The sequence below is a fragment of the Trematomus bernacchii genome, unplaced genomic scaffold (assembly GCF_902827165.1).
Source record: "Trematomus bernacchii unplaced genomic scaffold, fTreBer1.1, whole genome shotgun sequence".
NCBI classification, from domain to species: Eukaryota; Metazoa; Chordata; class Actinopteri; order Perciformes; family Nototheniidae; genus Trematomus; species Trematomus bernacchii.
Window position 1 is genome coordinate 1,051,790 of NW_022987575.1, and position 127,556 is coordinate 1,179,345.

The 127,556-nt window shown below is 39.9% G+C and overlaps 5 protein-coding genes and 14 non-coding genes across 21 annotated transcripts in view; 18 read left to right on the forward strand and 1 right to left on the reverse strand.

Annotated features, from left to right (window-relative positions):
* Nucleotides 1-2,700, forward strand: part of LOC117479720 (bromodomain-containing protein 1-like) — a 17,812-nt gene extending 15,112 nt beyond the window's left edge. The window contains 2 exon segments of the mRNA XM_034126809.1: nucleotides 434-594; nucleotides 1,086-2,700. Coding sequence (XP_033982700.1) covers nucleotides 434-594; nucleotides 1,086-1,100 — 176 coding nt within the window. The 3' untranslated portion in view covers nucleotides 1,101-2,700.
* Nucleotides 2,701-13,886: 11,186 nt separating this feature from the next.
* LOC117479711 (E3 ubiquitin-protein ligase TRIM21-like) lies at nucleotides 13,887-18,060 on the forward strand. The gene is made up of 2 exons (XM_034126799.1): nucleotides 13,887-13,903; nucleotides 16,353-18,060. The coding sequence occupies exon 2, from the start codon at nucleotides 16,362-16,364 to the stop codon at nucleotides 18,003-18,005; it is 1,644 nt and encodes a 547-aa protein (XP_033982690.1). The 5' UTR covers nucleotides 13,887-13,903; nucleotides 16,353-16,361; the 3' UTR covers nucleotides 18,006-18,060.
* Nucleotides 18,061-22,855: 4,795 nt separating this feature from the next.
* trnag-ccc lies at nucleotides 22,856-22,926 on the forward strand. The gene has a single exon. It is a non-coding gene; the product is annotated as a tRNA-Gly (tRNA).
* A 525-nt stretch (nucleotides 22,927-23,451) lies between these two features.
* trnag-ccc lies at nucleotides 23,452-23,522 on the forward strand. The gene has a single exon. It is a non-coding gene; the product is annotated as a tRNA-Gly (tRNA).
* Nucleotides 23,523-23,701: 179 nt separating this feature from the next.
* trnag-ccc lies at nucleotides 23,702-23,772 on the forward strand. The gene has a single exon. It is a non-coding gene; the product is annotated as a tRNA-Gly (tRNA).
* A 1,080-nt stretch (nucleotides 23,773-24,852) lies between these two features.
* trnar-ccu lies at nucleotides 24,853-24,923 on the forward strand. The gene has a single exon. It is a non-coding gene; the product is annotated as a tRNA-Arg (tRNA).
* Nucleotides 24,924-25,425: 502 nt separating this feature from the next.
* Nucleotides 25,426-25,496, forward strand: trnag-ccc. Its single transcript has one exon. It is a non-coding gene; the product is annotated as a tRNA-Gly (tRNA).
* Nucleotides 25,497-27,438: 1,942 nt separating this feature from the next.
* Nucleotides 27,439-27,509, forward strand: trnag-ccc. The gene has a single exon. It is a non-coding gene; the product is annotated as a tRNA-Gly (tRNA).
* Nucleotides 27,510-28,018: 509 nt separating this feature from the next.
* Nucleotides 28,019-28,089, forward strand: trnag-gcc. Its single transcript has one exon. It is a non-coding gene; the product is annotated as a tRNA-Gly (tRNA).
* Nucleotides 28,090-28,609: 520 nt separating this feature from the next.
* On the forward strand, nucleotides 28,610-28,680 carry trnag-ccc. Its single transcript has one exon. It is a non-coding gene; the product is annotated as a tRNA-Gly (tRNA).
* A 525-nt stretch (nucleotides 28,681-29,205) lies between these two features.
* Nucleotides 29,206-29,276, forward strand: trnag-ccc. Its single transcript has one exon. It is a non-coding gene; the product is annotated as a tRNA-Gly (tRNA).
* A 185-nt stretch (nucleotides 29,277-29,461) lies between these two features.
* Nucleotides 29,462-29,532, forward strand: trnag-ccc. Its single transcript has one exon. It is a non-coding gene; the product is annotated as a tRNA-Gly (tRNA).
* Nucleotides 29,533-30,057: 525 nt separating this feature from the next.
* On the forward strand, nucleotides 30,058-30,128 carry trnag-ccc. Its single transcript has one exon. It is a non-coding gene; the product is annotated as a tRNA-Gly (tRNA).
* A 13,874-nt stretch (nucleotides 30,129-44,002) lies between these two features.
* Nucleotides 44,003-44,073, forward strand: trnag-ccc. The gene has a single exon. It is a non-coding gene; the product is annotated as a tRNA-Gly (tRNA).
* Nucleotides 44,074-44,598: 525 nt separating this feature from the next.
* trnag-ccc lies at nucleotides 44,599-44,669 on the forward strand. Its single transcript has one exon. It is a non-coding gene; the product is annotated as a tRNA-Gly (tRNA).
* A 4,631-nt stretch (nucleotides 44,670-49,300) lies between these two features.
* On the forward strand, nucleotides 49,301-49,371 carry trnag-ccc. The gene has a single exon. It is a non-coding gene; the product is annotated as a tRNA-Gly (tRNA).
* Nucleotides 49,372-50,937: 1,566 nt separating this feature from the next.
* LOC117479705 (E3 ubiquitin-protein ligase TRIM39-like) lies at nucleotides 50,938-72,868 on the forward strand. 3 transcript variants are annotated; one of them, XM_034126791.1, is made up of 3 exons: nucleotides 50,938-51,040; nucleotides 70,655-71,756; nucleotides 71,793-72,868. In XM_034126791.1, the coding sequence occupies exons 2-3, from the start codon at nucleotides 70,662-70,664 to the stop codon at nucleotides 72,339-72,341; spliced, it is 1,644 nt and encodes a 547-aa protein (XP_033982682.1). In that variant the 5' UTR covers nucleotides 50,938-51,040; nucleotides 70,655-70,661; the 3' UTR covers nucleotides 72,342-72,868. The 3 variants fall into 3 exon arrangements, with proteins under 3 accessions (XP_033982682.1, XP_033982683.1, XP_033982681.1); XM_034126792.1 differs by having other exon boundaries at nucleotides 70,655-71,726; nucleotides 71,763-72,868; XM_034126790.1 differs by having other exon boundaries at nucleotides 70,653-72,868.
* Nucleotides 62,136-65,602, forward strand: LOC117479717. Its single transcript, XM_034126807.1, has 8 exons — nucleotides 62,136-62,359; nucleotides 62,573-62,707; nucleotides 63,084-63,152; nucleotides 63,266-63,360; nucleotides 63,637-63,763; nucleotides 64,279-64,396; nucleotides 64,634-64,710; nucleotides 65,152-65,602. Exons 1-8 carry the CDS (start codon nucleotides 62,192-62,194, stop codon nucleotides 65,260-65,262), a joined length of 900 nt encoding a protein of 299 aa, XP_033982698.1. The 5' UTR covers nucleotides 62,136-62,191; the 3' UTR covers nucleotides 65,263-65,602.
* Nucleotides 72,869-123,857: 50,989 nt separating the features above from the next.
* Nucleotides 123,858-125,533, reverse strand: LOC117479710 (probable E3 ubiquitin-protein ligase TRIML1). The gene has a single exon (XM_034126798.1). It carries the CDS (start codon nucleotides 125,529-125,531, stop codon nucleotides 123,885-123,887), a length of 1,647 nt encoding a protein of 548 aa, XP_033982689.1. The 5' UTR covers nucleotides 125,532-125,533; the 3' UTR covers nucleotides 123,858-123,884.
* Nucleotides 125,534-127,556: the final 2,023 nt, after the last annotated feature.

The following is a 127,556-nucleotide window of genomic DNA, read 5'->3' on the forward strand; positions in this document are numbered from 1 at the left end:
ACACACGGCAAGTTTATTTATATAGCACATTTCAACACAAGGCAATTCAAAGTGCTTTACAAAAATGAAAGACATTAAGAAACATATTATGAAATGATATTTAAAATCACTCATTTAAAAGCAAAGATACATGAATAAAAGTTACAGTGCAGTGTCACACACACACACACACACACACACGCTGTCAGAGGATATCCCTTTGCCTCAGCATGGTTAGCACTAATTGATAAACAGCCCATCTGGTTTTTCCCTAGCTCGAGTCGACGTGTTATTACTTCAGCGTCGTTAACGGTCGTTCTCTTCACACGTCGCCCATCAGAGATGCGTTGATGTGGAAGTGGTTACATCTCACCTGGGTTGGAAAAACGACAGACTGTAACCTCGCTCTTACTCCAATCCTTCTCTCTCTCTTCTTCTTTTTTGGCCGTCACAGATCACGGCCCCCAGAGTGCGGCGGACGGGGGGGCAGCGGGGCGCGGCGGAGCTTCCCCCGCCGCCCCCCCCCCAGGACGTTCTCAGAGCCGGAGAGCAGATGCAGTTCAGGTCCGCAGAGAAACTCTTCCTCGTCCACTTCTTCGACAGCAAGCGCAGCTGGTGAGGAACACACATTTACTACTTTCTACTTTCACTCCAGTCATATTTGGAACGCAGGACTTTTACTGTAACAGAGTATTCCTACATCATGGTACTTTTACTCAAGTACAAGATCTGAGTACTTCTACTTTTACTCAAGTACAAGATCTGAGTACTTCTCCTTTTACTCAAGTACAAGATCTGAGTACTTCTACCTTTACTCAAGTACAACATCTGAGTACTTCTACTTTTACTCAAGTACAAGATCTGAATACTTCTACTTTTACTCAAGTACAAGATCTGAGTACTTCTACTTTTACTCAAGTACAAGATCTGAGTACTTCTACTTTTACTCAAGTACAAGATCTGAGTACTTCTACTTTTACTCAAGTACAAGATCTGAGTGCTTCTCCCACCTCTTCATCACACTGACCTCTCCTCTCCTCTCCTCTCCTCTCCTCTCCTCTCCTCTCCTCTCCTCTCCTCTCCTCTCCTCTCTCCTCTCTCCTCAGGCAATGGCTTCCTAGATCCAAGATGGCTCCCTTTGGGGTCGACCGGACCCTCGACAGAGCCAAGCTGACCGAGGCTCGCTGCTCCAGAGGCCGGAAAGCTGTGCGCCTCGCCTTCGATCGAGCTGTGACCCACCTGAACCGTGTCAGCGGACTGAACCCCCCCCCAAAACAAACCCCTTAAAACCTCCCATCAGCCATCTCTCCTCTCTCAGCTTTTATTCTGAACACATTCACAGCGGACACTCAAGTTTCCGCCTCATACGCACAAACACATGTTTACCATTTCCTGCAAAACTGGATCATTTTCATGTCGTTCATGTAACCCCCCCTCCCCTCCCCTCCCCTCCCCTCCCCCTGAAAAACTGTAGCTTGTGACGTCCATGTTGTTTTGTCAAAGAGCTATGCAAGGACTCGGTTAGCTGGTGCAAATAAAAAGAGTCAAACCTGGGCTGTGAGGACCGAAGAATCACAGGACGTAACCTGTTGAATGTGTCAGATTTGACCTCTGACCTCCTTAAAATGTGCTGCAAGACTGCTGCAACAATCTCACTGCCATGACATCAGTGTGTGTGTGTGTGTGTGTGTGAGTGTGTGTGTGTGTGTGTGTGTGTGTGTGTGTGTGTGTGTGAGTGTGTGTGTGTGTGTGTGTGAGTGCAGCAGCTCCTGTAAATATCCTGTACAAGGCCTGACACTAATTTATTCACTCCCTCAGTTTTGGTACATGAGTCGTTCAGATATTTATACGGTCGGAGGAGACGACCCTCTGACGGTGTTTCTGCTGGTGCTATCTCTAACGCAGAGAGAAAAAACAAACATGCATACTGTACGGAACATTTTTATTTCACCTCCTTTTTTACGGTTTTTGTAACTTATTGAGTTCTCAAGCTTCTTTGGCATTAACTGTTTTCGTGTGTTTGCATCTTTTTACATGAATGTTTTTACTGGACTACTTTTTTTTCCCTCGTTTGTACATATTTATATAAAATCTATATAGATGCTCTCAAAGTCTAAAATGCCTAAAGTGCATCATTCACACCGAAACCAAAAAAAGATCATCTGCTGCCCACTAAGTTTCCCACTAATGTGTTTTCATTTTTTTTTTTTACAGCTGATTATTTCTTGTTTGTGTGCCGTGATGATTTAAAGTTCACAGAATCATTTTGCCACCCGGACTGAGCTACAGGCGGCTGTAGGAGAGAAGAGAATGTGCCTGTACTAATTTATTGTAAAGCAGAAAATGTATATGCATTACTTTATAGAGAGAGTATTGTAAGAGAATACTACGGGCACACGAGGAGCCACACGTCGAGGCCCCTCGTCTTCTTCTGTTGTTTATTTTTGGGGATTAATAGCATTAAATCTGAATGGTGAGGTGATAGTGTTTGATGTTTTATTTTGGCAGGTTAGCAATGGGTAGACTTCCTGTTTTTTTGTTTTTTGTTGCCCTCTGGATGTGGATGTTGTGTGTGTGTAAATAGATTTGGTACTTTAGCTGATTCTCTGGGAAAAACCACAGTTATTATAGCCAACGGGAGCGGAGACCAGCCGACAGCAGGCCGGTGGGATTTTTATACTAAAACACTGAAAAATTAAAATATGTTATTGAATCACTGATTGCATGTGTCCTGGTTTTATTACATTGAATTTCACTTCCGTTTAATTTTTATTAAAGGTCACCTATCATGCTATTTTTAGGCAATAGCATAGGTCTCAGATATATACAAATATATAAAAACATGTCTATGAGGTGTTTTGCTCAAAATACAAACAGATCATGCATTTTAGACATCCCTCACAACCCTCTATTCCAGCCCTGTTACAGAAACGTGGATTTTGGGTCCTTAGCTTAAAAAAAAAGGAGGCGGAGCTAATGCCTGATCAGAATTCTACAGGAGATAAAGTTAAATTCTGCTGTGATAAAAAAAAAACGCCATCCTGTTCTAAACCACATCAGGGGGTGTTTCTCAATGTCGAGGAAGGCTGCTCCAGAGCCACTATTTCAAACATTCTACGTCATCGAGTGCCGCCGAAAGACTGTTCCAATGTCCAGCATACTTGGAATTCTACCGAGGCCGGCGTACTTCGTAGCGAAAAATTGTAGACTCCGCGGTCTTAAAATCCCCACAATGCTTTGCGCACAGAACCAATTTCCCAAAATCGGTGGCGGAAAATGTAAGGCGGGGCCTATCATATGACGCACACCTGCACACTTGCTTGCATGTTCCACTCTTCGTTTTCCGAATGCCAGGAAGGATTCTTGCCTCGCTTCTGAAGGAAGTGACTCGGAAGACATGTGCTACCAAGCAAGCGTCCTCGACATTGAGAAACACCCATGGATTATTTCTGAAACAGTATGGAGCTCAAATGCTTTTTCTCTTGCGGGTTTACCACAAGGTGAGTTCCTTTTTTTATTTCCTGCTTTTTAAACACATGTGCTCTCCAGTACAGGTTAGCTCTGAGTGTTAGCGAGGCTTGCTAATGTAAACAAAGACGAGATTACGTCCAAAACACGTCAGGCATTGTTTCTGATAGCAAATCTCTGTGGGTCCGCTGCCGATTTGACGTCAGATCGGCAGCAAATCTGTATCCGCTCGTTGTACCCCCGTTTTTAGAGATTTGGGTACGGAGGAAAAGAGAGAGGGTTTTATTTTCTGAAGCTGCGTGAGTTCCCCGACACACCGGGGACACATATTTATGTATAAAAGACATCTAAAAGTGCATTTTGCATGATAGGTCCCCTTTAAGTGGTTAACTAAATCTTTTTCTTTTACAACATGCTTGATTTTTGTTAAAATTATTGAAAAAAGTTCTGACATTAACTTAGATTTTTTTTTTAACCTTTTTATCTGTTTTCATTCATTATTATACATTTTTAAGGTGAATTTTCCTTAATATATTTTTTCAATGGATTTTTTAAAATTTGTATTCTGGATTTATTTGAATTAATTTGCACTATTTAAATGTTTCAGTAATTTGAATATAATTTCTTTTTCAGATTTGCCCATTTTAACCTGCTTTAAGACATTAAATTAAATGCACAGGTATACTTATAACATGCTTTGTGGCACATTTTGTAAGAAAATAATTGAAAAGGTGCTAGAAAAAAAATAAATAAACCCTCTAATAAATAATTAAAAATATCCAAAATAAACAGTAAAAAAAAAGCTTTCACAAAGTTGCATTAAAATCACTGATTCAATTTGTACTAGTTTTATTACTAGTCATTATAACTAAAGATTTTAGGTGAATTGTCTTAAATAATCTTTTTAATTATCAATAATAATGTGATTTAATTGTAATTATTGAAACACGTTGGCAATTTGAATCTGGTTAAAATATATGAAAATAGTTAGATTTTAACTTTATAACACACTTTGTGACACAATAAATTAATCAATTGTTTAAAAAGTACTGGTAAAAATCCTGTCCTGCAAAAACAATTAAAAAAAACTCTAAAATAAAATAATAAAAAGACATCTGGAGAATTTAGGGAGGTCTGGGCTCCAAATTAGGATAAATAATGAAACCAAAAAATAAATTACAGTGACAAGTACCCACGCTGACCACCAGGTGGCGCTGCTGTTCTGTCTGTGAAACAGCTGATGATGCAGAAATGAAGAGAAAACACTGCAGTTACAAAATAAAACTGAGAAGAGACGTGTTCGTTGTGATTTGAAGATGAAAAACAAAACAACATGATCCAAATCAGGTATCAACATCTGACATTGCACGATATTAGCATGTGTCTTATTTGCATATTAATACTTTTTTTAAATAGCACTATTGTCGTCCTATACGAGACTAAAACGTCCACCGAAGAGACTAAATTATGTATTTTTCTCTGGAGCAAGACTTTAACAGAAATGAATGGCACATATTATCAAATGCAATATACTTGTATTTAACTTGGTTTAACTTTTTATCATCAAATTCCTCCTGTGAACATTGTACCTTTGGAGATTATGTTTTCCACCACTGGAGGTTTGACTTGAGTTCTTTAAGAATAACACTAATCCTCAAGATGAACTTCTTATACTCACATAAGTATAGTATAGTATTGTGGATGGAAGTGCACATTTTATTTGCTGATCTTCTGCTGCAAAACTGGATAAGTAGGAGAAATTATGTAAGATTATTGTTTGATGCATTCACAGTATTGTTACACACAAGCTATTCCATGATTTCTGCTACAAAAGAACGTTTAAAGGGGCCCCATCATGCTCATTTTCAGGTTCATATGTGTATTTAGTGTCTCTACTGTGACATGTCTCCATGCTTTAATGTTCAAAAAGGTCAGTCTGCTCTGATTGGTTATCTGCCCAGCTCTGTTGTGATTGGCTTAGAGATGTCCTGCCTCTTGACCTATCACGTACAATGTGTTGGAGCGCTAGCCAATAGAAGCGCGAGTGTTACTTAGTGATGTGTTCAAGGAGTCCAATGGAAGCATTTAAACCACATAAGAAATTAATCTTGGTTATTACGTATTAAAACGGTTTTAGAGGTGTTAATTATGTAACATTTGGAGGCCATGTTTAGTTTCATAGCTGAATGTATTGCTTTATACCAGGGGTGTCAAAATAAAAAAATCGGTACTAGTCGAGGGCCGGACTGGTTCAATGTTTATCGCAAAACTTATTGAAATGAACTCATTGCACATATTAAACCTGGAACTAACAAAGCTTAAATGATTGCCTATAAAAACAACATTAAACATTAAATAATCAGCTGCATTCATTTCTTATGGCTCTATCTGCAGCTTTTCCAGAGTCATTTCTTATGATTACATTTTTCAAAACAGCTTCAAAAAAACTATTCCCCTCAAAGAAAAAACCAAACCTGCCCTGTTGTCTCAAGAAAGAAAGTGCAGAAGGAAACATCCATGTAAACTCAGTGTGCTGCTCTGTGATGCTAGCTCAAGCCAGATACTTGGCATCTCATCTTGGGTGCAAGGTCATCAATGTTTGGGGTCAGGCTCTGAGCTGAGGAGACCCTCAGGATGGAGTGAAGGTGTGCGTGCAATATACCGGCGGGCCAGACCTAATAGTAATTAGAAATTATCCTGCGGGCCGAAATGAAATCCACCAAGGGCCTGATTTGGCCCCCAGGCCTTGAGTTTGACACATGTGCTTTAAACAGAGAGGAATTTCTGTTATCTGGAAAGAATATGGTGCACAAATGAATTGAAACACCTTTATTCCAAAAAATGTTTAAACAGAGTTATCACAATCTGACTGCTGACTTCTCAAGTGTTTTAAAAATGTTTCAAGAGGACAGACTGTTCCGGTGGTATTTGCTGCATTTATGGTGTGTGCATAGAAAAAGTGTTTATTTATGAGCTGGACACTGTTAATTACCCCTGCTTGCTCAGCTAATTATCTCCAACTTCAAAGACATGATAACCCCCAGAGAGCCAGAGAGCCCGTATGAGACGACGAGCTCAGGACGCCCTGAAATATCTGCTAATTGGAAGAAAATGTTGAGTCATTAGCAAATTATTCACAAGATGCATGACTGAGAAAAAACTGGACCCAACGCAGCTTTAAAGAGGCCCTATTATGCTTTTTGGGTGTTCCCCTTCCTTTATGGGGTTATATCGGTTTTTCTGCATGTAAATGGTCTGCAAAGGCAACAATTCTTTATTTATGAAAATGTAATAATTCTGACTTTTTCCAGAATTTCTAAAATGTTTGACTTTTTTCTGAAATTCTCAAAATTCTGAATTTATCTGAAAATCTACAAAATGTTGACTTTTTCAGAAAGACTATTTTTGTATTAACATTTTTCAGAAAATCTCAACATTCTGACTTATTTCTCAAAATTCTGACTTATTTCTCAAAATTCTGACTTTTTTCTCAAAATTCTGACTTTTTTCTCAAAATTCTGACTTTTTTTTCTGAAGATTGTAAAATATCTGCAAGGTCTGGTTTCAGACAGAGGGTGAAAAGAGGTGCTGCAGCACAGGCAGTATGAAAAAAGCTTTTGGAACATTAAAGCATGGAGACATGTCACAGTAGGAGCAAAGAATATAAATATGAACCTGAAATTGAGCTTAATACATTGGAAACAAATACTGCTCTAAAAACAAGTTAAACAATAATCAAAACAAGGTGTTTTCACTTGAAATAAGTACAACAATCTGCCAATAGAACAAGTGAAAATGTGCTCAGTAAGATTTCTTGAAATAAGAAGTGATGTTTAGATAAATCAGATCTTGTAATTATCTGGAGAACTCATTTTGAACTATATTTGACCAGAATCAGGAAATGTTGTGTTACAATATAAGCAGCAAATGCTCCAAAGTTTTCTGTGTTCTGATGTTAGTTGTTGATTTTCTAATAAATATGTAAAAGAATATGTGTTTCATCTGAGATACAACTCAAAGGAGGCCGAGGTGAGGCCCCACGCAGTCTGCATGATCGGCCTGTAGGGAGGGACAGCCCTGTGTCCCTCCTCTCATCCGTCAAGAGCTGAAAAAGAAGAAGTTTCTCGCTTCATTAGGAACTCTCACCGCTCACCTTTTAACTGGTGAGAGCGAGCTGCTGATTGACAACACGCTAATTAACCAATCAAGGCACCTGTGTGGTCACTCCGAGTGCAATTACCTTCTGCCCGCTCCCCTGCTTCCTGTTCAGCCAATCTGTCGGCCTGCGAGAGCCTAATGACCCGCTAATAAGACGAGCGCTCCAGAGTCCATCTTAATGAAAATCAGCCCCCCCCCCCCCCCTTCCTCTCGACGCCGCCGTGGATCCTGAAGTGGCTCCTTGACCTTTCGTCACCTCAGCGTGCCGAGAAAGCCACATGGCATTAGAGATTATTAAAAAGCAGAGATGATTTCCTGAAGAAGCCTACGAATTAAATCTCTGCTCTGAAAGAGAAATGAATCAACGGCCTCTCAGCACGAAATGAAAAACGTGCTCTTTGGTTTTTGTCCACTATACTCTCACCTCTCGATCCCCAGGTCATTATCGGACGTGATTGGATGAAGCTGCCTGGACACGGCTTCACTCCAGGGGGAAGACCCTCGCTCCAAAACATCCACATCTCGAGCGTTTTGTTGGAGAAAAAAGCAAATGAGTTAGTGACGATCTGGACTGTTTCCACTTTCCATGAAACATCAGCTGTGAATTCTGAATGTGCAGAGTAAACATGATGAATGTGTTTGCACTAGTGCTGCCAAACGCTTGAATCACAACTATAACCTGTGATTAAATATACTAGTGTTGACTTACTTTGGGGGGGATACAACTAAATATACGTGTAGTGTTTTTATAAAGAAATGCATGACAAACTGGTTAGAGATATTAGAGGGTTATTTACTTTATCATAACATGATTTCTGAATTATTGAATTGAAGTCCATCCATTTCTCTGACGCTTCACTTTCCGAGCCCAGAAAATAAAGATTTCAGCGACTTACTGAAACAATTTAAGCAATCAATCAAAGTTTAAAAGTGTATTTATATAGCTCAATATCATAACTTTGACATTTTGTCTCAGGGGGTTTTACAGTTCTTCCAGGATACGACCCCCTCTGTCCTTAGACCCTCACATCGGACAAGGAAACACTCCCAAAGAAACCCGGAAACAAATGTTAGAAACCTTGGGGACAGAGAGACGTGCAATAGATGTTGTGTGTAAATTAAAAAGAGAATACATGTGTTAAGGAAGAAGATGAAGATGGATCAAGGAGGATGTCAACTGTCCAAAACAACAACTCCGGGGAAGCTGAGTTAGTAACATTTTAACTTTTTGGGACATGTGAGAATACAGGTACAGTGAAAGAGAAGCGTAAAGTGAAAGGTGAAAGTCCTCCGACAGTTTAAGCGTATAGCAGCATAACTATGGGCTCCCATTGTACTTTGAACACAATAAAATAAGACCTAACCACAATAACAACAAGAGCATCATCTGTGACTATTCCCATTAATGCAGAAAGTCACACAACGAGAGACAGTGTTTTTGGATGTCAATGATCAACAGGCAGTCACAGTCCTACAAGATGCTATTACATGTAATTGGATGTTGTGTAGCTTGAGCGTGTTGCAGGGGGAATGACAGAATATTTTGCAAAGGTATGAATATTTTATGGGGTGAACTCATTAGACGCTCGGCCTCTTGGGAGCTCAGAGGAGAGTTTGTTTTGTTCCAGATTATTTGCGTGATGAATTATACATATCTGGGATTCAACAATATGAAAACAACACAGCTACAATTAGGTGGAGGGTGGAGGGCTATATTTACACTCCACATATCAAAAAGATGCCTGGCCCACTTTACGGTCCACCATCTCACTTCCTGTCTGTGAAGTACAGTTTACTACGCTTTTAAATGATAATGGTCTTTAGCATATTCAATTATATTTGGAGCGAAACTCGTTTAGGAACATATTTTACAAAGTGCTTCATATTTGGTTAAGTGTTAGATAAATGTTTTTATTGGTTATTCGCATCTGTTCAATCCACATCAACTTCTACCTCTTTTAAATAATTCAACATTCTGGTTTTACTCGTCTTTCTGAGAGTGAGATAAAATAGGGATCATTTTCACGTCTGATATTTAAAAACAGTTTTTCTGCTACTGCATACATATCTGAGCAGTAAATCACATATGATTTAAACAATAGTGCCCCGGTTTTTACAACAGGTCAGATTGCTGTTGACTCTCCACCTACTTTGTTTTTCCATACAGTCAATCAAATAATGTAACACCATGAATGAAGCTACTCAAGTTGAACACACACCTTGTTCTGCACCGTAGCTTGTTGAACGAGCCACCAAACAGAAATTAAGCGGGAAAAGTGCACTGCTAACAACGTCCGTTAGCTAGTTAGCTTCTCAGCTGCAGCATATTTAACAGTTTGTGACCGTAGCTGCACGTCTCCTCAGTCTATTCAGATGCTGCTGGGGTCCTTACTCTTTAATACCACCAACAAACAGACGTCTGTCCATAGCTTGTTGAAAGAGCCACCAAGCAAACATTCAGCGGGTAAAGCACTGCTAACATCGTCTGTTAGCTAACAACCCAGTCTCACGGCATTTCGTGTTATAGTCACGAAATTAATTTAATCTATTGAACACGATTTTCACATTTTTTTCGTGTCACACAGAACGATTTTAAATGCAATGTATTTCTATTGGTAGTATGTTTCGTGCCTGCAACACGTCTTTTTGTCCGATCGGGTTTTGGAAGACCAGAAGCTGTGTGGTTCATAAAAACATGTTCTTACTCAATATCTTACCCTAAGCCTAACCCTATCCTAAATTGTATAATGTCTGAGTTTTTTTGCCGTCAGTGAGGAAAAGAAATGGCTCAGAGCCTCAGAATACTGACATCTGTATTTTATGTCATCTTTTTTTCCTTCTAATTTGTTATTATTTGGTGCAGGCACGAAACATACTACCAATATAAATACATTGCTTCTAAAATCGTTCTGTGTCAGAATACTTAAATCTGTATTTTTTTAAATGTCTTTTTCCTTCTAATTTGTTATTATTTACATTGCTTTTAAAATCGTTCTGTGTGACACGAAAAAAATGGCGAAATCGTGTTGGTGAACACGAATCAATAGATTAATTTCGTGACTATAACACGAAATGCCGTGAGACTGTGTTGTAGCTAATGCATATCTAACATCACATGCCTTTTCAGTCAGTTCAGATGCTGCTAAAACACGTATAGATACTCCAACGCAGCAGCTGGGAAAGCAAAGTTATATTTCTCATAATTAACAATAAATCCAAACTTGAATTGGAAAAAAATACTGAGTCTGTTTCTGATTGTTCCTTAAAGGAGAACACAGGAAGTGATTGACGAATCAGGCGTTTATGCTGTCGCAGACTAAAGTGTAGCCCTTTAACACTGTATGCAACACACTGAAGAAACTTAGTGTTCACTTTCCACCCGTTTTCTGTCTCTATGGTTGACTGTACCTTTAACAGTGTGATGGGGGTTCGTCTCCAATCTCCGCGGCTCCATTAGAGAGCTGACAGGGCTGCGAATGGGCTGGAGGCCTCGTGGCCTCGGAGCAATCACTACGGCTATTTCACACCCTGCTGATCCCCTCATCTCCTGCAGAGAGAGAGGGGCTCCGAGGGCCCCCGAGGCCCCTGATGAAGTCCTGACCTCGCTCTCCAGAACCCAGAGGATTAAAAAAATACTCAAAAGTGAAGACGCTTGCTCAAGTTAGTTGACGGACAAATTGGAAAGTTTTATTGCTAGATGAGAAAAGTGACCAAAGTCACTAGAGCCGACTAGAAACCTATAATATTTACATACTACCTGTTTTATGTCATAGCAATACTTAAAGAAAAGAAAAGGTATTGACCAGAAACCTGGCTAGTTTACAGATGAAGTTCCTAAATTCCATTTCTCAAGTTTAGCAACAAACTGAACGCTTTATGTGAAGAGACTCCGGCTTTAAATGTCCTCTGGAAAGGTTTGAGAAGCGGGCCGTCTATTCTTCTGCAGCCACATTTAAGATATAGTTTAGAGTTGTTTTTGACATTTCTTTGCCCTTAAATAGAGACTGCAAAAAGTAAATTAATGAATTCTCTGGACTTCAACTTATATTCTCTGTTGTCGGATCAGTGCTTAGCCTCTTTGCTTATCTTGATTAAGTCACCTTTATATTTGCCTGAAAAAGAAAAACTGACTGGAAATAAATAAATATAAACTTTTTTTAGAAAGTGACGAGTTTTCACGATCATTCAACCTTTAAAAATTCATGTTTTTCTTAAATAACGTTAGGAGTGTGAGTCAAGGTTTCTTTATGTTGTGCAGGTTCAGGTGATGACCAGCGGAAACAGATGCCTTTATTCGTGGACGCAGACTGAACAAATCTCCATCTGTGATGTGGGACCGTGATAACTATCAGGCCTCTTCGCTGTGAGCAGGGAATCAGCGGTGGAAAACACACAATCAGAGGAGTAAATGACAATCTGCTGCACGACGAAACCAGAAATGAGCTGGCTGAAGAAAGAGAGAAAATGCCACCACATTCAGGGGCGACGCAGTCCCTCTCATGTAATGATCTCCAGTCAGAGACCACTAAGAGGACCATTTTCCTCCCTGGGCTTTAATGTGTGATACTCATCAGCCTCTCTGCCTCAAATAGAAACTGATGTGCCGGGTCTCTGCCTGTTTCTGGGGAAAGTGAGATTTTCAATTACCTCGCCTCAGCGGCGGCCAATCTTAATAACTTCTTTCTTAATTCGTGTTCACGTCGGCACCGAGGCGTTGCATCCAGGCGTTTCCCCCTCACCACGGGCTGCCGAATACAAGACTGGCACCACTTAGCTCCATCAGGACCCCCCTCCCATCCCTGCTAACCGCCCAGCTCCTGTGGAATAAAGGTCAAGTAATCAGGCATCTGGAAGGACAGCTCATTTGTCATCCCTTGATAAATGCATCAGCGGCTAATCCGAAGAGCAGGACCCCGCCGCGACGCCCCCGAACAGAAAGGTTAACCGATTGAAAACAGGAAGCGATGGAGGACGATGGCAGCCGCGTAGGGAAGAATAAAACTTCATTTTGATTCAATTGTTTGGTGGCTATTTCTGGACGGGTGGATTGTGGGAGGGCTCCGACAATAACCTCCACCCCCGCCGCTAAATGACAGCAGACTGCAGCGAACATTAACTGTGACAAGACATTACCAGCGATGAGGCGTTAGTTTCACTGCGGGAAGGAAAGGCTGCTGCTGCCTCCATCTTCCCCCCCACTTCACTTCTTCTCCTGCCTCCCAACTGTTTTTCCCCCCAATCTGCTGAAAGTCAACTTGACAACACAGAAAAAAAAGTTTTTTCCCTGACAAGGAATCAAGCATGGATTTAATTGAAAAACAAATAAATACATAATTATAGTAGCAACATGGAAAGAACATCATTCCAAAGACTCACAAGGTTCCTTAAAGTTCAGATTCAGATTAATTGCATATGGCTGATCGTGAAAACATGTCCACTTATATAGCTTGGAGGTTGTTGAAACTTTTGATGAAGGACACAGTCTTGAGAGCACTTTCAGATGCAACATCGGCAATGGTGGAATGTAACAAAGTACCTTTACTCAAGGACAAAATGAAGGAAGGCTTACTTATACGCGTTATTCTCATTATATGCTACTTTATACTTTTACTATACTACATCTCAGAGGTACATATTAACTTTTTAACTTGAAGTACTTTCCAGGATACAGTTTTTCTATCCCCGTCCCCTCCATGCGTCTCCAAATGTGTTGATCCTGAATGTTTGTGATAAACTGAACTGTAATATGATCATTTAGTCTATTTGTTGAGAGAATTGTTTAATTTTTAAGCTATATAAACTATCAAAACACTTCTCGGATCAGCTTGAAAATGCATCGTCACAAAGATGAGAAACCTCTGTGAAAAGTTGACTAAGGACAGACCGTCAAACATATGATTATCTTATAGAATAGGATGCATTACTAGATTAAACTACTAGTGTCTGAAGAAGTGAAAAAACATCTACTGCAGTTAACACACTAATGCAGCAGTAAGCTAAAACAAACTAGGATCATCTAATGGCACGATTTTTGCTTCTTGGGTGTTTTCAATGTGGTTTAATTATTATTCTTTCAGTAAATGATCTGAATGCCCCTCAGTCCACTCCTTCTTGGCGACGGGTCACTGAGAAGTGGAGCAACACTGAAATAAGAGAGCATCAACTTCCCAGAATTAAAAGTGAAAGTTTGTCTGAGCGACAGAACAGCTGCACATCTCCCTGCTTCTCTCTGAAGAAACACTCGACTGAATCCAGCAGCTTTTCTCAACAACGCAGCAGAATCTCTGCCAAAACACTGGTGAGTACATTAACTGTAGCCTACAAGTTAATGAGGAGTTTTTTTTACGTTTATTTAAAGGGGACCTATCATGCAAAATGCACTTTTGTACGTCTTTTATACATGAATATGTGTCCCCGGTGTTCCAGGGAACTCACCAAGTGTCAGAAAACACAACCCTCTCTATTTTCCTCCATACCCAAATCTCTAAAAAAGGGGCTGCAACGGATCTGATAAAAACTGATCCAGATTTGAACACTGTCCTGACGTCAGGACAGTGTTCAAATCTGGGCCAACTCCACCAATCAGGAGGAGACAGCCACCCATTGCCGTTCGAAAGCGCTGGAGACGCTGTAGTACATATGCCAGGCCTGTAGATGGTGCTGTTCTCACAGAATCAACCCTTGCAAAAACAGAGCTAACATTTTTCAAATTGAGCAAAATGAGGCATGGCTAAAATGTATGATCTGTTTGGTATTTTGAAAAAAAAAAAGTATAAATATGCCTTATATAGGTATGGTCCTACACTATATTATTCAAATATAGCATGATAGGTCCACTTTAACTTAACCATCAATTAATATAACTAAAGTGTGAGTTAAGCTGCATTTATTTCAATATTAACCAGCAGTGGAACAAGTATTCATGTTGTGACTGCACCAATCTCAGCATGTTCAAATCACAAATCTATACTCACCTTTTCAGAACTGCTTTAATCTGTAATTAATGTTGTGTTTTATATATGTTTCTGTGTGTTGTTTTAAATGTTGTTTTTACAAATTTTAACATGTAAAGTGTCTTTGAGCACCATGAAAAGCACTCTATAAATAACATTTATTATTATTATTACTATTATTGAAAAAAAACCCGGCAGGAGCAGGCAAAGAGGAAGAAAAGGAAAAGTAACAAATAAACCGGGAGCAGACAGGAGGGCAGACGAGGGAAATCTAGACAGGACATCAGGACAAAACCTCAAGAAAAACGACGACGACCGAACATGGAGCAAAAGGGAAGACAAGATTAAATACACAGAAGGGTAATCACAGGACAAGACACAGCTGGGGAGTGGAGGCAGAAACACAAGGGCAACAGGTGAACACAATTAGACAATCAGACACAGGAGGGCAAACACAGGAAGTAAGACCAGACAAGACACAAGGAGGAAAACATTTCAAAATAAAACTGAAAAATAGGCGGAGGGGAGACCAGGTGCATGTTGCGAAAAATGATTGTTACAGTGGATGAAGGGGGTGGGGGTGTCTAAAGTCAAAGTTGAATCTTGATTGGGCCAAATTTGACCCAGAGTGACCCACAACAATTCTGCTGGGTCTTCCCAGACCCCAACACCTTCAGACTTGGCTAAAATGGTCAAAATCTGTTTTGTAGTGTTTATATAGCTGTTGTGGAAGATATCATGAAGCCTTGTTCCGATAAAAAAAACTAGAGCGTAGTTATTATATAATTTGAACTTGAAACGGGTCACGGGAGACCCGAACACAACATAAGGGTTAAGTTGACGAAACACTCGAGTCAAATTCATGTCAGATCCACTCATGTCTTAGACGGGGCAGTGATATCATAAACCTGTTAATGTACGCATTCAAACACTATGTTGCTTTTATCCTGGATAAAGTGTTTAAGTCATGGATGTTTAACGTTTAACTTCTTCATATTTGTCTAATAGGCTATTATAGTTTTCTTTTCATTCAGGAAGTATGACGCTGCGCTGTCAGTACGCTCGTCCATGTTTGTGATTGGTCAAATGTTGCTAACCCCGCCCCTTTCATGTGAACGCGCACATAACTAGATAGGGCACACCTGGCTTGAGTTAACGAGTTGATAACCAGCGTCTTAGGACCGCTTAGCGAGAGCGCGTTTGTTTTGGATTAGGTAAGCCGGGTAACTCAAACATATCCAGGGTCTGTTGAACTGGATTCGTAGTACAGGCCTCTGGGAAATCTAGACAGGACATCAGGACAAAACCTCAAGAAAAATGACGAGGACCGAACATGGAGCAAAAGGGAGGGCAAGACTAAATACAAAGAAGGGTAATCACAGGACAAGACACAGCTGGGGAGGGGAGGCAGAAACACAACAGGTGAACACAATGAGACAATCAGACACAGGAGGGCAAACACAGGAAGTAAGACCAGACAAGACACAAGGAGGAAAACATTTCAAAATAAAACTGAAAAATAGCCAGGCTGTGACAAAACGTAACTAGAAGTACACAATAATTAACATCCAACTTACAGTGCCAACAGTAAAGTCATTTTTAAAAGTATGCCGTATATCAGACTTATATGTACTAATAATAAGAATTATGCTCAATAATATAATAGCTATTTTTTTCTCTTAAAAGTATTCCAAAGAAGATTTCCTGTTATCACTTGTTTTCTTGGCCTGGACATCTCATAGAAATACCTACGCTGAACTGCCCATCTGAGCTTTTTCCATATTTTTTCCTCAGAGTGTAGATATGTCTACTGCCAGCTGTCTGCTGACTGAAGATCAATTTCTGTGCTCCATCTGTCTGGATGTGTTCACTGATCCAGTCACCATACCATGTGGACACAACTTCTGTAAAGCCTGCATCACTCAACACTGGGATGTTGATGTCCAGTGTCAGTGTCCCAACTGTAAAGAAGTTTTCAACATAAAGCCTGAGCTGCGGGTCAACACTTTCATCTCTGAGATGGCTGCTCAGTTCAGACAGTCAGCTCAACAGAAAGCCAGCAGCAGCAGCTCAGAGCAACAAGTTGTCAAACCAGGAGAAGTTCCCTGTGACGTCTGCACTGGAACCAGACTGAAGGCCCTGAAGTCCTGCCTGGTGTGTCTGGCCTCCTACTGTGAGACTCACCTGGAGCCTCACCTGACAATGTCAGGTCTGAAAAGACATCAGCTGATCGACCCTGTGGAGAACCTGGAAAGCAGGATGTGTGTGAAGCACGATAAACTGCTGGAGCTGTTCTGTAAGACCGACCAGGTGTGTGTCTGCATGCTCTGCTCTGTTTTAGACCACAAGACACATGATGTTGTTCCTCTGAAAGAAGGATATGAAGGAAAGAAGGCAGAGCTGGGGAAGACAGAGGCTGCAATTCAGCAGATGATCCAGAAGAGACGACTGAAGATTCAGGAGATGAATCGCTCAGTGCAGCTCAGTAAGGAAGGAGCAGACAGAGAGATAGCAGATGGTGTTCAGGTCTTCACCGCTCTGAAGGAGTCTGTTGAGAGAAGCCAGGCCGAGCTCATCGACACGATCAAAGAGAAGCAGAGAGAGACAGAGGAACAGGCTGAAGGCTTCATCAAAGAGCTGGAACAGGAGATCTCTGAGCTGAAGAAGAGAAGCTCTGAGGTGGAGCAGCTCTCACGCTCTGAAGACCAGCTCCACCTCCTCCAAAGCTTCACGTCCCTGAACGCTGCTCCACCCACCAAGAACTGGACAGAAGTCAGGGTCCGTCCACCTTCATATGAGGGGACTGTGAGGAGAGCTGTGACTCAGCTGGAGGAGACGCTCAGTAAACAGATGAAGAAGCTGCTTGAGGTGGAGCTGAAGAGGGTCCAGCAGTATGAGGTGGAGGTGACTCTCGATCCTGATACAGCACAACCATCGCTCATCCTGTCTGATGATGGAAAACAAGTTAAAAATGGTGATGTGATGAAGAATCTTCCAGACAATCCAGAGAGATTTGATTCTTGTGCTAGTGTTTTAGCAAAGCAGAGTTTCTCTTCAGGAAGATTTTATTACGAGGTTCAGGTTAAAGGGAAGACTGAGTGGGATTTAGGAGTGGCCAGAGAGTCGATCAACAGGAAGGGACTCATCACACTGTCTCCTGAGGATGGTTACTGGGTGATAGTGTTGAGGAATGAAAACGAGTACAAAGCTTTTGCTAGTCCTTCTGTCCGTCTCTCTCTGAAGTCTCAGCCTGAGAAGGTGGGGGTGTTTGTGGATTATGAGGAGGGTCTGGTCTCCTTTTATGATGTTGATGCTGCAGCTCTGATCTACTCCTTCACTGGCTGCTGCTTCAAAGATAAACTATACCCATACTTTGGTCCCTGTCTTAATGATGGTGGTAAAAACTCTGCCCCTCTGATCATCTCTCCTGTCAATCACACCGAGTAGAACAACCATTTGATTTTCTACAGAAAGATTCACTATCACTAAATGTAATATACTGCATATGATTGGGTGGGTGCAGTGTCCACATAGTTGATGTTTCTAAACAAAGCAAGTTTGTTTTCTGCTTTTTCTATCAAAGATAATGTACTTATGATTAAGAAATATTTGCACGGCCCCTACATTTCTGGGTGTTAAATTACCGTAATCAAATTGTATTTCCTTATCATTGTACATAAACAAAGTCCTTCATACAGGCAAAGATTACTGTGAGAAGAAATGCACCACTTATATTATTTTTTAAATAATTAAAGTACAGGTTTCTTTTAGGGTATAGTTTTAAATATTGGTATTAAAGGGATATGTATCTGCTGAATTGTCGTTTGTACATTAAGGATTAATTTTTAATTTAACCTTTATTTAACCAGATATAAAAGCATTGAGATAAAATCTCATTTTCAATGCTGACCTGGCCAAGAAGGCAGCAACGTTACACATAACACATAACACAAACATATAAAATACAGAGAACATAACTAAGAAAACAAAAGACGAAAAAGCAGTCACTACATTGTGCACATTAGGACAGTAAGAAAGGTACACTACTTGTTACTGCAAGAGCAGCTGGTGGTAAGGACTTCAGACAACTTCAATTTAAAGCATGCTATAGAGACAAATGCCCTCAGTTTTAGGCGTGATTGAAGGTCATTCCAAGACCAAAGACCATAATAAAAAAGACTGCTTTTTCCAGCCTCAGTCCGCACAGCAGGAACCTGGAACCGTATCCAGGCACTGGATCTGAGGTTGTAAGAGTCGCAAATCTGGCACATATGTAGAGTGGAAGCTTACCTAAAATGGCTTTATACATTAATAAAAACCATAATGCTTTATTCATATTAGAAGAAGAAATTGTGTCTCAATCTTTTGAGTTATTTTGATTTGATTTTTGTCCAACTCTGGAGAATGTTTGTATAGCTTAAACAAGTCTTCAACAAAATTAAAAAAACAAGTTTCAACTGTTTTTCTCTATATTTTTTTCAACATTTACTTTAAGGGGACCTATCATGTCTTTTATACATAAATGTGTCCCCGGTGTGTCAGGGAACTCACAAAGTGTCAGAAAATAAAACCCTCTCTCTTTTCCTCCGTACCCAAATCTTTTAAGAACAGGGGTACAACGAGCTGATCCAGATTTGTCGCCGATATGACGTAATTTCGGATGGTGGACCCACAGAAGGTTGCTATTAGAAACAATACTTTACGTGTTTTGGACGTAATATGGTATTTGTTTACATTAGCAAGCATCGCTAACACTCAGAGCTAACGCAGTACTGGAGACAGCGGCGCCGGATTCATTTCAGAAGTGGGGGGGCCAAAAAGTGCATGTGTATGTGACATACTTGCCAACCCTCCCGATTTTCGCGGGAGGGATTTTCTGACTCAATCTGATTTGTGAGTCACGACCTGTTTCATTCTAACATAACGCTCCAAATGTTACTGTTTCTACTCGGACTTCAATACAGCTACACCATTGTTTGGTTTCCATGGTAACGCGTCTCTTTAGTAGCGCACGCAACTGAAAGTCTGAGAGGGTGTTCAGCATGGGGAGGAAGATAGTCACAGAAAACAGAACAAGAATGGACAACTCTACCCTCTGCTCACTCCTTTCCTGTAAATTAAACTATACAGGTCCAGCCCACACATATGACAGCGCAGTTGCTCCATCATTCCATCTCTTCTTTGTTCCTGCTCAATACGCTCTTGTTTGACAAGCTGAATGTTGACTGGTGTTTGACTGAAGTAAGCGCACTTTTTTTGAACACACTCTCTGTGAAAAGTTCCAGTTATTAACTCCGGTATTTACAAAGCATCTCCACATTTGGAGAAAGTTACAAGCCGTTTGACAGCAGCAAATCTGCATATTTCACAGAAGGCTCGGTTAGTGGTTTTGCAAATAATTAACCACTCTCTGTTTTTGTACCATTCTGCATTGAAGTACCTTTCTCTTTGCCCAAATAAGCTTTTATTTGCACGTCTCAATGTCCCGACAACAAACCTCCATGCAGTCGGAACCAGCCTGTTTCATATGCGAGGACATACTAGGATCATACCATTATGTGAAAGAAGGGTGGGGGGCAGACGCTCCAAAGACAGCAGGTGTAGTGGTACAGGCCAGCTCAGGCATGGGCAAACTAAGGCCCGCGGGCCATATACGGCCCGTTGGGCTTTTAATCCGGCCCGCCGAATATTGGTACAAATTCTCCAAATTATAGTAAAGACCGCATTCATTTAGCCTTTTTCCTGCAATACCCGGCATTTCAGTTGATCCCACTAGATGGCGCACTCTAGACAGAAATTACCTTAGCTGGAGTCGGCAACCCACCCAAGAAGTAGTTCTTTAATTTAATCTGGCTTCGTATGATTAAAAACGACCCAACGCAGTCCTCTATTGATGTTGTTGTGAGCGGTGTTGCGGGGGGAAATCAGCGACGTAAAACTCTGTGTGGGTCATAAGAAGGCACGTAAACGGTTACATCATGACGCAAACGATGACGCAATGACACAATAACTCACCTTTGAACCTAATTCACCTTTGAACCTGCATCTGTAACAATGAGTGGACCAAAGAAAAGAAAAGCCGACAATGAGTGCCAAGTGTTTAATGAGGAATGGACAGCTAAATATTTTTTTCACCGATCTGCTACTGGCCCGGCCCGTCTGTTAAATTTTAAAACTCATAGTGGCCCCCGAGCCAAAAAGTTTGCCCACCCCTGGGCCAGCTACACAGAGCGACGGGGAGACGGGGAGCCGGATTTAAATGCAAGCGCGTCGGAAAAAGTCAAGAAATTAGCGAAAACCAAAAAAAGAAGCAGCATCTGGCTGCATTTCAATGATATTGGCGAAAGCAAAGCTCAGTGCAGGATTTGTAAAATGAAAATAACCTTCAGAGCAGGGTTTTTTTTTGGTAACCACTCAGGATTTATTGTCAGAGGTGGGAGAAGTTCAGATCTTGTACTTGAGTAAAAGTACCAGAGTGTAGGAATACTCGGTTACAATAAAAAGTCCTGCATTCAAAATGTTACAAGTAAAAGTACAAAAGTATTATCATCAAAATATAGTTAACCTGTTAAACCCTGAGCCTGTTTTTCAGGTCTCAGGCTCGAAAATGACATTCCCAGAACAAATGACCATATCTTCCCTTCTAAAAGGGTTAAATTAATAATCTTTTTTCTCAAAGTAATGATAAACCTGTGAGTTGGATGTAGAAAAGTCAGAATCAATATAGATGTTTTTTATTTTAAAGAAAATTCAGATTTTACATAGTAAAAAACTGTAAATTATAGTGTCCGTCCAAAAATTCTTTTTTACTTATAATGAAAACTACCCTTGGATGATGGGTTAGTAGACTAAAAGCTTTAGGAATCCAAAGTACAACATATAATAAGTACCCTGTATCAATTTACAAGACATATCTTAACTGCTACTCAGGGCTCTGTTCTTGGTCCCCTCCTCTTCTCCTTGTACACAAACTCGCTCGGATCTGTCATTAGCCCGCATGGTTTTTCATACCACTGCTACGCTGACGACACCCAATTAATTCTGTCCTTTCCCCGCTCAGAGACCCAGGTCGTTGCACGCATCTCTGCTTGTCTAGCTGACATCTCTCAGTGGATGTCTGCTCACCACCTCAAGCTCAACCTTGACAAGACTGAACTGCTTTTCCTTCCGGGAAAAGATTGTCCCACTCTTGACCTAACAATCAACATCGGCACCTCTATTGTTTCCCCGACTCAGACTGCAAGGAATCTGGGTGTGACCCTAGATAACAAACTGTCCTTCACTGCAAACATCGCTGCTACAACCCGCTGCTGCAGATACACGCTTTACAACATCAGGAGGATACGTCCCCTCCTGACCCAGAAAGCGAAGCAACTTCTGGCCCAGGCTCTCGTCATCTCACGCCTAGACTACTGCAACTCCCTCCTGGCTGGTCTACCTGCATGTGCCATCCGACCTCTGCAGCTCATCCAGAATGCAGCGGCTCGCCTGGTCTTCAACCTTCCAAAAATGTTCCCACACCACGCCGGTCCTCCGCTCCCTTCACTGGCTTCCAGTTATTGCTAGAATCCACTTCAAGACAATGGTACTTGCGTACCATGCTGTGAATGGATCTGGCCCTTCCTACATCCAGGACATGGTTAAACCATACACCCCAGCACGTGCACTCTGCTCTGCATCGGCCAAACGGCTCGCTGCACCCTCACTGCGAGGGGGACCCAAGTTCCCATCAGCAAAAACACGTGGGTTTGCTATCCTGGCTCCAAAATGGTGGAATGAGCTCCCCATTGAAATCAGGACAGCAGATAGCGTGCACATCTTCCGGCGCAGACTGAAAACTCCTCTCTTTCGACTCCGCTTCGAGCGAGAGAAGCACTAACAAAGAATTGCTAACACGGCATTTATATACTAATAAAGGACTGGCTTATCTAAAGCCAGTTGAGTAGCACTTTAAATGTTTTAGCTCTATGAAACCTGATGTACTTATATGATTCTGTTTTCTTCAAGTTTGTATCTTGTTGGTCGAATGCACTTATTGTAAGTCGATTTGGATAAAAGCGTCAGCTAAATGCAATGTAATGTAATGTAATGTACTGTGTAAAGGGAATACATCTATTAAAAATCAACCTATTTGTTTATGCAATTTTGTTCATATAGCAGTATTTTTAAAATAAAAGTGCGCAATACACTTTTGAATTCATTATTGAATGTTGCGCATAACAATTGCGTTAATCGCAGAAAATTTAAAATGTTAATCGTTTCCCAGCAGTAATAATCTATAAGCAAACAGAGTACAAGGGCCGCTAGTGTAGTGGCATCATACAAGATTCCCATTCTTGTGACCCGGGTTTGATTCCCGGGCGGTGCATGTGTTAATCCAATTTCAAACAAATAAGTATTTATTTGGTGTAGGTTTATGATTCTCACTTAGGTTGCGAGAGGTCCAGGGTTCAAATCCTGGACGAGCCCAATTTGATCTGGATGGAAGATATTAGTGATTGGAAAACCATTTGACCAATGCTATGCCTTGCCAGGTACAATGTGTTCAGTTCTGGAAAAAAAAGATCAATGGGCAAGTTCTTAGCAGAAAAACCCTGCATTTCTATCCAAGCAGTTCCAACATGCCAAATAATAAAAAGTGTATTGCTTTCCACATCAGTGCCATGGTTCTCGAAGCATATGCTGGGCAACTTGCACTACTGTTCTAGCACCTATTCAATCTTACCAATGGAAGACATTTTCGACATTGTTCCAATTTTGAAGACGATGACTACAGCTTTGTGATGCCACAATATTAAGGATACACAGGGCACTCCAACATCGAGGAAAACCAAAAACACTGTAATAGTCAATATATTGATAGTTATATTATATATAAACAAGCACAATACAAGCACCGCTAGTGTAGTGGTATCATACAAGATTCCCATTCTTGTGACCCGGGTTCGATTCCCGGGCGGTGCATGCAAGACGGTCTGAATATTGTTTGAGAAGTGGAGAGAAGAATAGAGAAAGGTACCAAATTCTGAAATGGACATTTGAAATCCTTTCCAGACGGCGGAGTTGAGAGAGTTATTTGTAACCTCTGCAACATTGAATTTTCTTATCACTGGACTCTAAGTATATAATCAAAAACAATACAAGTGCCGCTAGTGTAGTGGTATCATACAAGATTCCCATTCTTGTGACCCGGGTTCGATTCCCGGGCGGTGCATGTGTTAATCCAATTTCAAACAAATAAGTATTTATTTGGTGTAGGTTTAGGATTCTCACTTATGGCGCAGTTCCACTGCAGCGCGGAGCTCGCTTTAAGCGTGCCGTGTCGTGCCGTCCCCTTTTTTGGTTGTGCTTCCACTAGGCCTAGGTCCGGCGCGGCACGGCGCGGGGCCACTTTTTCACCTCTTTTCTGGCCCTAGAAAATTGTGGTTCTATCGGGGCCAACAAACAGGGCTGAGTCGGGCTGAGTATGCTAAACTAGAGAGAGGAGCGCTGGCAAGAGGGCTAGAACTACAACAAGATGGACATATTTGACCGTGATTTAATTGTAATACACGTTTCAAAATGATGCCGAAGTAACAACATACTGATACCGGTTAGTAAAAACCATGAATTAATGCTTTGTCAAGTCTGCAGACAGACGGCAGGCGAAAAACCTTTTAAAATTCGTGTTTTTCTAGATGGAGATTGGCTAAGCTAACGCAGTATATGCCCCGACCGTCCACACTCACAACAACGGCCTATACAGACATAAATAAAGCAGCGACTGTATTCACCATGACACAGGCAGTCTGTGGTGTGTACTTGTTTAACTTTTGTCGAGTTTCTGAACATATATAAGGAGCTGTGAGCTCTGAGTGCTAACAGCTAACGGCTGTGTTGTGTTTCTGGATTTCTCATTGAAGATGACGTCACGGCTCCGCCTACACTGCGTTACTATAGTAACTACCCCAGTTCCTAAACTGTAATGGAAGCGCAGCATGAAGTGAGTCGGCCCTGTTAAGGCCCAACGCGGCCAAGCCGTACCGAGCCGTACCGAGTGTGGCCGAGGCCGACCGTGTAGTGGAAATGCGCCATTAGGTTGCGAGAGGTCCAGGGTTCAAATCCTGGACGAGCCCAATTTGATCTGGATGGAAGATATTAGTGATTGGAAAACAATTTGACCAATGCTATGCCTTGCCAGGTACAATGTGATCAGTTCTGGAAAAAAAAGATCAATGGGCAAGTTCTTAGCAGAAAAACCCTGTAATAGTCAATATATTGATAGTTATATTATATATAAACAAGCACAATAAAAGCGCTGCTAGTGTAGTGGTATCATACAAGATTCCTATTCTTGTGACCCGGGTTCGATTCCCGGGTGGTGCATGCAAGACGGTTTAAATATTGTTTGAGTAGTGGACAGAAGAATAGAGAAAGGTACAGAACTCTGAAATGGACATTTGCGAGAGGTCGGCGGAGTTGAGAGAGCCAGAGTTATTTGTAACCACTGCAACATTGAATTTTCTTATCACTGGACTCTAAGGGCAACTTGTTCTTCTATAACTAACTAGATGAACAAAATCTAATGCCCTAGCAGTGGCAAATAGCTTTGGTTTTATGTTTGATTTAATTACATTAATTAATGGCTCAGTTGAAATTTACAAGAAATATCTTAACTGCTACTGTGTAAAGGGAATACTTCTGTTAAAAATCACCCTATTTGTTTATGCAATTTTGTTCATATAGCAGTACTTTTAAAATAAAAGAACGCAATACACTACTTTTGAATTACTTATTGGATGTTGCGCATAACAATGCGGTTAACCCAGAACATTTAAAATGTTAATGGTTGCCCAGCAGTAATAATCTATAAGCAAACAGAGTACAAGCGCCGCTAGTGTAGTGGTATCATACAAGATTCCCATTCTTGTGACCTGGGTTCAATTCCCAGGCGGTGCATGTGATAACCTGTTAAGCCCTGAGCCTGTTTTTCAGGTCTCAGGCTCGAAAATGACATACCCAGAACAAATGACCATATCTTCCCTTCTAAAAGGGTTAAATTAATAATCTTTTTTCTCAAAGTAATGATAAACGTGTGAGTTGGATGTAGAAAAGTCAGAATCAATATAGATGTTTTTTTAATTTAAAGAAAATTCAGCTTTTACATAGTAAAAAACTGTAAATTATAGTGTCCGTCCAAAAATTCTTTTTTACTTATAGTGAAAACCACCCTTGGATGATGGGTTAGTAGACTAAAAGCTTTAGGAATCCAAAGTACAACATATAATAAGTACCCTGTATCAAGATTGATGCAAAACAAGTGACATTTGACCTTTTTAGAGAGATTTAGCAAAAATAAACCACTTCTGGGGTCATTTGGGTGGATTTTCCATATCTCTGGCCCCTCTTGCTCGATTTTGATGGTTGACACCTCTTTCTGACCGTTAGAGCCAATAGAATCGAAGGGGGAGTCCCCCACACACACGTTGTGAAGAGAAATTGTGGGGGCTTCGCGCATGTAACTTAGCATCAGAGTGAACCTATCTCTAGCTTTGACATCTGGAAACGGAAAAGCAGTTTTAATGCTTATGGTGTAGTGATCACTAATTAACTGGGTTACATAATTCACTCATGGAACTACAGGTTGGGGGTATTGTTCCGCACGGACACAAATGTTGACTGTACCTCCTGTGTACTTACTGCTCGTCCTCCCTTTCGCTTTCTCTTCTCTTCCCGGGCTGCGACCCGACAGCATGTCCATTTCTGTCGCTCATTAAAGTACAGATTTGCACCTTCGATGCACCGCCTCCGACTCCCTTCTCTCGGCACTACAATGGATTATCAGAAATCATTTCAAAGGGACACAGACACATTGGATTAGCCTATGGATTAACTTCAGCAGCGTTTTTATCGTTTTAATGCCATTGAAGACCACTTTGGAGAGACTACAGAGCCAAGGTAAAAATGTTAGCATTTTTAGCTACCTAGCGTCACCTGTTTTGATGTCCGTTTTTGCCTATAACGTCGCAAATACGTATAATTCAGTGGTAATGTCGGTGTCAATCCATTCTGTGTCACCTCACGATGTGGAATGATGTGTTGGATGTGGTGAAAAGATAAATAATAAGGTTTTGTGTGTGATTTTCGGTGCAATAAGGTGTTAGCATTTTTCGCTCGTTGCTAATTCAGAGGCTCAGTGTTAGCATTGTGGGTTTTCTTTTGAAAAAAAAAAAAATTATCAGTTAGATAAGTTTCTTCCCGTTACATGGATATAGAACATTCATGGTTTTATTAAATGAACATGCCCTCAGACACTGTTTCCTGCAAGATGTTGCGGCAGTACCCCGGAAGACCTACCGGGGTCTCTCGGGCTTAACAGGTTAATCCAATTTCAAACAAAAAAGTATTTATTTGGTGTAGGTTTATGATTCTCACTTAGGTTGCGAGAGGTCCAGGGTTCAAATCCTGGACGAGCCCAATTTGATCTGGATGGAAGATATTAGTGATTGGAAAACAATTTGACCAATGCTATGCCTTGCCAGGTACAATGTGTTCAGTTCTGGAAAAAAAAGATCAATGGGCAAGTTCTTAGCAGAAAAACCCTGCATTTCTATCCAAGCAGTTCCAACATGCCAAATAATAAAAAGTGTATGGCTTTCCACATCAGTGCCATGATTCTCGAAGCATATGCTGGGCAACTTGCACTACTGTTCTAGCACCTATTCAATCTTACCAATGGAAGACATTTTCGACATTGTTCCAATTTTGAAGACGATGATTACAGCTTTGTGATGCCACAATATTAAGGATACACAGGGCACTCCAACATCGAGGAAAACCAAAAACACTGTAATAGTTAATATATTGATAGTTATATTATATATAAACAAGCACAATACAAGCACCGCTAGTGTGGTGGTATCATACAAGATTCCCATTCTTGTGACCCGGGTTCGATTCCCGGGCGGTGCATGCAAAATGGTCTGAATATGGTTTGAGTAATGAACAGAAGAATAGAGAAATGTACTGAACTCTGAAATGGACTTCTGAAATCTCTTCCAGGCAGCAGAGTTGAGAGAGCCAGAGTTATTTGTAACCTCTGCCACATAGAACTTTCTTATCACTGGACTCCAAGGGTAACTTGTTCTTCTATAACTAACTAGATGAAAAAAAGCTAATGCCCTAGCAGTGGCAAATAGCTTTGGTTTTATGTTTGATTTAATTACATTAATTAATGTCTAAGTTGAAATTTACAAGACATATCTTAACTGCTACTGTGTAAAGGGAATACTTCTGTTAAAAATCACCCTATTTGTTTATGCATTTTTGTTCATATAGCAATACTTTTAAAATAAAAGTGCGCAATACACTACTTTTGAATTCATTATTGAATGTTGCGCATAACAATGCGGTTAATCCCAGAACATTTAAAATGTTAATCGTTACCCAGCAGTAATAATCTATAAGCAAACAGAGTTAAAGCGCGGCTAGTGTAGTGGTATCATACAAGATTGCCATTGTTGTGACCCGGGTTTGATTCCCGGGCGGTGCATGTGTTAATCCAATTTCAAATAAGTATTTATTTGGTGTAGGTTTATGATTCTCACTTAGGTTGCGAGAGGTCCAGGGTTCAAATTCTGGACGAGCCCAATTTGATCTGGATGGAAGATATTAGTGATTGGAAAACCATTTGACCAATGCTATGCCTTGCCAGGTACAATGTGTTCAGTTCTGGAAAAAAAAGATCAATGGGCAAGTTCTTAGCAGAAAAACCCTGCATTTCTATCCAAGCAGTTCCAACATGCCAAATAATAAAAAGTGTATTGCTTTCCACATCAGTGCCATGGTTCTCGAAGCATATGCTGGGCAACTTGCACTACTGTTCTAGCACCTATTCAATCTTACCAATGGAAAACATTTTCGACATTGTTCCAATTTTGAAGACGATGACTACAGCTTTGTGATGCCACAATATTAAGGATACACAGGGCACTCAAACATCTAGAAAACCAAAAACACTGTAATAGTAAATATATTGATAGTTATATTATATATAAACAAGCACAATACAAGCGCCGCTAGTGTAGTGGTATCATACAAGATTCCCATTCTTGTGACCCGGGTTCGATTCCCGGGCGGTGCATGTGTTAATCCAATTTCAAACAAATAAGTATTTATTTGGTGTAGGTTTATGATTCTCACTTAGGTTGCGAGAGGTCCAGGGTTCAAATCCTGGACGAGCCCAATTTGATCTGGATGGAAGATATTAGTGATTGGAAAACAATTTGACCAATGCTATGCCTTGCCAGGTACAATGTGTTCAGTTCTGGAAAAAAAATATCAATGGGCAAGTTCTTATCAGAAAAACTCTGCATTTCTATCCAAGCAGTTCCAACATGCCAAATATTAAAAAGTGTATGGCTTTCCACATCAGTGCCATGGTTCTCGAAGCATATGCTGGGCAACTTGCACTACTGTTCTAGCACCTATTCAATCTTACCAATGGAAGACATTTTCGACATTGTTCCAATTTTGAAGACGATGACTACAGCTTTGTGATGCCACACTATTAAGGATACACAGGGCACTCCAACATCTAGGAAAACCAAAAACACTGTAATAGTCAATATATTGATAGTTATATTATATATAAACAAGCACAATACAAGCGCTGCTAGTGTAGTGGTATCATACAAGATTCCCATTCTTGTGACCTCGGTTCGATTCCCGGGCGGTGCATGCAAGATGGTCAGAATATGGTTTGAGAAGTGGAAAGAAGAATAGAGAAAGGTACCGAATTCTGAAATGGACATTTGAAATCCTTTCCAGGCGGCGGAGTTGAGAGAGCTAGAGTTATTTGTAACCTCTGCAACATTGAATTTTCTTATCACTGGACTCTAAGTATATAATCAAAAACAATACAAGCGCCGCTAGTGTAGTGGTATCATACAAGATTCCCATTCTTGTGACCTGGGTTCGATTCCCGGGCGGTTCATGTGTTAATCCAATTTCAAACAAATAAGTATTTATTTGGTGTAGGTTTATGATTCTCACTTAGGTTGCGAGAGGTCCAGGGTTCAAATCCTGGACGAGCCCAATTTGATCTGGATGGAAGATATTAGTGATTGGAAAACAATTTGACCAATGCTATGCCTTGCCAGGTACAATGTGTTCAGTTCTGGAAAAAAAAGATCAATGGGCAAGTTCTTAGCAGAAAAACCCTGCATTTCTATCCAAGCAGTTCCAACATGCCAAATATTAAAAAGTGTATGGCTTTCCACATCAGTGCCATGGTTCTCGAAGCATATGCTGGGCAACTTGCACTACTGTTCTAGCACCTATTCAATCTTACCAATGGAAGACATTTTCGACATTGTTCCAATTTTGAAGACGATGACTACAGCTTTGTGATGCCACACTATTAAGGATACACAGGGCACTCCAACATCTAGGAAAACCAAAAACACTGTAATAGTCAATATATTGATAGTTATATTATATATAAACAAGCACAATACAAGCGCTGCTAGTGTAGTGGTATCATACAAGATTCCCATTCTTGTGACCTCGGTTCGATTCCCGGGCGGTGCATGCAAGATGGTCAGAATATGGTTTGAGAAGTGGAAAGAAGAATAGAGAAAGGTACCGAATTCTGAAATGGACATTTGAAATCCTTTCCAGGCGGCGGAGTTGAGAGAGCTAGAGTTATTTGTAACCTCTGCAACATTGAATTTTTGTGACCCGGGTTCGATTCCCGGCCGGTGCATGTAATGCATCTAAGTTTTGAGATCTGAGTAGCAGCAAAACTGAGGGCTGATTCTAGGCAGCCCTAACTTTGAGCTTTATCAAAAAGCTGAGTCTCAATCCTAGTCTTAAAAATGGATAAGGTGTCTTTAGCCCGAGCACACACTGAGAACACAGATGAGAATAAACCGGAGTCCAACATGCCTTCTCTGTATCTAAAAAACAAAGGCTCTCTTGTCCTTATAGATTTTTCTGTAGTTACATTTGTATTATTTGCCTTTGAAGATGAAAAAAAAATAATAATTATTGTTACGTTTTTTCAGTTTTCTGGGGTAAAAAAGCATGTTGTTGTTTTTATGTATGTCACTAATGTATGACCTAAACTGCATTGTCAATTACGATTTTAGGGAAACATTGTTTTGTTTTTGACATCACAAATGTTTATAATCAGTCCATGGAAACCAAAAGCTGTGTTGTCTTTTCCATACAGCCATAACTTATTATATAATGTGATTATTAAAAGCCAAACCAGATTTTTCTAAACAATTAGAAAAGATAAGATACTAGAGGTACTTTATTGATCCCAATTTGGGAAATGTTTGCATTGCAGAAGCATAAAACAAAACAAGGCATTGCACATAAGTAGAAATCAAAGAGCAGAAATAAACAATTCTAGAATTTAAACATCTAAACATTTAATTAAAACAGCATTTAGAAGTAGAAAACATACTATCTATAAACTCTGACAATAAAACACTATTGAAGGGCTTTAGACATAATATAAAGCAGGATATTATTTACTTTAAGTGTGTAGGGAATGGAATATTAAATTAAATATAAAATCAGAAAATAGTTTACCTTGACAAGGAATTGCAGTTTAGTTTAATAGGAAACATAATTGAAGTTGAATTGAAGGAAGAATAGGAAATTGTTGCCCCTAAAATATCTGAAATAAAAATCTAAATGTAGTTAATAATGTTTGCTTTTCTCTTTTTCTGTCAACTGTTTCAAAACACACAACAACTAAGTCATTTAAACTCTCTGAGATTTATGGTATTTGTAGTGTTTGCAGCAGAAAGGATTATGAGAGTTGAAGTGTTGGTGGTGTCTCAACCATTGGAGAAAGAAAGGCCTTGTTGCTCTTGTAGTTCCTCCTCCACTCCCTCTTGGTGACGGGTCACTGAGAGGTGGAGCTACACTGAAATAGGAGAGCTTCAACTTCCCAGAAATTAAAGTGAAAGTTTGTCTGAGCGACAGAACAGCGGCACGTCTCTCTGCTTCTCTCTAAAGAAACACTCGACTGAATCCAGCAGCTTTTTCTCAACAACACAGCAGAATCTCTGCCAAACGCTGGTGAGTAAACTACAGACACAATCACCAACTAAATATTTGAACACAGTTTAGTTTAATCCGAATCTGAGGCTGGTACGTCTGTTTTAAATATACCGAATATATGCCTCCCTCAGACACTTTAAAACCAAAATAAAAGTGACTGGCAGCAGGCAGTGAGAGGCAGCCTCAATAAATCATGTAAATTGAATAAAACCCTTTGCAAAAATAATCTAAAGTAAAGTATGCGTACTCCTTGACTCTCCGTATCCGCCCCAGTCTCCAGCTGAGCTAAGTGAAACGTTTTCAGACTTTAACACGCTACACTGCAGACCAGTCAGACTTGTTCCCCAACATGTTTTTATAGGGCGATGCAGTTAAATGCTGGCTACCATCGTGACAAACGGCTCGTTGGCTCCAACAAAAGAGACGCACACCAAACTGAGCAATGATAAACTACATTTGATTAAAGTTAGTTACAAATTAAAAGTACAATGATGTATGGAGGATGGAATTAGTGATAACTATGAGGATACATTTACATCAATAGACTTCAGTATTTACTAGCAGGGTAAGAAGTACTCTGATCATGTATTGAAGTAAGATACCACAATGTGGACATTTACAAGAGAAAGTAAAACAATTCAAAGAATATCCTTTTTAAAAAGTAAAATATATGATCAAATTGGATTATAATTATGCATGGATCAATGTGTAGAACATGTTATTGTACTGCTTGGTAAATTACCCTGATGTTTATTAAATCATAATTTAGTTGATTATTTTATTTTTGTAATATCTGCAAAGTAACAAACTAACTATCAACAATTAATGTATTGGATTGAAAAGTGAATTAGGTCCAGCTGTAGTTTTGGTGGAGAGCTATAAATACAAAATATAAAAGAAAACTCAAGTACAGTACCTGAATACATTCACCTTTTTCCTCTCCCTCTGTCATGGTCCTGTTTTGTGTGTTTTCTTTCAATAAATATGTTGAATTAATGTGTGTAAGTTAATCATTGTTACTTTATTAATAATCACATTTAGGCTCAACAATATAAGATCATATTGTTTTCATTTATTATTGTTGTGAAAAAGATCTCCATGTTATCACTAATTTTCTTGGCTTGGTGATTTCCAATGAATAACACTGAACTGCACATCGGGCTCTTCTTCACTCAGTTACTATTTGTATGGAATTCCAACCCAGTCTCACATCTAAACGTGTAATAACTACGTTGGTCCACAACTTGGGACGTAGTATTTCTACAAAAACGCCTCTGAAATTGTAGGATCCCTACGTTTTTTTTCACCATTCATTTCCAATGGCTGGCGTCTATGTCACGTGATCTTCAACTTTCTCTCCGCAAAAATAAAAAAACATGGCCGACCTTCGTTTTATTCTCGGTAGAAAATGCCTATTTTAAGGTTAGTTTGGCCATTAAAATGCGTTTTGATGTCATTTGCTGCGAGAAATAGGAGTTGTTATTTCAGATTATGTGTGCAGTGGATGTACATGATCTTTAGTTTGCTAGTTATTACGAAGAATACTTCAGGAAATTGTGTAAATACAACGTTTTCATTGTTACCAAGGTGGTTGCTAGGGACGCTGCTATCGATATTATGTCTGTTATGTTGTGTAAAATTGTGGCATAGATACGTTATTTTCCATTATGCTCTCTATATATTGTCTTTATTATGCTTTAAACCAGGGGTCGGCAACCTTTTTGATATGAAGTGCCATTAAAAAAAAAAATTGTTATCGGCGTGCCAACGATCGAGAATTATCAACGGGGGGGGCGTTGAGGAGCTTTACGCTGGTGAACTATCAACAGGAGGGCGGGGGGAGCCTCGCTGCGCGGAAGCAGTGTGTGTGTACCTGTCAGCACAACTTACATGATGCCATTTAAATAATTGGTTTAAACGGCATAATAATAAGGACGATCGTCCGTTCTGTGATTCTCCAGAACACACATGTTATGATATTAGGGTCATGCAGAGTGAGATGAGATCGCTGTCCCTTTAAGAGAGAGAGAGAGGGGTGTGGCGTGTGCATGTGTGTGTGTGGATGGCAGAGCGACAGTGAGGGAGCGTGTGTATGTTTCTGGAAGTGAAACGAGGCAGCAGAAAAACAGAGGTCTGTGATGTATTTTGTGAAACAGAAGAACAGCTAAATAAATGCAACGGCCTCCCAAGAAGAGCTCGCCTCTCTCCAGTCATTTAAGCTAAAGTGGGTTATTGAACCTGAAGCTTGTTGCTTCTGCCCTCCTCGACTACGGTCTGGGAGCCGACAGGAAAGTTCAACACACAGATGGCCAGTCCGGCCCTTTGTAGCATATTATTTCAATGAGAGATGAGCAGATCGCCACTGGGCTTTCAACTAAAGACACAGCCACGCAAAAACTGCGGCATTTGTACAGCTCCTTATGGGTACTGCAATTTGTGAAGTGCTTTCCTCTGCGTGCATGGCTTCCTTCTGCAGGTAACGGGGAGACGCGCTCTGGCGGCGGTCTCGTTCGGGATCCGAAAATACAATTTAAATATTTTGCACACTTACTCCACTTATTCCTAGTGTGCCACTGGTTACGGTGCCGCGTGCCAATGTTGGCACGCGTGCCAGGGGTTGCCGACCCCTGCTTTGTGTCTGTGTCTCGGGCTTTGGCTATAGGGCGGCTCAAAGTATTTTGTCCGGCCGTTGTGAAGACTGCTTTGTTTATTGTCCTTGTTTTTGTTTTAAATAAAGCATATTCAATCGAGACATGCCAAACATGTGACGTCATATGACGCGTCGCATCTGCGCGCAGGGAGAAAGGGAGACCCCGAGATCCGTAATCCCCGTATTTTTTAAATAAAGAGATTTTCAATCACGGGCGCGCATCAAACGTGTGACGTAATGTGGTATTAAAGGTATTAAAAGAGGTGAACATCACTACAAGTCTGGGCATGTTGAGAGCTGTACATACACACACATTTCATAGTCTTATATTTCAACAGTTTTACGACAAACTGTGACTTTTTTGACATGGAAATGATTATTTAAGGTTGACAAACATCATATGTGTAATTCGTGGCACAATTCAAACGGGATCGAAAGATAATCTTTCTCTCTCCATTGACTTCAATGCATACTTTTTCCGAAATAAGATCCCATGGAGGAACCCGGAAGTTTGACGGACATTACCCACAATCCTCTGTAGCAACCATAGACTGTATAAAACAATTAAATAATGCATTATTCCGAGTGTGCTTGCTTTTCTCTTTGAAAGTCATCACATAACGGCATTGTAATACACGTTTCGGCGGCATTAAATATGACATATCTGCCGTAGTTAACTCTATGTATAGAGCCCTGATGACAAGACTTCTAGACAAACAGGAAGAACTCCCACCAAAACTGATAACTTGACGTGGATCTTAAATATATCAGCAATTAAACAACATCTTACATTTCTTTTCACACAATACGTCTCCTTGCAGTATCAACACTAATTCGGCTGACTTTTATATTTGATCCAATTGGTAGATAGGCTGTATTTACGCCATAACGGTGCACAGCTGATAGAAAGGGACACCTACCTATCTTCAGATGTGAAGATTATTTCATCGGACTGTTCCGCACAGCTAGAGCACCTCATGATCTCATGTCGGGCCTTCCATCTGCCGAGGGAATTCACATCTGTTGTGATAACAGCAGTGTATATCCCGCCGCAGCCACTCGCCGACAACAACACGGCACTCGATCAGCTGTTTGGGTTTATTGATAAAACCGAGACTTCACGGCCAGATGCGGCGTTCGTTGTGGCCGGAGATTTCAACACCGCCAACATGAAGAAGGTTTTGCCAAAATATTACCAACACATCAACTTCCCGACGCGCGGGGGAAACATACTGGACCATGTTTATTCCCCTTTCCGGAATGGATATAAGGCTCTCCCTCGCCCTCCCTTCGGCAAATCAGATCATATCTCACTACTTTTGTTGCCTGCGTACAAGCAGAAACTTAAAAGGGACAGACCGATAACAAGGACAGTACAACGATGGAGCGAGGAGTCAGATGAGGCACTGCAGGATTGCTTTGCATCCACGGATTGGAGTGTGTTTGAGGACAATAACATCAACACACACACGGACACTGTCATCTGCTACATTGGGAAATGCATCGATGACGTGGTACCGAAGGTTTCTGTACAGACATTCCCAAATCAAAAGCCCTGGGTAAACGGTGAGGTGCGCGGCAAACTGAAAGCGCGCACTCTCGCGCACTCAGCGGGAGATTTGGAGGAGTACAGGAAGTCTAGGTATGATCTCCGGAGAGCAATTCAAAATGCAAAGAGACAGTACAAAGACAAGGTGGAATCTGACTTCAAAGGCTGTAACACTAGGAATATGTGGGCGGGACTAAGGACAATGACTGACTACAAAGGAGCAGCGGGGGGTGCTGCGGGAGTGTCTGCGTGCGCATCTCTCCCAGATGAGCTAAACAGTTTTTTTGCACGCTTTGAGAGCAGCCAGGCTGTGGAGGTACAGAGGGACCAGGAGCTACACTGCCCTTTTGTTTTAAATAGGGCAGATGTGTGTAAATCCTTTAAAAGGGTTAACCCACACAAGGCTCCTGGACCTGATGGCATCCCTGGCCGTGTTCTCAGGGTGTGTGCAGTTCAGCTGGCAGAGGTGTTCACAGACATCTTCAACAGGTCCCTGCTGCAGTCTGTAGTCCCCACATGTCTTAAACACTCCACCATCATTCCTGTCCCCAAAAAGACAATCATCACCTGCCCCAACGACTACCGCCCAGTAGCACTCACCTCCATCATAATGAAGTGCTTTGAGCGGTTAGTCAAATTATTCATCACCTCCTCCCTCCCTGAATCTCTGGACCCCCTGCAGTTTGCCTACAGAGCAAACAGGTCCACAGACGACGCCATAGCCCTCACCCTCCACACTGCCCTCTCACACCTGGACCCGAAGAACAGGAACACATATGTGAGAATGCTGTTCATTGACTACAGTTCAGCATTCAACACCATTGTGCCCTCCAAGCTGGCCATCAAGCTCAGAGACCTCGGGCTCAACAGCGCCCTCTGTGACTGGATCCTGAACTTCCTGACGGGCAGACCCCAGGCAGTGCGGGTGGGAAATATCACATCCTCCACCCTGATTCTCAACACCGGTGCCCCTCAAGGCTGCGTGCTCAGCCCTCTCCTCTACTCCCTGTTCACCCACGACTGCGTGGCCACACACAGCTCCAACACCATCGTGAAGTTTGCTGATGACACGACCGTCATCGGCCAGATCACAGACGATGACGAGACGGCGTACAGAGAGGAGGTCGAAAACCTGACATCTTGGTGCCAGGAGAACAACCTCCATCTCAACATCAGCAAAACAAAGGAGCTGATTGTGGACTACAAGAAGCAGCAGGGAGAGGGACACGCCCCCATCGCCATCAATGGGACTACGGTGGAGAGAGTCAAAAGCTTCAGGTTCCTTGGGGTCCACATCACTGAGGACCTGACATGGTCTCTTCACACCACCACCATCACCAAGAAAGCTCGACAGCGGCTCTTCTTCCTCCGCAGGTTGAGGAGGTTCAAAATGGATTCCAGGATACTCTGCAACTTCTACAGGTGCACGATAGAGAGTATCCTCACTGGCAGCATGACGGCCTGGTACGGCAGCTGCACCGACCTCGATCGTAAGGCTTTACAGAGGGTGGTGAAAACTGCACAGCACATCACCAGGACGGAGCTGCCATCCATGGAGGACCTTTACTCCCAGCGGCTCAGGAAGAAATCACTACGGATTATCAAAGACCCCCATCACCCCAGCCACAAACTGTTCTTTCTGTTGCCGTCTGGCAGACGTTACCGCAGCATCCTGGCAAGGACAAGAAGATTCGGAGACAGTTTCTTCCCGCGGGCAGTGAGACTGTTAAAAAATTGAACTGTTGAAACAACTTCAAACATTCAACTGCTACTCAGTAGTATGTATCTAATACCTAATATATATATATATCATTCCAATAACTTGTATATAGACTCATACTGCACTATTCCACATCATAACTTTATTTCATTTTTATAACTATTATTATTTTTGTATTGCTCATGCTCTTATTGTTATTATGTTATGTTATTATGTTGCATTGTTGGAGAAGCCTGTGACATAAGATTTTCAACTGCATAATTACTCTGTAGCTATGTCAGATTGACAATAAAGAACCTTGAACCTTGAACCTACTGGTTAAAGCACGTTATTGCATTTTATTATTTTATTATTAGATATTAATAGGATCCCTATAAAGTATATTCTTTACTCGTCGTTATTCTCTACTAATAGTTAATTAAAGACTGTATATAATGACTATTTTGCACATCCCATTCAAGATTTCAAGATTTTCTAAGGTTTATTGACATTAAAGATTGTATATAATGACTATTTTGCACATCCCATTCAAGATTTCAAGATTTTCTAAGGTTTATTGACATATCATATACACAACTACGGTGTAGTTATGCAATGAATGAAAAACTTGGGTCGCAGGTTCCTCAACAGTGCATTACAAGACATCTATCAATATGTGTGTACCTCCACCATTACATTGTCATATTCTGCACATTTCTTATACTATCTACATACATCTTATAAGAGTATAATACATATGTATAATATCAGTTAAAATAAGTGCTTAAACATAGTTAACATTGCAGGAAAGCAATATATTAGACGTTAAGTACTTTGTCAGGCTTAATATTTATCTGTAGATACAAATTTCACTGTGTGTGCTGTGTGCTCTGCATGTGTGACCATCAAAGAAGGTTTCATCCCTCCATATTCATCTTCTATACCCCCAAAGCTTTTTTCTTATTCAAAAGAAGACCTTAACCTAAAGTATTCTTTAATGTTTAAATAAAGCCTTATTAGTTTGACTGTTTTGCACATCCTCCTATTAATATCTAATAATACAATTATAAAATGCAATAACGTGCTTTAACCAGTAGGTGTCCCTTTCTATCAGCTGTGCACCGTTATGGTTTAAATACAGCCTATCTAGCAATTGGATCAAATATAAAAGTCAGCCGAATTAGTGTTGATACTGCAAGGAGACGTATTGTGTGAAAAGAAATGTAAGATGTTGTTTAATTGCTGATATATTTAAGATCCACGTCAAGTTATCAGTTTTGGTGGGAGTTCTTCCTGTTTGTCTAGAAGTCTTGTCATCAGGGCTCTATACATAGAGTTAACTACGGCAGATATGTCATATTTAATGCCGCCGAAACGTGTATTACAATGCCGTTATGTGATGACTTTCAAAGAGAAAAGCAAGCACACTCGGAATAATGCATTATTTAATTGTTTTATACAGTCTATGGTTGCTACAGAGGATTGTGGGTAATGTCCGTCAAACTTCCGGGTTCCTCCATGGGATCTTATTTCGGAAAAAGTATGCATTGAAGTGAATGGAGAGAGAAAGATTATCTTTCGATCCCGTTTGAATTGTGCCACGAATTACACATATGATGTTTGTCAATCTAAAATAATAATTTCCATGTCAAAAAAGTCACAGTTTGTCGTAAAACTGTTGAAATATAAGACTATGAAATGTGTGTGTATGTACAGCTCTCAACATGCCCAGACTTGTAGTGATTTTCACCTCTTTTAATACTTTTAATACCACATTACGTCACACGTTTGATGCGCGCCCGTGGTTGAAAATCTCTTTATTTAAAAAATACGGAGATTACGGATCTCGGGGTCTCCCTTTCTCCCTGCGCGCAGATGCGACGCGTCATATGACGTCACATGTTTGGCATGTCTCGATTGAATATGCTTTATTTAAAACAAGGCCAATAAACAAAGCAGTCTTCACAACGGCCGGACAAAATACTTTGAGCCGCCCTATAGCCAAAGCCCGAGACACTGTTTAAAGCATAATAAAGACAATATATAGAGAGCATAATGGAAAATAACGTATCTATGCCACCATTTTACACAACATAACAGACATAATATCGATAGCAGCGTCCCTAGCAACCACCTTGGTAACAATGAAAACGTTGTATTTGCACAATTTCCTGAAGTATTCTTCGTAATAACTAGCAAACTAAAGATCATGTACATCCACTGCACACATAATCTGAAACAACAACTCATATTTCTTGCATCAAATGACATCAAAACGCATTTTAATGGCCAAACTAACCTTAAAATAGGCATTTTCTACCGAGAATAAAACGAAGGTCGGCCATGTTTTTTTATTTTTGCGGAGAGAAAGTTGAAGATCACGTGACATAGACGCCAGCCATTGGAAATGAATGGTGAAAAAAAACGTAGGGATCCTACAATTTCAGAGGCGTTTTTGTAGAAATACTACGTCCCAAGTTGTGGACCAACGTAGTTATTTCACGTTTAGATGTGAGACTGGGTTGGGAATTCAGGACGATTCATAGTTAGATTACATTTAAACAAACAATTTAAACTTTATTTAATGTTTTTTCCAACACACAAGACCTGATCTGCTGGTCAACACTTTAATCTCTGAGATGGCTGCTCAGTTCAGACAGTCACCAGGAGAAGTTCCCTGTGACGTCTGCACTGGAACCAGACTGAAGGCCCTGAAGTCCTGCCTGGTGTGTCTGGCCTCCTACTGTGAGACTCACCTGGAGCCTCATCTGACAATGTCAGGTCTGAAGAAACATCAGCTGATCGACCCTGAGGAGAACCTGGAAAGCAGGATGTGTGTGAAGCACGATAAACTGCTGGAGCTGTTCTGTAAGACCGACCAGGTGTGTGTCTGCATGCTCTGCACTGTTTCAGACCACAAGACGCATGATGTTGTTGCTCTGAAAGAAGGATATGAAGGAAAGAAGGCTGAGCTGGGGAAGACAGAGGCTGAAATTCAGCAGATGATCCAGAAGAGACGACTGAAGATTCAGGAGATGAATCGCTCAGTGGAGCTCAGTAAGGAAGGAGCAGACAGAGAGATAGCAGATGGTGTTCAGGTCTTCACCGCTCTGAAGGAGTCTGTTGAGAGAAGCCAGGCCGAGCTCATCGACACGATCAAAGAGAAGCAGAGAGAGACAGAGGAACAGGCTGAAGGCTTCATCAAAGAGCTGGAACAGGAAATCTCTGAGCTGAAGAAGAGAAGCTCTGAGGTGGAGCAGCTGTCACGCTCTGAAGACCAGCTCCACCTCCTCCAAAGCTTCCCGTCCCTGAACGCTGCTCCACCCACCAAGAACTGGACAGAAGTCAGGGTCCGTCCACCTTCATATGAGGGGACTGTGAGGAGAGCTGTGGCTCAGCTGGAGGAGACGCTCAGTAAACAGATGAAGAAGCTGCTTGAGGTGGAGCTGAAGAGGGTCCAGCAGTATGAGGTGGAGGTGACTCTCGATCCTGATACAGCACAACCCTATCTCATCCTGTCTGATGATGGAAAACATGTGAAAGACAGTGATGTGATGAAAAATCTCCCAGACAATCCAGAGAGATTTGATATTTGTGTCAATGTCTTAGCAAAGCAGAGTTTCTCTTCAGGAAGATTTTATTACGAGGTTCAGGTTAAAGGGAAGACTGACTGGACTCTAGGAGTGGTCAGAGAGTCGATCAACAGGAAGGGAAAGATCATACTGTCTCCTGAGGATGGTTACTGGATGATATGGTTGAGGAATGAAAATGAGTACTCAGCATGTGCTAGTCCTCCAGTCTGTCTCTCTCTGAAGTCTCAGCCTGAGAAGGTGGGGGTGTTTGTGGATTATGAGGAGGGCGTGGTCTCCTTTTATGATGTTGATGGTGCAGTTCTGATCTACTCCTTCACTGGCTGCTGCTTCACTGAGAAACTCTACCCATACTTGTGTCCCTATCTTAATGATGGTGGTAAAAACTCTGCCCCTCTGATCATCTCTCCTGTCAATCACACTGAGTAGAACAACCATTTGATTTTCTAAAGAAAGATTCACTATCACCAAATGTAATATACTGCATGTATATGATTGGGGAAGTGCATTGTATATATTGTTGATGTTTTAGCTTCTGATAAAATTATTATTTTTAAACAATGTTCTTTTGAATAAGAAGAATTAACTTAGTCCTTGAATGTATGGGTGTTAATCTCCAAACTTTGTATTAGCACCTAATCATAAATAGGAAGTGATTCAGAATGGCACAATTTACTGGGAAAACACATGTGCCCTTTCTTCATTAAAAACGGCAAGAATAGTTTTTTTTTAAAGGATTATTAGTTTTAAATATTGTAATTTAGGGGAACCTTTAAGAGATTGTTATCTGGTCTATTTCATGGCAAATGTAAGAGTTTTTTTTCTTGATTTATATTGGTACCCTTTTTTTGGAACAATCTGATTGTATAAAATTCAGCTGCAGTGGTTATATGGTCTCAATCTGTTATGTTATTTTCATTTCATATTGTCCAACTCTCTACAGACTATTTGCATAGTTTAAACATATCCTCAATTAAATAAAAAGCTAAATAAATTCTGTCTTCCTTGTTTTGTTTCGCTCAAGTAATTTACAAATACCTCAAATGAATCAAGAAAGGTGAAAACGTGAAGAAACTTTACCAAATTTAAAATATGGGTAAAGCTAATGACATTCAAAGCTGGAAAAACTTGTAAAGACGTCTTCAGTACAGCCAGTTTAACCCTTTAATTGCTTTTTTCTAAAGTTTTTAGGTTGAAATGACAAATACATTGCCCATTTATATATTATCAAACCGATATTTAATCTATTTCACCCCCATATAACACTGTTATTACACCATTGTTTCACCCACATTACATACATATAACATCAATATTACACAGCCTGTCAAATGACTGTATCCCACACGATACAGACACCAACCAAGAGGCCTTATTATGCTTTATGAGCTTTTCCCTTTCCTGTAGTGTGCTATATCGTTGTTTGTGCATGTTAATGGTTTGCAAAGTCTTAAATCCCTGTGTTCCCTCCAGAGAGAGTTTCTCTCCCACAAACTCCCCCTCATCTGAAACACCTAATTTGGACTCCTTTGTTTACTTTCAGAACATAGTTACATCACTATGACATCAGGAATGATTCAAATAAAGGTCTTGCCATGATTTATCTCTGAACCCCAGAATTGAAACTGTTGTGCTCGGTCAAAGACCAAAAAAGAGTTGGGGTTTTCTCACCTCTGCCTCGTCCTTCTTCTAGATGAATCACTGGTCCAAACGTTTGATGTCGTATCCATCTTCCTCCGGCCAGTGGATGCTGTGGTCGATCTCTGCTGATAACGCTGAATCACAGAAGGTCTTAATAAGCGCAGGCGGTGATGGAGACAGCTGCTGAGTCTTCTATAGATGAATAAGACGGCAGAGAATGAGGGCTGGACATAGTTAGTTATCTTTAATACAGCATTAACATTCTGTCATTATTACAGATTATGAAAGTTTCTGTGACAAATGAAGGATATCCTGTAACTCCTGAACCACCTCCACAAGCAATCTGTTGTTTGCAGAGGCGGGAAGTTAGGGTTAGGGTTAGGGTTAGTACAATGTTTGAGGTTCCTGTAGTTTACTTCAGATAATACAAAATGTCCTCAACAAATAGTTTGTCATGTATTATTTTAGGTTAAGAAAATATTTTATTGATATTTTTTTGAAATTCACAAGATACATGGTGGTATATTTAACAAAAAAATCTACCATTGGGCTGCTGTTGGTAAGAGCTGCCAGGGAAGAGGGTTTGAATCCAGAGCACAATAAACATCCCCTCTTTCTCCTCTTGTCACTCTCTGGCCCAAAACATATCTTTAAAAATAAATAAATAAATCAGCACTAACTTTACCTGCTGTCATTTTTAAGTAATAACAAAAACGAATCAATAATTATAATCCAATACAATGACATTATTTTGAAATGGGCCATTGTGCAGAAAGAGTACTTTTACTTTAAATTAAAAAGTAGAAAGACATGAAATGGACATTTGAAATCTCTTCCTGGTGGTGGAGTTGAGAGAGCCAGAGTTATTTGTAACCACTGCAACATTGAATTTTCATATCACTGGACTCTAAGGGTAACTTGTTCTTCTATAACTAACTAGATGAAAAAAAGCTAATGCCCTAGCAGTGGCAAATAGCTTTGGTTTCATTTTTGATTTAATTACATTAATTAATGTCTAAGTTGAAATTTATAAGAAATATCTTAACTGCTACTGTGTAAAGGGAATACTTCTGTTAAAAATCACCCTATTTGTTTATGCAATTTTGTTCATATAGCAGTACCTTTAAAATAAAAGTGCACAATACACTACTTTTGAATTCATTTTTGAATGTTGCGCATAACAATGCAGTTAACCCAGAACATTTAAAATGTTAATCGTTGCCCAGCAGTGATAATCTATAAGCAAACAGAGTACAAGCGCCGCTAGTGTAGTGGTATCATACAAGATTCCCATTCTTGTGACCCGGGTTCGATTCCCGGGCGGTGCATGTGTTAATCCAATTTCAAACAAATAGGTATTTATTTGGTGTAGGTTTATGATTCTCACTTAGGTTGCGAGAGGTCCGGGGTTCAAATCCTGGACGAGCCCAATTTGATCTGGATGGAAGATATTAGTGATTGGAAAACAATTTGACCAATGCTATGCCTTGCCAGGTACAATGTGTTCAGTTCTGGAAAAAAAAGATCAATGGGCAAGTTCTTAGCAGAAAAACCCTGCATTTCTATCCAAGCAGTTCCAACATGCCAAATAATAAAAAGTGTATGGCTTTCCACATCAGTGCCATGGTTCTCGAAGCATATGCTGGGAAACTTGCACTACTGTTCTAGCACTTATTCAATCTTACCAATGGAAGACATTTTCGACATTGTTCCAATTTTGAAGACGATTACTTCAGCTTTGTGATGCCACAATATTAAGGATACACAGGGCACTCCAACATCTAGGAAAACCAAAAACACTGTAATAGTCAATATATTGATAGTTATATTATATATAAACAAGCACAATACAAGTGCCGCTAGTGTAGTGGTATCATACAAGATTCCCATTCTTGTGACCCGGGTTTGATTCCCGGGCGGTGCTTGCAAGACGGTTCAAATATTGTTTGAGTAGTGGACAGAAGAATAGAGAAAGGTACAGAACTCTGAAATGGACATTTGCGAGAGGTCTGCGGAGTTGAGAGAGCCAGAGTTATTTGTAACCTCTGCAACATTGAATTTCCTTATCACTGGACTCTAAGGGTAACTTGTTCTTCTTTAACTGACTAGATAAAAAAAAGCTAATGCCCTAGCAGTGGCAAATAGCTTTGGTTTTATGTTTGATTTAATTACATTAATTAATGTCTAAGTTTAAATATACAAGACATATCTTAACTGCTACTGTGTAAAGGGAATACTTCTGTTAAAAAAAACCTTATTTGTTTATGCAATTTTGTTCATATAGCAGTACCTTTAAAATAAAAGTGCACAATACACTACTTTTGAATTCATTTTTGAATGTTGCGCATAACAATGCAGTTAACCCAGAACATTTAAAATGTTAATCGTTGCCCAGCAGTGATAATCTATAAGCAAACAGAGTTCAAGCGCTGCTAGTGTAGTGGTATCATACAAGATTCCCATTCTCTTGACCTGGGTACAATTCCCGGGCGGTGCATGTGTTAATCCAATTTCAAACAAATAAGTATTTATTTGGTGTAGGTTTATGATTCTCACTTAGGTTGTGAGAGGTCCAGGGTTCAAATCCTGAACGAGCCCAATTTGATCTGGATGGAAGATATTAGTGATTGGAAAACAATTTGACCAATGCTATGCCTTGCCAGGTACAATGTGTTCAGTTCTGGAAAAAAAAGATCAATGGGCAAGTTCTTAGCAGAAAAACTCTGCATTTCTATCCAAGCAGTTCCAACATGCCAAATAATAAAAAGTGTATGGCTTTCCACATCAGTGCCATGGCTCTCGAAGCATATGCTGGGCAAGTTGCACTACTGTTCTAGCACCTATTCAATCTTACCAATGGCAGACATTTTCGACATTGTTCCAATTTTGAAGACGATGACTACAGATTTGTGATGCCACAATATTAAAGGTGGGGTAGGTAATTTTGGAGAAACCAGCTCGAGTGCGCTAGAATTTGAAAATACACAACCGGAAAAAATCTGCCACTTCCTTACAGAGCCCCTCCTCCAACACACACGAACGCACACATGACCAATGAGGGCACGAGATAAGTTTGTGCACAGATGGAAGGCTGACAGGCAGGTAGGCCATCCAGTTATTTTAGCCGGGCCGGCTAAAATGATTGGTCGTGCTTTTTACAGTACTACGGCTTCCACAGATGAAATGTTTTTATTGATTTTTTGTCAAAGCACTTAAGATATTCATTGCTATCGGGATGTTAAAGGGCCCATGTCATGGCCAGTTCCACTGATCATAATTACATTGTTGAGGTATACTAAAATAGATTTATACTGTGCAATTTTCCAAACTCACATTGGTTTCGCATACAGCATCTCTGTCAAGTATGTGTATTCAGCAGTATTCACTCTCTCCACTAAACGACTCGTTGGAGCTCTTGCCCCCCCCTCCCTGTGAGCCTAGTGTGCTCCGATTGGTCAGCTCGGCCACTCTGTTCTGATTAGTCAACCACCAGAGAGGCTCCGCCCATGTCTAACAGTGCTTTTTCCGGCTGCTCTCAGCGGAACATCAGTCTTATAATGGCGTCGGTACAGCCGTATATTTTATACGCAAACTAACCGAACTGTACCTACAACTGTTGTTATAGAAGAGTTTGACGGCCCCAGGGCCTTTGTCTTACGATGGGGTGGAGCTGAAGAGGCTAATCAGCGCGATCACGGACACCTGGCCGGAGCCGAGGTGCTAGCCAGCTGCCCGGAGTCAAACTGCAGCCCCTCTCTCTCTCCAAAGCGGCTCAGCGATCCTCTCCCCTCGACCACCTATCTCTGCATTTACCACAATAAATGTGCCGTGGTTTTGTAAACTCGTGTATGTCTCCTTGTCTTTCCGTTGTGGCCTACGAGCCGGTCATAACAAAGAGTAAGTTATTTTTACCTGTTATAAACTACTACTGTTTGATGAGAAATCAAATCATGGTTTGCTCTATATGAATGATATGTTATAGGAGCAAATCATTCAGGGAAGAAAGGATAGGCCTACTAAGTATTTCCATTAAACTTTATTTTTAGAAATGTACAAAATGAACGTAAATATACATATATACACGGTATATCGTCAATTACTCCCCGTTGTCGGCATCTTGCCTATAGCAGCCGGGGCTTTTTAGGACGATGCATCAGTGTGGTAGTCTCGTCATGTATTGTCCGGCAGGATCTGGCTGGACGAAATCAAATGCAAATCACAAAATATTAGAGAAACTTAGTTGTTTTAGATTAGTTAGTAGTAGTTGTGGTAGGAGTGTGGATCTATCTAATCAATCTAATGAACAGCTTGCCAGCTAATATGCTAACCTAGCTTTGTTTACCTTGGTAGCGAACACGATATGAACGTTAGCTCGGAGGAACGGCAACTATAATGTAGAGTAATAAAACTACTATGAACAAAAGCTAGTGGTTCATATTAGGCTAGCAATAACGTGTTTATAATTGCAATCTTATACGGATAGTCTGCTACGTTCGGTCATACATTGTAACGGTCATGAATACATTGTTTTTGCGCTAGCATGTATAGCTAGCCTCGTTAGCTATACATGCAGTATACATGTACTGTCACAATGTACGGCAAATCACCCGGAGTATACTGTATGAGCTGGGCTTGTTTAGTGTAATAAAACCACTATGAACAAAAGCTAGTGATTCATATTAGGCTAGCAAGAACGTGTTTTCCCGAGCAAACCCATGTCTAGCTCCGTTGGTTAGCTCGGTAGCATACACGCTACGCCAGCTATAATGTAATTACGTTTCGCGACTGACCGTACGGCAAATCACCCGGAGTATACTGTCTATGAGTATTTCGTGTGTGAATGCAGACATCTCCTGCTATGAGATACATGTACTGTATGCAAGGCCATCTGCTGATATTAGAGTTGATATATGGAAACGCTAGCAACTTAGTTAGCACAGTTAGCACTGTGTCAATGGCTTAGCAGTCTGACACAGTTTATACATTTAAACAGTCTTGTTTGATAAATACACAAATAACAATGCAAACTTACAGGTTGTGTACCCAAATCTTCCCCTGCTCCAAACGGTCCAAACAAACTAGGAATAGCATCGTCCTTCAGTTTCAAATGCTGTGCATATCCGGCCTCAAACTGGGCAATGTTTTGGAAGCTTTCGTCTGTGAAATGCCGGTTCTTCGAATCTCTGAAGGAACAGTGTTAAAAAGAAATTTCAACCACTGACTTCGTCGTGGTTCTTCCGTCGGTAGGACAAACAGCTCAGATTTCTCCTCACATTTCAGGAAACTGGTCCTTGGCAGTGGCATGACTGGATCGATTGTGAACTGAACCAGAGCTTCCAACAGTAAATGTTAGGCTGGCAGAGGGTGCGGCCAGCGCCGCTGGGTGTGGCCATAGCTCTTCGGGATTGGTCCATTTCGTTCCGGGTACCGCATGACATCATGCGGTACCCGGAAGAATCAAATGGGCAGTGACGTATCTCCAACGAGGCGCTTTGGGGAGGTATTTTCTGTGTTACCCCTAGATTCCACCGGGTCCGTCTGCGGCGCGTTACGGGCGCGTTACGGGCGCGTTACGGGCGCGTTACGGGCGCGTTACGGGCGCGTTACGGGCGCGTTACGGGCGCGTTACGGGCGCGTTACGGGCGCGTTACGGGCGCGTTACGGCTGCCCCGCGGTGCTCACGGCGATCGCGGCCACTCTAGTCAATGGGTGCTATTCCACCACACGCGGCGCGTTACGGCTCAGAAGCGTCCCAGAAGCGGCTCGGCGCAGGGCTCCTCTAAAATTAGGATCGAATCCTATTTTTGTGGCGGCGCAGCCATAACGTAAGGTCGGGCAAGCAGGAAGTGGAACGTTCAGAGCTATATATACACACACACAAACTAATTTTGCAGACCCTATCCCTCCGTAGTCTTTCAAGTAGGAGGAGAAATGCCAGCGTTCTCCTCCGGTTTACAGGCACTGTGTAAATTATATATATAGAATAATTATGATGATGAATGCATTTTTTTACCACTAAAATACAGCAACACATCTTTGATTCATGTCGTTTATAACTGGAATATTACAGTTATTATTAACTTTGTCTGTACAAAGTAGCCTGTCCAGGAAATATGCCCAAATCAACAAAAACTGCGAGCCGGCAGGCAAGACGCTCCGCTTCTGAAATGCTTCTGAAACGCGCCTGGTAGGGTATGACGCTGGAGGAGGCCGGACCAAAACCGCAACGCGGCGCAGACGGACCCGGTGGAATCTAGGGGTTAGAGTTTTACTCGCTACAGGGTGTACTTTGAGGGTTTTGACTCTGCACACCGTTTACATGCATAAAAACCTTCATAACACACAAGGGGACGGGTAATAACCGGAAAAGCATGACATGGGAGCTTTAAGAGCATTCCATGGAATATAACAAAAAGTGTATCTCAAGCCGGTTTCTCAAACTTACCTACCCCACCTTTAAGGATACACAGGGCACTCCAACATCTAGGAAAACCAAAAACACTGTAATAGTCAATATATTGATAGTTATATTATATATAAAAAAGCATAATGCAAGCGCTGCTAGTTTAGTGGTATCATACAAGATTCCCATTCTTGTGACCCGGGTTCGATTCCCGGGCGGTGCATGCAATGCTTCTAAATTTTGAGATCTGAGTAGCAGCAAAACTGAGGGCTGATTCTAGGCAGCCCTAACTTTGAGCTTTATCAAAAAGCTGAGTCTTAATCCTAGTCTTAAAAATGGATAAGGTGTCTTTAGCCCGAGCACACACTGAGAACACAGATGAGAATAAACCCAAGTCCAACATGCCTTCTCTGTATCTAAAAAACAATTGTTTTTTATGCAAACATCATTTACGAGAAAGAAAAGGATATCTTCCCTTTATAAAGTATGAGTCAACTGTTAAGTGCATCTGTAAATAACACTAATGTAGAAACATCAAACCTGGTGATCTGGTGATATCCTTTATGTAATATATTAATGTCGATATATAAAAACCTTGATATGTGGAAGGACGAGTAGGAGGGATTTATTGCCAAATTAGTGCAAAATTATAAAATGTTATGATTAAATGTCTGTGAACACATGAACATATGATGTAAAACAAACCCTGTAATCATTTTGAAACTGCAAGACGGTGTTGGGTGGGGGGTTTCTGGATTGGGCAAAGGCTCTTTTGTCCTTATAGATTTTTCTGTAGTTACATTTTTATTATTTGCCTTTGAAGATGAAAAAAAAAAGAATTATTATTGTTACATGTTTTCAGTTTTCTGGGGTAAAAAAGCATGTTGTTGTTTTTATGTATGTCACTAATGTATGACCTAAACTGCATTGTTAATTATGATTTGAGGGAAACATATTGTTTGTTTTTGACATCACAAATGTTTATAATCAGTCCATGGAAACCAAAAGCTGTGTTGTCTTTTCCATACAGCCATAACTTATTATATAATGTGATTATTAAAAGCCAAACCAGATTTTTCTAAACAATTAGAAAAGATAAGATACTAGAGGTACTTTATTGATCCCAATTTGGGAAATGTTTGCATTGCAGAAGCATAAAACAAAACAAGGCATTGCACATAAGTAGAAATTAAAGAGCAGAAATAAACAATTTAAACATCTAAACATTTAATTAAAACAGCATTTAGACGTAGAAAACATACTATCTATAAACTCTGACAATAAAACACTATTGAAGGGCTTTAGACATTATATAAAGCAGGATATTATTTACATTAAGTGTGTAGGGAATGGAATATTAAATTAAATATAAAATCAGAAAATAGTTTACCTTGACAAGGAATTGCAGTTTAGTTTAATAGGAAACATAATTGAAGTTGAAGTGAAGGAAGAATAGGAAATTGTTGCCCCTAAAAGATCTGAAATAAAAATCAAAATTAAGTTAATAATGTTTGCTTTTCTCTTTTTCTGTCACCTGTAGTATTTCAGCTCCAAAACACACAACAACTCATTTAAACTCTCTGAGATTGATGGTATTTGTAGTGTTTGCAGCAGAAAGGATTATGGGAGTTGAAGTGTTGGTGGTGTCTCAACCATTGGAGAAAGAAAGGCCTTGTTGCTCTTGTAGTTCCTCCTCCACTCCCTCTTGGTGACGGGCCACTGAGAGGTGGAGCTTCACTGAAATAGGAGAGCTTCAACTTCCCAGAATTGAAAGTGAAAGTTTGTCTGAGCGACAGAACAGCGGCACGTCTCTCTGCTTCTCTCTAAAGAAACACTCGACTGAATCCAGCAGCTTTTTCTCAACAACGCAGCAGAATCTCTGCCAAACACTGGTGAGTAAACTACAGACACAATCACCAACTAAATATTTGAACAAGGTTTAGTTTAATCAGAATCTGAGGCTGGTACGTCTGTTTTTAAATATACCGAATATATGCCTCCCTCAGACACTTTAAAACCAAAATAAAAGACCGCGGTGAAGTTAGTTTTAGGTTGGATATTCGACGGACATTCGCGGACCAGCCAGGAGCGTCAGTTTCCCCTGCTGCTGGCTGTATTACGACGGGGAGATCTTCTGTGCGAAACGAGGCTTTCACTTAGGGACCATCAACAAATGACTTTTCAATTACACAAGAAAAATGTTGTTTTTAATAAATCGACAGCTTCTCGATCGTGTGAATGTGAAGCAAATTCACTCTAGAGCATACATTTATTGACCACACCTCTTTTTATTGCATTTTAATACTTTAAATATTTTATATTAATATTTTGATGGAAAAATTAGCTTATTTCTTCAATACCTTCCAGGTCATGTGACCTAATCACTCAAACTCAACGCTGGCTCAAAGAACTACACTGGCTGCATAGGACACACCTCTTTTTATTCCATTTTAATACTCTAAATATTTTATATTAATATTTTGATGAAAAAATTAGCTTATTTCTTCAATACCTTCCAGGTCATGTGACCTAATCACTCAAACTCAATGCTGGCTCAAAGAACTACACTGGCTGCGTAGGACACACCTCTTTTTATTCCATTTTAATACTCTAAATATTTTATATTAATATTTTGATGGGAAAATGAGCTTATTTCTTCAATACCTTCCAGGTCATGTGACCTAATCACTCAAAATCAATGCTGGCTCAAAGAACTACACTGGCTGCATAGGACACACCTCTTTTTATTCCATTTTAATACTCTAAATATTGTATATTAATATTTTGATGGGAAAATGAGCTTATTTCTTCAATACCTTCCAGGTCATGTGACCTAATCACTCAAAATCAATGCTGGCTCAAAGAACTACACTGGCTGCGTAGGACACACCTCTTTTTATTCCATTTTAATACTTTAAATATTTTATATTAATATTTTGATGGAAAAATTAGCTTATTTCTTCAATACCTTCCAGGTCATGTGACCTAATCACTCAAACTCAATGCTGGCTCAAAGAACTACACTGGCTGCTTAGGACACACCTCTTTTTATTCCATTTTAATACTTTAAATATTTTATATTAATATTTTGATGGAAAAATTAGCTTATTTCTTCAATACCTTCCAGGTCATGTGACCTAATCACTCAAACTCAACGCTGGCTCAAAGAACTACACTGGCTGCATAGGACACACCTCTTTTTATTCCATTTTAATACTTTAAATATTTTATATTAATATTTTGATGGAAAAATGAGCTTATTTCTTCAATACCTTCCAGGTCATGTGACCTAATCACTCAAACTCAATGCTGGCTCAAAGAACTACACTGGCTGCTTAGGACACACCTCTTTTTATTCCATTTTAATACTTTAAATATTTTATATTAATATTTTGATGGAAAAATTAGCTTATTTCTTCAATACCTTCCAGGTCATGTGACCTAATCACTCAAACTCAACGCTGGCTCAAAGAACTACACTGGCTGCATAGGACACACCTCTTTTTATTCCATTTTAATACTTTAAATATTTTATATTAATATTTTGATGGAAAAATGAGCTTATTTCTTCAATACCTTCCAGGTCATGTGACCTAATCACTCAAAATCAATGCTGGCTCAAAGAACTACACTGGCTGCATAGGACACACCTCTTTTTATTCCATTTTAATACTTTAAATATTTTATATTAATATTTTGATGGAAAAATTAGCTTATTTCTTCAATACCTTCCAGGTCATGTGACCTAATCACTCAAACTCAACGCTGGCTCAAAGAACTACACTGGCTGCATAGGACACACCTCTTTTTATTCCATTTTAATACTTTAAATATTTTATATTAATATTTTGATGGAAAAATGAGCTTATTTCTTCAATACCTTCCAGGTCATGTGACCTAATCACTCAAACTCAATGCTGGCTCAAAGAACTACACTGGCTGCCAGGATAACAACCTCCATCTCAACTTCAGCAAAACCAAAGAGCTGATTGTGGACTACATGAAGCAGCAGAGAGAGGGTCACGCCCCCATCGCCATCAATGGGACTACGGTGGAGAGAGTCAGCAGCTTCAGGTTCCTTGGGGTCCACATCACTGAGGACCTGACATGGACTCTTCACACCACCACCATCACCAAAAAAGCTCGACAGCGGCTCTTCTTCCTCCGCAGGCTGAGGAGGTTCAACATGGACTCCAGGATACTCTGCAACTTCTACAGGTGCACCATAGAGAGAATCCTGACCTTCTACAGGTGCACCATAGAGAGCATCCTGACTGGCTGCTTCACGGCCTGGTACGGCAGCTGCACTGCCCTCAATCGTAAGGCCTTACAGAGGGGGGTGAAAACTGCACAGAACATCACCAGGACGGAGCTGCCATCCATGGAGGACCTTTACTCCCAGCGGCTCAGGAAGAAAGCCCTCAGGATTATCAACGACCCCCATCACCCCAGCCACAAACTGTTCTGTCTGCTGCCGTCTGGCAGGCGTGACCGCAGCATCCGGACTAAAACCACCAGACTCAGGGACAGTTTCATACCACAGGCAATAAGACTGCTAAACAACTGAACTGCTGAAACAACATCTGTTAAACACCTGAACTGTTGAAACAACATCCATAACATTCATCTGCTACTTAGTAATTATTTATCTATTTCTCTAATATATCATTCCAATAGACCGGCTGGTCCTGTGGCTCGTCTTTTTTTTGTAACTAGCTGATGCTCAATCTAATCCTGTTCTTCAAAGTCACTGTCAGACTCAGAATTCTCAGAAATGTGATCCTCACATTCTGAAACACCTTCCTCTTCCTCTACATCATCATCAAATGGTTCTCTCTCTTCCAAAATCATTTGCAAGGCCCTCTGAGCAGAGAATCATTTGGCCATCTTGATCAGTTGTGATAAGACACACACACACACACACCCACACACCCACACACACACACACACACACACACACACACACACACACACACACACACTTTCCACACTTGTGTTAGCCCCGAACATCCTGTATCTAATATAAATGTGTAGGGGGGGGTGTACAGTGGGTGGTCATTGAAAATGTGTTCTGATATATGTTCTTCACAGAAAATTAGCCAACGCCATTGAGTGTGAGTTTGAACAAATAATGTATCATATCATTTTTCTTTACATAAATAATGAAACACTATACAAGGGTTAATATTAATACATTTTTGTATGGAAAATTCTGTTTATTTTTTCAATAGCTTCTCTGTCATGTGACCGAATGTCACACTCAATATTGTAGAAAGGAAAAAATAGTGGCAAATAAATGAAGTGGGAATTAAAACAAGTATGTATCTGAACTAAAAGTACTACAATTACCTACAAATGTACACAGATGGTTCTAAGAACAAAGAAGAGTGTGTTGGAGTTGGTATATACATCCCAGACTTTAAAATATCTATCTCAAAAAGAGCGTCTGATCAATTATCAGTGTATACAGCAGAAATGCTTGCTGTAATAATAGGATTACAGTGGGTTGAAGAGGTCAGACCAGATAGGGTGGTGATATGCACAGATTCATTGTCCATATTAAAAAGCACAGATTCATTGTCCATATTAAAAAGCATGGTATAGATCTGCAGTTCTGCTGGGTGCCTGCACATGAGGGGGTGAAAGGGAACGAGTGTGCTGATAAATGAGCAAAAAGTGCACTACAAAAGGAAATAACATTACCAGTTCAACTTGGTAAAGGAGAAGGAAAAGCAGTAATTAAGAAGAAAGGGATGGAGATCTGGCAGAAAAGGTGGGAGGAAGACCAGAAAGGCAAAGAGTATCACAAAGTGCAAAAGACAATTACAATTAATGTTTATAAAGAAATAAACAGAAGGGAGGAAATCATGATAGCTAGACTCAGACTAAATCACACGGCTTTGAATGGTACGCTGTATACTGTATCATGGGGAAAAGTGACAGTGACAAGTGTGGGAGTTAAAGAAGATGTAGAACACATCTTGTTACATTGTGACATCTTTAAAGCTGAAAGAGAAAAACTAAAGGATAACGTTTTAGAGGCAGAGAATGGAGTGTGGTTGGTATTTTGGGAACAGAAGGAGAGGGAGTAAGAGCTACCAGAAAGGCATTGTTTACCTTCCTGAGTGAAACTGGGGTAGGAAAAATAATTTAACATTAGGTCAGGAAAGATCATAGGTTTTTTATTTTATGTTTTTTGTTGATTTATTTATTTATTTATATATATTTTTTGATTAGATCATAGATACGTCCATGAGTTAAGAGATGGAATGATATGATAATTCACACTCATGTACAGGTGGTGGTATGCACCTTTAAAGTTGTTTGCAATCCGCCAAAAATAGAGAGTAGAAGAAGAAGACATATATGCCATTTTAGAAACCAGATCACATTGTTTGATCTAAAAATGGTGCGCTTCAAAAAAGGCAAGAAAAAGAAAGCTTTAGACCTCTGGCAACAAGCAGGAGGTAGAGATTTCATCACCAGGTCTTTCATTTCTCATGGTTTTAGTGAAGTTAATGTTACACCTGAGCAGTGGTCCTCAGTTACACTTACAGTGTTTAAAAGTAATAAGAAAGAGCATCTTAAGTGGTTGAGGGTCATCTGGGGTGAAGACCGACGCGGAGTCCGGACTGAGGTGCTTCAAGCAGGTACTGTTAAAAAATAACTTTGATGAGCCCCAGAGCAGAGTCCTGCCTCGGATACCCGGCGGATAACCCGCAAAATAGTTGTGTAACGGGCAAAACATACATGTAGGCCTGTATCTAACCACGGGTGCGGGGACAGAAGAAAGAAAAAAATGTAATGCAGGCGAGCAGCGGGTGGGAACAAAAATATGTTGTGGTTTTTCTCTGGAGAAATCCGAAATGAAAATGAAGATTCATTCATAACCAGTGGCGGCCGGTGGTCTTTTTTTTTGGTGGGGCTCTTGACGTACCGTAAGTGACCTACCCGGGGGGTCCGGGGGGTTTCCCCCCTGAATTTTTTTTCGAGAAATGACCCCTTAAATGATGACTTCTGGTGATGTTAGAGGGGGGGGGAAAGGAGAAATCGAGGCTTAAAAATATGAGAAGACTGATCAATACCTCCATAATCTTCAGTGTGGAAAATATTATTTATCAACCTGAACATCTACTACTTTACCAGGAATTTGTGTTCTCAGAACTGGTCTGTTTTTTTCTTTCTTAAAACTGTTCATGTTTTATGAACCAACACCTTCACCAAGTAGCTTTACAGTGAACTGCATGTGAGATATAAAATTAATAGCATCTTTTCAGTAGCATTAATTATAAATATTTAAGTGGTTCAATACAAGTCACTACAGCATTTCAAACTGAACTGTGAATAAATGCAATTTAAAAAAAATAACCACAGCACAAAATGTCATAAATTGTGTTTTTTCTTTGTTTCTCTGAGGATTATTTACAAACAGGCTTATTTACATATAGCAATAACTCAGAAATGAAAAAGCTACATCGTCTAACACGAACAACCAGTTAGCATAATGATAATATATGTGTTATGTACAATGTAACTGGCAAGGCTAGAGCAAGAAAGAACATAAAGTTTGCAAAAGGTTTAAATAACTTCAAGTATCTGTCTTCAGATTACGTGGAGGTTTTAGTCCGATGGGAAGCAGATTTTAAGCGACACCGAAGATAAACCAAAAATGTGGTGGAGCTGCAAACCGTGTAGTGTTGCTGGGACAGAACAGGAGCTATAACCGTTGGAAAATACATCACAGACAATGCAACAAACGTGTAGACAGAACAATCACTTCTGTGATAAATGCCCACTTATTAATAAACTTCTAACAACCATGGGAAACCTCCTCTCTACATATAAAGTGATATCCAAGCATGGGAAACAAAAGACAGCATTTACCTGTTTGCATCCAGCTAGCCAAGCCTTTTTTGTGTACCAGCTACTTGTGAAGCCTCGTGTATAAATGTTGTCTTTTTCACGAGATTGCTGCGATATATTCAAATCGGGTTGGTCCGGTCCAAGGTCTTTAAGCAACAATTTATCTGCCAAACTTCTCCTTTCGAAAGGATTGGAGATTAGCTCTTGAACAGAATTAGGCGGGGACCGAGGTCCGGAGACTCCACCTGCACACGAAGCCATCCTCATCAACTACTGCGTCAACCGGATACGAGTCACTGTCCAAACTACTCACAGACTGCACTGGGCGCTGACATTGGCGCCCGGTGACCGTCATCTTTGACGACGCTGATTGGCTGAAATTATATTTTCGCGGCATAGTTTACACGTTACAGATAGCAACAGTCAGCTGCTAGTGGCTGCTGCTGCACTGGTTGAAGGCTCCTCTCTTAGCGCCCAGACGAGAGAAGGTGCATGGGCAAGGCCAGGCAGGAAACATGTGACTTATCAGTAACTTTAGACATCGTAACACAATTTTAAACGAGATTTTATTGTAGATTATACATTTTACTGATACCAATTATATAATATTTACCTTGTTCATTAAAAATAAAAATAAAAATATATATATTTTTTTAAACATATTTTATTTTTTTTAATTTTAATTTTTTTTTTTTTTTTTTTTTTTTTTTTTCAATATGGCAAGAGGTGGGGCGGCGCCCCTAGCGCCCCTATGGACCGGCCGCCACTGTTCATAACGTTGTGATTCAAATCATTATTATTAATAACTTACAGCAACATCGCGTGCAATAGACGACGCTGAAGTTGGCTTCCGATTCAGAGCTTCCGATTCGGCAGTTAAGGGGAAAGTTAAGGGAAATTTAATTTACAGCGCTGAGCGAACAATCCTCCGTGTTTCAACCTCTTAAATCGCTGCATAGACGATTTATTTGGACTGGATTATCCCAGAGGGTCTAAACATTTTTTATAACACAGTTTCAGATTTGTGAAACCTTAATTCTATTTGTGAAAATACAAAAAAGAGAGATTTCAGTGCTTTTTTTACATCTCGACCACATTAGACCAGGTCCTGATCTAAAAATCTAAAAATGTTTGGTTTTTGTGACCAGTTAGACTCATTAAGGCCATTGTTTCCCTTCATAAGTGCAACTACGGAAGTGGATTGAAGTCTTTCAGAGCCTGTCACAGTTCCAGATCATACCAGTGTAAAGCTATATGTACATTAGTAATCATAGTTTTTCTATGTCAAAAAAAGTATAAACAGCATGCAACAATATCAAAACTTGCTAAACATGCTCACTTTATTATATTTGTGTTGCAAAGGTCATGCCACAGTCTGATAAGCATAACTTGTTTAAGAATTCAAAATGCAGCCCCCACTTCAATCAATAAAGAATTCCAAATATATATATCATGTGCAGTGCTCATTAGTAGCCGTCATCCCATGCAGTTTAAATATACTAGGACCAGAGCAAGGCAGCGTTACACTGGTGAGTACATGTGAAAGGATTTCAGGAGCCTTTTGCTTTATTTACATTATTTGAGTGGTTTGAGTAAGACTACTTTTTAGAAATTCTAACAATGTATTTTTGAAAATGTATGAAACTAAAAAAAGTCTCCATCCCTGTTAAATAACAAACTAACTTTCTACAAATAAATTCAAGATGTTTTTTAAGATAGACTATATACATGTTCTGAAGCCACTGTGGCCTCAGGATGCTTCCGACACTTGACTTGAAGATAATTGCGTGTAACGGGTCGGTTCGCGGTACTGAGCTGCGAGGGTTCGGGTGGGTGCGGATTTGAAAACTGGACCCATGCAGGACTCTGCCCCAGAGGCTTTTAAGTTGAAGCTTAACCCTTGTGAATCCCTTTTAAAAACGTTACTCTGAAAACACTAACGACAAAAATGTCCGCATCTAAAAATACTGTAATAAAGATATTATAGGCTATGTTAATATTTTTTTTCCACTTTCAATTACTTACATCTTTTAACCCAATTCAGTGCTGATCATAATTATCAAATGTTCATTCATTTGTATTTTTGTCGCTAGGGATCTGAAAGTCACTATTTTGATTACACATACACTTATTAAGAATTGTTTTCCAAAAAACTCACATCTTTACCAAATGTCGTGACATATTCTTAACACAATCAGAATGCTCGCAAAATTAAACAGTGATATGGACAATACATTTCCTTAGGGAGGCATAAGGGTTAATGTACTTATTTAATTAAATACTACAGCCATCACAGTAGGATGTTAACATAATTGACTGTAGCCTAATTGACCCAAGGATGGCAGATTGCTTAAAGTTGCATTGTAGTCTTAAGATAAGAGATACAGTAATTAAATGAGATTTTTTACTTTTGTAATGTTTGTATTTAGGAAAATATGTCAGTGAAAGAGGGAGAGATGGACAGCACAGTATCAAGAAACAGTCTTCCAGCGCACCTACAGGTGAGGAAGACGAGGACACAAGTCAGGATGACAGGGAAATGAGTAACGCACAGCCACAGTCTGAGATAGACACAGAAGAGTCAGACCAGCAAAGTACAGAGACAGCCACCGAAATGACAACACAAATTAACAGAAAGTGCAAAGCAGGGCCAAAAAAGTTCAACATTGCCATGACAAGAAAACAATGGAACAAAATTAAACCTAAACATGGCAAACAAAAACTCCGTCCCCCCTGGACTGATACATTTTATCAGGAATTTTTGAAAAAGAATCCATGCTGCACACTTGCTTTCAAATACCAGCATGTTAAGACAAAGGATAGCCGTAAAAAGAATTCGCCATTTTTCTGTGCCTCTGCAAAATGCACATTTAATGGATGCAACGCTGTCTACAGTTTCTCAAAAAAGAACAGGCCAAAATCAACGGATACAAAAATATTTTTAAAAGTCATGCGTATTGGTGAAGTTATACACCATAAAAATCAAAGGCGATTTAGACCAGCAAAATACACAAGAAGAGGAACCATTTCCAAAGCCTTAACCAGTGGTGTCAGCAATTATTATTACAATATGTTAAGACAGACACCAGTAGAGGAAATAATGGCTGGTAACATAAGCAGAAGCCTCACCAAAGATGTGTTAAAGACAATATCCTCTGAAGTGAAGAAAAGTGCAAGGCTCCACGATGACATGATGCTTGAACTCATGTTGACTCAAAAAATAATCAAAGAGAGCAGCAGTCATGCATCATCAAAAGGCTATCTTCAGCACCTACAAATAGATCCGTTTGCTGTACATTTATACACAGATGCTGGAATAAAAATGTTGACTGAGCACTTAAAAAAGCCAACACCTACGACTCTCTACCTTGATGCCACAGGCAGCGTGATACAGAAAAGTCCTGATCAAAATAAGCGGGTCTTGTACTATGCTTTGGTTTTGCCCGGAATGGGTAAGGATAAGCCTCCCTTGCCTGTCACAGAACTGATCACCAACAGCCATTCCATTCCATCTATTTCCCATTGGCTCATGGAATTTAAAAGAAAGTTGTCTTACACAACAAAAAGAAAGATAGCACAGGTTGAGACAGATTATAGTTGGGCTCTGATAAACAGTGTGCTTCTGTCTTTTAACAGGGAAAATATGTCAGTGTACCTTGACAGAGCATTTGAGATAGTGTCTGGACAAACTGAACTGATTCCTAACTTCACTGTGCTGCATCTGTGCTCTGCTCATATCATGAAGGCTGTGTCACAAGCATTTGGAAAAAAAACTGTAGACAGAGGCACACAGGAATATGCAACATTCTGTTTTGCGTACATCCTGAACTGCACAAGTATGCAGGAAGCCATTGATGTTTTTTATCATATGTGTGTGCTTTTTGATGCAGAGGAGTACACTCATTTGGTGAAACAGAGCAAAATGTACCTTGACAAGTGCATTTTGCAAACTCGGGACGTGAAACTGGAAGAAAGTGGACATGTAATGGGAGAGGAGGAAAGCAAAATGGAAAAAAATGCTCATAGCATTATGGGAAAGTCCCCTTTTACACGAGCTTTTCAAGTCAGGCGGGACCAAGCAGAGTGTGACATTCTCTCTGACGATGCTGTTCGTGTAAAAAACCACTACCTCTGTCCTGGTGTCATTGATGCACTGTTAAAAAACTACATGGGGATCTTCCCATTGTGGAGTGGTTTGTTGCTTGGGGATCTGTCGCGACATAGAAAAGGTACCTCTAAAAAAGATGGAAGTCATAAAACCAGGGATACCAACTGCCATGTTGAGCTCTGGTTTGGGTTGGTCAAACACTCCATCCTTTTAAAAAAAAAGTACCTGAGACCAGCAGAGTTCATCTCCAAAATGTATGCCTCAATACAAGGAAGATATGTAGAGCACATTGAGCAACACAATCTGCCAATGCATATTCTGGACAAAAACTTTGGACATCCTAGCAGGCCAGATGATGACCACGAGGAACAGTGGAACAAGCGGGAAAGTTCTGCTGGTCACACCAAGTCCAAGTCCAAGTACTTCAATCCACCAAAAACACTACCCAACCCCAAGAGCCCACCTGCCACAAAGCTGAAGAAAAGAAAAGTGGACCAACAGGAAAAAGATGCACAGGGAAATGTGAGTTTCTCTAAGACTTACTATGTTCAAAGTGTGTAAATTGTTCTCCAGCATTGTAATTGTAACAATGGAATAAGTAAATATTGTCAGAAAGTAAAGCATGGACTAAATTGGTAAAGAGTGAGGTGAAGGACAAAGGACATGAAGTATTATAACCCAAGATGATTAAGTGCATGTTGTAGGGGGAGAATATGAAGATGAAAAATGTAAATGTAAATACAGCATACAAACTTATAACAGAAACTAGATTTCTAAATCAGACTTGAAACTGCAATTACAGTTTCTGTTCCTGAGCAGCCTGTTTAATGTCATTTAGTGAAAACTCTAAAAGGGAAAAAGGTTAAATGCATAAACATGGACAGTTTAATTATATTCTGTGTATGTAGCTTTGATGGTGCATATACAAAAACAAGGCCTTCACCCAAAAATTCAAGATTGTTAACCCTCTGGTATCATTCAAATGCACTACCCTAATTAGTCATTCGGGACAAAAATGTCCAGAGTGATACCGGAGGGTTAAAAGATTCCTCAAGTGTCCATATTAAACAGAATGCATTTATTTCCCCTCAATCCTGACTTGCAGTTGACCTGGCTGTGGAAAAAAAAGGACACTGAGGTGGTCGTGGCAGTGCTCCCCTCACAGATGAAAGGACGCATCTTACTTATCCGCCACTGTGAGCTATGCTCACTTCGACCCCACCAGTGGTTGACAGGGGAGGTACGTGACTACATGTTTCAAGTGTCTGAAGTTTCACTCTACACTGTGTCATTTTCTTTATCTTGCATTTAACGATTTCTGCCCAAAAAATATCTGAAAAAAATGTCTAGATACTTTTGTCAGTCACAAGATTCTCAAAGTTGCAGGAAATGAAAGTTCAGTAAAACTGGGAATATGCATTAATTGGCTAATTGTTATGATCTTTTTTGCAAGGTAATTGAAGGCGTGTTTCATGTTGCTGCCGACAAATTCGGCGTTGTGAACAAAATGTACTTGCTAAATCACTACACAGCAGGTGTCATTTTGTTCGGGGACAGAACTCAGCTAACATCTCACAGTTTACCAAAGGTAATGTGTGTGGTCTGTGTATGTCTATGTGTGTGGTGTGTTGTGTTTGTGCATGGTGATGCTGTAGGGGGAAGTAGGTGTGGATTTGATTTGTGGGCTCACACTCACACATTAGGTACATGGAGTGAAGCATTGGCTGAGAATCCACAGGTCTTAAATAGGAAATTAGCTGAGATTATTTTACTTGATCCTCTCTGAAACTATACTCATTAGTTAAATCACCTGATAAATCTACTTACTATTGAATTTCCATACCAACACTTGTTTTAAGCACAACAAATGAATGGCACAAGAACATAATTGTCAGACTAATGTTGTTGTTATTTTTACCTTAGCCTTCAAGTTTGTTTTAATCCTTTATTTGATGCCATTATAGGTAAACTTTGACAACTATGAAGCTGTCCTGTCCTTTGTACTTGTCAACAACAACCACTGGAAGTTGCTGGTTTGTAATTATTTTTGTTATTGTATTATTTCTGTTAAAGCACAAGACTTACATAGTGAAACCAAAAATCTTTTTTGATGAAAAGTGCTTTTACTTTTTTTGTTCTCTCACAGTACATTCATGCCAAAACCAGCACCGTATTCCTGGTGGATCCAGCTCAAAGCATCAAAGAGCTTGATGACTCCGAACATGCTGCCAAAAGAATACAGTAAATAAAAATTCAATAGATATTTGAAAATTCAAGTAAAAACTATATTTAAACGTAAAAAATGTGTCACATTTAGTTACATTCATACTCACAAACAGCATTGAAAGCATTTTAAACAGTCTGATACAGTCTGTGTTCAGACAGTGATATCTATAGCTGACCCTTATATAAATAAATGGTCATATGGTGAATACAAACAGTATAAATGTCTGTTACATTATCTTTAGGTGCCACATAATTAGAAATATAAAGTGTGTTAACATTATCCTTTCTCAGGGAGTACTTCAAGATGAGGAGGACACGCCACAGCATAACAGACTGGGTGGATGTTAAGTGGAAGGGAGGCGTTATGGGCCACCCACTTCAAAAGGATGGATGTAGCTGTGGTGTCGTTGTTGTGAAGGTGAGCTGAAGATATTCTGTTTTCATCCAGTTAACAAGCAGAGTTTTTAATGTGAAAGACAGTTTAATGCAAGGACGGATTAAAAAATCTGTCAAAGTAGTGGTCGACCGATAAGGGTTTTTTAAAGGCCGATGCTGATCGCCATAATATTTAGCAGGCAGGTTGGCCAATGGACAATATACAGTATAATGCCGATATCATGTTGTTGTTTATTGTATTTTTCACAACTGACAACAATTGGATTATGACACAACATTGCTGAACTTAAATTAACAGTTATTTAACACTAATGTAGTATTCACTTGAACACAGAAAGTTTCATTGACAAAACTTCGCTTCCGAATATCTCAAAATTCCAATAATAGGACCGGTCTATATCAATAATGAAAAGTTTTGGGAGGCATTCTAGTCAAGGGTGGATGTCTTCTATAATGTGTCTCATGTTTTTGTCTGTATCTGTATTACTATACAATAAAGAAGAAAAAACCTCCATAACATAAGTGTTGTTTGTTTAGATGGCAAAGGCAGTCATGGAGTCCTTCCCTCTGATCCCGAATGTGAATTTCGAGTGTTCGAAGAAATACATGAAACAGGAGAGGATAGAACTGGCTCTCGAAATCCTTGAGGCATCAGGTAAATAAATATGAATATATGTATTTCATTTCATTTCAAACCTTTATTTATTCAGGTTGTATCCCATTGAGATCATTGACCTCTTTTTCAAGGGAGACCTGCTATATGTGTATGTATGTATATGTGTGTCTGTATGTATGTATATATATATATATATATATATATATATATATATATATATGTATGTATATGTATGTATATAGAAGCTGACATACATGTATTGTTATCTTGTTTCAGTCCTTGATGAGCACACTTATTGTGCTATGTGTGCTGCCTTAAGGCCTCCAGGATCTGGATCTCCCATCACAAACTGGGTGAGCTGTTGTGAAGAAAATGTGGAATTGTGATGTCTACATTTATTTTTTAATGTATTCATTTATTTAACAGGGACAGTGCACATTAATTAACATCTCTGTAAATGTGCCAGAGTTAGCCAAGAGGCTATTTTTCATCTATAGTCCCTGGACAGATTTTAAAAGTCAACCTAAAACACATTTAATTTTAAACAAGTAAATACAATACATTTAAAACATGCAACACACATTACTGGAATACTTAAATAAAACAATTTAAAAGTCAGAACAATAAAACAAAAAAACAAAAACAAAACAAGAGCATGTTAAAACACAGGCAGTGGGTTTTAAGGACCAGATGATTGTGTCAGCTGATTCCTCACTAACACTTGAGTATTAAGACAACTGAATGGTAATCTAAGCTACAAATATATAAATACATTATTTCTTTCACTTCAACAGATTCAGTGTGATGACTGTGAGCGATGGTACCATGCCCAGTGTCTGGCAATGGACAGCAGAGACTTTAAAAAGGCAGAGACAGGATATTGGAAATGTCCTTTGTGCAAGTAATACTTGAAATGTGCTCAATGATGACGATTAGTAAAACATGTGTCCTGTGTAGCCTTGTTTGTATTACTTTCTGATAATCACTGGATCACATGACAGGGAAGCTATAGAAAAAACCCTGAATTTTCCATAGAAATATTAATATTAAATAGAGGATGTAATATTATCCGATATAAAGAGCTGTTTCTATTGTGTACAGACTAGTATTCAATTCAGAAAGTGATTTTGAGTCATTAGATATTGAAGAAATAAGCTAAGCTAAGATAATAAGCTAATTTACAATAAAAAGAGGTGTGTCCTATGCAGCCAGTGTAGTTCTTTGAGCCAGCATTGATTTTGAGTGATTAGGTCACATGACCTGGAAGGTATTGAAGAAATAAGCTAATTTTTCCATCAAAATATTAATATAAAAATATTTAAAGTATTAAAATGGAATAAAAAGAGGTGTGTCCTAAGCAGCCAGTGTAGTTCTTTGACCCAGCATTGATTTTGAGTGATTAGGTCACATGACCTGGAAGGTATTGAAGAAATAAGCTCATTTTTCCATCAAAATATTAATATAAAATATTTAGAGTATTAAAATGGAATAAAAAGAGGTGTGTCCTATGCAGCCAGTGTAGTTCTTTGAGCCAGCCTTGATTTTGAGTGATTAGGTCACATGACCTCGAAGGTATTGAGGAAATAAGCTAATTTTTCCATCAAAATATTAATATTTAGAGTATTAAAATGGAATAAAAAGAGGTGTGTCCTACGCAGCCAGTGTAGTTCTTTGAGCCAGCATTGATTTTGAGTGATTAGGTCACATGACCTCGAAGGTATTGAAGAAATAAGCTCATTTTTCCATCAAAATATTAATATAAAATATTTAGAGTATTAAAATGGAATAAAAAGAGGTGTGTCCTATGCAGCCAGTGTAGTTCTTTGACCCAGCATTGATTTTGAGTGATTAGGTCACATGACCTGGAAGGTATTGAAGAAATAAGCTCATTTTTCCATCAAAATATTAATATAAAATATTTAGAGTATTAAAATGGAATAAAAAGAGGTGTGTCCTATGCAGCCAGTGTAGTTCTTTGACCCAGCATTGATTTTGAGTGATTAGGTCACATGACCTGGAAGCTATTGAAGAAATAAGCTCATTTTTCCATCAAAATATTAATATAAAATATTTAAAGTATTAAAATGGAATAAAAAGAGGTGTGTCCTATGCAGCCAGTGTAGTTCTTTGAGCCAGCATTGATTTTGAGTGATTAGGTCACATGACCTGGAAGGTATTGAAGAAATAAGCTCATTTTTCCATCAAAATATTAATATAAAATATTTAAAGTATTAAAATGGAATAAAAAGAGGTGTGTCCTATGCAGCCAGTGTAGTTCTTTGAGCCAGCATTGATTTTGAGTGATTAGGTCACATGACCTGGAAGGTATTGAAGAAATAAGCTCATTTTTCCACAAAATATTAATATAAAATATTTAAAGTATTAAAATGGAATAAAAAGAGGTGTGTCCTATGCAGCCAGTGTAGTTCTTTGAGCCAGCATTGATTTTGAGTGATTAGGTCACATGACCTGGAAGGTATTGAAGAAATAAGCTCATTTTTCCATCAAAATATTAATATAAAATATTTAGAGTATTAAAATGGAATAAAAAGAAGTGTGTCCTATGCAGCCAGTGTAGTTCTTTGAGCCAGCATTGATTTTGAGTGATTAGGTCACATGACCTCGAAGGTATTGAAGAAATAAGCTAATTTTTCCATCAAAATATTAATATAAAATATTTAGAGTATTAAAATGGAATAAAAAGAGGTGTGTCCTATGCAGCCAGTGTAGTTCTTTGACCCAGCATTGATTTTGAGTGATTAGGTCACATGACCTGGAAGGTATTGAAGAAATAAGCTAATTTTTCCATCAAAATATTAATATAAAATATTTAAAGTATTAAAAATGGAATAAAAAGAGGTGTGTCCTACGCAGCCAGTGTAGTTCTTTGCGCCAGCATTGAGTTTGAGTGATTAGGTCACATGACCTGGAAGGTATTGAAGAAATAAGCAAATTTTTCCATCAAAATATTAATATAAAATATTTAAAGTATTAAAATGGAATAAAAAGAGGTGTGTCCTATGCAGCCAGTGTAGTTCTTTGACCCAGCATTGATTTTGAGTGATTAGGTCACATGACCTGGAAGGTATTGAAGAAATAAGCTAATTTCTCCATCAAAATATTAATATAAAATATTTAAAGTATTAAAATGCAATAAAAAGAGGTGTGTTCAATAAATGTATGCTCTAGAGTGAATTTGCTTCACATTCACACGATCGAGAAGCTGTCGATTTATTAAAAATAACATTTTTCTTGTGTAATTGTAAAAGTCATTTGTTGATGGTCCCTAAGTGAAAGCCTCGTTTCGCAGAGAAGATCTCCCCGTTAAACTGACGCTGCTGGCGGGTCCGGGAAACTGACGCTGCTGGCGGGTCCGCGAATGTCCGTCGAATATCCAACCTAAAACTAACTTCACCGCGGTAAATAAAAGTGACTGGCAGCAGGCAGTGAGAGGCAGCCTCAATAAATCATGTAAATTGAATAAAACCTGTTGCAAAAATAATCTAAAGTAAAGTTGGTGAACTCCTTGACTCTCCGTATCCGCCCCAGTCTCCAGCTGAGCTAAGTGAAACGTTTTCAGACTTTAACACGCTACACTGCAGACCAGTCGGACTTGTTCCCCAACATGTTTTTATAGGGCGATGCAGTTAAATGCTCGTTACCATCGTGACAAACGGCTCGTTGGCTCCAACAAAAGAGACGCACACCAAACTCAGCAATGATAAACTACATTTGATTAAAGGTGGGGTAGGTCAGTTTGAGAAACCAGCTCGAGATCGCTAGAATTGGAAAATACACAACTGGAGAAAATCTGCCACTTCCTTACAGAGCCCCTCCTCCAACACACACGAACGCGCACATGACCAATGAGGGCACAAGATAAGTTTGTGCACAGATGGAAGGCTGACAGGCAGGTAGGCCATCCAGTTATTTTAGCCGGGCCGGCTAAAATGATTGGTCGTACTTTTTACAGTACCACGGCTTCCACAGATGACATTTTTTAATGGATTTTTTGTCAAAGCACTTAAGATATTCATTGCTATCGGGATGTTAAGAGCATTCCATGGAATATAACAAAAAGGGTATCTCGAGCCGGTTTCTCAAACTTACCTACCCCACCTTTAAGCTCAATAATATAATATCATATTGTTTTCATCTTTTATTGTTGTGAAAAAGATCTCTATGTTATCACCAGAGATGGGGTCGTTACTAAAACAAAGTAATATATTACATATTACATATTACTTTTAAAAAAAGTAATATATTACACTACTTCGTTACTCTCTACATAAAGTAACTCGTTACTTTACTCGTTACTTTACTCGCAGGGCCGGCCCGCCCCTCCCTACAGGCAGATCACGCAGACTGCTAAAGTTTCAAATGTTCTCTTTAGTTCAGTTTCCATTGTCGCATAAGACTGATCCAGATAGCTCTGACCATGGCTGTCCTCTGTCTCCTGCTATCTGTATTTTGCACAGTATATCTCTGAACGATGCGATGGTGATTCCACTGTGCAAATGGGCAACATTACCTCTACTATGAAGGATGCTACAAGCCTGTCCATCTCTGCTTTGGTTACCGGTCCTCCAAATTCTCATTTTTGCTGCTTCGGAGTCGGCGGCGGCGCACTCACAACATCCTCACTCTGGGTTCGGGGGTCCTTAGCTATTAGCTTCACTTTAGCATGTGTTCTTTGCAGGTGTTTGTTGAGGTTTGACTTGGTGTTTACAGCAGTGGATAACAGCTTCTGGCCTGGACACAGTTTGCACCTCACCGTCACATTCCTGTCTATTCTTCGGACGAACTCAAAGTAATGGGCATGCCTCCACCCCTCGAAAGTTATCGCTGACTCAGCCATGTTTATGCAGCACTGCACATGGAGATGTGGATGCGCAAGTCGCGCAGATTACGTACATATAAACCTGCGGCGGAAACCCCTCTTGTCTGTCAGTGTGATTATGACTGATTTTATAAACGTAACAAAGTAAAGCGTGTCGGGGCAATGTTAGTAACTGTAGTGTGATTACTGAATTATAAAAGTAACGCGTTACACTACTCCGTTACCGACAAAAGTAATATTATTACAGTAACGCGTTACTTTGTAACTTGTTACTTTGTAACGCGTTACACCCAACTCTGGTTATCACTTAGTTTCTTGGCTTGGTGATTTACAATAAATAACACTGAACTGCACATCAGGCTCTTCTTCACTCAGTTACTATTTGTACGGAATTCAGGACGATTCATAGTTTGATTCTTTTTAAACAAATAATTATACTATAACTATATACAGGGGTGCACACAACTTTCTCAGTGAGGTACTCAGATGAGTACCTGGAGTCAGTGTTTGGTACTCCAACTTCCGGCTCCCCTCAAAGTTCCCATGAAGCCCTCTGTATCGCGAATGTCAACGGGGGGGGGGGTGGTGGTAGTGGAGTACAGAGCTTCGTGGCCACAGAGCGTGTGGACGTTGTGATCAGCTGTTTCAGCGCAGTGCTGCTGTACAGACTAGGGATGCCAGAAACTGACCATGATCAAAATCGAAAATCGGACAGCCCTGGCGAATATTAATCGATTATTCGACCCCCCCCCCCCGCGGGAGAGGAAAAAAAAGTATTTTCGCAGAGCTTGCATTTGCAGTTCGAAGTAGTTCCACGAGGAACTCTTCTGTGGACGTGCCGCTCTGTTCATCTTTAGTTGTGTTCTCACTGTTCTGTCGCCAATAAATCAATCGCACGTGTGACGGAGAGGGAGGGGGGGGGAGGGCGGGGTCGGTGTGTAGCAGGCTGCAGCAGCAGTCTGCACTCTGCGCTGCTGGCTTCCTCCAAGTTTACAGTAAAACAAACTGGTGGTGCGATCAATGGTCATTTACAATTATTAATACTATTACTATTATTAGCATTAGTCTATATTTTGGTTGAAACCAAACCAGGAAAAAAAAGAAAAACATAAATATTAATAAAAAAATATATAAATAAAATCGAATTTTAAAAATAATCTTCGATTATGGAGACTGTAACGAATATTCGAATAATCGAATAATCGCTGGCATCCCTAGTACAGACCGACGTTAACAGCAGCCCTGTCTGTGCACACGGAGACCGACTCTGTCGTCCGGTGATCTAACCGCCTTCTGGAAAAGCTTCACAAGTGCGCCGGTACGCAAATGCGCTTTGTGACACAAGTGACGGTACGCATTTCAGATTGTTGCCGCGCATGCGTACCTGCGTACCAGTTATGTGCACCCCTGACTATATAACTATATTTAATGTTTTTTCCAACATTTTGTATCCACAGAGTAGACATGTCTGCTGCCAGCTGTCTGCTGACTGAAGATCAGTTTCTGTGCTCCATCTGTCTGGATGTGTTCACTGATCCAGTCACCATACCATGTGGACACAACTTCTGTAAAGCCTGCATCTCTGAACACTGGGACAGAAATATCCCGAGTCAGTGTCCCAACTGTAAAAAGGTTTTCAACATAAAGCCTGAGCTGCAGGTCAACACTTTCATCTCTGAGATGGCTGCTCAGTTCAGACAGTCAGCTCAACAGAAAGCCAGCAGCAGCAGCTCAGAGCAACAAGTTGTCAAACCAGGAGAAGTTCCCTGTGATGTCTGCACTGGAACCAGACTGAAGGCCCTGAAGTCCTGCCTGGTGTGTCTGGAGTCCTACTGTGAGACTCACCTGGAGCGTCACCTGACAAGGCCAGGCCTGAAGAAACATCAGCTGATCGACCCTGAGGAGAACCTGGAAAGCAGGATGTGTGTGAAGCACGATAAACTGCTGGAGCTGTTCTGTAAGACCGACCAGGTGTGTGTCTGCATGCTCTGCACTGTTTCAGACCACAAGACACATGATGTTGTTCCTCTGAAAGAAGGATATGAAGGAAAGAAGGCTGAGCTGGGGAAGACAGAGGCTGAAATTCAGCAGATGATCCAGAAGAGACGACTGAAGATTCAGGAGATGAATCTCTCAGTGGAGCTCAGTAAGGAAGGAGCAGACAGAGAGATAGCAGATGGTGTTCAGGTCTTCACTGCTCTGAAGGAGTCTGTTGAGAGAAGCCAGGCCGAGCTCATCGACACCATCAAAGAGAAGCAGAGAGAGACAGAGGAACAGGCTGAAGGCTTCATCAAAGAGCTGGAACAGGAAATCTCTGAGCTGAAGAAGAGAAGCTCTGATGTGGAGCAGCTGTCACGCTCTGAAGACCAGCTCCACCTCCTCCAAAGCTTCACGTCCCTGAACGCTGCTCCACCCACCAAGAACTGGACAGAAGTCAGGGTCCGTCCACCTTCATATGAGGGGACTGTGAGGAGAGCTGTGGCTCAGCTGGAGGAGACGCTCAGTAAACAGATGAAGAAGCTGCTTGAGGTGGAGCTGAAGAGGGTCCAGCAGTATGAGGTGGAGGTGGAGCTGAAGAGGGTCCAGCAGTATGAGGTGGAGGTGACTCTTGATCCTGATACAGCACATCCCAACCTCATCCTGTCTGATGATGGAAAACAAGTTAAACATTGTGATGTGAGGAAGAATCTCCCAGACAATCCAGAGAGATTTGATTTTTGTGTTTGTGTCTTAGCAAAGCAGAGTTTCTCTTCAGGAAGATTTTATTTCGAGGTTCAGGTTAAAGGGAAAACTCAGTGGGATTTAGGAGTGGTCAGAGAGTCGATCAACAGGAAGGGACAGATCTCAGGGACTCCTCAGGATGGTTACTGGATGATATTGTTTAGGAATGGAAATAAGTACCAAGCTTTTGCTGGTCCTGCAGTCCGTCTCTCTCTGAAGTCTCAGCCTGAGAAGGTGGGGGTGTTTGTGGATTATGAGGAGGGTCTGGTCTCCTTTTATGATGTTGATGCTGCAGCTCTGATCTACTCCTTCACTGGCTGCTGCTTCAAAGAGAAACTCTACCCATACTTTTGTCCCAGTAACAACAAAGGTGGTAAAAACTCTGCCCCTCTGATCATCTCTCCTGTCAATCACACCGAGTAGAACAACCATTTGGTTTTCTACAGAAAGATTCACTATCACTAAATATAATATACTGTTTGTATATGATTTGGTGGGTGCAGTGTACACATATTTGATGTTTCTAAACAAAGCAAGATTGTTTTCTGTTTTTTCTATCAAAGATAATGTACTTATGATTAAGAAATATTTGCACGGACCTGACATATCTGGGTGTTAAATTCATAACATTTTATTTCCTTATCATTGTATATATACAAAGTGTTTCATACAGGCAAAGATAACTGTGAGAAGAAATGCACCCCTTATTTTATTTTTTAATAATTAAAGTACAGGTTTCTTTTAAGGTTATAGTTTTAAATATTTGTATTAAAGGGATATGTATCTGGTGAGTTGTCGGTGATACATTAAGGATTACTGCTTGATTCATATTAGAAGAAGAAATTGTGTCTCAATCTTTTGAGTTATTTTGATTTTATTTGTGTCCAACTCTCTGGAGAATGTTTGTATAGCTTAAGAAAGTCCTCAACAAATAAAAAAAAACAAGTTTCCACTGTGTTTCACTCTATATATTTGTTCAACATGTACCTAAGTCTTTTGTTCAAGTAGAAAAACAAATAACACACAATAACTTGAGTATTTCAATATTATACAAATGTATTCTTCTTGTTCACTTGATTTTTGAGATCTAAATTTGTTTATTGTCTATAGTTAATTTTCAATTTAGATTTTAGAAACAATATGAGTTCCATTTATCAAATACAATACATATTTACAGATTAAACCACAAAAGCAGATGTAGTTAATTATCTCTAAAATCCCAGATGACAATATCAAAGTACAGTTTACATATTAAAATAGATATTAGTTATTCAAAATAAAGTAGTACAACAATGACAGTAGATACTCTGCATTATCAGTACTTTTACTTTTAATACAAGTAAATTGTGTTTAAAAACATGCACAGCCCTGACTCATATCACGACTCAGGACCACAGCAACAGGTACAGCCACAACTCCTGACCCAGGTGAAGCCTTTAATGCTGACAACCTGCCAGGTGACAGACACACAACACTCTGGGCAGTCTAAGCCTATAGCAGCAAAACTAAGGGCTGATTCTAGGAAGCCCTAACTTTGAGCTTTATCAAAAAGCAGAGTCCTAGTCTTAAAAATGGATAAGGTGTCTTCAGCCCGAACACACTGAGAACACAGATGATAATTAACCCAAGTCCAACATGCCTTCTGTGTATCTTAAAAAACCAACAGTTTTTTATGTATACATAAATTACGAGAAACAAAAGGCAACACGGTCTCACTCCCTGATCTTCCAGGAGCGACGCTTGGTCAGGGTCCCGTGGTGTGTAGGTGTGACGCGCCGAGTCTCCTTCAGCTTCATACACGGACGCAAAGAGCTTTCAACTGATTGCAATGTATTCCCATCGGCGGCGGTATTTGACGCTCATGGAAGCACCGCATCGGTCCATGTCGGCTGCATTTAAAGGCAATGTGAGCGTCCATTCCCATTGGATAACGGAGGATTTTACACCCGGAAGTAACTATTCTCTTTACTGTCGATTGATTTTACAGTGATATCTGCACTACTCATCAACTCAAAAACACCAGATTATCAAAATTATAATCAAAACCGTCTTGTGTGGTCAAACTTCTGGGCGACTCGTGAACTTTCTTTAAAGACCAAAAAAGAGTTGGGGTTTTCTCACCTCAGACACACTCTGCCTCGTCCTTCATCTAGATGAATCACTGGTCCAAACTTTTGATGTCGCATCCATCTTCCTCCGACCAGTGGACGCTGTGGTCGATCTCTGCTGATAACGCCGAATCACAGAAGGTCTTAATAAGCGCAGGCGGTGATGGAGACAGCTGCTGAGTCTTCTATAGATGAACAAGAAAGCAGAGAATGAGGGCTGGACATAGTTAGTTATCTTTAATACAGCATTAACATTCTGTCATTATTACAGATGATGAAAGTTGCTGTGACAAATGAAGGATATCCTGTAACTCCTGAACCACCTCCACAAGCAATCTGTTGTTTGCAGAGGTGGAAAGTTAGGGTTAGGGTTAGTACAATGTTTGTGGTTCCTGTAGTTTACTTCAGATAATACAAAAAGTCCTCAACAAATAGTTTGTCATGTATTATTTTAGGTTAAGACAATATTTTATTGATATTTTTGTGAAATTCACAAGATACATGGTGGTATATTTAACAAAAAAATCTACCATTGGGCTGCTGTTGGTAAGAGCTGCCAGGTAAGAGGGTTTGAATCCAGAGGACAATAAACATTTTAGGTAATGCCATCCCCTCTCTAAAAGATGAATCAATAATTATAATCCAAACTTATTTTGAAATGGGCCATTGTGCAGAAAGAGTACCTTTACTTTAAATTAAAAAGTAGAAAGACATAGCAATACTCTATGTTTGAGATCTGAGTACCTAACTGTAAAAAAATGGTAAATGGACTACATGTAAACAGTGCTTTTTAAGTATTTGCAGCTGAACACTTTGAAAACATTGACCGCAGGGGCAGGGCAACGTCCTGCAACCTATCTGATTGCCTTATCAATACAGCGTCAAGCTTCAGGACAAAGTTTGCTTTCTCGTCAAAACACGAACTGTCGTAACTGTTTGGTATCAGCATCCCTTGGAAAAGGCAATCTAATCACAAGGAGAAAAATGACTTCCAAGAGTGGCTTGGCCGTCGTTTTACCCTGATATTTATGAGCTGATTAGTTTTTGAAAATCCCTGTAAATATTTCGGCTGTGACCAAAACTAAATCTGTTTTTAAATAAACTAAAATATGCAATGTTATAAAGAAAATAACGAGAAGTCACATGAGGAGGGATAATAAGTTGAGCCATGTTTCCATAAAGCACATTTAAAAAAGGGTAGACACAACTTATATCTCCTTTTATCTATAAATGTGGACCCACTTCTCAATGGTTTACCGCTGCATTATCTGACCTGAGTTAGTATGGTTTGAACCTTGATCTCTAACAGTCTTATAATCTTGTAGCCTCAGTTTATATACATTTGTTGTGCAAACCTCTGATTCTAAGTCAAGATTAAACATTTTGAGACTTTCATTGCATGTCTTCTCTCTCTCGCTTCATTTTCTGTCATCTCTTGACTGGCAAACCTAATTAAAAAATGAAAAGACCTTCACCGCTCAGTTTGACTCAAAGTTTGTCATTTTCTCATTGAATCAGCAGCTTTGCATGTTACCTGCTAAGACTGCAGTTTAAAATACACAGCCTGTAACCTTGTACAAAGATTTCTTTTTGCAAGCTCAGTGGCAAATTGTGTCAGAGCTAATTGCAGGCGTGAAATATGCTAATGATTGTGTGCAGGCTGACAGATATTCAATGTTCATTCCATCATGCAAATGTGGAACAGCTGAATATTTGCCTGCTGTGTTTATGAATCAGCTGATCGATAAGTCATTTCACTGTGTGTGTGTTTGATTGACAGCTGTGTTAACAGATGACTTTGGCTTTGACACAAACTGACCTAACCTGAACAGGTAGAGAGACTGAAACCTGATTGGATCGTTTTTTTGTTTGTTAATTTAAGTCTTTACTACCTGTACACTGAAAACACATTTGTTAAAGGGGCCCTATTCTGCTCTTCTTCAGGTGTATATCAGTATGTAGTGTCTCTACTTTAAAGAGTCCTCTCCTGCTGATGGTCAGGTGTATATCAGTATGTAGTGTCTCTACTTTAAAGAGTCCTCTCCTGCTGATGTTCAGGTGTATATCAGTATGTAGTGTCTCTACTTTAAAGAGTCCTCTCCTGCTGATGTTCAGGTGTTTATCAGTATGTAGTGTCTCTACTTTAAAGAGTCCTCTCCTGCTGATGTTCAGGTGTATATCAGTATGTAGTGTCTCTACTTTAAAGAGTCCTCTCCTGCTGATGTTCAGGTGTATATCAGTATGTAGTGTCTCTACTTTAAAGAGTCCTCTCCTGCTGATGTTCAGGTGTATATCAGTATGTAGTGTCTCTACTTTAAAGAGTCCTCTCCTGCTGATGGTCAGGTGTATATCAGTATGTAGTGTCTCTACTTTAAAGAGTCCTCTCCTGCTGATGTTCAGGTGTATATCAGTATGTAGTGTCTCTACTTTAAAGAGTCCTCTCCTGCTGATGTTCAGGTGTTTATCAGTATGTAGTGTCTCTACTTTAAAGAGTCCTCTCCTGCTGATGTTCAGGTGTATATCAGTATGTAGTGTCTCTACTTTAAAGAGTCCTCTCCTGCTGATGTTCAGGTGTATATCAGTATGTAGTGTCTCTACTTTAAAGAGTCCTCTCCTGCTGATGTTCAGGTGTATATCAGTATGTAGTGTCTCTACTTTAAAGAGTCCTCTCCTGCTGATGTTCAGGTGTATATCAGTATGTAGTGTCTCTACTTTAAAGAGTCCTCTCCTGCTGATGTTCAGGTGTATATCAGTATGTAGTGTCTCTACTTTAAAGAGTCCTCTCCTGCTGATGTTCAGGTGTATATCAGTATGTAGTGTCTCTACTTTAAAGAGTCCTCTCCTGCTGATGTTCAGGTGTATATCAGTATGTAGTGTCTCTACTTTAAAGAGTCCTCTCCTGCTGATGTTCAGGTGTATATCAGTATGTAGTGACTCTACTTTAAAGAGTCCTCTCCTGCTGATGTTCAGGTGTATATCAGTATGTAGTGTCTCTACTTTAAAGAGTCCTCTCCTGCTGATTTTCAGGTGTATATCAGTATGTAGTGTCTCTACTTTAAAGAGTCCTCTCCTGCTGATGTTCAGGTGTATATCAGTATGTAGTGTCTCTACTTTAAAGAGTCCTCTCCTGCTGATGTTCAGGTGTATATCAGTATGTAGTGACTCTACTTTAAAGAGTCCTCTCCTGCTGATGTTCAGGTGTATATCAGTATGTAGTGTCTCTACTTTAAAGAGTCCTCTCCTGCTGATGTTCAGGTGTATATCAGTATGTAGTGACTCTACTTTAAAGAGTCCTCTCCTGCTGATGTTCAGGTGTATATCAGTATGTAGTGTCTCTACTTTAAAGAGTCCTCTCCTGCTGATGTTCAGGTGTTTATCAGTATGTAGTGTCTCTACTTTAAAGAGTCCTCTCCTGCTGATGTTCAGGTGTATATCAGTATGTAGTGTCTCTACTTTAAAGAGTCCTCTCCTGCTGATGTTCAGGTGTATATCAGTATGTAGTGTCTCTACTTTAAAGAGTCCTCTCCTGCTGATGTTCAGGTGTATATCAGTATGTAGTGTCTCTACTTTAAAGAGTCCTCTCCTGCTGATGGTCAGGTGTATATCAGTATGTAGTGTCTCTACTTTAAAGAGTCCTCTCCTGCTGATGTTCAGGTGTATATCAGTATGTAGTGTCTCTACTTTAAAGAGTCCTCTCCTGCTGATGTTCAGGTGTTTATCAGTATGTAGTGTCTCTACTTTAAAGAGTCCTCTCCTGCTGATGTTCAGGTGTATATCAGTATGTAGTGTCTCTACTTTAAAGAGTCCTCTCCTGCTGATGTTCAGGTGTATATCAGTATGTAGTGTCTCTACTTTAAAGAGTCCTCTCCTGCTGATGTTCAGGTGTATATCAGTATGTAGTGTCTCTACTTTAAAGAGTCCTCTCCTGCTGATGTTCAGGTGTATATCAGTATGTAGTGTCTCTACTTTAAAGAGTCCTCTCCTGCTGATGTTCAGGTGTATATCAGTATGTAGTGTCTCTACTTTAAAGAGTCCTCTCCTGCTGATGTTCAGGTGTATATCAGTATGTAGTGTCTCTACTTTAAAGAGTCCTCTCCTGCTGATGTTCAGGTGTATATCAGTATGTAGTGACTCTACTTTAAAGAGTCCTCTCCTGCTGATGTTCAGGTGTATATCAGTATGTAGTGTCTCTACTGGGACATGTCTCCATGCTTTAATGTTCAAAAAGCTCTTTATTGTTCTCATACTGCCTGTGCTGCAGCACCTCTTTTCACCCTCTGTCTGAAACCAGAGCCCAGTCTGCTCCGATTGGTTAGCTGGCCGGCTCTGTTGTGATTAGTCAACCGCTTAGAGATGTCCCGCTCAACATACAATGTGTTGGAGCACTAGCCAATGGAAGCGTGAGTGTTGAATAGTGATGTCACTATGTGACAGGAAGTAAACAACGCTCTCTGAACACAGGGACTTGAGCCTTTGCAGACCATTTATTTATTACATGTTACTTGTTAGAAGCTTTTATCCAAAGCGACTTACATACTCAATACTGTGGACAATCCCCACAGGAGCAATTTTGGGGTGAAGTGTCTTGCCCAGGGACACAACGACATGCTGACTGAAGTGGGGTTTGAACCTGTGACCCGCTGATCCCAACACCAAGGCTCTATCCACCGCGCCACACGCCCCCTGTATAACCTGCTACAGGGTAGAAAACCCCCAAAAAGCATAATGTGGCTTCTTTAAGGCTTGTGATTGTTCCTCAATGAAAAGTTGATAATGCATCATTTAAAGTTGTTTTCCCTTTAAAGCATTTGAAGAACAAAAGTTAACCTCCATTTGTCTTCGAGGTCAGAACACAATCTCCCGGCGAGGCCGTCAGCCGTCACTGAAACGATTGCTGGCCGCTGTCATCTCATTCAATATTCAATCTGTGACCTGCTCACTTCATGTGCTTTCATATTTTTCCTCCTCTGTAATGAAATGAAGAGCAAACAGTCCGCCTGTCCTCAATAATCAAACTGTTCATTTTCAATTTGTCTGTTATTTCATTATTCAAAAAGGCGCCGCTGCTCGGCCTCAAACTGACCTTCACTGATTATTATTTTTGCATCACTTTCTCTGTCAATTCTCCATCTTCCTCCTCCTCCTCCTCCTCCTCCTCCTCCACCCTTCATCATCTCCTTTCAGCCGCCTGTCAAACCTTAATATGGCCTCCATAAACTGAAGAGTAAATAACCACCACCCCATAAATCTGTTCATCACTTCACACATCATATTGTAATATAAGTTGGCAGAGGGATTCATATTGTCATTGCAACAACACTAGCTGAAATAGAACTTTGTTTAAAATTTGTTAAGAGTAACGCAGCTACTTATTAAAAAGTCTGCAAACAAATAATCTTTGTTTTTCAATCTCTGCTGAAACTCCTGTATAAGGAAGTTACAGGAAGTATAGCTGAATCTTCTGGTTCTGAAAGTCTGTAGGTGTTTGGAATAACCTGCAAGTCTTACAATATATACATTTGTTACATTCCAGAATGAAAAACGATTAAAATTGGGAGAGGAGGTAGTTGATTGCCCATTTCAATCGATTGTCAACAACCAAGCGTACATAAACAACAAACCTTTCTCGAAGACGCAAATGTACCCAAACAACCAAACGTAACCCAGATACCAAACGTACTGAAACAAGTTGACCCCAAACAACTAAACCTTTTACATCTCATCATCCAATGAACCCAGAAAATGTACCAAACCAACCAAATGCACCTAAACATACCTCAGTAACCCAAAATGCACCAAATGTAGCCCAACAACAAAACCTACCCGCAAAGAAGAAAAAACCACTGTTTATTTGCAGAAATGACACCTGAAATCAAGCTTACAGAGGTGGTTTCTATTAGTGATCTGTTCCAGTGATGAAGGGAAGGGAGGGAGTTCCCAATTGAAAACGATTGTCAACAACCAAACCGTTCCCCAAAAAACAAATGTACCCAAACGTAACCCAGATACCAAACATACCTAAACAACTTCAACCCAACTCAAAAAGGTTTTTTACATCTCATCATCCAAAAGAACCCAGAAAATGTACAAAACCAACCAAATGCACCTAAACATACCTCAGTAAACCAACATTTACCAAATCAATGCAACACCCAAACACACCGACAGAAAAAAATGCCCTAAGAAAACCAACAAATCCCCCCAAAAATTCACCAAAACGACCAAAAGTAATCAAACAACCAAAGTAACCCAAAAACCAAACACATGGTTTATTTACATAATTTACTTCTGAAATCAATCTTACAGCGGTGGTTTGTATTAGTAATCTGTTCCATTGATTACCTGGGTTTAAAATCCCTTTAATCTGCTCTCCTCTTGCCTAAAGTCTGGCGTTTTGTAGCTCTGCTGTCAGTGATGTTTCAGGAGGAATCATTCACATTGTATTTCAGATGTTGAAGCTGCAGGACAGTCGGAGTCTGCAGCCCCGAGCACTGACTGACAGATAAATGCTTTTATAACCTCCACCTATTCCACACACGGCAAGTGGTGATTGAGTGGGGCGGCTAAAGAGATCAGAGGTCAAGTGATGGAGGGATACAGTCCATCACCTCCAACAGTCTGAGCAAGAGGCATCAGAGTCAAACACACCACGGAGACACATCTACTAAAAGTAGGAGGATATACTTCCACTCTTCATCACTGTGGAAGCAAAGAAAGACCATTGGAAATGTCATTGCAATAACAAAACAATACAAACTGATTTTATGTACAAGTTAAGATGGATAATTTAAATGTCCAATAAATAGGCTATTAATATAAACTTGATTTGAATGCATGCATACACTAAACAAACCCAAAAGATACACCCCAACAACTTAACATTCCCCAACAACCAAAGGTAATCCAACACAACCAAACAAAGCACTAAAATAAAAGGCACCTAAAAGAACCCCAATAAAACAAAATGGACCCCATCAACCAATCAACCAAACACACCCCAACAGAAGCTCATGCCCCAAAAAGAACATACCAAAACAACCAACAACACCCCAACAACCAAACAAACACTAAAACCTCATCAACTAAAGGAACCCAAACCTTACGCCAAACCACCAAACGTTCTCCAAATACCAAACGTACCCAAACAACGGGACACACAAACACATAAAAGGCCAACCAGATTGACCAAAACAATCAAATGCACCCCAACAGCTTAACATTTCCCAACAATATCATGCACCACAACAACCAAACATACACTAAAAAACTAACATATTCCCAAAAACAACAGGTACATAGCAATAAAATAAAATGCACCTAAACGTACCCCAATAACCAAAATGGACCCCATCAACCAATCAATCAAACACACCCTAACAGCAAGAACATACCCAAACAACCATCAACACCCCAACAAATAAACGTACACTTAAAAACAAATGTACCTCATAAACCGAAAGAACCCAAACCACCAAATGTACTCAAACATGACCAAACGTTCCCCAAATACCAAACGTACCCAAACAACCTGACACCCAAACAAATAAAAGCCCATAATTAACCAGATTTACCAAAGTAAATCAAATGCACCCTAACAACCAAACGCACCTCAACAACTTAACATTTCCCAAAAACATCATACACCACAAAAACCAAACATATACTAAAAAACAAACATACCCCAAAAACCAAAGTACCCAACAACCAAAAGTACTCCAACACAACCAAACAGAGCAATAAAATAAAATGCACCTAAACGAACCCCAATAACCAAAATGGACCCCATCAACCAAACAACCAACAACACCCAGACAACCAAACGTACACTAAAAACCAAATGTACCTCATAAACCAAAATAACCCAAACTGTACCCCAACATGACCAAACGTTCCCCGAATACCAAACGTACCCAAAATACCTGACACCTACAAAAAAATCAAAGCCCATAGTTAACCAGATTTACCAAAGCAATCAAACGCACCCCAACAACCAAACATACACTAAAAACCAAAAGTACCCAACGACCAAAGGTAATCCAACACAACCAAACACAGCACTAAAATAAAACGCACCTAAACGAACCCCAATAAAACAAAATGGACCCCATCAACCAATCATCCAAACACACCCCAAAAGCAAGGACATACCCAAACAACCAACAACACCCCAACAACCAAACATACACTAAAAACTAAATGTACCTCATAAACCGAAATAACCCAAACCACCAAATGTACTCAAACATGACCAAACGTTCTCCAAATATCAGACGTACCCAAACAACCGGACACGCCAACAAATAAAACCTCCCTATTAACCAGATTTACCAAAACAACCAAACGTACCCCAACAACCAAACGTAACCTAATAAGATATTCCACACTGTGATTTCAGGACTTTTACTTGTATGTATATGTTTAGGTTTTTCTACTTGTACTTAATTAATGGATCTGAGTACTTCTTGCACTTGTCCTGTTATTAAGAACTCACAATTTTTCACTGAACACACCTGAGTTAGCTGAGATAGTTTATCACTTGCTTCATGACACCGATTATCAGGATAAGTGAAGCCAGACGACCCAAGAAAGAGACTCAGTTCTTCCCCGATCTCTTCATATCCTCATGCCCACGTTTTTAAATTCTCCTCCATGCTTCCCTACTCTGCTCCCTGACAAATATATGAATCAAAGGCTTATAAATTAATATCCAGCAGGCTTGTCTGAAACAGTTTGTGGAGTAATTTATCTTCTGAGCTCATGGTCTGGTTATGTAAGTAAATATGGGAGCAATCCATAACTGCAACCTTGTTAGTCGCCCCTCAGAGGTCAGCACTAATTGGCGGTGGGAACGAGCGATTAAACGAGTCGTACGTCTCCAGGAGTCAATAAAAAGATTTCCTGCTCCCACGCAGTGCAGAGTTTACATTACACAGAGGAAACCAGTCACAGGGGTCAAAGGTTAAAATGTATGGATAAAACCCTTACAATATTTACTTTTCTCTTGTTCTTTAGCTAGTTTTCCTTGAGTTGCATTGAGTAAATTAATGAGCAAATTAGTAAGTATTTATTTATTTACTTAATACAGGAACTTAACATGGGGAATGCTCTAAAAATGTGAATTAAATGTTGGTTTTAAAATTATACATTATGTGTGATACATAAGACATAATTATCTCTACAAAATAAATACTTTACCAGATATTTGTATCCAAAACAACCTTAGAGTTCATTTTGAGTTCATAATATTCATATTTAAGTTATTATTTCTTTCATTGATTTATTGCCTTGACAATTGGCCAAGACCTACATTTAAAAAGCCCTACATGCATCATATTTTACAATTTGCATGTCTACGGCAACTTTTACAAGGATTTTCTATTTTTTATGGCTACCTGTATCATTTCACTTGGATTTGATGATACTGTCAGCTTTATGATTTATTAAAATTTAGCTCAAGCTAAGTTTCGTATGACAAAATAAGGACACCATGCATGCATGTGTTAAAAAGGTGTTAAAGGCGTCCCATTACAATCATTTTCAGATTCATGTTTTTTTTTTGTGCTTAGAGTTTGACTGACTGATGCATTGAGCTGAATTTAAAATAGCAAACAAAAAGAAATACACGATATGAATATATTTTAGTTTGAAATGCAGTTAACCAGAAATTAAGCTTAATTCATTCACACTGTTGACAGTTTATTTTCCTGCATTTGTGACACGCTGCTGTTACATTCAAAGATACACTTTGCAATTATAAGTCACCCCTCACACACACACACACACACACACACACACACACACACACACACACACACACACACACACACACACACACACACACATACACACACACACACACACACACACACACACACACACACACACACACACACACACACACACACACGCACACACACACACACCACTGCAGGAAGGTAATGGTTTATTCAATCACTCTCAGAAACAGTCTGCCATGTTATGACAACCCATTAAACACAAAATTAAATGTGTTGCCCCCCCCCTCCTCCCCTTGAGGACGTCTTATTTTTTTTGCTGGATGTTTGATGTTTGATTTTAAGAAGCTGTTTGTTCCCCTCCTCTTCCTGCCGTCAGAGCGCCGAAGAGGCTCAACGCCCAACACATTTTTTATAAAAGGGAGATAAATGACCCGTCAGCGCGGATGTACACAGTGCGACTCGGACATCCCAGAATGTGAAGGGGCCGGCTGATTGGCTGTGAAAAATGAGATGTCACTTAAAGTGTAAAACCAGGCTCCGGCTGTCAGCCACAGACACTTTCATAGCACGACATGACAGAGGGAGGGAGAGTTCTGAATAATAATATCATGAACATGGTATCATAACACTTTCATTGTGATTAAAGCAACTGCAGGCCTCCTGAATGTGAATCAAACAAATACTTTAAAATAAAACCAATGGTTGAGACATTTCTTGGGAGTAAATATATTACAGTGCAAACGTGCTACAACAGCACAACATAATTCCATTAGGATAAACGTGCTGCAGTTTTCGAAAGGGATTTAAATATAAAAAGACAAATGTGCCAAAACGCGTACAGATTCACCATCTTAATGAAACATGCGGTGTGTTTAATAAAAGCGCTGCAAATAGTAAATGCAGCAAGAAGCTCAAAACACAACTGGGACACTAAAAAGTGACGCACACAGTGTGGTGACATTCAGGATTATAAAGCTGGACATTTGTCTCTGTTGGCTAAGTTTGTCTGTCTCATAACTGTAAATGTTTGTCAGTATATTTGAAATGACTAGGTTAGCCACATTAGCTAGCTAGCTTACAGCAGATCTGCATAAAATGTAAGGAATCATGTGATCGCATTGTTAAAATTACATTACATTACATTTAATTTAGCTAACGCTTTTTGTTTAATTACAAGGACGTTCTCCCTGGAGTAATTAAGGACTAAGTGTCTTACTCAAGGGCACACTAGTGGTGCTGTTCCTGGCGGGATTTGAACTCACAACCTTCCGGTCTTCAGCCCACCTCACTATCCATTAGACCAGGGGTTCCCAACCCCCGGTCCGCGGACCGGTACCGGGCCGCGGAGGTGTTACTGCCGGGCCGCGAAATAGCTGTGAGTTTATCGTAATATTTGCAGAATTATAAATATATACAAATATTTTATCATAATATACTAAGACAATAAAACTTATATTTTAGTTTCCAAAGACAGTTGGACAACTTTATAATCCTGAACGTCAACAAGCGCTCCGGTCCCAGCTGTGTGCGTCACTTTTTAGTGTCCCAGTTTCCGTTGTGTTTTCAGCTTCTTGTAGCAGACATATTATTATTTATATTTTAATTAGGACTGTTTGGTCAAGAGGGATTGTTTCCGGAAAGTGTTGTCACTCTCTGAAGTCGAAAATAATAGGGGAAGGTTTGAAGGATTTTTTTGCATGCTCAAATTTGTTTTCCAAAGTAGGGACATTGTGATTGGTAAAGACATGTTGCCAAAGCGAAGGTCAGCGTCTCTGGAATGCAATATGTCCACGAGTGTCCTCACAAGTACAGTGTGCAGTTGTGTGAAGCATCTGTTCTCAGCTGGCGTCCCTTTGCTCTTTCTTATTAATCACAGATTAGTGACCTTTCCCTCTGGTTTAATACATTGTCTCGGGATTGTCCTGTGTGTAGGAGGTATAGTCCAGGAGGAGGAGGAGGAGGAGGACAAAGGGAGTTTCATGTCAGCATACCTGGACAGAGTACCAACCGATGTCCACCGTGACCCCGTCCCCCTCTACACCCTCGCTCTGCTGCTCCGTGACACCAACATCCATCACCTCTGGATGCAGGTCGACATCCATCAGAGGCGGAGACTCAGCATTACGGAAAGAAGTCGGCCCCGCCCCCGTGGGTTTTGGAAAGTGTGTGTGTGTGTGTGTGTGTGTGTGTGTGTGTGTGTGCGTGTGTGTGTGTGTGTGTGTGTGTGTGTGTGTGTGTGTGTGTGTGATATTGACCTGTCATCTGAATATCTAATAGGGACCATGAGAGCGTGTTTCCATTACAGATGAAGTTGACATTTTAACTGGACAGAAAATGTGACCACTCTTTAAGAAATAATGGATTTTCTTTACAACATTTTGAAAAGGCAGGATACTTTGCGGACATTTTTTAGTGTAAGGACAGTTTGTAAAAGTGGGGACATTATTTTAAGTCAAGGTCATTTATATGCATTTTTGATTAGTGGAGTTTAGAAAAATAAAAAACATACTAACAGGCGTCCTTGGCTGACTTTGCTCCACTGGACCTCCATATTTTAGAAAAAGCCGAGACAGCCCCGTCCCTCTGCTCCAGAACAACTTTCAAGCGTTAAATCAAAAGTGGGAAATTAATGACAGTGAACAAGCATACCTGAGCTCCCCCTTCTGCTACCTGCTCGATGTAATACAGAAAAAAAAGAAAGAGAAGTAAAGTTTATTTAGGTCAGAGCGTCCCCTCTGGTTACAGAGATCTTCTGGCTGCTGTTTCTGTAACAGATTGTGTGGGGATTTCAAACGGGATGCCTCTTCAGCAATAGAGATTAGGCAATTAACCTTCATGTCACTGTAATTATTGAGACACTTTAGCAAAAAATGAATTAATTTCCCAAAAGGTGCCAGTAGAAAAAAATGAAAACAGGATGAACTGCTGCCCGGCCACAGAGAAACAGAGAGCGATACAATGCCGGCGGGTAATTAGAGGAAATTAAAAGCGGAATATAAAACTGAAGAATCATCTCGTGAAGTAATATCAAGGTTTGTGAGTGAAGTCTGAGGCCAAACAGAGCCAGGCTGTGTTCAAAAGCCTCACAATACCAGTCATGTTGGCGAAGGATGATTTGAGGAGGACTTATTATTGTTTTGGGGGGTTTCCCCTTTTCATGTAGTGTGTTATGGTTTTTGCTCATGTAAATGGTCTGCAAAGGATCAAATCCCTGTGTTCCCTCCAGAGTACGCCTCCATTGGACTCCTTTGTTTACTTCCTGAACATAGTGACATCACTATTGAACACTCATGCTGCTATTGGCTAGCACTCCAACACATTGTACGTGATAGGCTAAGTGGAGGGAGGGACATCTCTAAGCGGTTGACCAATCACAACAGACCCGGCCAGCTGACCGATCAGAGCAGACTGGGCTCTGGTTTCAGACAGAGGGTGAAAAGAGGTGCTGCAGCACAGGCAGTATGAGACACTACATACTAATATACACCTGAACATCAGCAGGAGAGGACTCTTTAAAGTAGAGACACTACATACTGATATACACCTGAACATCAGCAGGAGAGGACTCTTTAAAGTAGAGACACTACATACTGATATACACCTGAACATCAGCAGGAGAGAACTCTTTAAAGTAGAGACACTACATACTGATATACACCTGAACATCAGCAGGAGAGGACTCTTTAAAGTAGAGACACTACATACTGATATACACCTGAACATCAGCAGGAGAGGACTCTTTAAAGTAGAGACACTACATACTGATATACACCTGAACATCAGCAGGAGAGGACTCTTTAAAGTAGAGACACTACATACTGATATACACCTGAACATCAGCAGGAGAGGACTCTTTAAAGTAGAGACACTACATACTGATATACACCTGAACATCAGCAGGAGAGGACTCTTTAAAGTAGAGGCACTACATACTGATATACACCTGAACATCAGCAGGAGAGGACTCTTTAAAGTAGAACTACTACATACTGATATACACCTGAACATCAGCAGGAGAGGACTCTTTAAAGTAGAGACACTACATACTGATATACACCTGAACATGAGCAGGAGAGGACTCTTTAAAGTAGATCCACTACATACTGATATACACCTGGACATCAGCAGGAGAGGACTCTTTAAAGTAGAGACACTACATACTGATATACACCTGAACATCAGCAGGAGAGGACTCTTTAAAGTAGAGACACTACATACTGATATGAAGCTGAAAATGAGCTTAATGTGTCCTCTTTAATAGAAACACTATGAGCTGAAAGCATTCACACTGTAATACATTAGCATACTAATTAAAATACCATCATATCCCGCAGCATACGATCCTCACAAACACGGCTCCCTGTGACCTCTGACCCCTGATGACACTCATTTCATTAATCCTCGCTGCACTCAATGTAATTAACGAGCTTGTGGAGCGGGGGGAGGCGAATATCAATCGCTGGAGTTGTGGGGGAGCGGGCGCCTCCGTCCTCCCACGTGTTCAGAGGGTCCATCAAGTGGAGGACGGGATGTAATATTAACGCCACCGCAGACTCTCCTGTCAGAGCAGCACTTTAATTATTCCTGAGAATCCTCTTCCATTTATGATGAGACAAAAAGGTGAAAGTGATTTTATTTAAGTGGTTTTAATATTTCATGTTTTCTTTTAAAGTAACTTGTGCTTTTTCCTGACAGGTGTCTTGGAATAAATAGACTTTTAGTTTCATATCTGCAGGGAATAATAATGTTGGGCTGAAGGATCAAATGTGTTGCTTTGGTGAACATTTTGCAAGGTTTGAAAAATATAATTTATCAATATCACGACACAAAATGTAATTTAATAGTCAAAAACATAAATACAACATTTTAAAATATTCATTTGCTTCCAGTTACTCAAATGATTGAATAATTAAATTACTGAAATGTTTGATTTACATGAGTCTAAGATTATTTAGAAACTATATATCAATTTCAAGGGGGAAACTGTGGCCGCTAAAAGGTTAGGGACATTTTTAAATATCAAACAAACATATAACGCTACTGTTTCCAACTAGAGTAAGAGAGACATATTTTTCATAGCAGGGAAAATTAAGACCAAGAAATGTGAGTATATTTTACTTTAAAACATGCATTGACAAGTTAATGTTGTTGAGAAGCTGCCGAAGGAGAATAAGGACGCACACACACACACGCACGCACGCACGCACGCACGCACGCACGCACGCACGCACGCACGCACGCACGCACGCACGCACGCACGCACACACACACACACACACACACACACACACACACACACACACACACACACACACACACACACACACACACACACACACACACACACAAACAATTAGAGCCACACCAGAATTTGACTTTGAGCTTTTTCTAAATGTATTTGAGTGACAGAATGAAAATAATCTTGGATGTTATCAGGTACAAACACATATTATATCACCTCACAGCAGATCTCTGTGTGGTGTTTGTTTTGATAACACTTTAATGATGAAAAACAACAAAAGTTGAATTAATGGTACAAGATTTATTTCCCCATCTCTTTGAGCAGTGGCTCTAATTCTATGTTGTCAGTAAGAACTAAAAGAACAATATGAGAAAACAGATAAAGAATAAAGAGACCATAAGGAAGGAAAGCAGTGAGTCAGCGTTTGTGTTTCTCCCTCTCATGTATCAGTGAACTCATCCGTCAGCAGAGAGGAGACATGTTTTAATTCAGCAGGTAATGATTTTCCCCCCTCTTTTTTTTTCCCCTTAGCTCTGCGCTCATTAAATGCTGCTATGCTAATAAGGAGGCGCCTGCATTGGTCTTAACAAACACTGATTACAGCTACTCATTAAGCGCCGGCTCTCGTGACATTAAAATTCACAAAGATCTTTTGAAGCTCAGACCCTGAAACAGAGGAGCAGCTGAAGCCACAGACAGACGTCGCTACAAACAGCTTTGTGGGAAGGCTGTTTTTATATTTTGGGTTTGTGAACAGAGTAAAACATTTGAAACAAGTCCCGACACATTTTGCATTAACAAGTTGACATTAGAGCTTGTGGGGTTAAGTCTTTAAACACATATTATAACAAACAAACTTGGGACCAGATACTGCCTTTTTCTAAGCGCCATCTTTTTTGTTGAAAAGCAACAGAATGTTCTAGTAAAGCAACAAAACAAAATGTCCATTAAAAGCTACAAAATGACCTCAAAATGTCCAAGAAAATGAACAGAATGTCCTTGAAAAGCAACAAATGTCCTCGAAAAGTTATGACATGTCCTCGTAGAGCTACAAAATGTCCCTGAAAAACAACAGAATGTTCCAGTAAAGCTTCCAAAACAAATTTCCTCAAAAAAGCAAAAAAACAAAATGTCCTTGAAAAGCAACAACATGTCCCCGAAAAGCAAAATAATTTCATCAAAAAGCTACAAATTGCCCTCAAAAAGCTACAAAATGTCTTGACAAACATGTTCTTATGTTATTGGTCTGGCTTTTATGTAATATTTTATGAACATTTGCTTATATTATAGATATTTATTACAGAATCATCTTTATTATTCATTGTAGTTTACATTTCACTGTTGATTTACATGACTTTTAAAGCACTTTGCAGAGCACTTGATTTGTTTTAAAGGTGCTGGATAAACAAATGGATCAATTAAGGATCATAAACAACATCACAACAAGAACGTCCTTGCAAACCAACAGTACTCACATTTTCACTGAAGCCACACATCCCCCATAAACAAGTTCCAATATTAATGTCCTTTGAAATGTCCTACTTTATTTATTATCACAACTAACATATCCTTAGTCATTCCTATTATGCTTATTTTTAGGTTTCATATTTGTATGTTTTGCCATACTGTGCACAAAAGCCTCTATAACACACCAGAGGAAAGAGAAGACCCCAAAAAGCAGAGCAGGGTCTCTTTAAGACTGCAATGTTTGCAAGAGAAACGTTTCTCCTGCAAACAAAAACATCCGTACAACCCAGCGATGTGCAGTCAGTGGAGGCAGGGGAGGCAGAGCCTCACCTGTCATACTCCAATGTAACGGAAAAACAATTAAAGAAAAACTAAATAATAATAATAATAAAATGTCTCCACTGATCTGTGTTGTAAGTGTGATTTCTGTATGATTCCAATCGCATTTTATAGTCAAAATCAGCAAATTTGCCGAGCTCCGCTACGGGAGCGATAAGAAGTGAGGCAAGCACGAGCACTGCCTCACGTAAACCCACAGTAACTTGCTGGAGCGCGGGCACTAATTTAGCGGGGCCACTTATTTTGTGAGCGCGCTCAAGCCATTTACTGTGGGGTGACGCATTCTGAGGGGAGGCACAGATGAGCTCTGCCTCAATTCAGAATGTGTCACCCCACAGAAACTGGCTGGAAAGCGGGCCCTAAGCGCATGCCTGTTACCATCTCACTGTAGGTCACCAATGTGATGTTTGTAGATCCCTTTATTACATTTATCCTCGCCATCCATAGTCTCTAAATAACTTATTTCACGTATATATCATATTTAGGCTCGCTGGTCTTATCATACAACGGCAATGAAACAATTACATGGGGAGGCAGCCATAACCTCTGCCGCACTGAAGGGGGCGCACGTGAGCCCACAGGTTCTTGTTGCTACTGTTATTCTACCGCAAACAACAAACAAAACTTTTGAAACTACAGGAAGATACGGAGGACTTTTACAAAACAGTAATAGAGATTATTGTCCAGAAGGATAGCATGGACTTATATTCATCTTCAAGTCAAGGTAAGACCACAACTGTAATTAAAATGGGATCTTACTTAGAAAGAACAATCCAATATTTAGATTTTGGGTATCCTTTTGTTGATCGGTCTGTTTAAAATTAATCATAGCATCAGACTAAAAAAGCTTTTGAAAATAACAGAATATTTCGATTAAGGTCAAAATAGGCTATAATATTTGTAAATCTGACTGAAAGAGTCAGTGCCTCACCAGCCATGAACCTCACCGCACGTCACTGGTACAACCCATATTTTCTTGCAAACGAGTGCAGATTTACCTGCTTTTGTTCTCTTGTTATAAAATGCATTTGACCTGTGAGTCAGAAGGGTCTTTAAAACCTGGATTTGATAGAAAAAACGACATACAGAAAATGTTAAATGCTGGTCCTCACTTGTACAGATAGATAAATGCACCTGCAAATGTTCTTCAGAAATGAGGTGTTATTTTTAGCTCAATTTCCCATCTGGTTAAAAATTCTTCTTGCAGTTTCCGACACGTAAGACCGACCAAACAGGAGATCTGTAAACACGGTGAGCCTGATCTTAGAGTCTCTAAGTCAGACCTGGGCATCGTACGGCCCCCGGGCCACATACGGCCCTTTGGTTGACTCTGACCGGCCCGTGTAAGGCTAATTGGAAATTACAAAATAAACATATTTTCTAACTTTACCTCATGCATGGACTAAAGCTGCATTGCTTTTATTTTGAAGTTGTTTTTTATTCACGTGCATAATGACGCAATACGTATATCAAGACGTGCACATTATTGGATCCTTGTCACAAGACGACTTTAGCCCTCAAAAAAATGTCCGCTAAAAAAAGAAAGGTAGATGCTGAATGCAGGGTTTTCAACAAAAATTGGACTGCTAAGTATTTATTTACTGAAGTCGGAGGTAAAACCGTGTGTTTAGTTTGCGGGGAGCAGATCGCCGTGTTTAAGGAGTACAATGTGAGTCGACATTACGAGACGAAACACGCGGAGAAATATAAAAACTTGACTGACGCTGAAAGGGCGCGGACATCGGAAGCTTTGCTAGCTAAGCTGCAAAAGCAGCAAGGCTTTTTTACCAAGCTTCACACATCCAGTGATGCAGCAACCATGACCAGCTTTGTGATATCCCACAAAATTGCTAAAAACAGTAAGCCGTTCTCGGAGGGGGAGTTTGTCAAAGAGTGCTTGGTGGACTCTGCAGCACTAATATGCCCTGAAAAAAAAGCCGCATTTGAGCAAGTCCCGCTGTCCAGGCGAACCTTGACTAGAAGGATCGAGGACATTGCGGGGAATCTGGAGCTTCAGCTGCAACGTGAAGTGGCAAGTTACGACTTTTTCTCCTTGGCTTTGGACGAGAGCTGTGATGTCCGCGACACAGCCCAGTTACTCGTATTCGTCCGCGGGATAACACCGGACTTCAAGATTACGGAGGAGCTGGCAGCAATGCGGTCGATGAAAGGGACGACGACAGGGAGCGATCTGTTCACGGAGGTAAACGAGTGCATGGACACGCATACATATGTGAACAAACATTTTCAATTATGAAGTTTACGAAATCCAGGTATAGATCCTCTCTCACTGATGATCATCTGTCAGCTGTGCTTCGCATCTCCACCTCAGACATTCAACCTGACTTTGATGCACTCGTTAAAGCCCAGCAGAGACTAGATTTCTCTCACTGAACAAGAAAAGAGAACTTAAAAACACCAAATGAGGTGGTTAGACTACAAATGTTGGCATGTAAAGGCACCAACTAGCAGTGAACTGGGACACTTTCTTTGGAAGCCTTTTTCTCAAAATCACAGTTCAGTGATGTTTAGTGACAGTTCAATATGATGTATCTTGCTTAATATTTGGAGTACAAAGACAATATTGTGATGTCTTTAGAATGCTAAGAACCTCTTTCCAACAGTAAATGAAACTCAAAATGTGTTTGAGTGAATGTGACTGAAAATGTTCACTAATATGAGTCACAAATGGTGAAAAACGTTCATTTTGTTTACCATTGTTTTGGGAAATTTGATTTAATAAATGACATTTTTTTGTAAGGCAACCTCACTTTTTCATTGCTTAACTATAACATATACTCTTACCAGCTTGTCAAAACAATGCTATTTACTGCTTTTTATAAAGAAATACAATTAATATTATGCAGAATTGAGTTCAGCCTTTTGGCCGGCCCTCCACAATATTTTCAGTTTCTCATGTGGCCCCATGGAAAAAATAATTGCCCACCCCTGCTCTAAGTGGTCTGGGTTTAGTAGCTGAGAGGAGAAAAAGCAGCCTCCATTTGTCTCATTACCTTTTAAGTAACACAGAGTTAATTTAATCTGCTTGATCGGACGGAGCAGCACAGCGGGGTGCGACTCAGCGTGGGAAAATATCTTTCACTCTATAGAAGAATAAGCAAAAACACTCCATTGAAAATTAAAGTCCTGCATTTAAACTCATGAGTCGGCGGATTATTCTGTGTTTTATTTGGAGGAATTTGTCAATTTGGCCTCATGTTACAATGTCGATCTATTGAACATTGATGCAATACAATACAACTTTAAACAGTGTCTTTAACAGGCTAAGCCTCGCCAATAATGCCATTTTAATTTGACTGTCGAAAACCGAAGATTTTATTAATTCATTTGTTTGTTTCTTACGTACACACACAGATAAATATTGGTAGAAGCAGTGTTCAGTATACTGTGTGTGGTTAGAGCTAGAGTCAATACAAAAAAAACACCAGTCCATTAAAGGTCATTGATAGATGTAATAATTAAAACCACATGACATAACATGTTAACATGTTAAGATCAGTGCATATAATGAGCAAATTCAACACAAATAACTTTAAAATCTCCAGATACGACTGTATATATTTTCAAATGTTTACATATTTTTTTTGTTATATATTGTATACGTGTTAAAACGTGCACACTCTCTGTTTATTATGAATAATTATTTTTTCTTCTTAAAGAGTCCTCTCCTGCTGATGTTCAGGTGTATATCAGTATGTAGTGTCTCTACTTTAAAGAGTCCTCTCCTGCTGATGTTCAGGTGTATATCAGTATGTAGTGTCTCTACTTTAAAGAGTCCTCTCCTGCTGATGTTCAGGTGTATATCAGTATGTAGTGGCTCTACTTTAAAGAGTCCTCTCCTGCTGATGTTCAGGTGTATATCAGTATGTAGTGTCTCTACTTTAAAGAGTCCTCTCCTGCTGATGTTCAGGTGTATATCAGTATGTAGTGTCTCTACTTTAAAGAGTCCCCTCCTGCTGATGTTCAGGTGTATATCAGTATGTAGTGTCTCTACTTTAAAGAGTCCTCTCCTGCTGATGTGCAGGTGTATATCAGTATGTAGTGCCTCTACTTTAAAGAGTCCTCTCCTGCTGATGTTCAGGTGTATATCAGTATGTAGTGTCTCTACTTTAAAGAGTCCTCTCCTGCTGATGTTCAGGTGTATATCAGTATGTAGTGTCTCTACTTTAAAGAGTTCTCTCCTGCTGACGTTCAGGTGTATATCAGTATGTAGTGTCTCTACATGTCTCCATGCTTCAATATTCAAAAAGGTCTTTATTTTTCTCATACTGCCTGTGCTGCAGCACCTCTTTTCACCCTCTGTCTGAAACCAGAGCCCAGTCTGCTCTGATTGGTTAGCTGGCCGGCTCTGTTGTGATTGGTCAACCGCTTTGAGTTGTCCCGCCCCTTTGCCTATCACGTACAATGTGTTGGAGCGCTAGCCAATAGAAGCGCAAGTGTTACATAATAATGATGTCACTATGTTCCTGAAGGGAACTTTGGGATTTTAGCCTTTGTAGACCATTCACATGCACTAACATCTATAACACACTACAGGAAAGGGAAAACCACAAGAAGCAGAATAGGTCAGAATGTTATCCAACTTGCACAATCTTTACTTCCCTAATCAACAAGATGCACTTGGTGTGCCGGGTTACCCAAAATTTCAAATATGCATTGTCCACTTTCAGGAAAATATTGCCCTTCACGTCTTATTTGTCTTTAACAATAAACATATGCAAATATAAATGGGCTTCACGTCTCAGGCTGCCAGCCAGTCTCCTGCAGGAACACTTGACCTTCTTCTTGTTTATAAAGCCGTTTTATTTCCTCTTGTTATTCCACGCTGTAAACACATTAATATTTCCTCGTCAGGACAAATCTTTCCTGCGTCATTTGTTCCCGTTAGCAGACTCACAACTCTTGCTTCCAACATCTCATTTACACCCTCATTTATCTATTTTTCTTCTGTGAATTATTATGAGAGATGGCTGCATTTATTATAAACGGGGAGTTATGTTTCCTGGAAGCCATAGCTAGGGGAGTGGTTAGTTCCTGTTGATGAATGTTAGCTAATCGCAGGTGTCAGACGTAATGTTCTCTTTCATTGATCACATCGTTAAAGGACGTCCCTCTGGGAATATTAACCAGAACGCTGCCAACGCTCCACTCTTTAAGAAAGTCTTTAGTAATATTACGACAGCTCTGAGCGGACATCATATCAGGTGATGGAGATGATGACGAGAAGGTTTTCAAGTTCTTTGTTTTAGATACAATTAGATACATAGATTTGAGAAAGTTTTAATTGTTAGACAACAAAATGGCACTTCTGTTCATGTTTTTCTAGAAGACAATTAATGAATTAATTTGCAAGACATGCTTTCTAAAGTCAAAGAGGGTTATTTATGAGGCTCGTTGCAAATTACAATCTGTGGTGAAGAGTGCAGTATTTGATACAACTTCAGATTGATTTAAATTCAATTGCAAGTGCAGATAAAACAAAAAATCGAGTTGGCTTTAACGACTGAAGTCTAGAAATCGATGGCACCCTTGAATTAAAAAAGTTGTCTGTGGAAAAGACAGTTGTTTTTGTGCAAGAGTAACACTTTATGTGAGGAAATATTAGTTAAATATAGAGTGTTGAGGTCGATTTAAATATGTGAGAGAGATGTGATAAAGCTTACAAAGTTGGATAACAAAGCAAAAGGAAGGAGTGCACACCTCCATTATGAAAGGTAAAAAAGATGATCATATGCTGATCCAACAGGCAATTTGTTTTAAACAGCAGGATGTTACAGACATAATAAATATCAATACACACCGTCAGGACATGTGGTGTTTTGTACGCTCGAGAGAGTAAATAGAAGGACAAAAACAAGATCATGCAAGATCATAATATTTCAACAACAAATAAAGTTGTTACATCGTTTAATGAAGTTGTGGAGGTGTACAGGTAAAATATTTGCAAGAGGATGTTTTCAGTAAATAGGTGAGAGTGGTCTTTTAGATGACCTGAAGGTGTATATCAGTATGTAGTGTCTCTACTTTAAAGAGTCCTCTCCTGCTGATGTTCAGGTGTATATCAGTATTTAGTGTCTCTACTTTAAAGAGTCCTCTCCTGCTGATGTTCAGGTATATATCAGTATGTAGTGTCTCTACTTTAAAGAGTCCTCTCCTGCTGATGTTCAGGTGTATATCAGTATGTTGTGTCTCTACTTTAAAGAGTCCTCTCCTGCTGATGTTCAGGTGTATATCAGTATGTAGTGTCTCTACTTTAAAGAGTCCTCTCCTGCTGATGTTCAGGTGTATATCAGTATGTAGTGTCTCTACTTTAAAGAGTCCTCTCCTGCTGATGTTCAGGTGTATATCAGTATGTAGTGTCTCTACTTTAAAGAGTCCTCTCCTGCTGATGTTCAGGTGTATATCAGTATGTAGTGTCTCTACTTTAAAGAGTCCTCTCCTGCTGATGTTCAGGTGTATATCAGTATGTAGTGTCTCTACTTTAAAGAGTCCTCTCCTGCTGATGTTCAGGTGTATATCAGTATGTAGTGTCTCTACTTTAAAGAGTCCTCTCCTGCTGATGTTCAGGTGTATATCAGTATGTAGTGTCTCTACTTTAAAGAGTCCTCTCCTGCTGATGTTCAGGTGTATATCAGTATGTAGTGTCTCTACTGGGACATGTCTCCATGCTCTAATGTTCAAAAAGCTCTTTATTTTTCTCATACTGCCTGTGCTGCAGCACCTCTTTTCACCCTCTGTCTGAAACCAGAGCCCAGTCTGCTCTGATTGGTTAGCTGGCCAGCTCTGTTGGGATTGGTCAACCGCTTAGAGATGTCCCGCCCCTTAGCCGATCATGTAGAATGTTTTGGAGAGCTAGCCAATAGAAGCACAAATGTAACATAATGATGTCACTTTGTTCCAGAAGTAAACAAAGGAGTCCAATGGAGGCGTTTCAGGCAGGGGGGTCTGCCTTTACAGAACATTTACATGCACTAAAACCTATAGAACCCACCACAGGAAAGCGAAAACCCCAAAAAGCCGAATAAGGTCCCTTTTAACTAATAAAAACTTTTCCTCCCAACTTCGGCCCCATTACTCAAAAAAGTTATTTGGGTAAGAATTCATTGAATGAGGAAAGTAAAACAGAGATGGATCTGTTCTGCGATAATTCAGACACGCTGAGCGCTGCAGCAGCAATTCATTAATCTCTGATCTCTGAGGAGAACCCTAACGTTTTTTGGCTCTTGTTGAAGATCTCTGTGTTCTGCAGATGTCCTGAAGACTCTTCATCCCCCTGGAAATATCCAACAGGGTCACATGACAACTGCTGCCACTCCAACATACTGATGTTCAGGCTTGGGGAGTGACATATAACGGGATAACGTAATGAGGAAAAAGTTACTGTTACATAAAAAAAAAACATGCAATAAGATTACTGACACATTTCCAAAAAGGGGGATTACTAGCGGGATTACAATGTGACAAAATAGTGTTTTTTGTTGTAGAAGGAGCATATTCTTTAAGCAACATTTTCATTTCCCAGTCTGCCAGTCTGTTCTGTACAAGAGTAAGAGAAGTAATGTTTTTTGGGCTATTAAGTGAAGCTTTCCTAATTGAACAAGCTGCGTGATCATAGGCAGAATCCTGACTTCCTTTTTCATGCACAGATCGGACAGAATAAAAGAAGCTCTCCTCTTTAAAAGCTGCTTCCCGTCTTATCCCCGTTCGGCTCAGCTCGGCCCGGCTCTCCTTCTGTCAGCTCATGATTTGTGGGTCTCACAGGAGAAGAACGGGAGGAACTCCTCTAGGTTAAAATCTGCAAACAATGAGTCTTCTGTTGGGTGTGATGGATGGTGCACATCCCGGCCCATTTGTCTGTGCTTTACGCTCGCCAGTATCAATTGTTAGAGAAACTTTGCTTAACATGCAGTACTGAATGTTGGCCGGTCACAGCAGGGAAGAGAGCAAGAAGAAGACAAAAGAAAGATGGGAGATAAGATGGATGTTTGCTCGGGTCGGAGGGATATATATAATAAAAAAGACAATGGTTTCTAGTATTTACAATTCAATTTGAAAATAGCATTACCTTAATGTTGATAAAACTAAGGTAATGCTATTTTCAAAAGCCAAAAAGACACCGGAGACCGCTTTGGATATTGTTACTACGCAAGGCCAAGTAATTGAAGTGGTTGTCTGTTATAAATACCTAGGTATCAGGCTTGATGATTGCCTCTCTTTTCTTCAGGTCAATAATCTGTTTAGAAAGCTGAGGGTGAAGCTAGGTTTCTTTTTCAGAAACAAGTCCTGTTTCTCACTTGAGGCCAGAAAAAGGCTAGTCTCTGTGACCTTTTTACCTGTGCTGGACTATGGTGATCTGGTCTATATGAATGCACCTGCCCATTACCTGATCAAGTTAGATGCCGCCTATCACAGTACGCTGAGATTTGTTACAAACTGTAAAGCACTTACTCATCACTGTACCCTGTATGCCTTCACTAACTGTACGGAGGCTCAGTCATTGGTACACGTTTATCTACAAAGCCATGCTGGGTAAACTACCATCTTATATATGCTCTTTGATCTCACGGAGAGTGGCAAGTAGCTATTGCCTGAGATCACAGGATGTGTTTTTATTACATGTGCCAAGTGCTAGGACTGTTTTAGGTACTAAAGCTTTTATGTGCGCTGCTCCTCTAGCTTGGAACACTATGCAATTTTTTTTGAAACTGAGCATTTTGGTTCCCCTGCATCATTTTAAAGCTCGGCTGGATGAAATGTTATTTGATACCTGTCATTGTGAATAGTTTGTAATTTGTACCCCTGTAATTATGTTGTATGACGTCCTTTTTGTTTTCTGTTGTTTCTGTGTAACCAATGTGCTGCAGGTCTCCCTTGAAAAAGAGATCGTTGATCTCAATGGGATTTTACCTGGTTAAATAAAGGCTACAAACAAAGGTTCTTGAGAAACTGCAGTTCTGATACTGATTGTCACAGAAAAATAAAAAAGTTCACAGTGTAAGATAAAGGCGACATGACTACCCCACATAGCTGGAACTTGTGTTATTAGCTTCATCAAGAAATAATTGTTTTCTTGTCGTTTATAGCACTCTTTTCCGGTTGTCAGTCCCACTCCCTTGATTGCAATATCTCGGGAATGCCTGGAGGGGATTTCTTGAAATTTGGCCTCACTTCAACTCGAGGATGAATTAATACGATTTTGGGTGTAAAAGGTAAAGGTTATCCTGATCTCCTGTCGGTCCCATTCTCATGAACGCCTGGAGGCAACTTCATTAACGGTGCCTTCCAATACTCCGATACTATAAAGTAGATTTAAGATGTACAAATACAATGACAGCAGTTTGCCAAAATACCAGGATGTCCTTATTTATCAGAATGCAAGCCAGCATCGTTTTCTGGCTTTGCGGACCCACAATCCTTTGCAAACTGTTCTGGTTTTCGCTCAACGCTCTCATGACATTGTTTTCAAATGGAAAAAGCTTTAAAAAAACCTCTTTACAATACCTGCTCAGCAGCAAACAGACACATTTAGAGACTAGCTGAAGAACATAGGGAATCATCTGAAATATTAAAACTTAGGTCCCACAATGTGGATGATGATGAGCCAGAAACAGATGTATGCCCCAGGAGCTGGTGGAGACCAAAAACAGAGCAAAAAACGTAGAATATTGGACATCAGGTGAACACAAAGAGAAACAACTCATATTAAAGGGGACCTATCATGCAAAATGCACTTTTGTACGTCTTTTATACATGAATATGTGTCCCCGGTGTTCCAGGGAACTCACCAAGTGTCAGAAAACACAACCCTCTCTATTTTCCTCCATACCCAAATCTCTAAAAAAGGGGCTGCAACAGATCTGATAAAAACTAGATTTGAACACTGTCCTGACGTCAGGACGGTGGCGCTACGGCTATTGGGCCAACTCTCCACCTATCAGGGGAATGTGGGGTTGGGCGACGGCCAGCCATTGCCGCTCGAAAGCGCTGGAGACGCTGTAGTACATATGCCAGGCCTGTAAGTGGCGCTGTAGTCTGCCACAAAAGCAGCGAAGAAGACTTCCCGCCCATAGTTACCATGGTTACCTTTCTGTTTATTCTCCGCTGTGGCTTTCTTTCTCCCTCCCCGAGGCAAGCGTTTGCTCCCGCTGCAATGCAATCCCTCCCCGTCGAGGCAAGCACTGTAATTCTCTCCGGTTAGTCCACCAGCAGATGACAAACACCCACCTCTCCGCCTCTTCCAAGGAACGAGGGGACCGTGCGGCAGAGTTTCAGTTTCAGTTTGTTTCGCCGGTCAAGATGTCCGTTAAAGTTGAAATCTTCCGGACAAAATTAGAAAAGTGCCGGTCAAAGGTCTTCTTTGTTATTTATTGAGCTTTAAAACAAATGAATAACGACTCTATAGTAATAACACGGAGGACGGAGATCTCGGCTCACCTCTCCTGCAGGGGGGGCGTGGTCAGCAGAATCAGACCCGTAGACAGCAAACAGCACATAGAGCGAAATGAGGCATAGCTAAAATGCATGATCTGTTTGGTATTTTGAAAACAGAAACGTATAAATATACCTTATATAGGTATGGCCCTACAATATATCATTTAAATATAGCATGATAGGTCCACTTTAAGTCATTGTGTTGCTCTTGAACTCCTTCACATGGAAATAAACCACTGTTAGCAAAGAAGTTAAATTTAATAATCTCAAAAGGTGAACACTTTGCAACCCTCTCATGTTGGTGGAGGTATGCTAATCCCTCCACCAACAACATGAAGTACACTTCTACATAACTGCAGCAAGGTGAGAAGTTAATGCACTAGATGTCGGCAAAAACAAGATTTCCAGCTGCTAAATTACTCTTTGCGGTCGATGTAGGCAGATATTGAATATGATTATATTTGGTGGATGTGAGAGAGAGAAACGATTAAGCTTAGCGATCAACAATGAGCTACACATTGTAGCCTGCATATTGCTCAACATGTTATGCAACTTTTTATTTCTGTACTTTATTTTATTTACATCGAACACTGATCATGAACACCTTACACTGAATTGTATTTATCGTCATTTAGATGGATATTTCGCCTCAGTTGCTACTTTTCTGTAGTTTCAAACTTTCTGTTAGCATACATGCACAATATTAGGCTTGACTCTTGTATTACATAACCCTTATGAACCGTAGTGAGAACAATCTGGCACGTGTCGGACGTTTCGCCGTCTGTGTGAAATGACAGAACTGTGCTCAGTCGTGATGCTAAAACAAAAGACGCTCAGTAGTTTTTCGGCATGTTGTTCCATGTTTTCTCTCTGAAAAGAATCGTCACATCCGTTTGCCATCGTGATAACAATTAAAAGTTTACCAAGAGAAAATTCTAACTCTTTACTCTTGATTTAACCATACAATTGGCTCTGAATTTGCATGAGGAATATAAAACTGTGTATTTTTAGCATCTTTGTACCCAGTACAGACAGCTAATCCATCGTCTCCTTGCTGGACCAAGCGGTTTGCTTCATGTCCAGCCACCGTCGGGCTAATTGGACCTCTAGAGGAATAATTAGGTGACTCGATGAAAGCGATGGGGATTTTTGGCTTCACCAACAAACGTCACTTTATTCCCTTTATTCCCTTTTGTACTGCAGAGCATGGCCACAGGAGACGCCGCATGCACAGGGACCGGCTGTCGAAACTCAACTCTTTGGTGCCACCAAAATGCTCAAACCACTTCTTGTTTTACAAACTTTTTTCATATAAAGTCAAAGTTAACATGCTATTAAACATGTGCCCCAAAAGGAAATGGAGACCACAACAGACAACATCACTAAACCTCAATAACCAAGTCTTTACGGGTTAGTTTCAAGCCTTATGTGAAGATACCACCATGCCTCTAATGGTTATGATAACTTGCTTCATTATTCCCATTCAGTGGTGAGTTACTGCTAAACCTCTCCAAGAGAAATGCTTCAAAAATGGATATCAGTTTTATCTGTACACATCAAGTTCAGAGATAGCTGTCGAACATAGCGTTAAAATGCAAAAAAAAAAAAAATAAATACAAGTTCACATCTTATGCTTATATTTGCAAACGTATTTTTAGCAGCAAAAAACCCCGGTAAATTCAAGGTTAGCTACTGATTTAGTGTAGAAGTTAAAGCGGTTCAGGTTAGCAGCGGAAACCGTTAGCTCGTGCAAACCAAAACATTGCCATTCAGTTTAGTTGAGGTTGGCTTACTGTTCATTTAAGAGTCAAACAAAACAAACAGTGAGGCTTTGACCAAAAAGCTGATTCATTATTGCCAATAACTCGTATACATTTTGTGACATACTAGCCATGTTGGGTTGACGATAACATAGGTCACGTAATATGCTAACAGTCAAAGCTACATCAGAAACAGTCAGTTTATATTTCCTTAGAAAATGTGGATACCAGGTTGAGTTCCTTAAAAACTTTAAAATCAAAGAGGTGTAAAAGTTAGCTTGTTAGCGTCTTTTTAGCATTGACTGTCCTTTGCGACACAGACAGCCATTGTCCAATCATAGCTTAGCAACATTCACTAGGTATGTTAAACCACATGCTTACTGTAAGTAAACCCAACACATTTAACATTAGGGCAATCTCCAAGTGATTGAACACACATTTTGAGTGCTTTTATGGATACATTCCATTAGTGCACATTTCTGCAGAATTTGCCTTTAAGCGATCTGATCTGTTGCTACTACGAGATGGATTTTTAACTGCTGCTGAAAGTTACCTAAGAAGTCACTTTTAATGGCACTTTCCTACGGGATATTTTGGCATCAGTAATTTCCAGACTTCGTGGAATATGAACAGAATAAGACGCTGGCAAAGGAAGTTAGCATTATTTAAAATTTTTCCTGGAAAGCTGGATTTAGGATGGAGATTTAGATCAGGCCTGCTACTAAAACCATAAAGCTTGAAAGGTTGAATGGTTTTGCATGATTCAAAAGTAAATACATGTTTAAAAGTAAATAACTAATGTCCATAAGGTTACTCAAACTTAAAGACCTCTTAACTGAGTCAGCATCCAACGAAATTGTCACAAAAAAACAGTCAAACTCACCAGATGTTGAGTTAACAGGTAGTCCGGCCTCCAGTCGATCTCCAGTCCTCGGCTCAATTTTAAAAGCCCCGGATTCTCACAATATTCATTTTTTTCTCCACATGGACGAGGTTTCACCACAAAATAGAGTTCAATGTTCTTTCCCATCTCCACTGCAGCCGGGATCTGTCATAATCTCCTCTGTCTGTCTCCAAAAGCATCTTTCCTTCTCCACACTCCAACACACACACACACACACACACACACACACACACACACACACACACACACACACACACACACACACACACACACACACACACACACACACACACACACACACACACACACACACACACACACACACACACGCACACGTCAGCTGCAGGAAACTAAAAGGAACACAAAAAAAAGCATGGATAACAAGCAGTGATTGAAATAAAATGAAGAACATTTACTCAAATACTACACACATTTTAGGGACCTGTATTTTACTTAAAGGTGGGGTAGGTAATTTTGGAGAAACCGTCTCGAGTGCGCTAGAATTTGAAAATACGCGCACATGACCAATGAGGGCACGAGATAAGTTTGTGCACAGATGGAAGTCTGACAGGCAGGTAGGCCATCCAATCATTTTAGCTGGCCCGGCTAAAATGATTGGTCGTGCTTTTTACACTATTACGGCTTCCACAGATGATATTTTTTTATGGATTTTTTGTCAAAGCACTTCAGATATTCATTGCTATCGGGATGTTAAGAGCATTCCATGGAATATAACAAAAAGTGTATCTCGAGCCGGTTTCTCAAACTTACCTACCCCACCTTTAAGTACTTTATTTACATTCTACTTTCTACTTCTACCTATATATATATATCTGTACTATACTGTATTGTACCTGAATGTACTTAATAAATGTAGATTTCTAACACTTATTCAAGATGACCTCTACATTTCAGAGAGAATTATTGTACTTTTTAATCCAAACCTATTTATCTGACAGTTTTAGATACTTTGCACAGCTGAACAAATTTGTCAATTAATCCACAAGAAATTGAAACATATTTTTGATTGGGTCCTTTTTAATGTAAGAAAAGTTTAATCGTTCATGCTTTTTAAATGTAAAGAATTACTGCTTTTGTTTTTCATAATTTTAATGTATTAGTAATAATGTACTGGTTTGGTTTGTGAACAAAATTAACATTCTGAAGTCGTCGCTTTTGGCCCCTAATGTAAAAAATTACAGTTTCCATAAATGAATGAAAATACTCGTGACAACAATAATCGAATTATATTATATACAGTTTAATAGTATACATTTTTTTTACTTTTAGTACATTTTCCTGATTATAATCACATACTAAGATTTCCAACGCAGGATTTCTACCTACAGTGTGTATTATTTTTAGGTAAGTATGCAAGTAACGGATTTTAATAATTCCTCCACCAATATTTTTGATACATAAGATGTTTATATAACAGTTTATACTTGATATCACTTTATTTGCCAACGACTATCATTAAATCAAATAACTCTTCATATCTCAACCACACTGTAACTTTTACATGTTATCCCTGTCTTATTCTATTTTAGCGTTTTAATGTGTATTCTTTTGGCTTTTTTAAATGTCATTTTATTATGTGTTTCTGCTGCACCACATCTTAATACTTTTTAATGATTTTATCAAATACATTGTTGTTAAAATCTGCTTCTTTATAAATAAACTTGCCAGATAAATTGACTCTCCGTTGTTTGATGACTTCTTTAAAGACTTTAGATACGACTGGTCTTAATACAGAAATGTATATATAAGTGAGTGTGTGTGTGTGTCTGTCTGTGCGTGTGTGTGTCTGTCTGTGCGTGTGTGTGTCTGTCTGTGTGTGTGTGTGTCTGTCTGTGCGTGTGTGTGCGTGTGTCTGTCTGTGTGTGTGTGTCTGTCTGTGTGTGTGTGTGTCTGTCTGTGTGTGCGTGTGTCTGTCTGTGTGTGTGTGTCTGTCTGTGTGTGTGTGTGTGCGTGTGTCTGTCTGTGTATGTGTGTGTGTCTGTCTGTGCATGTGTGTGTGTGTGTGTGTGTCTGTCTGTCTGTTTGTGTGTGTGTGCGTGTGTCTGTCTGTGCGTGTGTATGTGTGTGTGTATGTGCGTGTGTGTGTGTGCGTGTGTGTGTGTGTGTGTGTGTGTGTGTGTGTGTGCGTGTGTGTGTGTGTGTATGTATCTGTCGGCCCCCGCTGATGATCCACTAATGACAAATGGATGGAAGGAGCCGGAGGAGCCTCTCGATGGGGAGCCAGTCGTGTGAAGTCAAGTGCAAAATTGATATTTGAGGACAGCTGATGCATTGTGGGAGCCAGGTCTGCTCAGTGTCATTGGCTCAGTGTCACCGCGATGCTACACTGACTCTGTTTCTATCACAGCTTCATCCAGAGAGGTTTCTCCCCCCTCCTCTTCCTCCCCCCTCACCTCCAGAGGAAGGTGTCTTTAGAAAAGACTCTCTCCGCCGCAGGGAGGATGTTCTCTGCAGGGCCGAGAGTTCAGACTCGTGTAAAATGACTCGGAGTCACTGAAGCGGCTCAAATTAATGTTAGCATATAGATGACCTGGAAACCGCGTGTTTTAGAGAAGCTTTTAACCCAGAAGACTGAGTTTGAAGAAAGCCAACATGAGAAGAGGTTACAGCTGTAAAGCGGAGGATATAACAGCAGGACTAAAAAGTGAATTGTCCGACCGGCCCACTTCGGTACCGGCCCACCGGGAAAACTCCCGGTATTCCCAATGGCCAGTCGGCCCCTGCCCCGAACATCTCCAAGCGCTCCGCTCCCAGCTGTGTGCGTCACTTTTTAGTGTCCCCTGGTTTCTGTAGTGTTTTCCCTTCGCCTGTAGTGTTTTATAGGTTTTACTGCGTGTAAATGGTCTGCAAAGGCTAAAATCACTGTGTTCCCTCCATATACTCCCCCCCTGCCTGAAACGCCTCCATTGGACTCCTTTGTTTACTTCTGAAAAATAATGACATCACGATGTAACACTCACCTTCTATTGGCTAGCTCTCCAATACATTGTACGTGATAGGCTAAGGGGCGGGACATCTCTATGCGGTTGACCAATCACAACAGAGCCGTCCATCTAAGAGCTTTTTGAACATTAAAGCATGGAGACATGTCACATTAGAGACACAACATACTGATATACACCTGAACATCAGCAGGAGAGGACTCTTTAAAGTAGAGACACTACATACTGATATACACCTGAACATCAGCAGGAGAGGACTCTTTAAAGTAGAGACACTACATACTGATATACACCTGAACATCAGCAGGAGAGGACTCTTTAAAGTAGAGACACTACATACTGATATACACCTGAACATCAGCAGGAGAGGACTCTTTAAAGTAGAGACACTACATACTGATGTACACCTGAACATCAGCAGGAGAGGACTCTTTAAAGTAGAGACACTACATACTGATATACACCTGAACATCAGCAGGAGAGGACTCTTTAAAGTAGAGACACTACTGATATACACCTGAACATCAGCAGGAGAGGACTCTTTAAAGTACTGACACTACATACTGATATACACCTTAGCATCAACAGGAGAGGACTCTTTAAAGTAGAGACACTACATACTGATATACACCTGAACATCAGCAGGAGAGGACTCTTTAAAGTAGAGACACTACATACTGATATACACCTCAACATCAGCAGGAGAGGACTCTTTAAAGTAGAGACACTACATACTGATATACACCTGAACATCAGCAGGAGAGGACTCTTTAAAGTAGAGACACTACATACTGATATACACCTGAACATCACCAGGAGAGGACTCTTTAAAGTAGAGATCCATACTAATATGAAAATGAAAAATGAAAATTAGCAGAATGTGTCTTGAATCCATATATTTACATAGGGGAATGTTGTTTTGCAAATAAATACATCTGTGCATGTATAGTACAATTGAAAATGAGTGAAAGCGAACTGTTTCTCCTCTGAAGTGATTTATGGCACTCCATTAAACTTGTTTTTGGTGTTTTCCAGCCGATGTTGTGTTCCTGTGACACTGAACGATGAAACCCAAAACGATTTATTCATCGCAGGAACTCACGTCCTCCTGCTCCGTGTGGATTTAAAACAGAAACCTGTGGCGCGGGAAGCTTTTCCCTCGAGACCAAAACACGACAACCTGCCGCTTCCCCCCGGGCGGCCATGATGGATGACGGAGGAGAAGAAAGGGACACATTTCCCAGGAGGCCGAGCGTCTCACTGCAGGTTAAACAGCACTCAATACAGAGCTGCTTCACAGACATCATCTCGGACAGTTTGATCTGAAACACTTTGTGCAGTTTCAATAACACAGCAAACATGTTGGAAGTGGAAAATGACGATGAAATTGAGTAGCAGCTACTTTAACCCTCAGGTATCATTCACTACCCTAATCAAGACAAAAATGTTCACTGCCAAAACCGTTGATTATTATATTAAGCAATTTTTTCCACCACTTTTTTGGGTTCAATTCTAAGCAACAAAACCAAATATGTAATAATTTTGAGGGATTTTAACCCTTTAAATGCCATTATATCACTGATGTTTTTTATGAGAAAACTGAGTTTAATACATATATGGGGGCTGGCTTTCTTTTTTTATCACAGTCTTGGATATGTCAAATATTAGCAACAATAATTGATATTGGTGCATTATTAGAGTCAGATTTAAAATGTAGTACCCTAATTAGTCATTCAGGACAAAAATGTAGAGTCATACCATAGGGTAAATATTTATATATGGTCACTTAAAAAATATACTTCTACTTAGTTTTGTTTTTACCATAGTGTACTTAAAGGTAGGGTAGGTAAGTTTGAGAAACCGGCTCAAGATCGCTAGAATTTGAAAATACACAACCGGAGAAAATCTGCCACTTCCTTACAGAGCCCCTCCTCCAACACACACGAACGCGCACATGACCAATGAGGGCACGAGATAGGTTTGTGCACGAGATGGAAGGCTGACAGGCAGGTAGGCCATCCAGTTATTTTAGCCGGGCCGGCTCAGATGATTGGTCGTGCTTTTTACAGCGCCACGACTTCCACAGATTTTTGTATGTATTTACTGTCAAAGCATTTAATATATTCATTGCTATCGGGATGTTAAGAGCATTCCATGGAATATAACAAAAAGTATTTCTGAAATAAATTACGTACCCCACCTTTAATCTGCACTACATTTAGCTGTTAGTGAATATGAAACATAGTGAAATACCTGATTGCTCTGTGTTGATCTCAGCAGCTGTTAAATAATCAAATGAACCGACTTCCCTTCAGTCTGGTTTCACTTGGACCACCAGCAGCATGCTTTATTTATGGATGTGGATTTATTTTCCATATGTGATGTGACATCAGTTCACATTACCATATGGTCCGATGATAGAAACATATTTTCCCTTTTAGAGCCGACCGCTCGCCGCTCGCCGCTCGCTGACCTCCTGAAAACACCACGGAGAGTCAAGCAATTATTTTATTTCTGCTGCGTCTACATCCTCTCCACGATGACCTGAGCGAGAGGAACAGCTGTTAGAGGACGGACACTTTACACTATAAACGTTATCTTATTCTGTTTCATTTGTATGTTTTACAGGAACTGTTCATGACCTCCTTCCTTTCTTTTTCTCTGCCAAGCATTATTTTCTTTCCGCCCTCTTTTCTTTCAATCGTTCATTTCTTTTTCTTAATTGTCCTACACTGACCAAACTGAAACGTTGACTTCTTCTTTTTCTTCTTCTTCAGCGATCTGGCTGTGCAACATCAGAGCCAGACTCAGCACAGGTCTTTGTAAACACTTTGGGGATCTAGATACTTTTAAACAGCGTTGGTGCTACAAAGACATTGTATGTTCTAGGGCTGTGCAATTAATCGTATATTAATCGCAATTACGATTTTGGCCTGCCACAATTACGAAAACAACATAATCGAAAAAAACAATTATTTAGCTTTGCTAGGTTGTGACAGTGCACTGCAACATATTTGATCAAATTAATTTTGTCTAATTTATTTTTATTTATCATATTTATATATGTTTAGTAGCTTGTGGAAGTGCGCTCCAAAATATTTGTTGATCTTGTTTATTGGTCTTTATTATTTTGATATTATTTATAAATATATATTTATCATTTATTTAATCATTTTTGTATTGGTTTTTCAGTTGAATGATACGTTCAGGGTAATCAAGTTAAAAAGATACTGTTCAAATTATTATTTGTATTTGTTTTAAAGTTCAATAAATGGATGTTTTCAAAGTCAATGAATAATCGTATTTAATAATCGTGATATCAATTATTGACCAAAATAATCGTGATTATGATTTTTGCCATAATCGCACAGCCCTAGTGTGTTCTGTTGTAAATGATGAATTGCACTTTGCACACGTTTTTAGTAGATTGTTTTTATTAGTAAATCGTTTTTTTGCAGAATGAAGCACTTGAATTGAAGTATATGTACATTTGTTGAATAAAGTGTTTTTGCAAAAGTCTTCTTCTTCTTCCCCCTTTCCTTCCTTTTCTTTGAGTCTTTTCTTTCTTCTTATTTTCCATTTCTTGCATCTCTTATTTATTTCCTACCTTTTCCCATTCTTTGCATGCTCTCCTTGCTTCCTTTCCTTTATACCTCTCTCCCTCCTTTCAATCTGTTTTACTTCATTATTTATATTCTCATTTATATTATTAACTTAATATATATATATTTTTTTTATTCCGTGCATTAATGTCTTCACTTCCTTCTCCTCTTTCTTTAAAGTATACCTCCTTCCCTTCCTCTATTCCACCTCTTGGCTCCTTCCTTCCTTTTCCTCTGTCCCTTTTGTGTTTCCTTTGACAACTTCCTCCTTCTTTTTGGTCTTTCCTCACTTCTTCCCTCAAAAAAAAACTGAGCTTGTAGTTTTGACTCATTATTTTCTTTTTGAGCCTGATTTGAGTCAAGAAATATAAGAAAGGAAATGAGACAACTTAGGAAAGAAGAGAGAGGAAATCTTACATTGTGTTGTTTTCCCGTGTGACAAGTGGTGTGACACGAAAATAAAAAATGCATCCATTCATCACAAATTTATAACAGTAATAGAGAATATATGTTTTGTGGAAATGCAGTTAAAAACAACCTGAAATGGTCATGTTTCTAGATTTTATATCCTTTGGTTGTTTATGAAATATTTAGTCAGACTGGTTTGTGGGACGATTGAGAGGATTTGAATCAAATCTCATTTCTAAACCAACTGGAGCTTTTCCAAAAGACAATGTTGTCATTGTTAAGCAGCAAAGATTATGCTGTAACTCGGGACACAATTACCTTTTTTCTGTTGGTTTAAAAAATATAATTTAATAACATTTTGACTAAGTCATTGACAAATTGGCAGTTTTTTCTTCTTCTGTGGGCTATGACTTTAAACTGATGTTGTAATGTTGAACAGTGTCTTTGTCCACTATCAAATGTGACCCCCTCATAAAATAACTGGCCCCCAAATTGTTCAAGAACTCCTACTGTTTCAACAAATTTACAGACGAAGAAGCTTTAATTATAAGAAAGGCGACATTTACATTTTCCAGATGATAAATGTCTCGAGGATGTAATTTGCAGAAACAGACAGAGGCTTGAGGGGAGAAGGTTTCAAGTTTCAAGGCTTTATTGTCATTAGCACATTAGCTAAAGTGTAGATATGGCAATGAAAAACTTCGGTCACAGGCTCCTCCAACAGTGCAACAGGAATATATATAGGACATAGAACAAATAAAACAATCAGAATCAGAAACAGGTTTATTACCAGGTAGGTTGACACATACGAGGAATTTGTCTTAAAAAAAACAGATAGTGTGCATTGTGTGCTAAATGTAATGCATAGAGTCTGCGAGGCTGAGGTAACATAGTGCAAGGGAGATGTTATGAACAGAGATGGCAGAAGTACACACATCCTTTACTCAAGTAGAAGTGTTTAAAAATACTCTGGTGAAAGTAGAAGTACTGACTAAACTTCTTTACTCAAGTAAAAGTAAAGAAGTATGGGCTTTGAAATGTACTTAAGTAAAAAGTACCCATAACTAGCAGCTGTTTTAAAGAGTACCTGACCTCCCTTTATATTAATAGATCAATAATGTCATTGTTAGCTAATGAATGTTTCCATGCTGAACAACGGCAACATGACAACGTTTTCATTGGTCCCTCTTCTTTAGAGAAGACCAGGAAATGATGGATACACGGATCGTGTTCAAATCAATAGGCACGCAATGACTCTAAATAATAATGATCACGCCACCAAACACACATTCAAACTAAAGGAACCAGCCTGTTTGGGAAATGTAAGAAGTAGAAAGTACAGGTATTTGTGTTCAACATGTAAGAAGTAGAAAGTACAGGTATTTGGGTTCAACATGTAAGAAGTAGAAAGTACAGGTATTTGTGTTCAAAATGTAAGAAGTAGAAAGTACAGGTATTTGTGTTCAACATGTAAGAAGTAGAAAGTACAGGTATTTGTGTTCAACATGTAAGAAGTAGAAAGTACAGGTATTTGGGTTCAACATGTAAGAAGTAGAAAGTACAGGTATTTGTGTTCAAAATGTAAGAAGTAGAAAGTACAGGTATTTGTGTTCAACATGTAAGAAGTAGAAAGTACAGGTATTTGTGTTCAACATGTAAGAAGTAGAAAGTTCAGGTATTTGGGTTCAAAATGTAAGAAGTAGAAAGTACAGGTATTTGTGTTCAAAATGTAAGAAGTAGAAAGTACAGGTATTTGTGTTCAACATGTAAGAAGTAGAAAGTTCAGGTATTTGGGTTCAAAATGTAAGAAGTAGAAAGTACAGGTATTTGTGTTCAAAATGTAAGAAGTAGAAAGTACAGGTATTTGTGTTCAACATGTAAGAAGTAGAAAGTACAGGTATTTGTGTTCAAAATGTAAGAAGTAGAAAGTACAGGTATTTGGGTTCAAAATGTAAGAAGTAGAAAGTACAGGTATTTGTGTTCAAAATGTAAGAAGTAGAAAGTACAGGTATTTGTGTTCAAAATGTAAGAAGTAGAAAGTACAGGTATTTGGGTTCAAAATGTAAGAAGTAGAAAGTACAGGTATTTGTGTTCAAAATGTAAGAAGTAGAAAGTACAGGTATTTGTGTTCAAAATGTAAGAAGTAGAAAGTACAGGTATTTGTGTTCAAAATGTAAGAAGTAGAAAGTACAGGTATTTGGGTTCAAAATGTAAGAAGTAGAAAGTACAGGTATTTGGGTTCAAAATGTAAGAAGTAGAAAGTACAGGTATTTGTGTTCAAAATGTAAGAAGTCAAAGTAAAAAGTTGTCAGAAAAATAAGTAGTGGAGTAAAGTACTGATACTAGAAACATGTACTTAAGCACAGTAACAAAGTATTTGTACTCCACTACTTCCCACCTCTGAGGTTTTGAGATGTGTTTTGAGACGGGTGAAGCTTCCTCAGCTGGGAGTGCATTCAGACGACTCTCCTCACCTGCCTCCTCTGTCCTCACCTGCCTCCTCTCTCCTCACCTGCCTCCTCTGTCCTCACCTGCCTCCTCTCACCTCACCTGCCTCCTCTCACCTCACCTGCCTCCTCTCACCTTCAGCAAACCGCTCTGACCGGACATTAATCATCCGCAGGCCTCTGAGGGACCGACACCTCGTACCCGTCTTACTTCTCGTACCTGTCGTTCCTCCCCTCCTCCCCCTGGGATCTCGCCTCATTTGCCCGTTAACGTCCACCCTGCTCGTCCTTCAGGACTCCTCGACGTCTGTCCTGTCCTCCGAACCTCGTCCGCCTGTCTCTTTAAGGTTTCTCACTAAACCAGCTTTCTTCCATCCCCCGTAGAATTAAGTGTAGTAAAGTGTGATTCTGTTTTTAATCAACTTTGAGGTTTTGGGGGTTTTACGGGTTTCTGTGCATGTAAATGGTCTGCAAAGGCTAAAATCCCCAAATTCCCTCCAGAGGGCTTTTCTCCCCCCCTGCCTGAAACGCTTCCAATGGACTCATTTGTTTACTTCCGGAATATAATGACATCACAATGTAATACTCGTGCTTCTATTGGCTAGCGCTCCATCACATTGTACGTGATAGGCTAAGGGGCGGGACATCTCTAAGCGGTTGACCAACCACAACAGAGCCGGCCAGCTAACCAATCAGAGCAGACTGGGCTCTGGTTTCAGACAGAGGGTGAAAAGAGGTGCTGCAGCACAGGCAGTATGATAAAAATAAAGAGCTTTTTGAACATTAAAGCATGTCACATAAAACCCGGAGATTAGCACAATAGGGCCCTATAGTATGCTAATTATCCTTTAAGTATCAACATTTAATTCTACCTTATATTTCCAATGCTTCCTTACATGAATGCAGGACTTTTCATTATTGTGGAGTACTTCTGTAAAAGTTTGAAATACTTCTTCCATCACTCAAAAAACACAATAATAGAAGAAATATTCTGAGGCTATTTGCTAGACATCGAAGCATTTGATGAAAATCATCATCAGACGTCTTTGATGCAGTCAGAACCTTGTGGTCAGCAGGAACACACTGGGGTTTGTTGTCCATGCACAGATGGCGTTCTTTCTGCAGATTGATATGACTGCAGATAGTCCCTTGATTCTCCAACGGTCTGCTCTCCTTAGCGACAGTCTGTTATCGAGAATTAACAACCTCTGAAATTGACCATTCAGAATCGAGTATTCATCTAACCCCTAGATTCCACCGGGTCCGTCTGCGGCGCGTTACGGACGCGTTACGGACGCGTTACGGCTGCGCCGCGGTGCTCAAGGTGATCGCGGCCACTCTAGTCAATGGGTGCTATTCCACCACACGCGGCGCGTTACGGCTCAGACGCGTCCCAGAAGCGTCCCAGAAGCGGCTCGGCGCAGGGCTTTTCTAAAATTAGGATCGAATCCTATTTTTGTCGCGGCACAGCCGTAACGTAAGGTCGGGCAGGCAGGAAGTGGAACGTTCAGAGCTATATAGACCTATATATATACACACACACAAACTAATTTTGCAGACCCTCCGTAGTCTTTCAAGTAGGAGGAGAAATGCCAGCGTTCTCCTCCGGTTTACAGGCACTGTGTAAATTATATATATAGAATAATTATGATGATGAATGCATTTTTTTTACCACTAAAATACAGCAACACATCTTTGATTCATGTCGTTTATAACTGGAATATTACAGTTATTATTAACTTTGTCTGCACAAAGTAGCCTGTCCAGGAAATATGCCCAAATCAACAAAAACTGCGAGCCGGCAGGCAAGACTCTCCGCTTCTGAAATGCTTCTGAAACGCGCCTGGTAGGGTATGACGCCGGAGGAGGCCGGACCAAAACCGCGGCGCAGCCGTAACGCGGCGCAGACGGACCCGGTGGAATCTAGGGGTAAGCCGTGTAATACAATTTAATATCTAGTACAACCAGATTGGTTTTCTTCTCTTTTTTACTTTCTCAAAGTGTAACCTTCAGAATTGACATGTGTCAAATGAACATGCGTGCAGTATAAGTATATAAACATATCATATATATAGTTTGAAAATACGTGCATCACATCTTGCAAACATGAAACTTCTGATCTTCAATTATTCAAACACCCACCCACACACACACACACACCACACACACACACACACACACACACACACACACACACACGCACGCACACACACACACACACACACACACACACACACACACACACACATATCTATACTGTATGTAATGTGTGTCATGTGTAACATAATTCAGGTTAATGGAAAGTGGCATTGCTCCGCTGTGAGAGGCCTACAGTATGAGGTTGATACCGTGTGTGTATCTCATCATGCTAATGTTACATGTATGATGCAAATGTTAAAGGAAAAACGCTGCATTATTTATGCCCCCTGCATCCATTACAGCTCTACGATGGATGTTTATTATGTTATAATGTGTTTAAGGACTTCTAGAGGAAAAAAGGAGGGGAATTACTGCCTGATTTCCATTTATTTTGTTGGCCTTTTTTTTGCCAAGATCAGTCTTTAGGGTAATTTAGTGATATATTATTTCCGAGAGACTGTAGAGGCTTCATATTGGACTTTCTAGAGTTTGCCTAAAACCAGAATTGTTACCAAAGCTAACAACTTCCACTTCAGCTCGTTACACTTTCTTCAGCTTTCCATATTTCTATGTAGTCTTTCAAGGTTTTCAAGGACACCAAGTTAATGTAAACTGCATGTGTTTGATGTGTGGATGGATATGAATATGTATATGACATTTACATTTGAAACAAGGTTTGTTTGCTGAACATTTCAAGGTAGAATTCAACAGCTGCGCATCGATTCCAAAAGCAACACAAAGTGATTTAATGTACAGCTAAAACTTAAAACTTAAAAACTAAAACCCAAGCATTTCCTTTACTTTTTCACGCTTTCATGTCCGCTGTGTGAATGAATTTGAAAATCCCTCTGACCTTCAAGTCTTTCAGACTCCTGCTTTATAATTTGCACATTTCTCTCTTGACTTTTTTTCGTTCTCTCGTCATGTTTTATACAAACTAGCTGTAAGCCGGAATAATAAATCTATATAGAGCATATAAGTAGTTACTTGGTGAATATGTTATAAAATAAATCAACTTTAGCAGGTTCTTTCCCGCTACTTCTAGTTATTTTTCATCCGTTTGGAATTAAGTTTCTCCAAAGATATATTTCAATATCTCTGCAGACCTACACAGAGAAAGATGTTCTGTATGTCCGCAACATTATAAACCAACTCATCTTTAAATACAGTGTTGTGATGCACAGTAAGGTGATACAAAACGGAAATCTTAATAGCAGCTAAAGCTGGTTGAAAGTAACTAAGTACAGTTACTCAAGTATTGTACTTATGTAAGTGTTTGACATATTTGTACTTCACTTCTTCATTGCTTCTGGAAAGATATTTTACAAAAGACCCTTAAACTCTTTAATAGGAGTCTGCTGGGTCAAGAATCACGAGCGGTCAAAAGAGTGCAACTTATTCTCATTATCAGCTCATCGTGGAAGCATTACCTCGGTTGAACACAGACACACACACACACACACACACACACACACACACACACACACACACACACACACACACACACACACACACACACACACACACACACACACACACACACACACACACACACACACACACACATACACACACACACACACACACACACACACACACACACACACATACACACACACACACACACACACATACACACACACACACACACACACACACACACACACACCACACACACACACACACACACACACACACACACAGGTGCAGAAGGTGTTAATGTATTCAGGCTGTTAGTGATGTTAAATGGAGCCTGACGACGGGCTGACATCAGCTCCCTGCAGCCTTCACGGTGGAGAAAGTGTTATAGTTACCTTTCAGCAGAATTTGTGATGAACACGGGATGTTGAAACTGAGTGATAGGCTTTAATGTCTAACTTATTTTTTTAATAGTGGGGACTGATGATTATTTTTATTATTGATTGACTGTTTTGCTAAGGCCAATGGTTCATTCCAACACACTCTCACTCCCTAAGCGTCCAGGAGCGACGCTTGGTCAGGGTCCCGTGGCGCCCAGTTGTGACGCGCCGAGGCTCCTTCAGCTTCATAAACGGACGCAAAGAGCTTTCAACTGATTGCAATGTATTCCCATCGGCGTCGGTATTTGACGCTTAGGGAAGCACGGCATTCGTTTGTGTCGGAGGCTGTTAAAGGCAATGTGAGCGTCCATTCCCATTGGATAACGGAGAATTGTACACCCGGAAGTAAGTATTCCCCTTACTGTCGATTGATTTGACAGTGATATCTCCACTACTCATCAACTCAAAAACACCAGATTATCCTTGTTAATTAAATGACATTGATAGGTTTTAGTGTGTGTACAATGCTTTTGTCACGTTTTCCCCTTCAATTCTGAGAAACAAGTCGTTTTCTATGAGTTTTGGATGGCCGAAGACATTACATTACCCACAATCCTCTGTAGCAACCATAGACTGTATACAACAATTAAATAATACATTATTTCGAGTGTGCTTGCTTTTCTCTTTGAAAGTCACCACATAACGGCATTGTAATACACGTTTCGGCTGCATTAAATATGACATATCTGCCGTAGTTAACTCTATGTATAGAGCCCTGATGACAAGACTTCTAGACAAACAGGAACTGCCGCCAAAACTGAAAACTTGACGTGGATCTTAAATATATAAGCAATTAAACAACATCTTACATTTCTTTTCACACAATACGTCTCCTTGCAGTATCAACACTAATTCGGCTGACTTTTATATTTGATCCAATTGGTAGATAGGCTGTATTTACGCCATAACGGTGCACAGCTGATAGAAAGGGACACCTACTGGTTAAAGCACATTATTGCATTTTATAATTTTATTATTAGATATTAATAGGATCCCTATAAAGTATATTCTTTACTCGTCGTTATTCTCTAATAGTTAATTAAAGACTGTATATAATGACTTTTTTGCACATCCCTTTCAAGATTTTCTAAGGTTTATTGACATATCATATTATACACAACTACGGTGTAGTTATGCAATGAATGAAAAACTTGGGTCACAGGTTCCTCAACAGTGCATTACAAGACATCTATCAATATGTGTGTACCTCCACCATTACATTGTCATATTCTGCACATTTCTTATACTATCTACATACATCTTAAGAGTATAATGTATACATATGTATAATATCAGTTAAAATAAGTGCTTAAACATAGTGAACATTGCAGGAAAGCAATATATTAGACGTTAAGGACTTTGTTAGGCTTAATATGTATCTGTAGATACAAATGTCACTGTGTGTGCTGTGTGCTCTGCATGTGTGACCATCAAAGAGGGTTTCATCCCTCCATATTCATCTTCTATACCCCCAAAGCTTTTTTCTTATTCAAAAGAAGACCTTAACCTAAAGTATTCTTTAATGTTTAAATAAAGCCTTATTTGTTCGTCTGTTTTGCACATCCTCCTATTAATATCTAATAATAAAATTATAAAATGCAATAACGTGCTTTAACCAGTAGGTGTCCCTTTCTATCAGCTGTGCACCGTTATGGCGTAAATACAGCCTATCTACCAATTGGATCAAATATAAAAGTCAGCCGAATTAGTGTTGATACTGCAAGGAGACGTATTGTGTGAAAAGAATGTAAGATGTTGTTTAATTGCTTATATATTTAAGATCCACGTCAAGTTTTCAGTTTTGGCGGCAGTTCCTGTTTGTCTAGAAGTCTTGTCATCAGGGCTCTATACATAGAGTTAACTACGGCAGATATGTCATATTTAATGCAGCCGAAACGTGTATTACAATGCCGTTATGTGATGACTTTCAAAGAGAAAAGCAAGCACACTCGGAATAATGTATTATTTAATTGTTTTATACACTCTATGGTTGCTACAGAGGATTGTGGGTAATGTAATGTCTTCGGCCATCCAAAACTCATAGAAAACGACTTGTTTCTCAGAATTGAAGGGGAAAACGTGACAAAAGCATTGTACACACACTAAAACCTATCAATGTTGTGTAATTAACAAGGATAATCTGGTGTTTTTGAGTTGATGAGTAGTGGAGATATCACTGTCAAATCAATCGACAGTAAGGGGAATACTTACTTCCGGGTGTACAATTCTCCGTTATCCAATGGGAATGGACGCTCACATTGCCTTTGACAGCCTCCGACACAAACGAATGCCGTGCTTCCCTAAGCGTCAAATACCGACGCCGATGGGAATACATTGCAATCAGTTGAAAGCTCTTTGCGTCCGTTTATGAAGCTGAAGGAGCCTCGGCGCGTCACAACTGGACGCCACAGGACCCTGACCAAGCGTCGCTCCTGGACGCTTAGGGAGTGAGAGTGTGTTGTTCATTCAGCTGCTCCTCGGACGGTCCCATTTGCTGAGTTGGGAAGTTATTCTTCCAACTGAAGTGCGTTCATGAACTTTAAGTCATAGTGTTGTCGGCCTATTTCATTGCTATTGAGTGTTTACTACGGAGGCCCTGAAGTTCAAAACACATCTACGTTTACCTTTTTTACAAACTGTTTTAGTGTTTAGTACTTTTTGCGGTTTTCAAATGTTAACAATATTTTTTCGAATGTTTTTCTTTTATGTTTTGTCAAAAAATAATGTTTCAACCTTCAGGGCTACCGCAGAATAGCAATATTTTTGCATGACAACGAAGAGCATAACAAAAAATGTGATCAGATGAATCATGAAATTAAGTATGTACCTACATAGATGACAAATGTACGAACTTCTAAGAGGCCATATTCAGCTTTTCGGGTTTCCCCTTTCCTGTAGTGTGTTCTATAGGTTTTAGTGCATGTAAATGGTCTGCCAAGGCTAAAATCCCTGTGTTCCCTCCAGAAGGAGTTTCTCTCCCACAAACTCCCCCCCCCCCCCCCCACACCTGCCTGAAATGCCTCTATTGGGCTCCTTTGTTTACTTCCTGAACATCGTGACATCACTACATAACACTTGCGCTTCTATTGGCTAGCGCTCCACTACATTTTACGTGATAGGCTAAGGGGCGGGACATCTCTAAGGTGTATCCCAATCACAACAGAGCCGGCCAGCTAACCAATCAGAGCAGACTGGGCTCTGGTTTCAGACAGAGGGTGAAAAGAGGTGCACTTTTTGAACATAGAGTACCTTTATAACTTGATATAATAAGCTTGTCATTAGTTTGCAGCAGTGTGGCTCTGACAGTAGGATATATATCATACGTTAAAAAGACATGACACCCTTGATTAATAAAGTAACTCTTAGTTGTTGCTCTAAATAAACTGACTTCCTGTCAGCTCTCACTGATCCTGAGAAAAACTATTCTCGTGATTTCCTGTACTTTCTGTAAAAGTGGGCTAATAGAACCAGGAGCAGAAAAAGTAGGCCAAAATATAATGTTAATAAATAAAAAAATGATAATGTAAGAGCAGTATAGCCTCAGCCTACATTCCTCAGTATTTTTAGTTCATCTGAAGCCTGACAACAGACACGTTTATTTGCTGAATTCAGCAGGAAAACGTCTGCATGTTTCACAGGGAGGTGACACCTGTCTGAGGATAAATATCACCTGTGTGTGTGTGTGTGTGTGTGTGTGTGTGTGTGTGTGTGTGTGTGTGTGTGTGTGTGTGTGTGTAGGTCAGGACTTGACAGAGAGGGAGGAAATCTTTTATTATGCTCATTTTCAGGTTCATATTTGTATTTTGTTTCCAAGTTCTAGTGAAAACTCTTCTTCAGTTCAGTATTTGTCAAAAACACAAAAAATAACTTTCTTTCTTTCTTTGTTTTTATTCCAATTAGATTTGATCAACTTTGTTTAAACTATACAAGCAGTCTGCAAAGAGGTGGACAAAATAAAACGTAGATAACACAACAGACAGCTGAGATTTTAATTTCCCTCGTTTGTTAAACGACTGCAAACTAATGTTTAATGATCAGATTTTGTTAATGTTCCAATTAACTGACAATAAATGTTATACCAATATAATGTAATTTAAGCATGAATCCTGAATCTATCCCTTTAAAACATACCAGACAAAACCATCATTTTTCCACCAGTTTAAAATGATAATAACTAGGGGTGTAACGGTATACGTATTCGTACCGAAATTATTCGGTATCGGCCCTTCGGCTCGGTACACCCGTCTACCGAAGTGTACCGAACGAATATAACGCTAAAAAATTGAGAACGCGAACAACTTTTTGGAAGTAATCTCAGGTGCTGTGTCGCAGCATTCAGTGTAATTTGCTCACATTGGGTTCAACGCGTCATAGAGCGACCAAGTCATTTAATTGGACGAGAGGCATACTATGAGGGCTGGTCACAGGGATGCTTTCAAATGTAGTCAGTCATTTGAGGAACTGTCGAAATGGCGAACGCAGATAAAGTTGAGTTCGAAAATCCTCCAGCATCATTGAAGCAGGAGACATTGTTAGTGCCAGCAGATCTGCCCTTTCGGCAAGCAATGTGGACAAGTTAATTTTTCTTAAAAAGAACATGAAAATACAATGACAAGCAAGTCCTAATGTCAAGCTGGCTGCTTAGGTACTAGTACAGTACAGTCAGGGTTGGGTTGTAACGGAATACATGTAACGGCGTTACGTAATCAGAATACAAAAATCAAGTAACTGTATTCAGCTCGCGTTACATTTGAAAAACGAGTAATCTGATTACAGTTACTTTCGTAAACCTGAAGTGAATACATTTTGGATTACTTATTGGAATTATTGGTGGAAAGATTTCCTCACAACATTTAATATTCATTACTAAAGGTACAGCCAAATCATCACAGCGCACAAAACCTATTACCGCCGCAGATGGACCAAAAAAGGGAGCGTTTGAAAAATATTCGCGGGTCCACTCAGTGAAACAATAACAACGAAACATGGAGGAACAAAAGTCTGCGTTTAAATCGTGTGTGTGTGTGTGTGTGTGTGTGTGTGTGTGTGTGTGTGTGTGTGTGTGTGAGTGTGTGTGTGTAGAGGTGTGTGTGGTTAAAACACATCAGCCTGCGGTCGCTCTTGATCCTTTCTAATGATTCTGAAGGTAAAGTGAAGGCGGTGCGTGAAAGGCACTGCGCGCTCTTCTTCTCAAAGGCTGAGTTAACCGTCCCGCAGAGATTTCATGAAGTGAAGGAGGTTTTTCTTCTATAAAACAGCTGTGGGCAGCAGATACTGTGAGTGTCACGGACATGAATTCATAGATCAAGGCAGACTGGTGCACACACTCTCCTGTTTTGCCGATTCGGTACTTAAACAAATATAGCTCTACACCCCTGGCCGAAATGTCCTTAAGAATGAAGTCCGAGTTCGACATTTTAATTCATGTCCTGCCAACACTGGCAGGACAGAAGGCGACACGCCCGTTCTAAGCCGTGTCCCTCACTCCTCACATCCCAAGCTGCATCCCCAAAAAGTGTATTATGTTGTTACATCGTTTCAGATGTTATGTTTCAGTTGTGCTCTTGATAAGCCATTAAAACAGTAAAAACACGTTCAGTTTCCTTTTGCTTTTTGTGTCTCCTGTTCACCAAAACATACCCATCTGTGATGGAAAAAGAAAGTAATCCAAAAGTAATCTAAAAGTAATCTGATTACGTTACTTTTTTAAGACACGTAACTGTAACTGTATTTGGATTACTTTCAGAGCCATGTATTCAGTAATCAGTAACTGATTACATTTACAAAGTAACCCTCCCAACCCTGAGTACAGTTCAAATACAGATGATTTCAGTTCATCGAAATGCTGCACCTTAATGTTTATTTTATTATATTTTGTATTTATTTGAGTGAATATTCACAGTTTAATAATAATTAAAAACCCAAAACTAATATTTTATGTTTTGTGAGTACTAGTACAGTAAAGTTAAAATACAGATTATTTCAGTTCATCGAAATGCTGCACCTTAAGGTTTATTTTATTATATTTTGTATTTATTTGAGTGAATACGTTATTCACAGTTTAATAATAATTAAAAACCCACAAAAAATATTTTATGTTTTGTGATCATTTTTTCTGCTGTACCGAAAACGTACCGAACCGTGACCTAAAAACCGAGGTACGTACCGAACCGAAATATTTGTGAACCGTTACACCCCTAATAATAACTAAATCACCCTTAAAAAAAAGTTCATGACTTCCACTAGTTATGTGTGCTTGTATAGCTTTTTTGAACACACAATTTTGACACAATACATACATTTTGTGTCAACCAGACATTGAAAGAACTGGCAGGGGTTTATTTCTGAGTAAATAGTTTTCTGATCACTTCAAGTCATGACGGCATGTAGTGCAATTCGTAGAATAAACATTAGCACATACTCATCAGTATTTTATGTGATTAGATTCTGAAAAAATAACAGTGTTTACAATCCCCCGTTGAATACATTTATTGCATTTAGTGATAGTGAATCTTTCTGTAGAAAATCAAATGGTTGTTCTACTCGGTGTGATTGACAGGAGAGACGATCAGTGGAGCAGAATTTTTACCACCATCGTTGTTACAAGGACAAAAGTATGGGTAGAGTTTCTCTTTGAAGCAGCAGCCAGTGAAGGAGTAGATCAGAGCTGCAGCATCAACATCATAAAAGGAGACCAGACCCTCCTCATAATCCACAAACACCCCCACCTTCTCAGGCTGAGACTTCAGAGAGAGACGGACTCGAGGGCCAGCACAAGCTATGTACTGATTTTCATTCCTCAACCATATCGCCCAGTAACCATTCTGAGGAGTCGCTGGGATCTGTCCCTTCCTGTTGATCGATTCTCTGACCACTCCTAAATCCCACCCAGTCTTCCCTTGAACCTGAACCTCGTAATAAAATATTCCTGAAAAGAAACTCTGTTTTGCTAAGACATTGACACAATGATCAAATCTCTTTGGATTGTCTGGGAGATTCTTCATAACATCAACATGTCTGACTTGTTTTCCATCATCAGACAGGATGAGTGCAGGTTGTGCTGTATCAGGATCAAGAGTCACCTCCACCTCATACTGCTGGACCCTCTTCAGCTCGAGCTCAGAGAGCAGCTTCTTCATCTGTTTACTGAGCGTCTCCTCCAGCTGAGTCACAGCTCTCCCCACAGTCCCCTCATATGAAGGTGGATGGACCCTGACTTCTGTCCAGTTCTTGGTGGGTGGAGCAGCGTTCAGGGACGTGAAGCTTTGGAGGAGGTGGAGCTGGTCTTCAGAGCGTGAGAGCTGCTCCACCTCAGAGCTTCTCTTCTTCAGCTCAGAGATTTCCTGTTCCAGCTCTTTGATGAAGCCTTCAGCCTGTTCCTCTGTCTCTCTCTGCTTCTCTTTGATGGTGTCGATGAGCTCGGCCTGGCTTCTCTCAACAGACTCCTTCAGAGCGGTGAAGACCTGAACACCATCTGCTATCCCTCTGTCTGCTCCTTCCTTACTGAGCTCCACTGAGCGATTCATCTCCTGAATCTTCAGTCGTCTCTTCTGGATCATCTGCTGAATTTCAGCCTCTGTCTTCCCCAGCTCAGCCTTCTTTCCTTCATATCCTTCTTTCAGAGGAACAACATCATGTGTCTTGTGGTCTGAATAGGTGCAGAGCATGCAGACACACACCTGGTCGGTCTTACAGAACAGGTCCAGCAGTTTATCGTGCTTCACACACATCCTGCTTTCCAGGTTCTCCTCAGGGTCGATCAGCTGATGTTTCTTCAGGCCTGGCCTTGTCAGATGAGGCTCCAGGTGAGTCTCACAGTAGGACTCCAGACACACCAGGCAGGACTTCAGGGCCTTCAGTCTGGTTCCAGTGCAGACGTCACAGGGAACTTCTCCTGGTTTGACAACTTGTTGCTCTGAGCTGCTGCTGCTGGCTTTCTGTTGAGCTGACTGTCTGAACTGAGCAGCCATCTCAGAGATGAAAGTGTTGACCTGCAGCTCAGGTCTTGTGTTGAAAACCTTTTTACAGTTGGGACACTGATAAGGAACTTTAGTATCCCAGTGTTGAGTGATGCAGGCTTTACAGAAGTTGTGTCCACATGGTATGGTGACTGGATCAGTGAACACATCCAGGCAGATGGAGCACAGAAACTGATCTTCAGTCAGCAGACAGCTGGCAGCAGACATGACTACACTCTGAAATAGTGTGACAAATCAAAACTGTTATTTCATATATTTGTATTATTTGTAAAATCTTATTATAAACAAGGAGTCATCTGTCGATATATTACATTCATTAGCTGAGTTAACCTGTTACGCACCATCCGCCCGGTACCAATGTATCTGTGCCCTCTTTGAAATTATTTCTGATAATCCATAAGCAATAAAACTGCTTTTTCGTTTCCAAATGCCAGAGCTAGAGATCGCTTCACTCTGCTGCACATTTACATGCGCGCAGCCCCCACCTTTTCTCTTCACAATGTGTGTGTGTGGGAGCCTCCCCCTTCGATTATATTGGCTCTAACGGTCAGAAAGAGGTATCAACCATCCAAATCGACTAAGGGGGGCCAGAGATATGGAAAAAAAAACATTTTCACCCAAATCACCTCAGAGGTGGGGTGGTTTTGGCTAAACCTCTCTAAAAAGGTAAAATGTCACTTGTTTTGCATCAATCTTGATACAGGGTACTTATTATATGTTGTACTTTGGATTCCTAAAGCTTTTAGTCTACTAACCCATCATCCAAGGGTAGTTTTCACTATCTGTGAAAAATAATGTTTGGACGGATACTATAATTTACAGTTTTTTACTATGTAAAATCTGAATTTTCTTTAAAATAAAAAACATTTATATTAATTCTGACACTTCTACATCCAACTCACAGATGTATCCTTGCTTTGATAAAAGAAATTATTCATATAACCCTTTTAGAAGTTAAGTTGTAGTCATTTGTTTTGGGCATGTCATTTTCTAGCCTGAAACATGAAAAACAGGCTTGGTGCTTAACAGGTTAAGGAGAGCTCATTCCAAAAGTTCCCGCAGCCAATTCTCGTTATTGCATCACACAGGACTTTGCGTCTCCCTAGTGTACATTTAGATTAAGGGTTTTACTTTTTAACTAGGCAACATAAATAAATAAATAAATAATGATACCTTCTAATATATTAAGCATTACAATGATTACATCCCAAGCCCTCATATTCTTCTTATTATCATCCTCTGAAACTGTTAAATCCAACAAGAATTTATTTTTAAACCACAAACCATCCTTCTCATTGCTTATTTTGCAGTTGCACCTCTTTTGGACAGATGAGTGGAACTTTCTGTCTGGGTACACTGAAGAAACTTACATTTAATTAAATGTATTATGTCAACAAATGTTAAATAACATTGTTGCATTAGGTTAGTTGAAAGCAATAATATTAGGTTTAACCTAATATTTTGTTATCTAAACTTTAAACAGTTATCTGAAATTTGTTGAAATAACACATTTAATTAAAGTCAAGGTATTTTCAGTGTATAGTTGAGGTTTTGATTTCTTACTCTTTTAAAAAAAACTGTAAATGTTATTAGCTGTTCTGCTTTGCAGCTCTAACTACAGAAACAGCAAGGTTGAAAAATGAGGGTTCAGTGCATTGCTCTACTTACATTTAGTAAGTAGAAATGGTAAAATATAAATCATTTCAGTGTGTTGTGTACTCACCAGTGTTTGGTAGAGACTCAGCTGTGTTGTTGAGAGACAGAGCGACTTGTCTCCACTGCAGCTGTTCTGTCACTCAGACAAACTTTCACTTTCCATTCTGGGAAGTTGATGCTCTCCTATTTCACTGTAGCTCCACTTCTCACTGGCCCGTCGCAAAGAGGGAGTGGAGGAGGATCATTCACTGACTTAAAACATATTAAAAGGGCCCTATTCTGTTCATTTTCAGGTTCATATTAGTATTTAGTGCCTCTGGGACATATCTCCATGCTTTAATGTTCAAAAAACAACAGAAAGGGATTTTAACAGGGATTTTAGCCTTTGCAGACCATTTACATGCACAACACTCACAATGGGCAACCACACACAAAAGCTGTATTTATCTTATGATGATAAATGAATCAACAACAATTGTATATTCCAATTTTCTTTTGGGTATGCAAAAATGTGTAAAGTAGCTGAAGCTGTCGTAGTAGCAACGAATCATTGGGGAGTAATAGAATAAAGTGGCA

Excerpts from the sequence above, each read along its gene's own strand:
- LOC117479711 (XM_034126799.1), top strand. The coding sequence starts at position 16,362 with ATGTCTACTGCCAGCTGTCTGCTGACTGAAGATCAATTTCTGTGCTCC.
- LOC117479717 (XM_034126807.1), top strand. The coding sequence starts at position 62,192 with ATGCATTTATTTCCCCTCAATCCTGACTTGCAGTTGACCTGGCTGTGG. Across the intron at positions 63,153-63,265 it reads ACAACCACTGGAAGTTGCTG|TACATTCATGCCAAAACCAG; the intron begins GTTTGTAATTAT and ends GTTCTCTCACAG. Across the intron at positions 63,361-63,636 it reads CATGCTGCCAAAAGAATACA|GGAGTACTTCAAGATGAGGA; the intron begins GTAAATAAAAAT and ends ATCCTTTCTCAG.
- LOC117479705 (XM_034126790.1), top strand. The coding sequence starts at position 70,662 with ATGTCTGCTGCCAGCTGTCTGCTGACTGAAGATCAGTTTCTGTGCTCC.
- LOC117479710 (XM_034126798.1), bottom strand. The coding sequence starts at position 125,531 with ATGTCTGCTGCCAGCTGTCTGCTGACTGAAGATCAGTTTCTGTGCTCC.